The sequence below is a fragment of the Sinocyclocheilus grahami genome, unplaced genomic scaffold, assembly GCF_001515645.1.
Source record: "Sinocyclocheilus grahami isolate Dianchi unplaced genomic scaffold, SAMN03320097.WGS_v1.1 scaffold473.1, whole genome shotgun sequence".
Lineage (NCBI taxonomy): Eukaryota > Metazoa > Chordata > Actinopteri > Cypriniformes > Cyprinidae > Sinocyclocheilus > Sinocyclocheilus grahami.
In genome coordinates, this window is record NW_015505652.1 from 384,843 (window position 1) to 529,021 (window position 144,179).

Sequence of the window (144,179 nt, forward strand, 5' to 3'; positions counted from 1 at the left end):
GGATCCTTCATTTCCCTTGAGTCCCTCCCCTCATCGCAGCCTGCTGATTAGAGGAGTGCTCACAGCTTTGCAAAGGTCCAGAGCCTCACCTCAGCCATTAAAGTTGTTCATTCAGCACTAATGCCAGCTGAGATCTTGTTCCTGTCCTATAGTCCCTTAGCCACAGACCTGTCAGGCTGCTTGCTTACTGAGGAAGATGCTAAGAAACAGCCAGACGTCCATCCTGCCCTAGATCTTGTCCTAGACAGTTATCTCTTCTCTGCCCATTACCGTGAACATGACAGGGCTGTACCTGTCTGCATGGATGGCATTGTAGCCTGTTTATTTGCTTTCACACTCAGCACATTGTCTCATCAGCAGTGACTTGGGTTGAGTGACACCTATGTGTAGGCAGAATGTGGACTGATGCTGTTTTTAGATCAAAGGCAATCACATTCTTAGCAGTTAAATATTAATGAAGCTTCACCTGTCTAGTTTAGTAGGAAATGCACTATTATGTGTTACTGCATTTAGCAGGAATTTATATACATTTGTATGTTTGCATGCATATGGCCACAGGTAATGGATAAATAATTAATTTGTACAACAAAACAGTGGAAGATAGATGAAGACTGCTCTTTATTTCTTCACAGTTAGCAGATGGTATCCAGATGATCGCCTATGGTAAATATCACCTGATCTTACAGAAAACATATCAATATCTGGAAATCCCATCTCTACAGCAAGATTTTGCAATATGGGGCCATTCTTTATTTGCGATGAGAAATAGTATCTTTTTAGAATTTTGTTGTCATTTTTCTATCTTTATTATGATAGAAAAGTTTAGAGGTGTCAGGAAGCAAAGTGGGAGAGGGGAAGGTCCTTGAGCCAAGATTCGAACTCGGGACGCCCGTAGCGCAACACCACTGTATGCTGGCGCTCTCCCCACAATGCTATCAGCGCTGACATTTTTTTAGTATTTAAAAGTAAAATAATAAATTAAAAAAAACATTCACTATCGTTCAAAGGTTTGAGGTCAATAAGATTTTTGAAATACTTTTATTCAGCAAGGATGCATTTAAAAAAAATCTTTCCGACCCCAAATTTTTGAACAGTAGTGTACATTTTGTTAAATGTGATTATGACATTGAATGTCCTATAACATTAAAACCATCACAACCATAAATTTCTGACCATGAAAGTAACAACCCAGACAAAGTGGTCACAACTCACAAGTATTTTATTAAACCTTCAATTGATCTGGATATTGCATGATAAACTGTTTTAAAATGCACATCTATAAAGCAGATTTTTAAATAACAAATGTATGCATCTTATTTGCTACTCCAATTAAAGAATGATCCATCTAGTTTAATTAGCAGAGCAAATCATACCCTATCAAAAACAATCCAACACATTTTAATATGGTGCCCTATTGGATATCTGTTGGTAGCTAAACCAGCAGTTGTTTACAGAGAGACTTGTTCAGACAGTGAGTGAGAACCCCCAGGGAACCGGTTTAGGTCCTTATAGTGTTTTTATTCTCTGCATATCTGAGTGGGCGATGTCACAGGGGATCCTGGCTCCCTGTTGGCCAGATTCTCTGTTAGTCACTCTGTCACTCTGTTAGTCGCTCTCCGGAGGTCAGACCTGGTCAAATATTTTTAGCTGTGTAAATTGGATTCTGTGGTAAGGGCAAAAGTCTGCCGAATAGCTGTATATGTTTAGCTCGCAGATGTGATTAACTGATTCTTCTTTGGGATAACCGGGGTGGTCGTTATCATGGTGACTCCTGACAGCTTGATGTCATCTCGCAGGTTGAGTAAATGCTCCCTGGAACGGTGCCGCAGCTGTGGGCCGATGTGGCCATAACTCTTGATCCGACAGCTCATTCAGGTGACCCTCAGAAGGGCTGCATTGCTGTCACTTATGACACAGTGTGGCGGCGGTAAATATATTAGCATAAATTATAATTAATCTTCTCTGCGGTGAAGGGGGTGGCCGGAAGTCTTTGCTTAGCAGCTTGGTTTCCCCGTAAAATCTTTTATTATTGGGATTGTCGCAGTGCACACCTGTCCAATGTCACCGTTTGTTCCGTTACAGTAAAATAACCCTCGCTAAATGCACGCACGCTCACATAGACACAATTTCAATTATCTAAACGCTAATCGTATCAGTGTCTGGGCCTGGCCGAGAGTGATCGGTGAAAGAGCATCTATAAAGGGATTTTGTAAGAATTAGCCCGGTGAGCTATTTTTAGCCCTGCGGGAGGTGGCGGAAGGAGGGGTGAGTGGTGATATCATGTTGTTATACACCGAACTCTGTGGACAATCCCAGGGTCAAAGGCACCGAGGCCAGACTGCAATTAAAGACTCAAGCGTTGTTACGCACAAATGCTTGATCAAAAGGCTGCCTGTGATTTTAGTGAAGTTCTTTGACCCATCTGCAATATTTGTGTTCGCAGCTCTAGAGATGTAAAAGGCACCAAACCGGCCCAGAAGAGCAGGCACTGCGAAAGTACCTCTGAGCGTAGTCTGTTGTGTAATTCCTCTAGGGGCCCCAATGCTATTTTTGTTCCTGGATATGCGTCACGACTGGGTATTTTCTCTGGTGACTAGCTTACATCAGTAGGTCTCCTAGTATACGCTCTATCAGTGAGAGCCTTCTGATTGATGGGAGTTTCAGCTGGGGCTTGCTGGCGTTTTATTCCTGACCTCCTAGAATGGACAAGGGGAATTTGAGATCGGCGGAATGTTGTGGATGACTGAGGACCTTGAGAAGCCAGGTTGGTTGACAAATCCATTTTTTCGCCTTTCTCGAGTTGTCTCTACCAATGCGTCTAGTGTTGATCAGAGAGGTGATATCCCTGTCTGTGTTTGTAAACTGACGGGGAGCTGATGCGACCGCGAGGACAGGCACGGGAGCGGAGGAGCGTGGGTTAGCTGTTTTCCATGGGCTGCAGCAAGCTGTCAGTGACAGAGTCTCTGCTTGCTTGATTTCCCTGTATAGCTCACATGCTGCCGTAACGTTACCACAGCGATATAGCCTTGCTTTTGTTAGGAATCTTTCTCCTGTGCATGACCCTTTCTTTTTCCATTCTCTCCTACATTCTGATGGTACATTTGTTGTTAAGGCTTGATAGGACGTTGCTGTTAGTCTTCCATTGATACTGATGCATCGGCGTTTGTGCGCAGAGGAATGTCAGTTCCCTTCTCAGTCGCGGGACACCCCTGACCCTCACATACCCCCACCAAATTCCCGCCGGGTTCACATGCCTCGCATCATCCATCAATTGCACTGGGAATTATAAAAAAAATGCTTGTTTGCACAATGCGTCTCATCTGTCTCCGGATATTCAACCCCCCATACAGCTGTCTGCCTTATCAGCATGTCATAATTCATTATGTGAGGGATAGCTCTGGTGATAACGTAGGGAAACACCAGGCGAATGTCATTGGCGCATGTATTCCAGTCCTAGTTAAAAGTCACCAGTTTAAAGATGCATCAATTTCTTTTGCGTAAACCTTAGACTTATATGAATGTACCAACTAAGTTCCATTCAGAAACCTGAAATCAAAAATTCATATCCTCCTCGTTTTCTTCCATCCTCCTCCTCTTGTTGTATGTCTGCTTGTGTAGAGTGAAATAATTGTAATACCTCTGTCTGATAGCAGTGGAATGATCCTCCCTGCCAAGTGTGCTAAAGCATTTTCCATTCACAAATACTTCACGTTCCAGATTCGTCTGCTGTACTGTAGTTCGAAGAGGTGTCTCTGGGTCAGGGTTCGGAAAATGCCCCATTTGATGTGCATTAAGGATTATCAAGTGTTTCGTGTGTACGGACTGGTTTGCGTAAACGTTTCGTTGTTTGGAGTTTATGTTTTTTTCCCCCTTTGCGTTCTGAACATTTAAAGTGTGGCAGCGGAGGGAAGTCTACCACCACGGATCCTTTTGACCTGTCGGTGTGATAGAAAGCAATTACCGATCGGAGTGGGAGCTCTGTCCGCCCGTGAGCATGAGAGTAATGCGATGTTAGTCTGCCACCGCTGCACTCACGGGATTACAACAGACCCTCGTGCACAACAACCAGATACAGACCCCGCTTCATCAATTGCTCTGTCTTGGCACTGGGACAGGAAGTAATTGTGTCCAGGTTTGGGCACTGCATTCTTTACCGCTTGTTTTCTGCTTGCCATTATTTGATTAGCCCAAAGTCCTGTTTTTCTGGTTTGTTTGTATGTGTGACACATGTAGACCTATGCTCCCAGAAGTCCTTGGAAGGGATCTCCGTTTTTTTCCTCTCAGTTTACTGTTTAATTTTAAAGGAATTCAAAGGATCGTTTTACCTCTTTACTCACCCTCATGTCATTCCAAACTTGTAGGACTTTGGTTTTCTTGTGCAACACAAAGGTAGACATTTTTAATGATTTGCCTTTGTCTATATAATTTAATTAAATGGGACTAAAGATTTCAAGCTTCAAGGGATAATAAAAGTCCACGTGACTCACCAGCAAAGTCTTCTGAAGACCAGGAAAGACCATGTTAAATTTGTTTGAGAAAGAGACCATCATTTCAGCTGTTACCTGATAATCTTCAATTTACTCACATGTAACTCTACTCCACTGAACTTGAACCGCTCCAAATGGGTCACTGAGTTAGTGAGTTAAATTGATCTGTGAACATTCAGTTTTTGTGAACCAAATCAGTTGACTCATAGCGTTGTTTTACTATGTAGGCCTATATACTGTTATAGTATTTACTAATATTTTGAATGGTTTTATTTTTATTTTTGGTTGTTTTTTTGTAATTTTATAAGCTTTAGATATTTTTGATATATTTTTATATTCCTATTTAGCTTTAATTTATTTCTTATTTCAGTTTTAGTAATTTTAGTACTTTAAATTAGTACAGCTAATTTTAATTAATTTTAGTACAGCTTCAAATTATTTCAGTTAGTTATTCATTATTTCATTATTTTCAATTTATCATTTAATATTTATGTTTCAGCTTTATTTCCATTAATAGTTTTAGTTAAAGGTAACAAAACTGATTGTTTACAAATTATAGATCACTACTTATCTCAAGAATGACCCAAGGTGAGTTAGGGCAGATAATGACTTCAATTTTGTTTTTCAAATGCCTCAGTTTCACTATTTAAGACTTGGAATATAGTGCAGAAATCATATAGACCACTTTTGTACTTGGTGCTTATAATGTATGTTTTTTTTCTGGATCTTAAAACTTCCAGTCCCAATTAATTGTAACTGAGATGAAAAGAGCAACCAGTACATTAATCAAAGTTCATCTTTTATATTTCACGGAAGGGGAAAAAAAGAGAGAAAGTGAACTATTTCTTTAAAACCATCAAAATGCTAGATAAGTATTTGTCCAACTATCAAGATTCTTTCAGCCTTCGAAAGAACACAACGGAGCACTTCATTCAGCATCTAACCTTGCCTTCTTTTGTGTGTCCTACACAGTGTTCCTGCATTTGCTGTCTTTGTACACTTCCTCTTTTCAAGCTTTACTTGAATGAAACAGTTTCTCCGCCGAAAGGCTCGCCACTCATTTTCACACATTGGATGCATTTTCCTTCTAATCAAGACACATTTTCATTCCCTTTCCAGAGAGAACTGGATGTTATGCATCTTCGCATGCTGATTAGAATCAGCCATTTACAGTTAAGGACCTGATTTCTTAGAAGTAGAGAAAATAGTTTTGATGATAAATTCCATCATTCAATGGCTAAGCTGAAAGCAGCTCCATTTGGAGACAGAAAAAAACTGAAATGAATAGAGAACCACAGAGTACAGATGGCAGAAGGGGGCCACCTGTACACCTGAATTATCCTCTGTGACCTTGCACCACCGCGCTCCTCCTTCTGTTAAAGAGGAGTGAAAGAGACAATCACCACATCCATGCTCACTCCTCCTGCATGGTTTGCTTTTTTTCCTCAAGATCCTCTGTGCTGACACAGAAGTCCCTTTTTGTCATGTGTTGACAGATACCGATGAAATATCTTCGCATTTTGTTGTCTCCTGACAACGGCTTCGGCATCTGCACTCTTGAATGATTCTGTAGTGACCATCAGTGCAGGTTAAAAGTCAAGGCTGCTCCCTGTGCAGCATTAGAGAGATGCTCAGGAGAGAGGCAGCGTGTCCATGGTGACACGGCTGGCATTTTGCCCCTATTAACTTCTCTGACCTTTGTGTGAGTTAATGTGGCTATTCTATGAATTAATTATGCTGACGTGTAGATGGTCTGCCTATTTTATGTCTGCTTCCTGTCACTATTCAATCACTACTATTTGGTTAATCATTTTCTTAGTTATTTCTGTTTTAGTGCCTTTATATTTTTTCCTTTTATATTCCTGTTTCTATTTTATTACTATTAGTACATTTACATTACAGTGAGAACATACCAAAAAACTTTAGGTGAGCGCTAATGAAATATATTATATTATATTATGTTATGTTATGTTATGTTATGTTATGTTATGTTATATTATATTTATTTTGCTATTATATTTACTGTGCTATTATATTATATTATACAGTAACTGAAAAGCAGAAAAGCCAATTTAAAACACTAAAACTGATTAAAATCAGCGCAAGAAATCAATGTCATTTGGATTCATATTTAAAAAAAATATTTTCCATATTTTAATGTTATTTCCGTTAGTATATTACAGTGAGAGCATACAAAATATCTTCAAATTAAATATTTTGTGTATAATATTTTGTACAGTAGCTGTATTAATATAATATATGAAAATATGAAATAATATTTTAAATGTACAAATATATAATATAATATTATATTATATAATTGTATATATTTATATTTTTGTACCGCTAAAAGACAGATGGATTCATTCATTCATAAAAATGTTTTAATACATTCTTAACAATCTTTTTATTTTGACCCAAACTTTCAGCAATTAAAACCAGAAGAAGCATTTGCTGAACTGTACAGCTGCTGTCATTAGAAACCATAGATGAGCAACTACAGGGCGAATGCAGCAGTGTCTGATCGAAAACAGCATGGCCAGGTTTTCATAATGAATGCTGAGGCTTTCATTCAAACCTACTCTAGCTGTGCCTTGTGACGCAAATGTCACTGATCCGAGTGCCAGAAGAGTGTGGAGGTGTATGGATGGAGGTTGGACAGACCCTGACTGCGTCCCCTCTCTGTGTCTGTGGCCTGATCTCCGACTGGGCTAAGCTCTCCATACCTTCTGTTCGGTCCTGGCCAATGCCAGATCTGTAGCAAGCAGTGAGACCTGGATAACCAACCTGAGCCAAATGGGCAAGCACTCTGTGACTCACACTCACACAAAGAAGGTGGAATAGATGGGATCCAATATTGAGATTCAAAATCATGATTTGTTTTTAACATTAACGTGATCTCCTGACTTGCGGTTGTTATTTATGCTGTTTACGTCTTGAAATGCAGTGCATCTGTGAACGCAAGTAAAGCAGCACAGAGTGGGCAGGGAGTTCAGTCATGCTGACCTCTCGACTTATAGCATGTGAATGTTTGAGTGTGTACTGTGCATCGCCGGCAGCATTTTTGTGTCTGTATGTGTTTGTGTGCATCATACTGTACAAGTGTGTGTGCCGGCATTGCATTGGCCAGGCCCAGTGTGTGGGCTGAACTCAGGAAGTGGGCAGGCAGGCATGTGGCCCTCTGCCACTTGGGCCCCAGGGTTCCTATCACAGATGGCCCACTGACATTAGCCCAGGCCTGGGGTCAGCTAAGACATCATATGGAGAGAAAGAGAGAGTGAGACTCATGACATTCTCAGTCTGAAAGGATGAAAAGACAACAGCGAGATGAAAGGCGCACAAAGACACTTTACCTTTGCTCAGGTGAGGCTTCTTGCGGTGCTCGGATTCGAGTGGAGACAGCTAGGAAAATGGTGGGTTTATTCCATGGAATCACAGGTGAGACCACCTGTCTCCACTGGCCTGAATCAACCACATTCCTGGCAGCTTGCACGCTGGAAAATCAGTTTGCTACGATCAAGATTCACATAAAAGCAATTTACGGTTCAGATCTATCCCAGGTACAGATTTGACATTTAATAACATATATTTACAGACTTTTATTGCACAGTCATAAATTTATCCGACAACCCTGTCTGAACTCACCTTTACGGTATGGTTTAAAGGTAAAAGTTTAAAGTTGAACGTCAGATGCTTTTTTAAAGTTAGGGTCTTTTTTATCTCTTCTTTTTCCAAACAGCCCTATCAGACAGATCAGAGTTTTTTTCCCCTTCTCTTTTTCACACCCAGAGTCCCTCTGCTCTCTGAGAGTCTGTGGCCTCCATCATTAATGTTGAAAAAAATCTGGCTTTACACACCAGGCTGGTGGACTGTACCCTATAAAACATATCATCCAGCGTATGAGTCACTCCATGCTGGACGCAAGATTTTATAGGCAATCGTTTCAACAAATCCCTTTTTTTCAGCAAAACCTTTTTTGGAGGGATTTTGTAGAGAATGAGGCTGGTCACAAGCATACTTTGTGTTTTAATTGCTTTTATTCTAACTAGTGTTATTTTAGTATCATTACTATAGTATCTTAGGTTTTGTATCAGTTTTTATTTTTGTACTTTACAATTTCTTTTAAATTTAGTTAAAGATTTAGTCATTTTGTTGTCATTTTGTTGTTTTAGTCAGTTTAATAATATTATTTAAAATGTCTACTTCATTTTTATTAATTTTATTAAAGAGTTATTTTTAGTTTTAATCATTTTAGTACTTAAACTAAATATTATTTTAAAATGGTCTGTTTCATTTTTATTCATTTTAAATTTCATTTTTAATAAATTAAATAAAATTAATTTAAAAATTATATTAAAATTGTTTTGCAATTTTAATTTCATTTTTAGTTTTAATAATTTTAGTACTTAAACTAAATGAAAAAAATAGACATTTTGCCTCCTCAGCTAACTAAAGTTGTTATATTTTATTTATTTTAATTGTCTTTTTATATTTTAATTTTAATTATTAATTTATTTATTATATAATTACATTTATTAGTTTTCATTTTAGTTTTCAGTGAGGCTTCTTGACTAGATTAATCAGTTGGACCAGCATGGGAATCAGTTATTCTGTGCAACCTGGGCATATAGACCAGATCCAAACCTTCATTTCCCACACGAGCACCACAGCTTAACATGTCTGGAATATGTGTTTGCATGCTAAACACTTCATTGCTTTTTAGTACTGCAACACAGATTTTAAACATTAAAAATGATACAGGAATGATGTTAGAGGAGGCTGCTGGCAATGCATCATCTTTGTTTATGTGTCAGACACAGGGATATAAGAGGGAGAAAAAAAAAAAAAAAAAAATTAATACTTCAGTTTAGCAAGGATGCATTACATAGATCAAAAATGACAATTAAGACATTTGTTATGTTTTACAGCATTCTATTCATCAATCAGTCATGAAAAAAATGCATCACAGTTTCCACAAAAATATTTTGAACATTATAAGAAATAATAATAATAAATGTTATGTGAGCATCAAATCAGCATATTAGAATGATTTCTGAAGGTTTGTGTGATGCGAAAGACGTATCTAATGGCTGCTGAAAATTCAGCTTTGCAATGGCAGAATAAATTGCATTTTAATTTTAATCAAATAAATCCAGCCTCAGTAAGCATAAAGATACTTTTAAAAACTTGTTTTCAATAGTCTTGAGTGGTAGTGCATGAGTTTAATATCTTTTTCTATTCTTTAATTCTTTGTCTACACTTGATTCATACACACACACACACACACACACACACTCGCACAGTGCAGTTTGTACACCCCTCCGCCCCAGCGAGACAGCGCAGCATCTGTTATGTAAGTCACACACACATGCTGCCAGAGTTCACCGCGAGGTTCTCGACCGAGTTAGGCGGTGGACCTCAGTGACACCTCGTCCCTTCCATCTGCGAGGAGGTCTGCATTGTCAGAGACACAAAAGAGGGCATCCTGGGTGTTACGTAACACTCACATCTTGGGATTCATCCCTCTTCGTATTTCTTTGCACTGAATTGTATTTGTTTCGCACTTAGCTCAGATCTCTGAGGACAAATGGCTGAAGCAAGAACTTCATTGTGTGGATTTGATTCTGTAAGACAGGGCTTTCCCCTTGAGAGTCAGCTTATGACATCAACTGAACTTTCCTCTCTTCCACAGTTACACGTTCCTGAAAACTGAAAAAAGTGTTTTGTGTCTGTCAGGTGAAATGAATGTTCAAGTTGTTTGACTGTGGCAGACGTGTTTTTAAGAACGGAATCGGAGGGGAAATTGCCTGTTGAAATTGCAATGGCCATTCCGACTGGAGCGTTTGATTTGTGTCTGGGCATGGGTGTTTTCACTTTGAGAGGTGCTGATAAGACAATAGTTTGCTTTTAGAATGACATACTCAGTGTTGACTTGAAAGTTATGCAAAAAATGAGAAACCTGAGTAGTGAATTTGAGCTTGAGTCTCAATTGAATGTGATGAGATAAACATACAGTGGGTACGGAAAGTATTCAGACCCCCTTAAATTTTTCAGTGCAAAACTTGTTGCATCTTTCCCAAAAAGACTCATGGCTGTATTAGATCAAAAGGGAGCTTCTACTAAATACTGAGCAAAGGGTCTGAATACTTAGGACCATGTGATATTTCAGTTTTTCTTTTTTAATAAATCTGCAAACATGTCAACAATTCTGTGTTTTTCTGTCAATATGGGGTGCTGTGTGTACATTAATGAGGAAAAAAATGTAATTATTAAAAACTTAAATGATTTTAGCAAATGGCTGCAATATAACAAAGAGTGAAAAATTTAAGGGGGTCTGAATACTTTCCGTACCCACTGTACATGTAGCACAAAATTAGAGAAAGAAAACACTTTCTTCTATTCTTCATGCAAAGTGTAGGGTGAATCACACATAAACAATTCTTGTGATGCGGTTCTTTTTAGGGAATCACATTCATACAGCATAACACTGTAGTCTAATTCACAAGCATATGATCCGGCTCTCTTTAAAGAATCATATACATACAACTTGTATGAATACCAGTGTATTCTAAATAAATATCAAATGACTTTGAATAAAGAATAATTGATTCTTTTAATTAATCGTTCAAAAAGACTCACAAACTTCTATGTGAATCAATCTGACGAATCCTTTACTCAATGGATTCATCTGAATGAATCTTTTACTGAATGAACTCACTGAATCAGTTAAAACGAGTTTTGAATCAATATCTGACTCACTGAACTGCAGTATGATTTGCATATTAAACTGCAAACTTATTGCCTTTTACCTTTGACCTTTGAAACTCTCATGGAGAGGTTACTATTGTTGTTGTTGTTTTTTTATATTGTAGTTTCAATATGCCAGTCAATGTAGATTGGTCTGTAATAAGGTCTGCGTCGTTACAGTCAAATTTCGTACAGCTCTAATTTGGTGATTGTTTTAGGGGTTCACAGGGGAATCTGCTAACCTGTTAAAAATAGCCAAATAGTATCTGTTTTTGCTGTTCACAGCTCCCCAGTATCCCATGCGACTCAGCTGAATGCGGCCACGGTACAAACATGATACGGAACAAGCTGAGCGGGAAACACGGGCACACGGAAAGGCTCAGCTGCATGTCAATGGAACTGGAAAAACAATTATCTTAATTTCGTATTGAGGGGTTTCGTCCCAGTGCTGGGAGAGGCTGAGAAATTGTGAATGAGTGGTTCCATCCCTACTGTGCTGCCTTTGTGATGTAGTTGTGTCTTTTAGAAATGGAAATTCACGGTCAGATTACACTACGGACCTGTTTCTGGAAATGAACATGCCCGGGGGGAGAACTCGTCACGTTATGACAGATGTGGAAAACGCCAGAGAGCTGCTTGATTTTCCACTTTCCAAGCAGCTTGGAAAAATAATTTCTCAAAGAGACTCGCAACAAGGGAGAGAAGAAAAAAAAACGACAATGCCATCAGAAACTGCTTTGCGCTTGCGTGCTAGTGCCCAGCTTTTCCACGGGTATATTTGGTCTTAGGAAATCTGGCCTGTTCCTTCATTTCTTTTTCCTCCAGTGGTACCCAGAGTTTCCAAGCCTGGAACTGTTAATCAGTGTTTGTTCTGGGCCCAAGTGTGTGTGGCAGACCCCAATTCCATGGCCGGAAAACCTGGGGCCTGCCTCTCTAGTCAGAGCAAACTTAACAAAACAATTCACCATTCTTCACCACACATCCTTTGTCTCCTCACTCAAAGACAACTATAGAGATTTGCTCTTGCATGTGGGCGGATGTGTACGTGTGTGCGAGCGAGTCAGTTGCCTGCACTGTTGTGGTGTTGTAGCTACAGTCTTGTGGGAGTTCAGTTCGAACCTTTACATTACCACTTCCTCCAACGTCACTGACACAGTTGCGGCCTTAACAGTAGTAGTCGCTGTGTGGATCTCAGCGTTGCAACCTGGGATGCCACCCACGATTGTGCATTCACTGATTTTCTGTGATTGTAATCTTGTATCTTGTGTCTTGTGTTGGTGCTAACATCTTTTCAGTTACTTTTACTATCTTGAACAACTTGATGAAAAGGATTAGTAAATGCATAATAATCACAGGTTACGCTTGTGTATTCTCTTAATGTAATATCTCCAGTTTCTCTCTGATTTCAACAGCGCCTCAGAGGTCTAAAGCCACTCAAGTAATGGCTGAAAAATCTGTCCCCACTGTGTGCACACTTGAGGCCCTTTCAGGGATTAAGACAGGCAGATTTAGATTTAGACAGAAATAATATAGTTGCCTGACACTTCTCTTTCACTAAATAACACTTTATATCAGATCCCTAGAAGCCTGTTTCTGCCTCAAGTAAAAAGTAAAAAAATTCTGACTTCATGTCTCATAGTATAACTGTATTTCTCCTAATTATGACTTCATATTTAAAATTCTGACTTTGTCTTACAATTGCGACTATATCTTGTCTTTTTCTCATTAACTGACTTGTTTCTCATAAAATACATTTATGTCTTACATCAGCAAGATCTCAGAATTAAATATAACCATCTAATTACAGATGCACCAATTAAATCAACAATCTAACATAAAACTTTATTATAATTATGAATTACTCCCATACCTTCATATATCAAAATTTGCTTCTCATAACTGTGCCTCCATATCTCATAATTGTGATTTAATATCTCAAAAATATGACTTTATATCTTACAATTGCAACTTTATTTCTTGTAACTGTGACTTTATACCTCACAAGGTGACTTAATATTTCACAATATGGCATTATTTCTCATTTTAAACTTTATTTCATTATTATATGCTTTATTTTTTTATTCTGAGGGTAAAAGCAGGCTTTCTTTTGTAAAGAAGCAAAACGTTGCAGCCGGTCTGTCAAAAATGCTGAATATTAATTATTTTAGCCACCTCTTGCGTGTTAAAAAAAACTGGATGAATTGATTGCAATTATAGGTGTGCATTTGAAATAATTTTCCAGCCACAGTCTGTACAAATTTATTCCATTTACAGGAATAAACAGACTTTTAGAAGTGACCACCAAAAAACGCATTTGAAAAGACTATCTGAAAATGCATCTTACATTAACCAGCCGATGAGTTAAAGGCACAAAGCCAGGGGTAAAGAGCAGCCATGTAGAGGAAATGGAGATGCTGTTATTTTACTGAAGATGCCATAATTATGATGCCACAGTAGCTTCCTCTCCTTCCTCACACAGCTGTGACAGTTCCACCCTCTGCACTTGAGCCAGACACCAAAGACGCTTTGTCTCTCCGTCAGATTCCTGGAAGTAAAGGCTTTAATCGCATTACACAGATAGGCCCAATTTGTGGGAAAGGCCACACTCTGATAAAGATCTTAGCATCAAGGATTGTTTGCAGTTGGTGTCAGTAGAGCGAGACTTTTGACAGTGTTTTTTTTTTTTCTGGTGGGAAATGGAAATATGGTGATTCCTGGGAAAGTTGGCACCTGGACAGCATGATGAGGTGTGACTCTGGCTTTGTTATTGTGCATTTGGGACACAAGCTACTTTACAAGCTCTTCCCACAGGCACAGCATAAAGACAGGGTCCTGTTTTTGGAAATACAACCATGTCCTTAGGACTCAAGTGGCTCAAAACACTCTCCCTCCCTCTCTGTTTCCGCTGGATTATGTGGCCTTGACTGCCAGGCTTGACTGTAGTGGGCCACTTTAGTCCTGCACTTCAATATTAATGCATCAGGAGGATTTTGGAGGGGGCTGTTATTATCTCTCGCGCTTGTCTGTCTCCAGCAGAGTGACAGTTAAAGGGACAGGCGCCACAGAGCAAACAGGCTCGTGTTCTCTATGATGTAGGCCAGTCAGAAGAGCCCAGAGAAACACTGCGGGGTGACTGATTGATATTCTTGGCCCCCAGGATCGTCCCCTGTGGCCTGTATTCACTCTTAATTATAGGAGTGGTTGGAGGGCAGGGCACTCTCTCTCCAGTAATAATATTATTCTATCGGGTCTTAGGGGAGAGCCGCAAAATGTCAAATTTTCTCAGCTTCGTTAATGGCTTGGTGATGCACTCTGATCATGGGTAAAATCCTCCTGTGTAGTTGGAAATGGAGCACGGTCGAATCAGCATATTGCTCTGTCTGCTTTTCTTTTGCAGTGTGTAAGTGACTCGTTTATGCGTTAACCACCGTCAATTCTTCTCAGGAAACTCTGTCTTGAAGAAGGACTTTCAGCAGCAGCACAGCCTCCTCGACGCTGGTGTTGGTTTAAAAACAGCTCAATGCAGACACAGCAGAGTGGATATCAAAGGCCAGAGAATGGTATGATCATGCCACTGTTATCCCTGCAGTGGTGAATCAGCACTTCACCCCCCTGGAAACAGCTTTCCTCAGTGTTTGTGGTATAGCAATGCTAGATCCACTTTTCAGAAAGACAACAGGACATCTAATGTACTCTTTATGTTCCCTAAATTGCTGTTCAAGTAGCCCCACAACTCTTTCTCTGACTTTTAACAGCTGCGATACTCCTTTTCTTGGAAGTGTCTCTTGCTAGAAGTGTGACCATGAGTAATGAATGCAAGTAGGACTCTTGCATTAGTTCTTGGACTCAGTGTCACCTTTGACCTAGACTGAAGTACATATTTGTGTCACTTAGGTTTGCTCATTTAAAATGTCTTTGGGGTTATGGAAAAGTCTGACGAGCAACTTCCCTTCATTGTGAAACTTCTTGACTTCCTGAACGGCGGCTTGTCACTCACTAGGTTTTGCAAAATCTATCTATCTATCTATCTATCTATCTATCTATCTATCTATCTATCTATCTATCTATCTATCTATCTATCTATCTATCTATCTATCTATCTATCTATCTATCTATCTATCTATCTCATTGACTTTGATTTCTTGCTGAAGTATGGAATGAAATATTACATAAACATGTTTCACTTGTGAGTTGTGTAATGCAGGTTTCAGGACATTTCATCATAAATCAAGACTGAAAATCAGAGTTGGGTTTGCGGGGATGGAAGGAGTGGCGCTGTGTTACGAGAATGCTGCACAGGAAGTGCTGTTTACCCCTAGGAGAAAACAGTGGGTTATTGGTTAGAGGATGCTGCTGAAAGTAGCTGGTTTATTTGCAAAATCTATCTATCTATCTATCTATCTATCTATCTATCTATCTATCTATCTATCTATCTATCTATCTATCTATCTATCTATCTATCTATCTATCTATCTATCTATCTATCTATCTATCTATCTATCTCATTGACTTTGATTTCTTGCTGAAGTATGGAATGAAATATTACATAAACATGTTTCACTTGTGAGTTGTGTAATGCAGGTTTCAGGACATTTCATCATAAATCAAGACTGAAAATCAGAGTTGGGTTTGCGGGGATGGAAGGAGTGGCGCTGTGTTACGAGAATGCTGCACAGGAAGTGCTGTTTACCCCTAGGAGAAAACAGTGGGTTATTGGTTAGAGGATGCTGCTGAAAGCAGCTGGTTTCTCACTACAGGTCTATCAAAGACCATTACAGGAAGACCCTCTTCCTACTGCAATACCTAATATCCAGGAAGAAAAATGTCTAGCGTCAGCTCAGATAATTTAGCAGGAAATCGTACACTATATTATTCTACCATTACTCTCCAGCCAACAATCTGGAATGACGTATTTTCAACGAAAATGTGTTGTTTTGTGCTTCATTCTAACTGGTGCCATTGCTGATTGGGTGTTAATAGCCATTGCTACCTCAAGTCTCCGGACTCCTCAACCTTGAGTTGGTATGTTTATATATGGTGGGCTTCTATAAAAGGAGTGCATGTCTCTCACAGGGTAATGGCACTGTGCAGTAGTTGTGCTGCCCGAGCCCATCAATTACACAGCCGTAAAGCTCTCATTTCAGCCCAAATAGCTGCCATTGCTGTGTCAAAGTCCCCTCCAAACTGCCTGGGTACTTTTAACAACCGCACTCCCCCTCGGCTGAAGTAAATTGGTGAAAAGGCATGTTAGAGAGAAAATGAGTGGAAACTGGACAGACGGGGCCTGGATGTATTTTACAGACTGACTCAGACACCAGCTCAGCGCCAGCTTCTTGACTTGTATAACAGTGCGGAGATTGGAACAGATAGAGCGAGCTTGACTCACGGTGCTATCATGAAGAATCTGCTCTTGTTTTTCTTTAGTAGAGGAAAGAGAGAGAAGAACAGAAGGACTAGTGGGCGTACTCGCCTTACGCGGCAAAAGACAGCTGAACCCAGTGACCTCGCCGTGGTCCTCGAGGAGAGGTTCATCTTCGGCCCTCGGCCAGTTTGGAGGCCGGGATGGGGTGTTCTATGAACGGGTTCCTCAAGCCGCTCTCTCGCGGTGCTTTTTACGGTTCTGTATTACTATCACACCCAATGTGATGTGCTCAGCTTGTGCGAATTAAGTCACACTTCCCCCGTTTCAATCTCAGGGGAGGATTCTCTTGGCAGCGGATGGACTCGCGCTAATGCTGGCACCATTCCTTCGCCATAGCCCGCCTCTGATCCGAAAAGAGTGCTGCTTGTGAAAGGGGTGACAAGGATGGTAACTGGTCCACTCATCCCCCAATGACGTAAATGTCACTTCCCCCTTTCAGTCTGGGCCTAGAAGTCAGATGAACAGCGAAGCGAAGGGCTTGAGAAGATGACACTGATTAGCCCACTCTGGGGGCGACTGTCGTGGCTTGCGCAGGATGGCCGTGGCACTCTGTGATTAATGCCCATTAAACACCATGTGGCTCCAATTTGTTGCAGCCCAAATCCTGTCTCCCAATGCGCTGATTACAGAGCGAATGCCCAGCTCTTCTACACCTGCTGGATTGTGGAGATGCTCATTGCGCCTCGTTCTTGGTCATGTGTTTCCGCTGACTCTTTAGATAAACAAGCAATGGAGAGACAACACTCCCTCTGGAACTTTGCCTAATCAACAGTGTGTGATCAGGGCTTTTATAGCTCGTCTATATCACAATAAACCATGAGACTTAAATATTTTTGTTTCAGCGGTTTTGTTTGACTAGAAAACCTCTAGAGGTATTCGCCTCATGATGTTTCAAATTAGTTGTGAGCAATGAATCAATTTCTCGCCTTTTAAGACTGGACAACTCGTAAATCATTGAATACCTAACATAATTTTGCACAGGGGTATCTGGCTGGTTATATTAAATGTGTCTTTTATTATCTTGAAATTCTTGCAAAGCATTTAAATTGTTCTTGACATTGGAGCCGTGCTATAATGTTTGCTGTGCTTTTTTTTTAAATTATTTAAAAATCTTTGATATTTTCTATATAAATGTTTTATGTTTAGTTGCCACTGTATTTTCCTTTTGGTTTGTAGATACTGTTCAGATGGGAAGGTCCCGTCTGGATTGACCAAACATAGACCATGACACATGTGAAAGTAGTTCTTCTGTCAAGAGTACAAAGATGATTGGATGGCCAACCCACTGACCAGAAGCGAACCCTTTCTCAGTCTGCTGGGAAGATCAGACATATTAGTTAAAAGCACAGAAAACCAATCTTGCCACGTTTATTTCCGCCTTTATTTTGGCCTGTCATTGAAGCTAATTCCAGTACAAGTCAGCCTGTGCCGTCAGGAAATCCACTTAGCCCGATTTCCCGGCTCTTGTGAGGGGTAACATTACACTGGACCCCGGCCGTCAGGGGAACACTCACCGCCCAACAATACAACGTGTGACTCTGATGTCATGACCACAACTATGCGCCGAATTCCTCACTGATGCACTCATCTATCAGAGGTTCTCTTTCCATTAAAACGCCCTGTCATGAAGAGACATGAGAATCAAAGTGTGGAAGGAAGCAGAGAGAAAGATGGAAGTGGGGGATTCGGTGGGGGATTGTGTGCAGCTGGGGCTGAAGGAGAACAACAGAGCCTACTGGTATGTTTGCTTGCGCTGGGAGACATGTGATGGTTTAACGGGATCCTTTCCTTTTTTCTGCTTTCTTTTTTAAGACTAAGCCGAAGGAGGGAGCTGTCACCTTTGTTGGTTGTGTCATTTATCAAAAGTACTTTCCAGTTTCCTTCTATAAATTTTTAAGTCGGCCCATTAAATATAAGGTAATTGCATTGTCTCTATATGGCGCCTGGAGCTACAAGTCCTATTAAAGAGACACAAAGGCAGCAGATGTTAAGAGTATTTATTAAACAGAATTATATTAATTATGGAGTAGGACTTGAACTTGTGATGCTGCGAGGGTCACGAGTGTAGATTTGTTCACGTAGTGGCCAATGTTGCGCATATCTACGACAATCCACGGATGGGGATTTGACTGGTGTTGGGTCGATCTATTCTGGGTAGTAACAGTTTCTCCTCACCCTATTATTTGTCCTCAGCTGGGCTTCATTAAACCGACTTCCTCAAGTTGAAGCTCGGGTTTGGAAAGGATGGCGTCATAGTTCATCAGACATGCAAGAGAATGCAAAATGATACACGAGCAGAAGGAAAGAGGTTTAAAAGAGAATGAGTAAAAGAGGAAATGAGAGAGAGTGGTGAGCGCAATGGAGGTGTCAGGGTGAGGCAGGTGTACCTGACAGAGTGCACATTGGTTCCCATGGTTGCAGGGCCGGTACGATGAGTGGCGAGTCAGAATGATGACAGCTCTTCTAGCCCCAGGGCCTTTCCTCCTCCGTGATACATTTAGCTTCTTAATGCCACCTTAAATGATCTTGCTAACTTTCCTGTATTACTCTGAATGAATTTTTTAGCACCCTGAATAATGTTGTGGAAGTGAGGCAACAGGAAGGCTTGTCGCCTTAACAAATTTTACTCAAAAGATGTGGTCGCTGACCACGTGCAATAATTGAGCCGGGCAGGATTGCTCAGTTGTTGGGCAGGATGTGCCCAATAAACTGGCTGTATAAATCGTTATCTGAAATTCTGTGACTCATATACTGCAGATCTCTCTAAAAATGTACCTAAATAAATAAAAAAATAAAATCTGGCAGTGTGCCTTTTCATCTTCGCGTGCAACACACTAGGGTTGGGCCGATAGACGATGCCATCGTCCATTGCCAATGGCTGATAGACATTAATCCGCCGTATCCCAATACCGTGTTCGGAAAGAAAATGACGTGTAGGCAGAACCTCTAAAGGGAATAAATAGGAGATGGGAGGAAAATAAATATTTCAATATTTTCCCTCGCAGTTATATCATTGGGTAATTATATTACATATATTTCGGGCATCAGGGAGCCACTATTATACCTGGCATTGAAACTTCTTTTGAATGCACGATGGCTTTTTAGTTTCACTTTCACTTTCGAGATTTGCGATTGCACGTAGTCTGTTTATACTATGGAGCAGCAGTACTTACCACACATTTTACAAGATTAGATGTTTGTCAGTGGTGCACAAGATCTGCAAATCATTCGCCATCGTCTTCCGTCATCTCTCCTTAACTCTGTTTATGTGGTAAGTGAAATTTTATTTACTGTAATGTAACAGGCAAACGTTACACCGTGTCTACACCGGACGTGACCGTTATCATGTCGCGACGCACCGTGCCGCATCAGCTAAAGTCTGTCTACACTGGATGCGACAAAGCGACTGTTGAAAATCATTTGAAAGCACGTTATAAATAGAATGTGCAGCAGTTTACTGTCGGGGATTTGCTGCGCCGCATCCAGTGTAAACAGCATCACTGAACATTCAAATAAAGCATTGTTTAAGTGTTTTTTTGATATTACATAAGATCCATCTGAACAACTAGGACTTCCTCCTGGTTTATCAGGCTGCTCTATTTCATTTTTATGAGGAGTTTGTGTTCTCTCACTGAAGTAAATGGAAATGGATTAGGGTAGAAACTGCTTCATAATAATATATTTCCTGTGTCAGTTCTGTAATCCTATTCACTTTAAGACAAAGAGGCAGAAAATGGTGAGGATGTTGGGAAGGGGGTTGGAAACATATTTATGGCATGACATTATATGGCGCGTTTTCCACCGAAATCATTTTGCTGAAATTACTCAGACCATTGAAACAGAAAATATGCATTCACTTGTCACTCTTTACATTTTAATTCACACACTGTAGAGTGGCACAGAGCATAGTTTATGAGAGCTTTGACAAAATGTGCCACATGTCCTCAAGTACTTTCAAATGATAATTTCCATGGAAAAAAGTGGAGGCATATAATTACAGGCAGTTATTTATACCCTGTACATCTCCAATTCATCGCCTGTTCATTTAGCTAACAGCCCTATGTTGGGTCTCTATTTTGGATGCTTTTTTTAAGATGAAGCAAGCACTCATCATTGCCCCCATTACAGCACATCTCAGTGGTAAGAATAGTTTCTCTTGTGAGTTCTTGATGACCTGTTTTGGGTGAGATCCTTGGTTGTGGGTGAGCTCCTTGGTAAAGGGTTTTGAGCAAGTAGTCTAAATACTGTAGCTGGACTTTGTTTCCCCAAAAGCATCATAAGCCTACATAGAACATTGAAACCATTGGCAGAAACCAATTGTTTACTGACACCAAAGTCATTTCAGCTACCAAAATATACTGATATGCACATAATATGATACGGTTGATGATTCGTTTTTATTATAAATACATAATAAACCTTCCTTATAATGGCATTGTTAAAACGTTTTGAAAGTCTGATGTCTTGATTAGGTGTGCAGCATGATATATCTGAGCTCTGGTGAAAGGTTTTTTTTTTGTTGTTGTTGCGGGTGAGAGGAAGTGTTGCCTGTGTTTACCCTGGGTGAGCTCCACTGCAGATTGTGATGCAACCTCACAGAAATGTCTTGTTTTTCTGGGTTAGCTGAGCTTGTCTTAGTGCAGCAGAGAAGCATAATGGTGTTTGTAATATCTCCAGCCCTGGGGCACATTTTAGATTGCGAGGCTGAAGAGCACAGCTTGGCTGCATTCACTCCAAGGCAGGGAGCATGAAAAAAATGTCAAGCATGCTTCTCTAGATGGACTTTTGGAGAGCAGGCCTGAATAGCATTACAAAGGCCAAGCAAATAGTTTAACTAAGAACTAAGACCTTAAGGTTGTGGTCTTTGTCAGAGAGACTTCTTCTGGTATCTTTATTTTCTTATCATAGTATAAATGGATAGATGTGCAGTGCATGCGTATTATACTTGTTTTATAATAATGGAATACATAAATGTATAGTCATGTTCTATTGTTTCAGTCCTGGTATCGTAAGTGCCTTTTTTATAGCAATATTACAGCAATTTTTTCTTTCTCCATCATAGACTGCTGGCCAAGGTTCAGTCTCGTCCAGGCACAAACAATGGAGCCCTGTGGTCGTCGTCTGGGTTCTTTGCTATTGCCTTTTTTGCCATTTTAGTGTTGGTGTTGTTAAAGGCAACAAATTGAGTCAGACACTTTTCTGTTTATGATAAGACAACCTCGTTCTGGCAGATTACCAATCAGTATAATTATGCCCAGTGTTTGATTATGGTGTATGCGATTTTTTAAAATTCCAAGAAAAAAATGTAGAGAACAGTGTGTAAGATGCACAATACCATCAGGCAGATGTCAAATGAAGGAAAGGTTGATGTTTAATCAGTTTGAATTTGTATCGGCATGTTTCATAACATTGCGTATATTATCTCAAAGACAGAAACTTCATTGCAATATGGTTTGTGCATAAACACATCAGAGGATTCATATTAAAAGAGCATGACTGCTCCAAAGAGAGTGGAAATATTGTTCTAGCAGATGCTCAGTTCCAGGTTATTTATTCAATATGAAGAGCCTTAAGCTAGTCTGATAGTCTCTATTTAGTCTCGCATTATCATTAAACTTGTTTCCTTTCATTGTCTCTACAGTGGTCTGCATAATCTCAGCACCCTGGCCAGGGGATCTTACTTGTCACCCCACTGCCCAGCCTTCGCCTGCCTAACCTGACTACCATAGAGGAAGCAGCGTGAGGCCTTTACCCTGAGAAACAAGCAGATCCCAGACTTACAGAGAACCTTTGGGTGAGTTCACAATGTCACACCACACAAGAGCAAAAACAGCAGGATGGGGAGTATCTGGGAGGCCATGAAGGACCAAGGTGTTTAATATGGGAAAAGTGAGGTTAGGGAGACACATGTTCTTCGGGCTGTGCATCTGGCGGGACAGTGTGCTGAGGTTGCATGCCTCACAGATGCAGTGGGAAGCATCGCTGATTATACATGATTTACCACAGCTAATAAAGCTTTTGATTAGCAGGGGAGTGGAATCATATAGATGAATCAATATTTAAGAGGGCCTTTAGTAAGTTCAAAGATCACAAAGGATATTTTGGTATTGATTCCTGTTTTTAGTCCTCTACATGTAAGGCTGGAATACACTACATATTTTAAAACAATAGGCATAGTTTTACAGAGAAAAACTGGGCATTGTACACTAAACATCTGAGGATCACACACTACCAGACTTTCAAGTCGTTCCGAACATGAACTCACACAGAAACATGCGTCTCATTGCTAGGAGATGTACGACAAATGAAAGCAATATGTGTTCTAAAACTGACTCAAAATACCAAACGTTATTGATATCCTCTGACCTGATGTAATCATAGTCTGAAGCACAAAAATCATACATGACACAATTTTCTGTGAAATCTTTCAACTTCGACTGCCCAAAAACGACAGACTGGCTCTGACTTCCAACAGCTAAAGCATCCAGACTGCAAATAGGGCCAAAAATCTGGGCAAAAGTCATGTAGTGTATTCCAGCCTTTAGGCCCCTACAGCAGAGCAAAGATAGTCCTATGATATGTTTGTGGATGCCACAAATGCCTGTGCTTCAAAGCTTGAGCCATGAACAGTGACAGGGTTTATTTTCAATGGTGCTCAGTGTAGTGGCAGCCAAACATCTCACTCTTGCATGCTCTCGCCCACCAGTGCTTAAGCTTTTAACCTCGGACAGTGACTAGAGCCATTTATTTGTTATACTCTAGGAGGCCAGGGCACACTTGTGGCAGATGTTTCAACTCTTCCACTCGGGATCACAACCTCCAGATGCTCTCCCTCTTGTTTTGCACCTTCTCTTTATAGAATTTTGGCAGTGGAAATCTTTGAGGTATACCGTTCCACTTGCTTTGGCTAGTCCTGTGCAACACCTTTTTTTGATGCACTTGCATCCAGTATGCTGTGGAAAGTGCCTTCGTGTGGCTGAAGGGTTGACATGTATTAATCTACAAGATCCAAGCTATGTCCAAACCCCTTTTATGGTAGAGCCAAGCTAAGACCTCCTTTGGAGTTAGTCATTTCCCCTTGGGTTCTGTGATTTCAATGTCAACAACTGACCACAGGCTTTACGTTTATACATGGTTCAGTCAACCTCATGAGGTTCTAATGTAGGTGAGAGGAAGTGAAAAAAGCAAGGATATAATTTCAATAAGGCATAATGTTGTAAGTAAGTAAGAAAGACAATTAATCAGTGCCTCCACAGCTGCTTCCTGACATTTCTGCAAAATGTTGTGGAAAATTTAATGAAGGCTAGCTTGTAATGGTTTCAAGCTTACCCGGTGGAAAATATGACAGTCTTTCCATAGACAATTAAGACCAACATGAAGCCCTGTTTTTCACTTTTTTTTATTCCTGTCTTTCCTTCCATAGGGCAGTGTTCTGTGTTTAAGCCAAGGCTAAATGGAAACATGTACATTAAAACAGATACAGCTGTGGAGTCTGAAAAACCCTTAGGATTGTTGGCGCTTCACTTAGCAGTCTAAGCAATGGCACCTACAGGAAGATTTAGTGTCAAATCGCACATTCCCTCCCACAGTCTGCAAGGCCGGCATGTTTTTAAACCCCGCCTCCAGGAATGCATCATAAATCCATCTAATGACCTATACATGGTGCTGATGATCTTTTCCCTATTTACTTCCATGACGTTTTCCTGCATTGCACCAGTCCACAACTATGCAGCTCTTGTTTTGGGAGCGGGTTATTCACAGAGAATGTTTTCATCTCTGCCGTTTTCAATTATCGAGCCATCCTTTAATTACGCTGCTCCGCCCTATATTGGACTGCTGGTGTGCCTCAGAGTCCCGGGTCAGACCTCTATCCCAGACCGGAGTACATTTTTCCAGGCCCCCCTTTTCTCTAGTGGTCGGTCCAGTCACTTATTTGATTGGTAACAGTATCTCGTGCTGGGGGGATAGTGATTGGGCTTTCAGAGTGGCAGTTAAATTAGACACGACCTCATGTTGAAAGGGATTTATTCTCTCCTTAATAGCTGTTGTGTTTTCTATCAGCAGGCACTGCCTTTTGACCCGACACCCACAGCAGCAGTCCGATCGTGGTACTGTCCCAATGCAGACCTCTTCTGTGACAGTGAGAAAGAAGAGAGAACTGCTGCTTGACTGTAATAGGTTTACTCAAGGCTTCCCATCAGAGCCCTGCAAATGGTTGGTGGCTTGTAGAAATAGATATCAGTAGCTTTTTCAATATTAAAAGACATAAACGGTGGACATAATAACTGGGCACTTTCTTAACTGCTGTTACTGTTCGTCAAGATAAATCGCAACATTCCCCAAACTGAGGCAGTGCTAATGTCTTATTTAATGGCAAGGCCCAGTCAAATTTTAGCGCATAGCAATTTGTTGAGAGAGCAGCCGTCTGGACAGATGATATTATTTAAATAATTACCATTGATATGATTATAATGACAAGCTAATGGATAATGTGTCCTTTCCGCTGCCGTATCTCAAAACTAATCAGAGCGAGCGAGCGTTTTCTCCCTCTTCTTTATGCTGTGATATTGTCCTTATGAAAGAATTGCCCATCATTTCCATGAATGTGAGTCTGTTGATGCTTGATTTTTCCGGTACATTCACTCTCTCGCTCTCACTGAGTCGCTGGCATCACAGCTGCTAGATAATTACGCATTCGACCAAATGTCTTGAAGGGTTGTATTCACCTCGTTTCCGGCTGCGTGCGGATCACAGCAGCTCTGCCATCCCTCTCGGCCCACACAGGCAGAGAATTGGATGGGCTGGGTTGTGTAACTGAAGCCCCTTTCATAACGCAATTCATCAACACCATAACCCTGCATGGTATTCATGCCTTCTCCTCCCACACAGGAACAGTCACCCACTCTCCTCACCCCATCTCGAGATGGCTGTAGATGCTTCCCACGCATGCTTTCTCTCTCCAGCGCGCACATAAATGCTTAGGCTCTCCTGTACAGTGTTAAAAATACTTCCCCTTTGCTTTAATGGCTTTTTCCTCTCCTCCATATAGCTTTGAAAGACTGGTTTATCTGTTGGAACTGCAAGTACAGCTGTCTTTTCATGAACTCCTATCGATCCTCCCATTTCCTAATTTCAGAAGGCTTTAAAGGCATTGTAACTATTGTCGAACAGTGCGTTATGGAAGTCCAGTGTCCTTGGAATGTGATTGCGATATTGCCGATGTGTAGAACTCCCCTCCGCTGACCATCTGGACATGATTTTAGCAGGCCTGTGTCTCTGCAGTGGCCTCTCACCCGGCTGCATGTGGAGCTGGATGAGTCGTCTGCCCAAGATTCAACTTTGGATTCTTAATGAGGAGTCAGTATGACACTCCAGGGGGCTGACTCACACACATTTTGGGTGATACATCCTCCAGTCCTGCTAACACAGACCAAAATCACACTGTAAAAGTTGCTGGATGAGCAAAAGGTGAAACTTGCGGAAAGCTGAGATAAACTGCTAAGACAAAAATCCTTAGCGAGTGAAGGAAAAGGTGATGTGAGGATAGCATTAGTGGGCCATAACTCAGGATTGTCTCAGAAATGTCCTTTATTTGATTGAACGGACAGTGCCTTTTTTTCAGGTAGTTATAGTAAGTTCTATAAAAAAACAGCTATTGAGATCCTTCCCACATGCAGTCATGGTTGCTTGAATAATTGCTTTGAATAGACATGTGCCAGTTCCTTTAAAACATAAGACTTTATTGTGGTATCTTTACTTCAGTCTATTTTCAGACTGGCTCTAATCTGCTCTGTGCCAGATGGTAAAGCCAGTTGAAGTAGTAAAAGTTGCCTCCATCACTAATGAGTTGGGATAGCTGGAACAAGGGCAGTGGAAAATCAACTCCGCAACCTCTCCTCCTCTGTAAGAGTAGTGGTATTTGTGCACACTTGAAATTCCCCTTTGGCAGTAAAGTTCTTCTTGAGACAACCAAGCAAGGTGTAAGCAAAATTTTGACACATGACGGCACGGCAAATACAAATAAGTGAAAAATAAAGTTTGTGGGATTGACTATGATTGTTTTAGCGTTAGGAATTTGTCACTATATTTCCCTGTTGAAATATTCAGTGTTTGTCCTACAAGGGACAAAAAATTGTGCCACTTGGTCTCAGGGAAATGAGATCTGCCTTGTGTACCTCCCCAGCATCATGGCTGTGATGTCATGAGGGAGTAGACAAAAGGTGGAACCCAATCTCTAGAACATACCGCCCGGTGTACCCAGGTGCACCTCAGTGAGCTACATGATCTAGTAACACTGTCTGCCTCCAAAGAGTCCATTAGCTTAAGTATGCAAACTGCAGTCACATACATGTCAACTAATTATTTCTGAGTCATTTACACTACTGAAGTTCCAGATCTTTGTGCATGAACCAACAGATCATACCATAAGCGGCTTTGGACTGCAAAACCATCTCTTAAAAAGGGGGGAGTGGTAAATGGACAAGCGTGACTGAATTACCCTAGTTGTTTATTGCTATAACCCTGTAACTTTGGCAGGAGTCAAACAGCCAGGCAGCTGATAATCACAGTGCTGAAGAGCATGACTCAGAATATTTCAAGAACATACTTTGGCAAAAAATTACTTTTTTCCTAGTCTGCTTCTATTTTATTCTTTATTTATTTGTTCATTTATATATTTAGGCCTATTTGTTTGCGGTCTTGCAGTGTCCTGCGGTGAACTTTGGAGAGATTAGGCATTTCCACTGCATAATGGCTTTAAATGTGATAGCACTTTAAAAAGACAGGGAGTCTCCCTTCAAGTGAAAAGGATATCCAACTGGCTTAGAATGTGACATAATGCTTCTCCAAATCCTTTTAGGACTGCTGCACCGTGCAGCATTCATTGACAAACAGACTTTGAGAAGACTGCTGTTAATCCTCTCACTGGAATCTGACAGCAGAACTGTAAAATGCATAATCCTTGCGTTAGATTAGGTGGTGTATTTTTATTCATGAGCAAGCGTCCTCATAAAAGTTTTTATGTTCTTTATTATACCGGTATTGTGCATTCAGCATGGAGGCCTTGCTGTGGCCCCAGGCTAAGAACCTCCTACACTTTGTATGGTGAAATGGGGCAGGAAGATGAGTGGGACAGCAGACAGCAGCATAGTGATCTCAGCCATGCAAGGATCACAATAATCTTTGGGCATAAACAAGTTTCATCTAGCATGGGGTGGTTAAAAAATATGTCTCGAGCTATATGTGTAGAACAGTGTAGATCATAGTGTAGATTCACTTTGTAACAGTGGCAGAGAGCACAGGGATTTCATGTCATATAAGATTCTTGTAACCTCTTTTGGTTTATGTAATACGACTTAGTCATTCTATTCCGAATTCTGATGGATTTGCTGTGAATGGAGGTACTGCTCTTATCCTCTTGACAGTGGGTGTCCCACACATGCGCTCTCAAGCACATCCATTTGCCTCTTAAAAATGTGATTCAAAGTATTTTTAACCTCCCTCAGAAACATAGATTATGCAATTCATTCAGTAGATGCAGTATCTCGCAACCCAAAAACCCATCATGTCATGAAAGGCAAGAAAAAAGCAGGCGCAAGCATGAGCAATAAGGCTGGATGGAATGATGAGATGTACTGCATCACAGCAACATTACAAAGTGTCTATCGTTTAGGGGTGGGAATCTTTAGTCATCTCACGATCCGATTCCGATTCCGATTCTGGGAGTCACGATCCGATTCCAGAACGATTCTTGATCTACTTTTTCACCCCTTATTAATTAATTAGTTTACCGACTCGAGAATCTTAAAATCCTTACATTTACATATCCTTACATAAGTAATTAAGTACTTTTTAAAATAATTACAAATTGAACAAAATAATTAAAATTTGTATGTTAAGAATTTTAAACAAATATAACTTCAAAACATACAAGCAAGTAGCAAATAATAAAGAGGAGCATAGAAACATATTACAAACAAAGAGTGCTTCCAGTATTAAAGTTTATCTGAACGTTTTCCATTCAAGAACTGAGTGATTTTTCTTCATCTTTACTGTTATTTGTTACTATAACATCATAGACAGCGGGAGATCTATTAAGCTGCATTCACGCATGGATCTCTTTTGAAATATAAGAAGTAATGTGGTTTGTCCTGTCCGTTTAATCCCTTAAGACATAACTGTCTGTGTTTACATTAATTTTGCATCATAAAACCATTTTGAGATGCAAGTGCATTAAACCACTTACACGGAGTCGCGCACAGCCGCATGCGTGAGCAGTCTTCACCAACAAAGCGCGCGTCAGCATTTGAAATTGAAAGCAGCCTTCTGTTAGTGAGGTTCATATTTTAAATATATATAAGTAAATATATATAATTATAATTAAATATAAGTCCACTGCATTCCAAACCACATAAATGATGACTTCGTAGAGAATTTGTAAGGAAAATACCGACGGGCGAGACCGCACACTTCAAGTGAAATATCAAACAAAGCGCGGTTTCTCACAGCGCATCCGGTGCAATGAAGCCCGCGAATGTCCTTGTACTGTAATTCGCTTCAACCTTTCCGAACTTTATGAAAGATTATTTTACGGAAGGTTCGAGTGGTGTATGTGTGTGAGGAATTGGAAGCAAGCAGAATACAGGTGTTTCTAAAACAAACTCAGCGTCATCGCGCATCTGGTTAAAAGCTAAGCTCAGAATCGATTCTGAAATTCTCAGAATAGATCCAGAATCGTTGGAGAGAGAATCGCGATGCATCGATGGATAGATTTTTTCTCCCTCTCCTACTATCAATACAGATTTCGCTATATTGTTGTTGCAGAAGGTATAAAGATCCACACAGTGCAGTACTACTTAAATTTATCAACATGTGAGGGTGGTAAAGAAAAATGCATGAATGAGAAAAGTTCTTTGGAGAAAATTGATCAATATATTGTCAATATGTTGGATCCGTGCAGTAGGTCTAAACGTGACAGTGCCTATAATACCTGCTGCAGTCTATGACATGTTATTCAAACAACAAAAGAAAAATCTACATCTTTATAGTAGTATCAGGTGTATCTTGAAAATACACTGTGGTCCTTTTATAGAAATCTTTCTGTGTCATTGCATTCTAAAAGCCTTACTAATTTACAGAATTGGGCAGAAAGTTTGTTATGCATGTTGCTATAGGAAACATTGCCTGACAATGCTGCTGTACATTTAAAATGGCTGCTTTAGTGCAACAGCAACTGGGGAGTTCAACTCATAGTTTGTCTTGGTTGGTGAACACATACTTTACTGTGTCAGGCAAGGAAGAATTATGAAAACAAAATGAACCAAAAGTTAATGTTTTAAGTGCTATAAATACCAGTGATTTTTCTGCCCTGCTATTTTTAGTGCTCACGTTGCCTTCCAGACACCAGCGTCACAGTTTCCTCACTCATACTCAGGCAGTGCTGTTTGTTGCAATCAGAACGAGCCTGAGATTAAGATATACATCACACAGAGAGAGTGTTCAGTACCTTCCCTTTACAAACACGTTCATGTTCTATTTATTGCTTTGAGTACATACTGTACCTTAAGGCTGTATTTTGGTCTGCTCCCACCTTTGTCTTTAAGTGTTCACAGTGTTAAGATTTTTAAAAGCATAGAAAAACCAAAAACTCTTAAGGTAAAAAATGCTTAGAGTTTGCCCTTTAAACACCCACACACACTATGTCGAATGTCATTTGCATTCCTTGGGCTATTTTTATATGTTTGTGTCTCTTTAGGAAATGAGTGGGCAAGGTTGTTAATGATGACTCATGAGCAGAGGGAGGTGGTAGCTCCTCTGCATCAGTTCATTGAAAACTCTTGACACACTTGCTAGGCGAGAAGTACACAGCTGTGCAGCTGCCTTGATATCAAACTGAAAGAAATAAAACAAGAAAGCAAGCTGTAATTGAAGTATGATGAGCAACAGAGTCACATGATACACTACTATACTGTTTTGTTTTTTGCCAGCTTTTTTAGACATCAGCCTTTAAAATCTTAAGGTAGTTATGTTACATATGTAGTAATTTCTTTAATACATGTAGAACAATAATCCTTGTCTAAAAACAATGTTTAAATGTTATTTTATTTATTCTCTCGTATAGATACTGAAAGAGAGGACATTAAACAGAAGAGGAACAAGCGTGGATGAAACAAAGTAAATGGACTGTTGAAATGAGTGATGGAAAGATACTGGCCTGATTGGCAAAGAGGGACATCATTTACATTTTAAAGTGGAGCAACACTTGAACTATGGAAGTAGAAGGACCTTTTATTTAGGAATCACTTTAGTAACTCATCTGGCATGACAGCTTGCATGAATGAAATCTAGCAAACATCTTAAGAAACCCCATTGAAGTGCTAAGAAAAATGGAGACACATGAACCTGCTGTTGGCCAAACATGCACCAAGGAGCAACGGGAAAAGAACCCATTACAAAGAAAATGGGTCTCTGAGCCCTCTGCTGGAACGAAAAGAAGTACCTTCGGAGATCCAGATGTTAAAAGACACATGTATCGTGAGCAAAGTCTTACAAGTGGGACAAGCCTTGCTAGCTCCACTCAAAAGTTTAGCTCTGGAAAGCTGATGTCCTCTGCAGTGACACACTCGTCACAAGAAAGCCAGTTTCAACAAGTCTTCCCTCTGCCTTACTCCTACCAGTTGCCACATTCATACCCGCAGGAGCCTTTCCTTTGTGGTACAAAGCCACAACCTGTGTTAGAGGCCCATGCCTGGTCTTTCTCTGGTCAAATGCAATCTCTGCCACCAGATGATATGTTTCCTGTGCACTCCCGCTCTCATGGAGTATTTCCCCGTCAGAAGTCTCCAGTTGGTTTTGGCCAGTTTTCCCAATCTGGACCCGAGCAGCCTGATGAAAGTCATAAGAAGGAACAAAAACCCAAGAAGCCAGGAAAGTACATATGCCACTACTGTGGCAGGGCATGTGCTAAACCCAGTGTGCTTAAAAAACACATACGGTCCCACACAGGGGAGCGTCCTTATCCCTGTGTTCCATGTGGTTTCTCATTCAAAACCAAGAGCAATTTGTATAAACATAGAAAATCTCATGCTCATGCTATCAAAGCAGGACTTGTTCCATTCTCCGAGTTAACAACTCGAACAGACACAGATCAAGCATCTTCAGTTGGGGAAGCAGAGGCACATTCTGATGGTGAACAAAGCACTGACACTGATGAAGAAACTGCAGAAGGTGCAATGTTCCCTGAAAAATGTAGCCCACAGATATCATTTGAGTCTGACAAGAGCCCAATGGAAAGGGGACCAGCATACGCAGATCCAGCAGAGGAACTGTCCGTGGCATCTATGAAAGTGCCTATCTTAATTGTTCCAAAACAAGGGGTACCATCACCTGCCACAGAGTGTCCCCAGTTTACAGACATTAAAGGTTCAGTTATTGGTGGACAGATGGGCAGAGGAGATGAGTCTCATACAGTCAAACAGAGACTTGCCTTAAGACTCACTGAGAAAAAGGACCAGGATTCAGAGCAGTCTCAAAATCTCTTGAGCCCCCACAGCAAAGGTAGCACTGATTCTGGTTACTTTTCTCGCTCAGAGAGTGCCGAACAGCAGATCAGTCCACCCAACACCAATGCAAAGACATATGAAGAGATAATGTTTGGAAGAACTTGGTACCACAGAACCAACTCCAGATCTAGACAATCAGTCACAGTTGGGATGGTAGCTATTGCTAATCAAGACACTAATATCAACAAGTCTAGTGCCATGCAGGAGTTGGCCATGGGAAAGATATCAGAGGGTCATGTATTTTATCAAAGTGATTGTGCAGAATCACAGTTAATTGCTGGATGTGACCCAAAGCATTATCATGCTGGCTCTTGCCAAACTAGCACAGGTCTTCTGGAAGCACCCTCTGATTCAGGGCCACTTATTAGAAGCAACTCAATGCCAACACCTTCTCCAACCAACCTCAATGTCCCACCAAGTCTAAGAGGAAGTCACTCATTTGATGAGATGATGACCCAAGATGATGTCTTTTACGGAGGAGCTGCGGGTCTAAAAAGGTTAAGGAGGCAGGCTGCCTTTGAACACTCTGCCCAAGAAGGTCATGGAGAATCAGAAAACTACGGGAAAACCACAGGTCTGAACTCAAGTTTGAAGATGGGAGAGAGGGGGCCTTTGATGCCAGAATTTAAAGGCTCTGGGTCAGAGATGGCTTTCCCAGAAGTACGCACAGCATACACTTCATATGGTACAAAGGGGGGAATAACAGAGTTTACAACAAGAAAAAGACGCATGAAAAAGAGTGTGGGTGAAGAAGAAGATTGCCTTGGACAAGATGATAGCAGTCGAAACGGCTCTACTGAAATGACAGGGGATTATGACCTAAGACAAGGAAGTCAAGATTCTGCCAAGGCTGCTCCTACTAGTAAGGGTTCTATGTTTAGAGCACACAGCCCATCAGACAGTTTTGACAGAGGCTTATGTATGACTCCAGAGGACATTGTACATGTTCAAGATTCAGACACGAAGACTGCTGGTAATGTAATATCTGTCATTCAACATACCAATTCGCTGAGCAGGCCAAACTCATTTGAGAAGACTGAATCAATTGAGCATCCATTTTATCAGCCAGATAAGCATGCTGGACAGCTTTCTGAGCAATCAGACTCAGAAAACATTGATGATGTGCAGAGCCCTGATTCTCATCATAGATCAGAAAGCATGGAACATCAGCAGCAGGGTGACAATGAACATGGATCTTTCTCTTCTAACCCACTGTATCATATGCCCCACAAACTTGTACGACAACCCAACATTCAAGTGCCTGAAATACGAGTTACAGAAGAGCCTGACAAACCAGAAAAAGAACCTGAAGTACCAGTGAAAGAACCAGAGAAACATGTTGAGGAATTTCAGTGGCCACAAAGGAGTGAAACATTGTCCCAGCTTCCTGCAGAGAAGCTGCCCCCAAAGAAGAAACGTCTGCGTCTTGCAGATATGGAGCACTCTTCTGGGGAGTCAAGCTTTGAGTCCACTTGTACTAGCCTTTCAAGAAGCCCTAGTCAAGAAAGTAACTTATCACATAGCTCAAGTTTTTCAATGTCATTTGACAGAGAGGAAAACATAAAATCTGTATCCCCAACTAAACAAGATGACTTTGCTAAACAGTCGGAGTTCTTAACTGTTCCAGGCAGTGGCCATTCTTTGTCTATACCAGGCCATCATCAAAGAGAGATGCGACGCTCATCATCAGAGCAGGCCCCCTGTGCTCTACCCACTGAAGTACCAGAAATACGTAGTAAGTCATTTGATTATGGAAGTCTTTCAACCGGTTCAAGACAAGGAGAAGTTTATGCAAGTGCTTCAGCTATGAAGGAGCGTAGACGAGGTTACCTTGTTAGACAGGCATCTCTCAGTGTCTATCCTGAAGTAGTGGTTCAAGAGCCAATCTCAGAGTTGAATATCAAACAAGAGCATTCTGACCATGTTTCTCAAGCTGCTTTAACTGGTACATCCTATTGTGTAACTAGTGACTTGGCAAGACCCAGAAGAGGTACACAATCAGTTCTTGGATCACATCACTTGCTGCAGCAAAGCATCAGTGAGGACAGTCTATCTGAGGATAATTTCCAGAATGCTCCTCGTTTGCCTGCACAGCTTTCATCAGATAGTGAGCATTCAGTGCATGAGCATATGACCCAGGATATAATTCAGCACTCTTCACTTCAGAGCAACCTGCCATCCTCACCTTTCTTGCCATTTCAACCAATGCTCTGGCATCCTGAATCAACACAAAGAAACAAGCAGCACCTGGCATTCCAGGCACAACAATTACAGAAACTACATATCAAACAGCCAAATCTACAGCCCATGCTACAAAAACCATACCAACCTCCTCATCAAATTCAGGTGCAAACAGACTCAAAAACCGATGGGGTAAGTCACAACTATCCATATCCTTCAAGAGCCTCCCCACAGCAACTTGGGGTCTTGTCATCTAAAGTGCTGACTACAAGCTTCTTACAACAAGTTCAGCCTATCTTTGCTACTCAAAATGTAGGTTCACAATCATCACTCCCTGGAATGTTGGTACCAGTCAGAATCCAGACAAATGTGCCATCTTATGGTAGTGTTATGTATACAAGTGTTTCACAAATCCTTGTCACTCATTCTCAGAGCACACCTTCTATCAGAGTTTTAGGCACAGACAATGTGTCCACTGTTTCACTAACAGGCACTGCATCAAAGCACCACGTAGGCATCAATTTATCCAAAATATTAGGACATTCAGAAGGGTCCTTAAATATTCCAATATGGAAAGTACCTGAATATTTACCTGGGAACCTTAATACAGGAATTCCTTTGTCTTTGACATCAGGAACTATCTCTACTACAGATGCTTCCTCTAGTATTGGGGGGAGTAAGAGAATGTTGTCACCAGCCAGCAGTCTTGAGCTTTTTATTGAAACCAAACAACAGAAACGAGTCAAGGAAGAAAAGATGTATGGCCAGATAGTAAAAGAGCTTAGTGCAGTTGAGCTAAGCAATTCCAGTGCACAGAAAGATAAGCCCCCCAAACCTGAATTTTCAAAGAGAGATGACTCCATAGATGAACAAGAGAGGATGTCCTCATCTCCACCCACTGATTTCCTGTCATCTAAATTCCTTGGGTACCCATCTGCACCTCGTTTACCTGATGTGCCACCAAAAGACAACTTCATTCCACCCTTGCAAATTATTACAAACGTGGCTAGCAGAGCAGATTCCCCAGAAGAGCTTGATGTAGATGAGTCTACCCCAGAGGCAAGCTCAAGCCCACAATTAGTGATCTCCTCAAGTGATACTCAAGAAGAATCTAAGCAGAACATGGGTAACAAGTTCCCAGTAAACATGCTGGTGCAGCTAGCTGCCAATCAGGGTGGTGGAGTTGTTGGTAGCACTCTCCTGCTCACTGACCTGGCAGATGTCCATCAGTTTTTTCAATTCCCAAGTCTTCGTACACCAACCAGTGTCAGCTGGTGCTTCCTAAATTATACCAAGCCAAATTACGCACACACGACTCCCCTAACCTCTGTGTATGGTTCTTGGTGCGTCAGCTCTTACAACCCAAACCCACTCAACCTCAGCACCAAGGCCACCTTGGCACTTCTTCGGTCAAAACAGAGGAAGAACACAGAAATGTATACAATGGCTGCTATGTATCAACCTGGCACTGGAAAACTTGTTTCGTCCCTCCGTTGGAAAAAAAAGTTTGCGCAGGTAGTCCCGACTTCTCCTAAAAACACACACAAATTAAAAAAAGAGATTTCATTTAATTTAATTTAAAAGAAAAAACATTTACACAAAATATATATTTAATTCCATTGATTTTTGTAAATAAATATTAATTTCAGAACATTGCAGATTTTAATTGTAATTTGTATAGACAGATAATATAAATTAGCGAAATATGCACGAGTTGAAACATAAGTTGCCTTTGCTCATTTTTAAATGATCAAGATGATCAAAAATTAATTACAAGAAAATGCACAGACCAACTTATGTTGCTTATGTTTTATGCTTACAGTTTTAGGGTTCATTATTCAATCTCTTCTCTGTTTACATTTCCAGTTGAAGCCAGAGATCATACAGTTGGATGTTGGAAAGTTTGGGAAGAAAATGAAGGGAATCAGCCTAAGAGACAGGGGGAAAGAAGACCACGGAGAGAAAGAAGCTTCTTCAAAGCAGGCTGAACCCACTCGCATCAAAATCTTTGAAGGAGGGTATGTGAAGATGTGTTTATTTTCCAACACATAACTTAGTATTCTTTGTACAAGATGGGACTTCCTCTTTTCTAAAATGCAATTAAAAGTTTACTGCTGCTAGGAAACAAATATTAGGAGCTGATGAATCAAACTACAACTATCTATCAACATACAATTTCATTCATGGTGCCTAAATCTGTTGAACACAAGTACCTGGAATGTATACAACTACATGGTATGGTATCTCATTGGGTGCTCCATATAATATTATCCTGTGCAGGGAAAAAACTTAAATTGATACAGCTGTGAAAATGTTTTCATTTCAAACGAAACTAAATATATAATGTGAGATTTTTGATGTATGTGATATCATTTCACATCAGCATTAACCAATATATTTAATATCTTCCAGTAATGTTAATAACCCTTGCCTTGTTTATATTTCAGGTACAAATCCAATGAAGACTATGTTTATGTGCGTGGTCGAGGCCGGGGAAAGTACATCTGTGAGGAGTGTGGGATCCGCTGTAAAAAGCCAAGCATGCTGAAGAAACATATTCGCACACACACAGATGTCAGGCCATATGTCTGCAAGTTCTGCAACTTTGCTTTTAAAACAAAAGGTGGGTTTTCTCATACATTTCCAATAACCAATATATACAAAAGCACACATAACATTAAAAACAACATTATACAATTTGATTAAAAAACATGATTTTTGTACTTTTTGTAGACTTATAAAACATCTGTTTGTACCACACTGAACAACAGATGATATCTGTACTATTTAATCAGAATAAATTGCAGGTTAGACATTATTTTGGGCATGCCAATGCAAGTAATTCAAACACTTTAAAATCTGTTTTCAGGAAACCTTACGAAACACATGAAGTCAAAAGCTCACATCAAAAAGTGCTTAGAGCTTGGTGTGTCAGTGACATCGGTGGATGAGACGGAAGCAGAAGAACCAGGTCAGTGTTAATTTTGACAGGCATTTTTGATTTAGTCTTAGTCTTTATCTTGAGATGAAAATGCTTAATAGTCTTAGTCACATTTTAGTCATTTGAGTCCTTCATAGTTTTAGTCTAGTTTTAATCGACGAAAAATCATTGCATTTTTGTCAACTTTTAGTCATTACTTTTAGTCAAACTGCAGTTACCAACATTTATTTTGGTAGCTATTTTACATGTAGTGTTAAAACAAAAATAGTCATTAATTCTTCTCTCTTTAGACCAAATCAATTAAGCTTATGAGAAATTTGAATCAAGGATTGAATTTGGAAAAACTTAAATAAATGATGACAATTTTCATTTTTGGGTGAACTATCCCTTTAACAGTAGTGAAAAGGGAGCAACTTATAAAAATTATAGTTGTTCATGTATAATATATATAATTTATAATTTTTTGAAAAAGAAGCAGAATAAGACAAGACAAATAGGAAAAAGATACAAATCAAACTCATTTTTCAGATACAGTAGGTTTACTTAATATATTTATTTAACATCTTTTGTTAACATTAATGACACGGATAGGTGCTTAATTAGGAATGCTGTCTCTTTAAGATGAAAGGCATGCATGCAATACTGACACACGTTCAATTTTCACCCACCTGTTTACGTTCACTTAATCCATAACCGACTGTATTTAAGTGAGATACTCTACACGATAGACATTTGGACTGCTGTGTGTGTATTTGAGTCTTTTTTTACAGTCTAGGATTTGACCACTGAGAACTGGTCGCGCGCTGTATATGAGAACTGAAGAAGTGGAGCGTGCGCAAGAGAGAGCACTTCTATCAGCGCAATTCCACCTATCCCGCCTTTACTAACTTTAAGTTAATCGACAACGAACTGTGACTCCCGGGGAAAACGGGATGTCTGGTCACCTTATCCCTACCCCTTCGGGTGCTGAGGCCATTGTTTCAGATCGCTAGTTCACATTTTGGTAGCCTATCCATCCACTGCGGCTGCCATACTGAGACTAGATATGCAAACGCCCCTTATCCGATTGCAATCCAATGACTGGGACGGACATTTTGAAGGGCAAGGCAGTAGCCTATACCATGTATTTTGTATGTCCGGTAGTCCTCAAATAACATTATAGTCCCATCTTGTCTTGTTAACGAAGACACGGCATTAATTTCGGCATAGATTTATCATCAGATATTAGTTTTAGCTTGTCAACGTCTCGTTTTAGTCACAGAAAAAATGTTTGTCAACGAATATTTTTCCTCGTCATCTTTGTTGATGAAATTAACACTGAAGCAGGTATGATTCAGATTCTGGATACATTTTATTTAGAGGAGCCAATATTGCAATATATGTTGGCATCTGGAAGTAGTACTAGTACAGGAAAATTAGCCTAATTAAAAACAAAAACCTTCTACTGCCAGTGTTAAAAATATTTCTAAATAAAAAAAAAATTTTCCCCCATTGTGATTGCATGTTCTATCAAAGAAACCCAGCAACCTTTCTAGGCCAGCTGATATTTAGGAATAAAATAAACACAACTTGCTATTAAAACACCTCAAACAATGTTGATTAACCAGTGAAAGTCAACTGAGAAAATGTGTTATTGTACTTTTTTCCAGATACCACTGAGGAGGTCCAAAGAGCATCAGAAAAGATTAGCATGTCAGAGATAATGGCAGAGCACCAATTCTCTGACGCTGATGACTCAGAGGGTGCTGAAGAGGATGGTGATGAAGTTGATGAAGATGAGGATGACGATGACGAGTATGATGGTGATTCAACGCCGAAGACACGGTCCCGAAGCACAAGTCCACAGCCATGTGCCATCCCCTCGCTCTCCATCACTGCAGTCGCCGCTTCACAAGAATCCACACCAGAGCCTCTGGCCTCTGTCTCCAAACAGCCTCTTTTCACTTATTTCACTAGTCTGCCCAGTATTCAGATCACCCAACTCATGGCACCCAGTGAGAAAGCTGGAGAGGCCCAGATGGCTGAATATCAGAAGCTCCTTCAAGGGGCTCTGGGTGAAGATCACAAAAATAGACTGGATGTGCCTAGCTCTATGGATGAAGACCTGGCTCTCTCTCCAGAACACAGCTCATCCTCCTTTGACTTCTCCTGCTCCCGTCTGTCTTCACCCGGCTGTGATTCCTCCCCTCTGCGAGAAAGCTCACCTTCCTCTAGGCGATATCTGTCCCCTCGAAGGGACCTCTCCCCACGTGGTCGTTTGTCACCAAGGCGAGAAGCGTCTCCCCTCAGGCATATCTCCCCCAGGCGGGATGTTTATAGAAGGGATCTGTCACCAAGGAGAGACCTTTCTCCAAGAGGACATCTCTCTCCCATCTCCCAGACAGGACGGCCGACATCCCCAGGAAGGGATCTCTCAGGCAGACTTTCTCCCAGAAGCTGTAGGGGCATGATCAGACCTGTGTCCCCCAGGAGGGGTCTCCATTATCAAATCGGCCCATGGGCGCACAACCCCAGCCCACATGCAGAGATGATATCATTAAGCCAAAAGACCAAAAGCCATGCAGAGCTGGAGCTGGTAAGTTATATTTCCCTCATAAACAGTTAAAACTTTATATCTCCATTCATTATTAACTTTTCTAAAACAAATCAAAATTAATATAGCTGTAAACAGTTCACTAGCTAGGCAACCATATCGAATCTTAAAATTACACAGCCTGCATTCTTTACATGTGTGCTAGGTTTGGTGAGTTGAGGAATAAAAATTCATTGTTGTTCAAAGTGAAGAGTAATAATAACGATATGCCAGAGGAAAGGCAATAGCCAGCAATACAGTATGTTGGATCCTTAGTAAAGTATACTATGCTCAAGTATACAAGTTTGGACAAGTAAATTGCAGTGGTAGTCAGTTAATGTCTCTAACAAACAAATTGCCATCATACAACAGAATGGAGCATTTCAATTTATATTGTATACTAGTTAATTAAGAACTCCCTGGAGAAAGTGGATAACTGCAGTGCCTATACAGTGTATGCAGTATAGTAATTCATTTCAGTGCTACCTGGCTTGTTACCATAGAGCTAGGGGGATAATAAGATAAACGAGCAAGGTCTATTATGTAAGCTTGGCCCTTTTTACTGGCAACTGTTGTTTTTGTTCGTTGCGGTCTTGTTAAATTTTCCAAACTTTCCAAGAGGTCCAGTTTAAATAACTGAGAAACAAGCCCCAGATAAGCAGAATAACAGACAAGTATTTCAAGAATCCTTGGCTAATCTTATCACCTAAGGTGTATTTAGCTTCACAAGGATTTATTTAAACACTGCCTTCACGATTTTCTAGGAATATTTTGTCATGTAAATTAACCATATCTTCCAACTGTTTAGGACCAGCGAAAGACATCGCATCTTCAAGGGGAGGCTCGCAATGCAGATGGCCCCAATGTCCACCAGGGATTATTTAGCCACCTTCCCCTGCACTCCCAGCAACAGAGCCGCACTCCGTTCTCCATGATACCCATTGGCGGCATCCAGATGGTACATTCTGTGCCCACTTCTGTCACTGGTCATGCCCACCCCACACGCCTTCCCCTGCAGAAGAGCACTTCGGAGGAGTCCAGCACCAGCGAGGTGTCCTTCCACCTTTCCGAGGGTAGAGGGTCCACCAGCAGAGGCCCAGAAGACTCACCCCAGTCCCACGAAAAATCCATGTCCCCCAAGGCTGCATCACCTTCCTCACAAAGGTCACGAGAGGACAGCGCTGACATGTCCGACAAGGAGAGCAAGCAGGAAGAGTGCATCCAAACGTGCACTAAGGCGATCGCCTCGCTGTGCATCGCCTCCGAAGAAAATCCCGAAAAATCGACAGTTCCAGTTGATCCTTACCATCAGCACACATTATCTCATTCACCCGCAACTCAGCAAGACTGTGCACCAAGAGCGCAGCACTATTGCAGCTCAGAGATCAGTCACCCCCTACACTCCAGAGCAGAGAGCAGAGTGTCTGCCACATCAAAGACTCCCACAGCAAGCCATCCCACTCTCTACAACACAGAGATGGCAGAGCGAGCGTCTGGCCAACAGGGCCGTGGAGAGAGGCCAGTGACCATAAAGAAAGGCAAAGATTTAAAAGACACTATTAACAACAGGTGAACAAGGTTGAAGGGAGAGTGGTAAATTACGCTCACACATTTCATATTTACACATGTACATCCATGTACACACAGAAAATCAGTCTGATTCAGTGGTTTTAATGTACATGTATAGCATGCCTTTTATAACACGGTTTGCTATCTCAACTATAATTACTTTCTTATTTAAAGTTTCAAAGAATATACATATATCTAAATATATATGTGTTAACTTATATATGAGCCTGACCAAAATTGCTTATGGACTTTGTCTGGTACTTTTAAAAAATGTACAGATGTGTGTGCCTTTTCTTTACTTTTTGCTTATATTCTTATAAGCATTAAACAGGAAGACGTAAATATATATCGAGTTTTGTGTATTCCGCTTTGTAATAAATGCAATTTACCGTCTTTTTTGGACACTTTCGGTCTGAACGATGTGAAGTATCAATACATGTAAGGTTGCACTAAAACATATTTTTATATGTGTGAAATTAAACGGCTTTTGTGTACAGCAGCGATTCTATAATACTATTTATTGTATCATGTTTCATAAATTGTAAATTTTTCTTAATGTTGTGGATGCCTTTTCTATGTAAAGCATGAGTTTTGCTATTGCATAATTAGAGCAAAAAATGATGTACATGTAATATGGCTTTATATATTTCGAAGTATGTGTGCATATACTTCTCAGTAAACTCGCTTTATTTAGAATTCTATATAATTTAAGTAAATGTTTATATACCTAGTATACAGAAAAACGATATATCTGCACATGTTTTAGATTGACACCCACATACAGTATGGTAGTTGGTTCTAAGTGCTTGTACCCTTCTCTTTCCTATTGGCTGGTAGGCTACACTAGTTGTGATTTCACCGTTCACATTTTAAATGTAGAACTGTTAAGCATTAAGTGAATCAACTTTCGCACTTCTGCATTTCCTCCACCACTTATTGAGGTAGATGTGAAAGGTATTTTGATCTTCTGTGAATTATGTTGCTTGAAGTACTTGACTTGTTGATGATTAGTATGGGGAACATTCCAACAGATGTAAATATCGGATGCCTATGGTTCTGTATACTCTCATAGCCATACATATTCACACATTGATGGAGTTCATCAAGGGCCACGTCATCAGTCCTTAAACACTTTTATAAATGTACATACAAAAACTCCAATACTGAGAACTCCTAAAATGCACCTTATGTTTCCTAAACCGTCCTAACGAATCCCAAATTATATCACTTTTAGAACTGGGATTGGAAATAAAAAAAAATCTTTTTTTGGAATATGTTTTGAGTTGAAGCAACCTAACTGAACTGGAGTATGGAGCCAGTGCACTTGTGTGTATATCTGTATTTTGTATTGTGTGTATATGATCTATGTAATTGACTCCTTTGACATTTTTGTCAGTAGTCCCTGCTATCCACTTAACTGTATTAACATGTCTTTCAAACCTAAGGTATCAAAAGCACAAATCATTGTATTGAAACAGACAAAAATAATAAAAGACAAACATAATTAAAAATAATAAAAATAAAAAAGGTAACTTTGTGATTTTCAGTGGAAAACCAATATGTACAATATCAGTTTTGACAAATCACAGCACAGGTGAAAAAAATACAGATTGCTGTTTTCAAATAAATACAACTATGATAACTTTGCATGTCCGGGGTGTTTTAATGCTTCTTTACTTTTCCAGGAAACTGGCACAAAATAAGAATTCTCAAATTCTCTTTCAATTTATGTAAAAAAGAGGGGTGAGGAAAGGAGAGGACAAAAAGAAGAATTTGAAAAGGATCAGATGCACAATCAGATTGAATCTGTCAGTACACAAAGCATCTTGCATTGCTAATTTTAGTAGTTCTGCCTGACTGTACATGAAAACTGTATCACCACAATGTTAATACATGTTGACACAAATAGGTTGATGTGACATCTTTTGTGCATCTACCAATTAGATCAACCCATCAATCTTGCTTTCATTTATTTTTTTAACAGTCTTATCAGTCTTTTAAAATTATTTGTAATCTAAACAGTAAGAAAAGTAGTTGTAAATTTATAGTCACTGATGTGAACATTTGCATACTCAAGTTTTAAAGGAAGGTTGATCTTGAACCTACAATATTTTCCTACCAATCTACACAACTTTTGGTCCATGCAAATTTCATCATCATCTTATACAACATCAGAACTGGCTAAAATAGCCACACATTTTGCACAAAACTTGTACATTTAACATTTCATATCAACTAACATGGATGCTGAGCCTCTCTGATTAGAAATACATTGTTGTATCAGAAGCAGTGTGCTCCTGTAAAATCTTCATGTCTGGCAAACAGTCTTTAAGGCCATTTGTCAGCAGATTAACCTTTTACCACATCATCCAAAAACTGATCATGTGCACATATTACAGGGGGAAATTATGTCAATAGCACAGTACTTCTGAAATAGTATTATCATTAGCATTACGCAGGTTTTCATTTCTTTACCATTCTTGATTATTCTCAAAATAAGATGTCATCCATTCATCATTAATCATGTGGTGTCATATGACGTATCCATTACTGTTTAACTTAAGAATGGAATTGCTCTTCCTGAACAATGTGAGGAACTCTGAGAGTGTTTTGAGAAATGTGACATGGCCTCCTCCCTATTAATGAACCATTTCCCACGCTTCCCTATATAGAATGGTTGCACAATACAGTCTTATGCAACAATATTTTTACAGTGCAAGCAGAAACTCGATTTCTGTCATAAAAATGAGTGTAGCAGAATTCTATACAAGTGCACAGATACCACTGGCAATGCCACCCATAATTGCACTTTTAAAAGTCTCAACAAATAGCAGCAGCCTTGTTCAAACTGATGCAGAATTAACTGGTATACTCCAGCTACAATAAATGTTTGTGATCTATTTAACCAGAATGACATATTTTCCTCTGCTGTTTTATATCTAACCCGCCTCTATACAGATTGAATGTGGAGAAAATAATTGATTATTAGTATGTTAGGTCTGCACATAGGTTGGGGGACCAACCCAAAGTGCTGCCCCCTTCCATGGGAACATATGTTTGGAACAGTTAACTTTTTTTTTTTTTTAACTAAGGCAGTCTTTTGCCAAGAAGAAAAGAAAACCACAGCCCACATTTTCCATGTGTAGTCAATGTTTCTACACAGTTTTATTCATGCTGGAGGTGACCGGATGTCATCTCTGATAGACCCTGAGCATAAAAAGATCACGTCTGGAGAGAATTCTATAGAAACTTACTGACAGGTCTCAAGCTAAATTTAGTGCATTTTCAAACTTCTCACATCGGCAGTATGTCATAGCCACATGCTGTATTGTTACAGTGTGTGTAAAACAAAGTCTGCATCCTGATCTTTTCTTTAAGACATACTGCCATCTGTTGGTTTAGGACTGAAATGTGTTTTTTCCTATACTGTACATGAACAGTACAACGCAGAACAGACATAACTTTAATGTTTTAAAAATGCATAGCTTGTGCAATGTTTAACTTGTTAATGTTAGTCAGATCTACTATTTTTTTCTGATACTTTTATTGATTGAAAGGATGCTTAAAATTATTCAAAATAAAAACATTTATGTTACAATTTGTATTTCAAATAAATTCAGTTCTTTTGAATGCTGTACTCATTAAAGAATTAAAAACGTTTTTTTTATCACAGTTTCCACAAACATGTTACGCAGCACAACACTGATAACAATAAGAAATGTATTTGAGCACAAAATTAGCATATTAAAATGATTTCTGAAGGAACATGTGACACTGAAGACTGGAGTAATAATGCTGAAAATACACTGCTATGCATTACAGAAATAAATTACATTTTAAAATATATAACAGCTTATACTGTAATAATATGTAGCCTTGATCAGCATAACAGACTTAATGATAATTCTCTCTCAACAAGTACTGTAAATTACACAGATAGCCTTCTAACTTGGTACATTACAAAATACAAATTAAAATGATTAAAAATAATAATATATTTAAAAGATAAAAACAGGGTCCAAAATATTTGCATTTATTTTTATTCATTATTATTATTATTATTATTTTTAATTAATTTTTTTAAATCAACATCATTACCTAGCTACATTATACTGGCCTGAACTATAAATCAAGGTATCAGGTATGAAATATGCCAGTGATCAAATGCAGATAGGCAACTTGTGTCTATGTTTGCTATCAGTGGTCATTAAGGCACATACTGTACCTGTAAATAAGATATAGTAAGCACTAAAGGAGTGGATCATTAGGTGATGTGGTTCACCATACTGACCATACTTGGCTGGGCCTCTCTGTTTATTGAGAGGGCCAACATATATGGCTTGGCTGGAACTTCTGAGTCATAATAAGAAGCAGATGTAAAGGAGACAGCGACGGTCTCAAAGTCAGACTTATTGCACTGTTTACGGTCTGTTCCCTCCAGCATTCTCTTGGGCTGAAGGGCTTCTGTAAAACGTTCCAATTTCTCTCTCTCTCTCTCTCTCTTATCATGGAAGTACTTCCTCAGAGATTTGTACTAATTGCTTCTCTGCTGACATGCATCATGTGTTCAGCTGATGGAATGTTACTGTCATATAGTGCAAGATGACTTTGTAGCCTTTTCGCTTGTAAGTCACTGAATTTCTGTACTGTCAGCTCTATTATCCATGGGAGATGTTAAAAGCAGGGTGGGGTGAAAGACAAATTCATTGGAATATTTCCATTGCCATTTCAGTGGGAAACGTTTCTTCAGATTATTGAAATGTTCTGTACACTAAGAAAAAAAATGGTTCTTTTAAGAACCGTTAACAGAAAGGTTATTTGGGCCACCCAAAAGGATTCTTCTATTGCATTGCTTCAAACCCTGATTGGTTTGTAGTTTCAACACATTGCAGACTTCCCATTATGTTAATATCTTTGCTACATAGCTCAATGGCATGCTGAATGAAGTGTGGCAGTCTCCTGAGAAAATAAAGTTAAAAAGTTCAATAAAAAAACATCAGAAGGAAGGATGAGACAGAGGAAAGCTGCTTTCTAGTCAGATAAGTTTAAACTGCGATCACCGCTGCCACCTTTAAAAGTGATTCATTTGGAAACACTTGGGGAAAGAACAACATCAGTTTTGCTTTGGTGGCTTGTGGAAAAGCTGTAGGCGTGCAGGTACATACTGTACAGAGAGGTTACTTTCCATCCATAGACTAGGGCCAAGGAGACAGAGCAAGAGTCCGGCCAAGCGCAGGAGAACCATTAATGCAGAACTCTAAATCATTCCACCGATGGCCTCAAAGGCGTCATGTTTTCGCAGGGCAGGAGCCAGGAGAGGATGTTTAGCTGTGCCTAATCTTCTCCTGGAGGTTTGCCTTTGATCGTATCTTGTACATTATGGACATATCCACACTCGAGTGGAATAGAGACGTGTAATGTACGGTGGCAGGGAGGAAGTGATCAGGCAGGCAGTAGCATAGTAGGGGTAGATGCGAGCCCAGCAAGACCTGCATGGCATATGGTGAAAAATCTGTTCTTCGCTGTTATTAAGTGGCTCTCAGGCTGCCTTCAGCCAAGGCATACCCAGTAAGCCATGGCAGACACAGAGTACTGTTCTTGCAGAGCTGACGCATTTTGATCCAGTTGAGCACTGTAGGGCTGCCCACCCTCTGATAGTCCATTATAATTAGAATGCTTTGTCGTCATCTTGCTGTACACTGATGGTCTCATAAATTGCAAACTGCCAATTGCACTTTTTTAGCACAGTGTAAAAATATTTAGCATGCTGTTTACAGTAAACTGTATATACACAGTACTAAAACCATATCAGATGTTCTTTTTCAGATATTGTAATAATTATGTGAGGTTTTTGTATGAACAGGAGTTAAAACAAATTTTTGTTAAGTTTGTCTATTATTGTCTGTGTGTGTGTTTTAAGCAACACACACACCTACACACACATATATATATATATATATATATATATACATACAAAGAAAAAATCTAGAGAGGTAAGTCATTAGACAAAATTTGCATTTGTAACCACTACTTCCAATGTTACCCCTCAGAGAAATTGGCCAATAACTCTTAAAGAGCCCAATTATCTAAATATAGCCTCAAAATCTTTTCGGTATTTCAAGATGCAGTTGACCAACGTGTGTTTTTCTGGTTGCGTAATTACTGTGATTCAGCTCAAAAATAACATAATTATCTTCTGCCTAACCTTTAATTAGTTTTGTTGTCTTATCTCATTCGTATGCTCCATAAGTGGTTTTATGGATTTATCAGAACAATTAAAATGCTGATGTACAGATTGTCACATTTAACAAATTAAAGCATCCATGAACTCGTTAGCAGCTTTAGTGGATGGATGCAGAGGGATGTATACAGGTGCTATTTTCATTTCACTATAAATTAGAATTATGACGTCATTTTGTAATACACTAAAAATATGTGTGTTTACAATTTTGAAACAGAAAGACTGAATAGTATTTTCTTGTAAAACTTACCTCAATAATCTTTGTTCCATTTACGATTTTGAAAAATAATTTTTACGCATTCAACCCAAAAAAATTATGTTATCATTTATGAATGTCATATCATTATATACATAACTGTGAAAACCAAATAGAGATGTTTAGCAGAATGTATAAGCTGTTCTTTTTCATACAATGAAAGTGTATGGTGACCAGGGGCTGTAAAGTTTCTTAAATTTCATTGTTCCTCATAGAAGCTTACCATATGCCCAGTTATTATGGAATACTGTTATGGTAGTTATTTTTTTTCATTTTATTTTTTGCCATTCTTGATGCTTAATAGCTTCTGATTATCGTTCACTTCCAGTGTACAAAAAAGTGTAAATAAAATCTCTTTTTGAGGTCAGTGAAAGAAAGTCTCATAGTTGAGAACTTCTAAAGATTGTTTAAAAAATATTCATTTTAGGGTGAGCTCTCTCTTTAAAGAAAGTTTTGGTTAAACGTCAAACAAATTATTGGCCCCAAGGCTGTAGTGAACCTTCATTAGGTTTGAAAGGTTCAAGAAGTTCTTAGTATAAAGCAGACAAATCGGTACCTGACAAGCTCTCATGCTATCTGGGATCAAAATGATGGCTGACACCCTCTCAAAAGCAACTTCCTATAAAAGTCACCACCTCTCCATTAGTGCTGTCTGGAACAGTCACCCAACAGGCCCGTGTGGAACAGCATTCACTCTGTAATCAAAGATAAAATGTGTGGTTTTCAGTAAGAAAGTGTCTCAGATTGAAAAAATAAAAATGACACCAAGCTTATTTTATTCTATGCGTCCGGCTCCCAGGTTTCCAGCTGGGATAATCAGCAATAAATCACATTTAATTTCCCTGAGAATGTGTGTCCAAGCCCAGCGCTAGAACATGAGACAGGATGTGGTAGACCTGTGTTAGCAGCACTTTCAGTAAGACTACCATGTGCTCATACATTATGTTTCACTTTGGAAAGAAGAAAGCATTAGCTCTTCCTGACCTGTGACAAGCTGATGCATTTTTGCACTTATTTACAGTACATAGTTTCTGACAAAACAGTAAAAAACATTAGTCTTAACTTATGATTCTTTAAAAACCTTTGTAATTATTCAGAAGTTCAGAACTGAAATCCAAAATCCAGCACAAAGAATCTAATCCCAGGAAATTACAATAGACTTAGGCTGTATTTGTAATGTAATATTACTTATTTTACAAAAGTAGTACAGTTAATGTACATTAATAAGCATAATGTACAGTTAGCCAGTCATTATCAGAGCTTTTTACTTAAACTATATTGTTGCTGTACACAAATTAAATAAAGAATGTGTCTTTAAATCAGTAATTAACGCACACTAGGGCCTGAAGATAAATATAACATTATAATATGTGTGTAATATGCTGTAAGTCCAAAATTTAATGAAGATCTAAATAATTATATGGGTCATGACAGCAAGTGATGGGACTGCATGTTCTATTACATAATATAAACATAAGCTGAGTTACCACAGTTAATGTACATATTTACCTACATGGTTTATGCCCACTGTAGTTTAAATTCATGTGGGCATTAACCAAACCTGCTTTTATGTATGACTGGGCTTTCCAAATATTTGAGGTAAAACACTGAAGCTCTGTCTCACTCTAAAATGCTGCTTTGCGCGGGAATCTCTCACCTTCTTTAAAAAGGGAAAAACATTAGGAATGGAGGAATGGATAAAACCTTTTTTATCCATTGTGCTGACCAACAGGTGAAACAAAATTTCAAAATGTACTCATTTTCGTTTGATTAAGATACCTACCTTTACAAATACTGTACGCCTAAGTAACAAGCTTGTAGTTTGGACGCTTCATCTAAACCCCACATCTGAACACTAGGTGGAGTCATAGAGTGCCCCTTTTTTTCTGTTAAACCTGGGGCACGTTCAAGCTCAAACCGGTGCGCAACGTCTTGCTATGGTTTCCGGGTTGAGCGACATGTTTCCTGGAAACGGTGTGCAACAGGGTTTGAAATAAGTTTTTTCTTGTTTGGTGGGTGTGTCAAAAATGTCAGGCCAATCAGCAGCAACGTATATAAACCACACGGTATTAAAGAGACAGCTCGCACAATGGGTCCAAGTAAAGTCATTTACAAAGGTGTCTTTTACTCTGGACGGCAAGGGCAGTGACTTTAACATCCAGTGTATTTTGCAGAATTAAACACATATTTATAACGATTTCATCAGGCTCCGAAAATTCTTCAAAAAGAACACAAAGAATGGCCTTCTCAGCTGCCATACTTGCAACTCTTGCGTCATCATAACAGGGTGTTCAACACACCACCGTTTCCAATTAAAAAAAAGTTTTGCAACGTTTTGCCGGGACTGAACGCAGCACTGATCAATCGCCCATTGTAGGAAGTGATTTCACGTTCACTGCCAATGCCTAATGTCTGAAATCGTTGATTATTTTTAATAATTATTTTTAAAGAGTATCTGTATGCGTATGCAAAACATGATTTATGAAACTGAAATGAATTCATTTCAATACACCAATAAAATTCTTCACAAATATAATTTAATTGTGCGTGTGTGTGTGTTGATGTTAAAGTTAATATGTAGCAGAACTGTACATGTCATAACACACACAAGTAACGACTCTTATTAGTCTTACAAAGATAAAGAATAGAAATTAAGAGTCTGGTTGAAACAAGTAATTGTTGATCATTGATTATTGATGCATACCTCAGCAGGTAATGTGGTCGAATCCTGCAAAAAAAAAAAAAAGGAGGAAGTGCAGCCGAGGGTCAGTGAAAGTCCAGGGGAGTGTGTAAAACACTGCACCTGTGCATATGAAGGTACTGGTTTTCAGGAGCAAACGTATTTTAAGAGATAGTCTAGCTTAATCATTGTCTTCTCTCAATAATATTTTACTTTTAATGCATTTGCTGGCTCTAGGATGGATAATCATGAACAGATTGTTTCAGGCTTGCTTGGCAAGCTAATAATAATTCTGTTGAAAAGTTTATAAAGCCTTCTTCTCGTATAGGGGTCAGTGTTCTGTGAAAACAGAAAAGTTATTGATTTACTGATTGATTTAGTCAGCGATTCTGCATGCATTTGACACTTTGAGCAGTTAGCCAAAGTCTCACTATTTTATTAGTTTAATAAGCACTTACTCAGCACGTTTATTTTGCTACAAAAGATAAAAAAAAAATTTTTATCAAATAAAAACAAAGCGTTAATGTAATGTGATATGAAATGCGATAGAGCAACAAAGACTGGCAAAAAATGTCCTCACACTGTTGTCCTCTGCCAAAGATCAAGCCTGTAATATTGTCTTGAATAAAACAAAAAACAACACTTAGATTGAATTCACATTAAAGTATCAGTTGAACTTGCATATACAGTAGTGGGGCTGTGTCCCATAGTTCACAGTTCAATTTCAGAAGCATGAGCATTTTTTCAGACAGTCTGTCAAACTGTTCATTATGCCTCTCCCACAGCTGCAGGAAGAAGCCGTTTGGAGCTCTGAAGTTCTCCTTCCTCCTCCACAGCACCTCACCTCACAGATCTAATTGCTGTAGCCAGGGGCTCTGTGACCAAATATGTTGTTTTGTGTTGTGCTCAGCCTTTAATTATCTCTCCTGAATGCAAAACTAAGCCTAATCTGTACTAATGAGAAGTCAAAAAGTGAGCTAAATAGAAGTACGGGTGGGAAAAAAAATAACCCAACCCCTGTGGTGCTGCATAGAATACATCACTTTGCCCCCCTTGTGATTAAATGACAGGCCCCATTGAGGACCATTCTCAACAACTTTCACGCCACAGTTCATATCTTAGGCTGTTTGTGCAGTGGAGCGCGTGTCACACGAATTTTCACCAAATTTGAGATGATAATGGAAGGAATTGCCAAAAATGAGAGCAAGAACCGTTTCTGAACTGCAGACAATGTTTAACCAGTTAGAGGAACCCTCCACAGTTAAGAGAGTCTGGCACGCAGATGCTTACATTGAGATGTTTCAATTGGCTTTTTATTGTTTTAATTAAGATGGAGGTTTACCACAATGGGCTTCCCTTGGTTTGGGGAAAAGACCTGGTCTGTCTAGGCTTTCTACTTTGAAAAAGATGGGTTTCCTCTCCAGGCTGTAGTTTTGACTTTGTTCTTCAAGCCTCCATTCCTAACATAGCATCAGGAAGGAAAAAACAAGAGTGCGCAAAAATTCCCATGAGATGCCAGCTCACCCATGAAGTGGAACTCAATCCATCCGTTTATAATCTTTGACCATGTTGGAAGGAAGCACTTGATGGAAACAAACAATGTTGAGATACCTTATTTCACAAATGTTTCCACTGGATTTAGAGCATATATCCAAACAAAGAGTACAATCTCTCCCTCTCTCACACTGACACTCGCATACAATGAGTCTTGTCAAACACCTGTCCTTAGCATTGTGAAGAACAACTTGGCAGGCTGATCCAAAGAGGGAGATGGGGGGAGGAGGGTGTGGTAGGCTGGAGGTGTTTAGAGAGTGGCAGAAGTTTCTGAGAAACTCCACAACCTGCTCTCTCTCCCCTCACAGCTTTCCTCTCTTCCTGTGGGTAGACATCCAGGAGACAGGCTTGCCAATTAATGTTCTGAGCATCTTTGGAAAGAAGCATTATGGATTTTTCCTTCTTATTCTTAATAAGTGTGGTTGTTTTCATATTGGAACAACAAGGTAAATGACTATAATCTTTCTTATACATATTATTTTTGCTTTCTGTTCAAATCTTGAACTACTATGTGAATATTTTCCTATCTGAAAAAAATGTTAATCTAGCTTACATAAGATCTAGCAAAAGCTAACTTTGTTCTTTGCATGTGAACTGTATTTTCACACCAGATATATATTCTTGTAATTTAAAGGGACAAACTATTTACTGTTAATGCTTAAAGAAAAACATTTACTCACCCTCTCATTGATCCATGCCTGTATGACTTTCTTTCCTCTCTGGAACATAAAAGAAGATTTTTTTGAGAAATGGTTTGGTTACCAATATTCTTAAAAAATATCTTCTTTTGGGTTTCACATAAGACATAAAATTCATACAAGTTTGGTGTAAATTTAGACAGAAATACTAAATATTTGATTTGATTGTGACTGGTGAAAAAAATACATAACAGAAATCTATCAAAAATGTGAGTTAAATATTGTTTGATAGATTTCTATAATCAATTTTTTTCATAACACCAGTCACAATATGCAGTTAGTTATACAATAGTAGACTGAACTGTTGAATTAGGGTTAAATGTGGCATAAAATGCTGCTTAAGCCATTTGAGCATGTAAGTGTGTAAACTCGCCATGTGTAGGCCATCTACCACTTCTATGGACCACAGAACATGTAACTTCCTTCATGGTGGTGCAAAATCAGCGACGGTTGCCTCAGAATGGTCTAGCTTTTGTGCTGTGGGTAGGCTTAATTTTAATAGCATGCCGAGTTCATAGCCAGAGCAAGCTGTCTCTGTAAACAGTTCAAGCAGTGAGACATTTCAGAAAATTTGACTATGATAATTTCTTTGTTTTACAAGGGAAATTTTCTTGAATCAACTGACATCGTTTAAAAGTTGGCTGACAAATTTTTAACATAACAGAAAGGTTTGTTGTTGAGCTCTTTAGTTTCAGCATTGGATGTACAGGTATGCAGTGCAAAACACTAGGGTATTAGGCTAGGATAATATACTGTATAGCAAAGTATTGTTATTGCAGTTAATTGCTGGGAATACAGTACCATTTTCCTCAGTAGTTTCGAGTTTCAAGGCCAGTCTCCTACAGGACAGAAATTATCACAGCTTTGAATTTTAATAACAGCAGTCAAACTACTTGGGATTAGTAAAGGTTTACATCTTCTTGCTAACATGTTAATGCTAACAACAGGAAACCTGTTGCTGTTTCTTCGAGTGAGATGGTCTGGTTCACTGTTGGTGGTTATGATTTTACGTAATCCCTTGCTTGTCTTTTACAATTCTATGCTGATCCACCTTGGCAGTCCTCTCTTTCTTCAGGGCACGGGTCACAAAATTAAATTTTTCTTGGGAAAACAAACTGTCCTGAGAGGTGCTACAGAACTCGCCTTAGTATCATACCAGTCATACCATCTAGTATCATACCAGTATCGAATTAGTGAAGTCTAGCCTGATAAAATACAGGGATGAAGAAAATGTTTCCTGATTGTCTTTCTCATGATTATGGGTAGGATGGTATAAAGTCAGTTGTATGTGAATTATGTCAGGCATTTTAAGAAGACATCCCTGTTGAAAAAACCAGCATATGCTGGTTAGGTATGTTTTGATGCTGGGATGCTGGTTTAAGCTGGTCCTTTGCTGGTTTATGCTGGTATTTTTGCTGGTTTATGCTGGTCATCTGCTGGCAAAGGACCAGCATAAACCAGCAAAATGACCGGCATAAACCAGCAAATGACCAGCTTAAACCAGCAAAGGACCAGCATAAACCAGCAAAGGACCAGCTTAAACCAGCAAAGGACCAGCATAAACTAGCAAAGGACCAGCTTAAACCAGCAAAGGACCAGCATAAACCAGCAAAGGACCAGCGTAAACCAGCAAAGGACCATCTTAAACCAGCATCCCAGCGTCAAAACATACCTAACCAGCATATGCTGTTTTTTTCAACAGGGATTCCAATGTATTTGTAACAAATTCCAAGTTCCACATCTCAGCTTTTCTCTGTGATTAATTATCCTGACCTGATATATGAAAACTAACCCCAATGCTTCACCGGGTAACCTCAACTGACGCCTTCAGGATGTAGATGACAACTGATTTCCAGCCAAGCCAGACCAATTGTTGTGTATTCCACATCGAACTTCTATGGTTAGACCCCCGTAGCCTTGTTATAGTGATGGATCACTGTGATCACTCCCAGATCACTTTCCACCAGACCTGGGCATGCAATTTCATCCTTTTCTATAAAGCCTTACAGCCTCAGGCCCTGTTTGCTTGACTGAGCACCTTAGAAGTCATTCCGGTTACTGGGGTCCTGCTAATACCCCTCTTCCATGTATCCTGAACAAAACTCAGAGACATCCATCTTGCTTCATAAAATAATTCATCGTCCAACTTTTCCAGCAATTGAAAGTACCCTGATGTAAATACCATCATATTTGTTCTTTTGTCTTTCTTTTCCTTTGAGATCTGTTTGTCTGTTGAAGAGTTACCATGTTGCAAATGAGCGCGAGATCTGTTTTTGATTCAACTTTAAAAACCCCAACCATCGGAAGCTGTAGTGGTGGTTTGCTTTGTAGCATCTACACGTGCTGCTGGAATCCTGGAGGCATAAAATGTGGTTGGCCACAGATTCGTATTTGCTGTCTTCTTTAAACATGATCCACATGGCTTTTTATTCACCGCAACCTTAATGAAGCTCAACCATAAGACATTTTGTTTTTAGTTTTTCTTCATTTTTATTCTTTTTTTCAACATGATTTTTATCATTATTAATACTGTTGCATGGCAATTCACTTCTGAACTGATAACCTATGAGATCAAAGCTACATGAAAACAGGATTTGTATGGGAATCTTCAGGATTAAAACAAAGCGGACCTCGAAGACACAACAGTGCCGAATTGTTTAGACAGCAACAACAGCTTAGACATGTTATGTCTCACATCATCAAGTGAAGACTAATATTTTGAGGGTTTGTTTCAGGTGTAACACATCAAAGCAAAAAGTCTGGGAAAATGGGGATCAGTGAAAGCTTTCTGAACGCTGCATTGATAGCGTTACCCCATTTGTTTTTACTGCAACTATGATTATTTGATAAAAAATATAGTAAAAAATTGTGAAATATTATTACAATTTGAAAAAGCTGTTTTCTGTTTTAATATATTTTAAAATGTAATCTGGAAAAGCTGAATTTTCTTCATGTCTTCAGGGTCATGCGATCCTACAAAAATCTTTATAATATATTGATTTGGTGCACAAAAACATTTCTTATTACTATTAAAGTTTTAGGATTCTTTAATGAATAGAACAGAAATAGAAAAAAAACATTTATTTGAAATATAAATATTTTGTAACATTGTCCTGTCCGTTTCTTTTGTTACCTGATGTTTAAAGTTCTTTTCTTTGTATCTGTCAGTCCCAGGGTCCCATGCAAACAGAAGTCCATCTGTGAATGTTACTCCACACACTCACCGTCGTGAAAGACGCTGCTCCTGTGAAAACCTGAAGGACAAAGAATGTGTGTACTTTTGCCACATAGGAATCGTATGGGTCGATACGCCCAGGTACATCAGACACATTGATTTGTGTATGTCTTTGAGCAGCACTTTGGTAAAGAGAGATTTGAGATCTATTGGGGACTGATGCTGGTAACCTGTGCGCTCTGCAAGCACGTGTCTGGTTGTATTTAAGTGTGTGGTCTCATTAATGTGGCCCACGCATGAAGACCTGAGGACAGGCAGACTGCCTTCGGTGAAAAACAACCCAGAAACCAAAGATTGAGAGTCTGGCTCTTGGGAAGTGAAACAAGTGTGACGTCTTTTATATTTGAAACAAACAGGAATCTACACACCTGGTCAAAATGCTAATTCAAAGCAGCACGAGGCTTTCGCGGTTCTGTTCACAAATTTGAAAAGAGTTCTACATTGTGCATAAAACACATTTATATAGGCTACAGTATATTTGGTGCAGAACATTTGTCTAGATGAGTTATTATTTATTACATTTGATTATTAAATCCATATTAAAAATGGAAAGGTTTGTTAAAATATCCAGTTCTCTCTCAGTCAGGTCATTCCCTATGGTGTGGGTTCACTCCAAATGCGTCTAAGACGAGATGTGGAACGATGCCAGTGCACAGACAAGAGAGATAAAAAGTGCGTGCGGTTTTGCTCTTACTTGGATCTCCAGCAAGAGTGAGTGTCATTATTGAATTCACTGTATTTGACACACATTGCGGCAGTTGTATTGTAATTTACTGATACACTACTTGGTATCTTTTCCAGAGATGAAAATGCCTCAGTCAGAAAGTACCAATTCCAGAAACTACAATGAACGATACAAGTCTAAATTCCCCCGGAGACTGAGGAATCACAAACCAATACAAGCAACCTAAAAAGAGAAATGAAAAAAAAGCTATGTAGTAACATACTGTATATTATTACTATTTGGGCAGCAAGCCTGGCCATAGGTCTGAACATGTGTGCTGTGAATGGTTTACGAAGTACAGTATTAGACATAATTTCTATTACTTTGGCTTGTCATGAAATGCTAGCATCTCAATAATGACAGTATAGGAGTGATACTTATATTATCTAACTGTAAGTATTTTGTAGAATACTGTAAAACCGTATTGCTTACTGACGTGTAATATATATTGTTTGATGTTTCCAATTTTGTTTCCTTATAGTGAGTACATTTGTATATTTATTGAGAACAATAGCGGCTTATGGGCACTTTATGTTTGACATTAAACATATAAGTTGGCCTTGAGTAAAGATTTTTCTGTTTAGAAAGAGGATATCGCCAAAAGAAAGATTGTAGATTTGAGTTTTATTTTTAGCCTTGGAATAATAATAACAATAAATACCTCTCCATTACTCAGACAAGCAGTTAACATTTATTAGTGGATATAATGTGATTTCTCAGATATTTGGAACAATTTCTAATCTAATGAATGAACTGAATATTTATTGTAATGTGAAAAGGCAAATAATAAAATAAACAAAAACCTAGTCATCTGTGAACATTTTTCTCCCCCCATATAATGGAATATGGCTGAAGTATATCATTTTGGTTTTGGTATCGACTTTCTTTGTAAATATTTCCAACTTGCAATAATGGAAAAATTGCTTATAAGCTTACTGTACCTACAATGAGAGTAAGGTTAAATATGTACAGAAAAAGTGGAAGCTAAGCAAAAAATAAAAATAAATAAAAAACTTCAGAGAGGTATAGTGTGAGAGAAACCGATAAAACTGTCATTGTGCCCAGAGATCAAACAGGAGTCTCATCATGGGAGAGGGTAATGGCAAAGCTAAATGTTTCCACAGTGCTAGAGGCTAGCAATTTTCTGAATAGCTGCACTCGCTCTTTCTTTTGCTGTTGTTGTTTTCCATGAGGTGATGTGTAAAGCCTTTCTGGTGTAAACCAATATTGTTGGTTGGTCTGGTTTCTGAGTGATCACATATTGAAGGATCAACCATGCTGTTAAGGTGAATAGTAGTGGGCCTACATCTTTATATAAGGCTGGCTATTTATCTGCATTCATTTTTGGCATCATCAGGAATGCTGGTTTACCTCACAGGAAGCCTTTCACAAGAAACTTCTGGAAGGAATTTGTGGTGCTCTCATTTACTACCGGGACAAAGAAACAAACACTCTCTATTCCTGTCCCCCTGTTTCAGTCAGACGCATCGAGCCAGCCACTAACCACATTGTTAGGTTCTGGGAAACACCCTGAAAAACCCAACAAATGATTAAAAGTCAGCTAAAAACAGATCATTAAGATTATCAAGATATGGCTGCATCACATACTGTACACAAATCTTAAAGGGATAGTTTACCCAAAATCGAAAATTCTGTCACTAATTACTCACCCTCATGTTGTTCCAAACCCGTAAGACCTTAGTTAATCTTCGGAACACAAATCAAGATATTTATGATGAAATCCGAGAGCTTTCTGACCCTGCATAAACAGCAGCGCAACTACCAAGTTCAAGGCCCAGAAAGGTAGTATGGACATCGATAAAATAGTCCATGTGACAACAGTGATTCAACCGTAATTTTATGAAGCTACGAGAATACTTTTTGTGCGCAAAGAAAACAAAATATGCGCTGTGCATCTGGTTTCTATGTCAAAACGCGGGCTCCTGCGACATGATACTCCCGTGAACTCATGTCGAAGACTGACACGGAAGAGAAGAAATTGTTGAATAAAGTTATTTTTGTTTTCTTTGTGCACAAAAAAGTATTCTCGTAGCTTCATAAAATTAACCACTGATGTCTCATGGACTATGTCCTTACTACCTTGCTGGGCCTTGAACGTTGTAGTTGCTTTGCTTTCTATGTAGGTTCAGAGAGCTCTTGGATTTCATCAAAAAAAATCTTAATTTGTGTTCCGAAGATGAACGAAGGTCTTAGCAGTTTGACAGAATTTTCATTTTTGGGTCAAAATGTTTACTATTCAAACAAACAAGAATGACAAGATCTGTTTTAAGTGCATTTAATACGCAGGATGTCACATTTTCATAAAGCATCCATAACCGCTATACAATGATGATCTACACTGATGACCAGAGCAAACTGCAGAGGAAAAAAAAGCATTTCCTCTGCTGACATTTTCTTTAATGAAGCATAGAAATCTATTAAAAGCATTTAAAATAAATACCAAGTCAAAACAGTCATTAAACTACAGCAATGGGAAGGTCTGAATGTGTTAGATTTGGTGTATAGCTGTTGTTTTCCATTCTATCGTCAAATTGCAAAGAACGGATCTTGATGCCCTGCCCTTCTATTAGAGCAGTTTTATGAAACTGCATGCACTGAAACACTTGAACAATGAACACACTGTAAAAAAAAAACTAACATTTTCTGTAACATGTTAATCAGTAGTAGATCATGTGAAGACTAAAATATAGAGCATTTAAATAATGACAAAATAGAAGTATTAAAGGTTCACTAATTTACACTGAAAATGTACGTAAGGTAAAGAAAGCGAAATCAAGGCAAAATTCACAAGCATGAAAATTCAAGCTCCAACCGTACTTGTTCTTTCAGTCCCGAACTGAGAAACTAACTAGTACTCCTCATGTTTGCCAATCAGTCTTTGGATGTAAATTGGTCCCATTTTTTTCTGCTGCAGCAAGCCTTTATGCATTTATATATACAAAAACAAAAACCAAAGTAATGTGCAAAAAAAGTATGCAAAACCGAAATTAGAAAAAGCACAGATAGTAAAATATATTATGAATATTTACAGATCACATAGTCAGTATAAGCTGAATATCACAGTATGTCAAATCCACACTTTCATAGCTTGCCCTCTCTACAGGGTTATGTGTTTCTCTACTCGTCGGGCAGGGTGGAAGGGCTTGAAGGGTTAACTCAATATGTAGCGAAGTCTTTACACACAAGGTAAGTTTGTGGGACAGAATGGGGATCTGTCTCAGCCTCCTCTCACTAGAATTTAGTGCTGTTGCTAAAGCTGTCTGACATCATAATGTTTTTGTAGAAGTTGTCCGAGCGCACGGAGCAGTAGCCCTTTACCTTGTCCAGGACCTGGTGGACGGGGAGGATGGACGAGGAAGCCTCTCCGTCGGAAGGGCTGCATTTGGGACTGCTCTGATTGGAGAAACTTTTACCTGCAAATATGCCACAGAGGTTGATTGAAGGACTGAGGGAATATACTTACAAGTATTGATGTCAAAGTATCTATACACTTGCATACAAAGTGATGATGACAAATGGCACCCAATTTAAACTATTTTTGAAGTATTGGCTGCTTCAAAAGAAGCAGGACTGTTCTGTCAACGCTTTGACAGTTTGATCATATTAGTTTCCAATTCATTCAAATATAAAGGGTGAGTCACTATTTGTACATGCCATTCTGTTGAATTTCCATGCCTTTGTGCATTCTTAGGCAAAACATTCCAATGCACACATGCACCTTCAGTCTCCTTCTATAGCACTATTTTATGTATTTATTGCTTTTTAATGTGCAATAAATTGAACATAGTATTATGCCCTATTATGAGGCTGCAGAAAGCTGCTAAACTGCAGAATAACACAAAAATTGGAGAATACTTGGCATTTCAACCCAGACTTATGCTCCCATGTTCCATGCTAGAAAAGTCATTATTTGATGATGATGATGATGATGAGGTCATTTACATAGCTAAAAACAAAGGTTTCAGTATAAGAGTAAATATTACTTCACAATACACATATTGTGTAAAATCAGTCAAATGAAGTCAAAATGTATAAATAAATAAAAATGTATTAATTAAGTAAAACATTTATAAATAAATAAAAATGAATTAATGTCAGTTATAATTGGTCAAGAACATAAAATCCTTCCATTATTGGATTTGGGAAATCAAATTTTCCTTTAGGAGGTACAAGAATATAACCGTAAAAAATAAAAAAATTAAAATAGAAACAAAACTAAAAATTCTAAATTTGATTTTTTTATTATTATTCTATAATTATTTAAATTTCTTCATTAAATAGAAAAACAGGATAAACTAATAAAAACAAAGGGTGTCAATATTAATAGCAAAGATTTTTCACAATACATAATGTGTACAGTAATAATGACAAAAAATCTAGAAAACGTAATAAATAATATTAAACAAAAAAATCCTTCCTTCACCTAATAAAAATAGAAAAAAGTGAAATATTATAGAAATCTAAATTCTTTAATATACTTCAATTGAATTTCTTTCACTAGAAAGAAAGAATAATCAATTGTAATTAATTGTACTGTTAATTAAATTTGTAAAAAATCTGTGCCATCAAACGATTAATCGCGATCAATCGCATTCAAAATAAAAGTCTTTGTTTACAAAACATATATGTGTGTACTGTGTATATTTATTATGTATATATAAATACACACATAGTATATATTATGAAAATATTTACATGTATTCACATGTATATATTTATATTCATATAATTTATATTATATATATATATATATACTTAATATATAAACAACATATTTTTCTTAAATATATACATGCATGTGTGTGCATTTATATATAAATAATAAATATACACAGAACACAAACATATAATTTGTAAACAAAATCTTTTATTTTGGATGTGATTAATTGCGATTAATCGTTTGACAGCACTAAAAAATACATAATAGAGTGAGCTATACTATGTGAACTTTTGAAGAACTTGTGTATTTTTAGATAAATTATGCAATTTTGCTCAATTCAGTGTAACGAACAGCACAGTATTCCCTTCATCTCAGCATATATGCAAACATAAGTATACTACTCCTAAATCCTAAATGTCTCAGTATTTCCCAATGACAACTCTGCTGTGCATGACAGCATCTTTGATGTTAAGTGCATTATTAGTGTCAATTGCATATAATCTATCCTCTGCATGGCCAGCATGTAGAGTGATCCTGCTGTGGGGATGAAGTGTTTACTGTGTATGGTTTTATACATTTTAGTGTCAGCAGTGCAAGATGGGTATTTGCTCTTGTGGGAACATTAACACTACCAAAGGAAAAAAGAACAAAACCAAGGAGACAAATAAAAACAGCCCACCGTGAGAAACATTAGTCTCAAACAGAGTGCAAATGACATTCAGAACTCCTAAAAGACACTAAAGCTTGTCAATGTCTATTGAAAGACTGGGTGGGAGTAAAGTCTATAACCTATTTATAAATATTTATTCGGGTTGAGGTGTTTCCTGGTATTGCACCACTGTGCTAGCAACTTTATTTGCTATTTAACTGACAATGACAACCAGCAGCAGTGTGCTTTCTAGTTCTTGAATGTCACTCCACAACTTGGATTCAATCCAACAGGCAACTATTCCACCATAAAACATCACAACAGATGCCTAATTTTTCCAAAGAGGTAATGTCATATTAAGTGTCAAATAGAAGCATTTATGTGTTAGGAGTGAGTTAGACTAGGTATTACGTCTAGGGCCGCTGGATTGATTTCAGTCTATCCCAAAAGGGGAAGCTGATCACAAGAATAGAGGAAAGCAGTGTGAACTCAAGCTGGCTTGCATGGTTTTACCTCAGGATGTCTCTCCATGGCATTATTGCAGGGTACTATCTATACCACAAACATAAATACAGACACAGAGCACCACTGAGTCCAGACGTACAGTCACACGAAGAGTAACACAGTAGAGCAAAGCACAAAATAACACAAGGCATGAAGGGCAATATCCTTACTAAAAATAATCAAGCATTATACATCAAAGCAATACATTACTCCGAACATGCTAACGAAACGTTTCCTAGCTCTATTTTTGGTATCAAATAACAGTTTTAATTCTAACCCTTTGATGCATGATGTTTGTTAAAGTGGACAGATCTTTAAAGGCTATTTTTAATCATTCATATACACTACTGATCAAACGTTTGGAGTTGGTAAGATGAATTTCAAAAGAATCTCTTATGCATGCCAAGGCAGCATTTATTTGAATTAAAAGCAAAAATTGTGAAGCAATATTGTGAAATAATATTACAATCTTTTCTATTTGCATTACACTATAAAAATCATTCTAATTCTTAATTGGTGCTCAGTAAAATATATGTAATAATAAATATATTTTTGTCGATCATACTGGACACTATGCATTATTCTGAACATATTTGGGTTCAGTTGACCTATTTATAAATTACTGTATATAACCATTTAAAATATGTCATTTTATAAAAATTACATATTTTGCTTATATATTGACAGTTCTTGTGTTTTTTTACCCTAGTTTTAATGTAATAGTTCATGCATCAAAGGGTTAATGTAAACTAACAACTGTGGTCAATGCAATCCACATCATTACTTTTATGTTTACCTGTATTACTGTGCCTGGCAAAGGGGTTTAGTGTGGCTTTGGCTTTAGACGTCCAGTTGGCTGTAGTGGAGCCAAACGAACTGGAGGAGAGGGATTTTCCCAGGTTATCGGAACTCACTTTCTTGGTATTATTAGTGGCAGTCTTGCTCCAGTCTGCAAAATATGGTTAAATGTTATTCATACATACCAGTTAGACAGGTGAATCCCATGCATAAAAATACAGCACAAGACAAACTCAAGGAAGTTCAGATAATATACTGCAATTCCATCTTAAATTCAGGACAGACAACTTTCTAAAGGAAAGTTGTACGGGACTGGCATTCGAAAAATAGGCTACTTCACATTTCATTTTATCAGATTTAACTGTAAGTAAAGACCAGCTAAGGCCTCTCATGGTCCTAACATTTATTAACAATAGTTCTGTGATACTTGGGGCAAAAAAAGTCTCCAAAGCTGGGCTTTACTGAAACACACATTCTGAGTGCAACAAAAGCCTCAGGAATTCAGCACCTAAAGATATAGTCACAGCACAGTCCAATATGCCTATGAAAAAGAAATGATATAAAAAAATGAGGCAAAAAATTTAAAAAAGTATAAGCACAAATGCAGTGTGTGTGCCCATGTGCAACAGGAGAAGTATACAATGCTCCAGCATTCAAACAACTAATTTTAACTAAATTATGTTAGGCATTACTTCATGGAATGTGATTGAATATATGATTCTTCCTCTGTATAGTTTTCTGACACATGGTAGTTGACCAAAAAAAATCCCAGAAAAACATAATTCATTCAAAATATCAGTAATAATACTAACTAAATTTACCCGAGTTATCTGCCAAGCGGAACTTTCCACAGCACAAGTACCTCCTCCATTGATTCTGTACATTTTCTTTCAGGGCACAGTGGAACACAAATATGAATAATCCTGTTGAAAAAAAAAATTACACTCCTTAATCTTTTCTGATTACAAACCAACAAGCTATTTTTAAAATGAGTTGTATTTCACGTTTAATAAGCAACCAACAATATCAAAGCGACCTTTAGCGGATCGCATACAGAACTACACAATTACAAACCAGACCCCGTATTGGCCGAAATAGCTCAGTTGGGAGAGCGTTAAAGGTCCCTGGTTCGATCCTGGGTTTCGGCAAAGTGTGGTGCTACAAGCAGCTTTTTAATGATATTAACTCTTAAGGCAAAATTGGGATTTTAAACTACATTAACATTTAAATTTTATTATAAAAAGTAAATAAATATACTTTTTTTTTAAATAAAAAAAAATTCAGGTATTTACAACAAATATGGCAACAAAAATTTACTTCAACCCTGTAGGGAGTTGAAAATGGAGAAGAGGTACATGAAGGCCAGGCTGACTGGACCCCAGGCGAAAAAAGCAAAGCCCCAGGTCATGCCCAGCAAGAAAGTCAGGCTGACCACACTACGCAGGTTACGTAGGATCTCCTCTCGAAGTGTTCGGTTGCTGCGCTTGCCGTTACGCCCGCAGATCTGGATCATGACCACGATGAACATGGCAACATTCATCAGGAATATCATGGAAAAGTAGCCCACGCATGTCACGTAGAATACCACCGGACTATGAATCCAACAGCTACAGATGGAAAGACCAGGAAAACCAACAGAATGAGGATAAGGAACTAAAATAGGCTACTTCTTTCACAGCTATAAAATAATGGTCAGTTTGAATTTCTTCGACCAAACTTACAATTCTGTGCCCTGTCCATTCTCTCCTTTTCCATAATAGTTTTTTCCATAAGAATTTTTGCCCACAGCCAACACAATGCCAACAATTGAAGCAGGGACACCTGAAAATGCAGTCAGATCTTCTTACTATTATGTTCAACACTTCTTCAGAGTGATTGTGTACTATATTGAACACTGGATACAAAAAAATCCATGGCAAACTATCAAAAGGAAAAACTACTTAATGTAGCACTTACCCCATCCTACGAGGCAAAACTTGAGGATGTATCGCCGTATGTAGGTGTTGAAGACCTTGACCAGGGCAATGTACATGTGGATGGACTCTAAGCCCATCCAGGTGAAGGAAGTGAGGAGGAAAAAGTGCAGAAAAACAGCCACTGTCACACACAATCCCTCAATGTCGTATGAGGCCAACCAGCCATCCAGAAGAAACACCATGTTGAGGAAGAGCAGTGATGTGCTGAGATTCATCAGGATCTTAGAGGGATAGTCTCGCCGCAGCTTCCTATAGATTTATATCAATGAAAACAGTGAGTCTTTCCAATTCCATTGCACCATTAGTCATTTACACTATTATTCCCAAGTTTGGGATATGTAAGATTTTTTTCAGGCTTTTCAAAGAAACCATGCTCACAGAGGCTGCATTTAATTGTTCAAAAATACAGTAAAACAGCAATATTCTGAAACATTTATTGTAATTTGAAATACTTTTTCTTGAGCACCAAATCAGCATTTTAGAATGATTTCTGAAGTATCGTGCGACACTGAAACTGATGAAAGTTTTGCTTTGTCATACCAATAAATTACATTTTAGAATATATTAAAACAGAAACAGTTCTTATTATTATTATCAAAGCTGAAAATAGTTGTGCTGCTTAATATTTTGGTGGAAATCATGCAAACTATTTTTTTAGGATTCTTTGATGAATGCATGTTCAAAAGAACAGCATTTTTTTGGAAATAGACATTTTTTTGTAACAATGTAAGTCTTTACTTTCACTTTTGATAAATTTAATATGTCCTTAATTTTTTTTCCAAATTAGAATCATTGGATCTTAGTAACAAGCATCCCAATTTTATGGTAAATAATTAGGATGGGTGCAGCCTAAACTGGACATTGAGTTGGGCGGAGCTGAAGACATTCTTTGAGAAAACATCTGAATTTTAATAGTTGTTAATGGAAAGCCAAATGTATTATTTCACAATGTATCATTAAAAAAACATGCTTAAAAATGTGGGTGAGAAAATGTAAAAGCTGTAACTTTTTTCCATTACGTAGATCAAAGATGCATTGTTTTTCTTCTCTAGTCAGATGCTGAAGGACACTCACTCAAAAGCGATGTACGTGAGAAGTGTTGCTGCGGAAAAAATGGCTGAAATGCCACAGCCAATATAGGTAATGAAGGTGAGAACCCTGTTGTTCTTCTCATCTATCTGTGCAGAAGCTCCAGAGATGTCCTAAAAGACAAAAGTAAGGTTAATCAATAATGACACTGATCAGCGATGCAAGAGTCTCATTAGTGTTTAGTTATCAGTGACAATTCTTGAAATATGAAAAACCAGTCCATAGATAAGGATGTATTTCCTCAAACAAATTTTACACAAAGAAATTAATAGTTAAAAAAGCAGTTTTATTCTATTATTGCTGTTTTATTATACCTGTGAATAAATCATTTCTACAATGCCACTGATATCTTTTGTATAATTCTACATTTAAATTACTCACTGGTGCAACAAGAATAAAGTGCACCTAATAAAATAAGCGTGCAAAGTCTTTTTACAAACTTCAATTCTACATTAGAGTGAAGCCTCTTAATTAACTATTCGCCAACTATTTGTCCCTGTCTGTTTCAGGGATGGTTAGCCACTCTAGATGACATATACAACGCATCGACTTTGCTTCAGTCTGCCATATTGGCTTAATACATGAAACCGCTCTGTTGGGTCATTTTGTTGCCAATCCCACAAATCTCACCATTAGAATGCCAAAGTGTGTGAGGTGATTACACAAGCAGACGGTCCTGTTGCTGTTGGACTCCGGACTGACCTCGCAGCCTTCACTGTTCCAGCCCCCTGTGCGATCTAATGGAGACAAATGGATATTATATGAATACTGTTAGTCTATACGTACAGCCTCCTATGGGACTGTTTTAATGCTTTAACAGTGGCCAAATAAATCATTTATTTTACCCTCATTTTGGAGGCTGAAATCCCAAAACACACAAAGACGCTTTGGATCTCTCTGGAGGACAGACAGACACATTAAGATGTGTTAGACACCATTGTTCCAGTTAGCTTGAACAAATAATTTTTTGGAAGAAAATTACTGCTTTGAAACCTCATTGATGGGAAGGTTAAACTAATAAAATGAATGGCTACTGTAATTACTCAAAAAAAATATTTCACCAAATCCTTAGTTTCTGCAAAAATACCAGTTACCAAAACTGGTAATACATTACATTTTCAATAAATCAAAAAAGCAGAATACCTGGTACTCAAGATGGGCAATCTCTATTTTGACAGGATCCTGCAGGTTTTTGATTGTGAAGTTGCCAATACTGCTAGCCACCACATAGCTGTTCAAGGACATGCCGTTACTTTGCCGATCCTGTGAAGACATGTAACAGATTGTCAGACTCAGGACAAATCTGCTCATCTTAGTTTTAGGGGGAGTCAGACATTACACCTCAATTTTTGTAAGTATGGACAGAATATATAACTTTTGTTAGCTATTAGTAAGTGACCAAAGATGCATTCAAGGAATAAGAAACATATCATTAGATACATATGTTAATTAAAATTCATGACATACAGGTCACATGTTTGGGAATGATTTTTTAAATATTTATTTACTAAGTTTTAATAAGCTCATCAAGGCTGCATTTTTTTTATCACAGTGCAAAAAAACAATAACATTGTTAAATATTATTATAATTAAAAAGAACTGTTTTCTATTTTAAAATGTCATTTACTTATGTGATGGCAAAGCTGAATTTTCAGCAGTCATTGCATTCCTTAGTGTCACATGATATTTCAGAAATAAGTCTAATATACTGATTAGGAGCTTAAGAAACTGTGATACACTTTTTCAGTATTCTTCAAATAATACATTTTAAAAGAACAGCATTTATTTAAAATAGCAATATTTTGTAACAATGCAAAAGACTAACCTTTGATCAATTTAACACATTCTTGCTTAACAAAAGTATTAATTTCTTTAAAAAAAATAATCTTACTGACCCCAAACAAGTTTGAATGGTAGTGTGTGTTACACTGTTTAATGCAAAATTTTGAGTTTATTCTGAGAAGTTAGTTTATGCAGCACAGAGAAAACGTCCAGAGATTCATTACCGTACCATGAATGATCCAAAGTGCTATTAACAGAAATATCAATAAGAATTATCAATATTATATTGTTCTACAGCCATATTTTAATATGAGAATGGACCATAGAATACTTCATTTAGAAAAAAAATATACAATAAAAAAAGCTAAACTGGTTCATTCTCACCTGAAAGAGTCCTGTCTTGCTGAAGAACATGAAGTTTATTCTGGACACTCTATGTGAATTACTCAAGTTCTGCAGTAGTGTTGGAGGCAGAGTGACCACAGCCAAAGCATTCTGGGCTTCTGACTCAAAATCAATCTGAGGAGAAAAAGTTACTAATATTATACGATAATGTGTGTATTAAGGGTATAAGAGCTACATGTGTGTAACTGCATTTGAAGAGGTTACGGCGCCCTCTGCCAGAATAAAGTGGTAATGAATCCAGGCAGACTCGGGTTGAATAACCAAATGATGCACTCTTGGAGATATAAAAATGGTTAACTTAAGACTGCCCTGAAACGGAGCCTTCAGGTGATAATCTAAACTGTTGGTAGGCTAATTTGTATTTTTTATTCTTTAAAATCCCTTAAATAGTTTCAATGATTGAGTTAAACTTCAACTATAAACATACAAAATGGCACAAAATTACAACAACTTAAACTTGAGTAAGCTAAAAATACAGAAAACCCACTTAAATACTTGCAAAAATATACATTCTGACACTCATGCCCAGAGAAGAGAGAAATGTGTCATTGTCTGAGTCACTCTCAAACTGTACAATGTTGCTTTTTCCTCCCACAACTTTCCAGGAAACGTTGGCTCTTAATCAATGGGTGCAACCTCTGGGCATGGTCCATACACGTCACCTCTCATTACACTGCTTTAATTGCTAACGATTACTTTAAAACTTTACTGCTAAAATGTTTGGGCAGCCAAAAATACAGCTAAAATGTTTGGGCAGCCTTCCTGAGGAAGTCTTAATCAAATTTTGTGCGCAGTACATGTTCAAATATACATGCATGTCACATCAAAAGACATGTAGCAGAGAGGTGAACATTTTTGATGGACATTTACCTGAGGGTCTGTTGTGTTTGTGGCTATAAACGCACTGAAAGTGGTCCCATTAAAATTGCTGATGTTGAGAGCAGAAACTCCAACAGCCAGATATTTGGATGTGATGGTTAGTAAGGGTCCATCAAACTCAATCTTCTGTAGCAGTTTATCCACTGCTTTGAGAGCTCTGATCATGTCGATACAAAAACAAGAGGCTCAGATGAGAAGATTAAAAAACTTCCAGACTGAACATACAAGAAGACCCTTCACTGAAACTGAAAACATTTGGATGGATAAGATACAGACATTTCTGAGAGATTCAAGCAATAGTGTAAAAAAATAGAATGCTTTGTTTTCAAATAATATGTAGTGAGAAGAATGTAATATTGAACCATATATAGCCATTTAAAACCGCAAAACCGCAAATAAAGGGAATAATTTCCACAGAAGCGTATACAGTGTAAGAAATCTTAGACTTACTGACTATAAACAGAAAATTGTTAAAATGATGCCACACTCTTAAAAATAAAGGTTCTTTATTGGCATCAATGGTTCCACAAAGAACCTTTACCATCCATGGAACCTTTTTCTTCCACAAAAGTTTCTTTACAGTGGCAAAAGGTTCTTTAGTTTAGATTATTAAAATGTTCTTCACGCTAAGAAAAAAGGTTCTTTTAAGAACTGTTCACTGAAAGGTTCTTTGGGGAACCAAAACTGGTTCTTCTATGGCATTGCTATGAAAACTCCCTTTTGGAACCTTTATTTTTAAGAGTGCAGATGACAACTGGACATTTGATGTTTAGTCAGGATATTTAATTAAATGTATCCAACTAAAAAAATTTATGCAAAGCATTTCCTTCATTTTATAATTTCTGAAAACTCTTCATTTTCTAGTGTACAGGTACATACGTCTCTGAGGATTCCTTTTGAGCGGCCTCTGAGCTGATCATGACGTTGGAGATGATCGTGACCACAGTGCTGGCCAGGGTGGCATTGATTTTGGCTATGTTCACAAGCTCATTCACCTTGAAGACAACCTGTGTCACCTCCTCCTTAGAGAGTTCATTGTTGGTGATGTCAGCGAGCTGCACAGCCACTTCCATTGCATTCTCTGGCGAATTCAAAATAAGAATGATTAAATTTGGTTTCGATTTCAGAGTAATGTGTGCAATGTGGATCAGAACCTACCTTGTGAAACTGAAATGCTTGTTATATTAGTGCAGTTTCCACGGTCCGGTAGGGCCCAATATGATGTATAATTATACTGGCTAATCATACTAAAGAGTGGAAAAACAAACGCAAAATATTAAATAGATTTTTCTAACATACCTGCTAAAACATGATTGCTGGCTATAACTGCTTTAATTAGAAAATTCATTTGCATTTGCATCTAGATCAGAAGCTATCAGCATTTACTCACCAAGTCCTGGATGCGTTTTGCTCTTTGTAAGGGAAACAGGGGACATACTGGGTGACAGTGGGTCTGCTCTCTGGCCATCTGTAGTGGAATGGGAAGTCCTCGGCCTGGCAGTTTTCTTAAGTAAAACAAACACAGAAACTAAATCAAAAGGATTCACTTATAAATGTTTCTTTAAAGAGGAGCCATGTTTCTGAAAATACCCATCCTTCCTTAAAAGATGTACTGAGTACATTAAAAAGTTTTACTCTTAAGACATGAATAATCCTTTTGAAAATATGTTTAAAATCACATTATGGCTTTGACAACTAAAACCTGCTTGCTTGATGCTGGAAGCAATAAGCGTTCAAGAAAACCACCATATCACATTTTAAAAGGAGATCACAATAATTAGTAAGAATTTACATCAATGCTTTTTTCTTTAGCAGTTTGCAAGTACAGGGCTACTGAAATTGAACAATATGGAGCATGCCATACCCATTAAGTTCACAGTCACACCATCCAATATCAAGCCATTTCCAATTGCAGGGGCACTTCTCAATATGTTCTCAATCTCTGGTTCTGCCAGACTTGCATCAGTGGTATTCTTATACACCAACAGGGCCATGTAGGTTTGTCTGAGAAGAATGCAACATCACATCATATCTTTTAGACATCAAAAATACTGGAAACGAAATATTGTGAAACATAGTTACTATTATATTAGTAAAATCAGACCAACTATTAAAAGTCTGCAACTGTTTTACCGTATAGTTGTGGCCCTTGAGAGAACAGTGTTAGGTTGGAGACTGAAAAAGGGATGAGAGTAAGATTGCAAACAATTATCATTAAATAAAATAAAGAGATGTTTATTTAAACTTAAAAAAGAATCCTACCTGACACTATCAACATAAACTCTGTAGATCCAGTTTTGAAATGTTTGATTGAGCTGTAAAAATCACAGAAATTGATTAGTAAGCAGTAGCATGTTTAGAAAGAATTCAAAATGAATACAATTATCAGTTATCTTAATATCCATTAATAGATTTTTAAAACAGTGAAACAAAACAAATATATATATATATATATATATATATATATATAAAATTAACGAATATAAATGTACCCATTGATATATCATCGTCTTAGCATCCCTGTCTGGGGTGTTTGCTTGTTCATCAATCACCACTAAGGATATTCTGTAGAAAATATCCTCTGTAAAAGGAGAATATGGTACTTTTTTAGTTATCAATCAAAACACACTTTGCTTAATTCACTTTTTCCTGTGTTGCATAGCAGTAGTTATGTAATAGTAATAAAATACATATCTTAGTAATTAGCAATTTTGAAACAAATGTGCTCTCAAGATAGATCTTCTAGATCAAATCGATCCAAAGTGTTGTAAAAACTAATTCAGTATAGAATATCTGGCAGTAAAAAAAAACCTGGTTTTGAGATCTACTGCTATGCTGCACTTCTATCACAAGATGGCTCTCATGTATCTTGAGTTGTTAGTGCTGCACTACTTTATAATGCATTAACTACACCATGCCAAGACTTTTCTTAGGAGACTCCTAATATGATAAAATGTAAAAACTTATTTCCACAAATTGAAAATATGAGAGAGCTTTCTTATATAACACTGTATTTTCACTCCGCACCCCAGGTAGTCTCTCAAAATCATCAGTGTGAAAATTACTGAAAGTAAGGCTGAACAGTTCAATGTAAAATAAATAATTAAATAAAGCAGTCTCCTAAGAAGGAAGAATGATACAAATCTGGATAATTACAAGAGACCTATGTGCTCAATTTGAGTGAGCGAGTAACTGCCAGTACATGAAGAGCCTTGAAACTCAATGATTGTCAGAACTGGCTATTGTTAATATCTTACTACTTCTAGTAAATCACAAGGAATAAAAAATTTTTTATTTGCACACCAAGACGACTGATTTTCCCCCCAAATTGAACAACCATCATTCTACTATTTCCACAAATTGAAAATATGAGAGAGCTTTCTTATATAACACTGTATTTTCACTCCGCACCCCAGGTAGTCTCTCAAAATCATCAGTGTGAAAATTACTGAAAGTAAGGCTGAACAGTTCAATGTAAAATAAATAATTAAATAAAGCAGTCTCCTAAGAAGGAAGAATGATACAAATCTGGATAATTACAAGAGACCTATGTGCTCAATTTGAGTGAGCGAGTAACTGCCAGTACATGAAGAGCCTTGAAACTCAATGATTGTCAGAACTGGCTATTGTTAATATCTTACTACTTCTAGTAAATCACAAGGAATAAAAATTTTTTTATTTGCACACCAAGACGACTGATTTTCCCCCCAAATTGAACAACCATCATTCTATGATCACTTGCTCAGAAAGTCAAGATTCAGCAATAAAAGAAGCTCTTTCTCTTTCTAAGATATAGATTGTTATTGGAAAACATACTGTTCCCGGTTGAAAGTCCACACAGACATGTAATATGAAAGGGAGCTTTACATGGACATGGGGCCAGTTCATGAGGGTCTGTAGTGGTCCCATTGGTGGCACTAGTATGCACAGATCCAAAACCTGCGCTGACTCCGTTGGTTGGGGTGTCGACCGTGCGATTTGTGCGGACAAAAGACTGGCCATCAATAGCTAGAGACGACTGCGTCTCGCTATCTGTGGTGGTGGGCTGAACAACGAGCGCATTGTGGTCGTGACTGGAGGGGTTTGCTGATTCATTCTTGGCCCAAAATGGCCGCTTTGTTGTTGAGGAGTGGACATGTTTAGTGTCCAGCAGGTCTTCACTGTGGCTGCTTGAGATATCCATTGATTTGGAGGGTTGGATGACTGGAACGGAGGCAAGTTCTGATGGCGTGCTACTTGTAAATGTGGAAAACAGATGAAAAGCAGGATCTGGCGGGGTCTGAGATGACATATCTGCACCAGTCATAGTCATTTGCAAAGGAGCATGAGTGTGTGGCACGTTCGCCGACAATGATTCAAATGTGTGTATATCTGTTCTAAGCAATTCATAATCTTGAATAGTTTTTGCATGCCTCATAGTGGTCACGTGTGCAAAATTACTATGAGAATCAACAGAGTCGTGTGTACTGTTTTTGTTAAATGACTTAGAGACTTCTGAGGCATTTAGAGAAGATGTTGTGTTGAGAAGCCATGAAGTTGTGGCTTCAATGTATTTGTGGGTTGGACTTACTCGACCATATGCACCAGAAATAACAAATCCATCATGATAAACCTCTCCTTTAGACTGAGAAGGAAGGACATTGCCAGGCTCTATGAAGTTAGAAATGTCCATTGTCTCTGATTGATACCTGAATTTGGTTTCATAAGGTGAGGCCTCATCTGGTCCATTCTTGCTTATTGAATTGAACAAAATCGAGGGAAAGATTTCAGTTGATGAAATTTGGGAACTCTCCCAATTGGCTTTGAAGTAGTCCGACCATGCTGACGTGGCCATGCCATGTTCTGAGCCAAAGTTGTGGGAGGATAAACTGAATGTGGGCGACACATCTATCTTCTCCACTTTCATTTGGGAATCTGAATTAAGGGGTGAAGACTGAGCACCTCTCCATTCATCTGTCAGGCCCACCACAGAACCGTATGGTAATTCCGAACTTGCGCTAACAGAAATATGAGGCATATGTGACAAGTCCCTCAGATCAGCCTCTGAAGGATTAACATCGCCTTGCCTGCTTAAGCCTCTGAAAAGGGTCTCTGGCAATCTGTTTACACGCGACGGCTTCAGCACCAGAGGTGAATCTAATTTGGACCGGCTACCCACTATTGACGTAGAAATGCTGCTTGTGATGCCTGGATAAGCAGTGAGAACACTGCGAGTTGGGAATTGGCTGGAGTCAACAGCTTGTGGGTTTTCAGAGAGGATGAATTGATTGTTCATTGAGGGTAAAACCAGGTCAGCTTTGTTTTTGGCATCAGAGATAAAGAGACTTTGGGCTGAGCCAGGTGTCAGAGATGGGAAAACATCAGTGTGAGGCCAAGAAGACAATAGACTTGGTCTGATGGCCTCTGTCATTAAGGAATCACTTTGAACTCCTGCAGTAGGCATCGAATTCAGGGGCTCAATAAGAGTGGCAGCACTGCGGGTTGAATCCATAAGCAGTCCAGCCACCGGCTCGACACTATGAGAAGAAGCGAGAGAGGAGATAACAGTGTCCAACAGTGTCTCTGTTGTGAGGGAATAGCTGCCTTGTGGAACGAGAAGGCTCGCTGCCAAAGGCTCTATGAGTAAAATAGTTTGATCGGGGAGATTGTTGAAAGAGCTCTGTTGGGAGGTTGATGAAAAATAGGAAGGGGTGGTATCAGCAAGACTGTACTCAGGTTCTCGAAAGCTTGTCCTGCCATAACCCTCTGCTAAAGTTTCCATCTGGTCATGTGTAACCGTTGTGGGCTCGACGGTGGATTTTTTCTGACCGTGTTGCGCATCTTTAAAGGTGTCCTCGATGGCAGTTGCCTCCGAGAGGCCCCAAGGCACAGTGCTTGTTAGCTTTATATTGACTAGTTGTGTGGGCGACCGCTCTGGCCATGCTGCTGTTTGGTCAGAGAGACTCTTGAGCTCAAGCTGGATCATTTGCACACCTGTCCCTACCGGAGACATGGTGGGAGATGGGATAAGTGTCCAGCTGCCGTCTGTCTCCTGCCGCTCTGACATAGCCCAGGGTAAACTAAGGTCTGACCGACTATGTAAATGTTCCTGTTTGCTAACAGCTTGTCTCACAGGTCCAAAAGTCGTGGTGTTGACAGTAGGCACACTTTCTACCTCTAAGAAAGACATGTTATGGGGGATGGCAGTGGCTAAGCTTTCATCCAGGGAGTAGGTGGAATCAAAGTCGAACAGGCTGAAGACATCATCATCCAAGTCAATGTCGTAAAAAAATGCCTCCGGGCCAAAACCAGATGGGTACTCAAGTATCTCCGTGCTGTTCTCGTCACTATCGCTCAGGACCAGTTGGGGAGCTAGTGGCTTGTTCTTACGATTACTGTGTGATGGCACCTGGAAAGACTCAAAGTCTTCACTCTGATTGTGAGCGTCTGATTGCCACGGAGGCGTCACCTGGGGATAGGCTGGCCTCATGCCTGTAGAGTCTGTTTTCTTGGCAACGGGGGCCATTGTAGACGTTTTCGGCAAGTGGGATTCATTCGTCATGCTTATTGTCGGTTGGGCAGGCGGCTTGGTCAGATGGATTGTGGGACGTTTGTGTGGTCGAGTGACGGCAGCCTCAACTTTCTTCCTCACGGGCCAGATGAGGGGTGTGGAGATGAAGCCGAGTGATGTTTTGGGGCCCCGGGGAGCAGGAGCAACAAGAGGCCTAGCAGGGGGAGAGCTAGTGGACGGAGTCTCAGCGCGAGGAGTAAACCGCAGTAGTGACCACAAAAATGCAGCCCTCTCTTTTTCTGCTCCAGCTCAATTATTTAGCAGAGGATCCCCCGGATTTGGTAAAAATGAAGAAGTCAGAGCAGGCTATTATTTATCTTTGCAGATATAAAAAAATGAAGAGGTCAGAGCAGGCTATTATTTATCTTTGTAGATATACAGTACACCATACAACAGAACAATATACTGGAAAACCAACCTGGAAAAAAAACATTCTAAAAACAATATAGAAGTTAGCACAATGACTGTTTGAAATAAAGCACAAACATAATCCAGTCATTGACACAATGCTGGTGACTGTGAAGAAAGCAGAAAAAAGCAGAAACACAGGATTTTTCAGGAAATCTGTCTGGAAAGCAATGCTACTGTTAGTGCAGAATAAAGGATAGAAAGATAATATTAGCATCATAAATAAGCCATTAATTATAAAATAGATTATATTAAAGTACACAGAGTGCTATGCACAAAGTAAAAGAATAAAAATGGTAGTTAATTTTAAAATGTAGCTTTGCTAAAAGCAAGAGAACAGTAGAGAACTGATGGTTGGCTGCCAAGAAAAGTTTTTAGTTGAACACATTTAGGGAATTTAAGAATATGCAATGAAAGAGAAGAGCGAAGGTAAGTGTTTAAAGACTGCTAAGACCTGAAAAAAATACAAAAAGATTTACAAGATACAAATACAAGAAAGATTCTAACAGATACATACAGGAGGTAGAAGTCAAGTCCAAATTGGAAAACAAAAACAAGCTAATCACACCACACACTTGACAAATTAGAGTTAGAATGGTGTTTATTTATACAATTAATTCTGAACATTCTAATATTCGATAAGTATACAAACCATGCATAAAAAATAGGTAAGAGGCCTTTCATCTGCACCCAGGAAAATTCAGAGCAATTAACCAATCGTTTTAATTTCCGTTCCCATTTAAACAAGCTAGCAGTTCCCATTCTGCCCATACAAGTAAAAGTTTAGCAGTGACATCCCCTGGTAAGCACAAGCAAGCCATTTATGACATGAGATAACAGGTTTGGCTTACCATTGGTTTTGCGGTTGGACAGAGGTGAGTTAGTAGCAGCAGCTGCAGATGAATGAACGTATTAAATGACTGATGAATGGTTTAGGAAAATGAACACACATAGAGTAAAGCTATGCATGAGGACATGAGACAAGGGTCCATATACTGCCATGCAAATGTTTTCTGTTTATTGGTCTTTTTTATTTTTATTGGACAATGCAAGGTATCTGCCAAAACAATGTTTAACTATTTTATCCAAAATACATATTTTTTTAAATATTGCAGGTAACAGGACATTAAGTGTCCAAATGCCACAAACATTTTACATATCTAGTCTTACATTACATCAAATAAACTTAAATCTGTATTAATTGGGTATTGGAAACATACAATCAAATGGATGTAAAAGCAGATTCTAGACAATACGGAGTAATTTAGCTAATAAAATTGGCATTTGATAATACATCTTTTGTAGAAGTGATGTCTTACCAGGGTTGATGGGTGGCGGGTTAGATTGGATTAAAGGTGATGTAGTTGGTGCTAATGATGGCACACACAGACACGTTATAGGTTTGGTTAGTAAGGCAATATGAAACAGCATACATGTATATTAATGGCTAAATCTTTTACTCAGTAACTGTTAGCTTACCAGTAGTAGTTGTTTTAGCACTAGTAGTTGGTGTGAGTAGAGCTAGCGCTGGTACAAAGAAGCAGAGCCGCGCACATGTATTAGTGAGGGCATTTATCATACCTCATTAAACAGAATATAAAACAGTAGGAAACCTAGATATGTGCTTACCAGAAGTTGTGGTTAGAGGCATGCTAGAAGTAGATGTGTATGAAAGAGTAGTAGTAAGAGCTGATGAAGAAAATACAGAGATAATGAGCTCTACTGGCATGCATCCATCTTTAAAATGATAAAACTAATATCTACTAGGTTATCTGCTTCATAACCTTATTTTAAAAATGTAGATATATATTTGACTTTGAATATACCAGTGAAGAAAAAGATGGCATATAGTAAATACAATTTATGTCATCATTTCAACAACACAAAGATGAATAAATAATGACAGAATTTTTATTTTTTGGGGAAACTATCCACAGTTATATACAGTAAACTGCCCCATTTGAAATCAATTTAAATTTAGACAATAATCTGCATTGTTGCTACATCATTTGATGCTAGAAGAAAAAAAAGATGAAGAGAGGAAATGACATTTAAAAGGAATTAATACTGTCTACTAGCTTTTAAATCACTTGTAAACTGCAATGGTATGACATAAATTAGCATTTCAACCAGACAGACTTGTTTACTTTAAAACAATCCTACATGATTATATAAAAAAAAAAAAAAAAATTCAACCAATTCACCATATAAAGCAATCATTCTCATTGCTATTTTTTCAAATCTACTTTTGAGCATTAAAAAAAACATTACACATTCTGGAACACATCCATTAGCAAATGGAACATTACTTTCGCAGCTAATATTGATGTTCTCCAAATGAGTTGACCACCACCTGTTCTGCATTAGGCAAAATAAATTACCCTCATGAAACAAAAGGAACACAGGCATAAAATGATGAGAAGACAGATGTGAATGCTTACCATGGGTTGTTGCATTAGTAGGAATCATGTTAGTGGTGGCAATGGATGCGGTGGTAACAGTTAATGTTGCTGGTGGCAGGGATGGAAGAAGGGCACACTGGCATTAAATGGAGGTTAGAGTGAAACCAAAAATGCAAGAACAACTGGTGGAGCAAATGAACAGTTGTGTGCATTACAAGCATAGCGTGAGATGAATATGGAAAAAAAGAGAATAACCAAAAATGAGAAACATGACATGTTCTAAAACTATTTAATGGCAAGAAAAATTGGGCAACAGATGATTGTTTTTAACTTCCCTTGCTGAGTCACACATGTGAATGAAAAGGGAAATGTTTTCTTGGTAGTTCTCATGTTTTCCTCACAAATTTCTGTCCGTTTCTAGTCATTTTCTATAAACACCCAATAGGTCAAATTCGACCTTGTGTATCCTCAGAAATACACAGTCAGTTAATCATTTTTAATGCTTTTTCCCTCAGATATGACAGCCAGTTAGCAGTTATATGTAATTAATCACTGTTAAATTTCAAAGAGGCAATTATATAGAAGTTATACACACTGATATGGATTTCTATGCAAAGATATTTTAGCTCCATGATAGGTTGCTTCTGCAAACATAATACATTAAAAAAATGATGACGACAATAATAGTTCAGTGACGAGTGACATTAAAGTTTATTTCTCAACCAGAAAACTTTATTGAAAGATTGTCAAATCTCCAGGCATGAATATGCCATTTTTGTACTTCATGGGAATGAATATTATGCAATGAAATTTCAGTAGACCAGTGGGAAAGAAGCATGGGACAATGACCTTTAATGGCCATTACTAAGGACAGGAGGCCTGAGGATTCTCATGGCTCCCAGATGATGATAGACGTTTACTGGCCACCAATTCAGTTCAGGGGTGTCTTAATGAGCGGAAGGCAAGCTGTTTTTGTTTGTCATGCTTACGCAAGTACTAAGACTTGCCAATTAAGTATTACATATAATTTCCAGGGAAAATTGTTGTATTTTAAACTCTTTCATGTTAAAACTAGCAATGAAATTAAGAGACAAAGGAATAATGTTAAATAAGCAAAGTCATAAATTAGTCAAAAAGGTAAAGACAATATTTGTTTATAATGGGTCAACTAATTATCTAGAACAATTATCTAAAACATGTTTTGAGGAATGTGTTCAGCATGAAAAGTTATAATTAGGATATTTCTTCCTACCTGGGCAGCCAAGTCCAGGGGAAGCACAACCTGTGGTTCCCGGGGAAAGAGTTGCTATGGTAGTGCCTAAGAAAGATTTGAAAATGATCATTTGACATTTTATAACAAATGAAATGTTTTGAAATGTTGTGAAAACATGTTATATTTAAAATTCAAGAAAAATATCTATAAAATCTAAATGCTGCACAAAAATACATCTAAAATGAATCAAGTTTGAGATGGAGAGACTTGGACATTCCCAAAGCACTGTCAAAAATATTAATTCTCTCTCTTTTACATCCATAAATAGAAATTCAAGTCTACCTTAGGACAAGATTTGGATCGTAAAAGTGTCATACATTTCTCAGCACTCCTCTGGGCTTTGACAATGGAAAGTGACCTCAAAATGTCCACACTGAAACTTGAACATGAGTGATTCAAAGGTGGAATTGAATAATTTGCCACAGTTGAATGACAGAAATGTTCTGCAGGATGGTTTGATCGAGGCCCAGGAATGCCACCTTTTCTCAACACAAATCCATTAGGGATGTGTGAAATACCAATTTCATCTTCTTTTGCTTTTCAAATCTTTCCAATTCATCCGCTGACATAAAGCTCAAGCTGTGTCTAAACAACATGCTTGAACGCATGAAGACACCAAATCTTGAAAATAATTTAAAAGCCAGGCAATCCGCAAAAGCAAAACCTCAACTTGCAATGCAAATTTATTGGTTAAGCTTTTGTCAATGAAATCCTCATCAGACCACGTCTGAGGATTGGAGCGATGACCAAAAGTCAAGTCAATAAACCTTTTGCATGGACCAAAATTTTAAAGGTTTTCCCAGATCTGTTTGATATTTTCCACCTTTTAAGAGTCTTGATGGCTAAAGGATTTACTACGTGTAAATTAAAATGCTATTGGTTCCAACAAAAGCTGATTATTTTGGCATTTTCAAATCCAATGTAACTCTGACTTAAGCTAAGAGCACAGGTCATTTGTGAAAAAGATGATTTGATTCAGGTGTCAAACTACACAGAGGAACTAATCCATAGCACATCATAGGAATGAAGTAGCAGGATAACTTTAAGAGCTCTTTAATTTATTAACGGAGACGTCACATTGCGACAACTGCCTAGTGTTATAGTGCAGAGTCTCTGATCATCCTGAAGTTCAGTGTTAAAAGGCAGGTTGAGGGGAAAAAACCTCAGCTGTTCTAAGGACAGGCTTCTCTGCTGCATTTCCATGCAAGGTGGGATCGCCGTCTCCCACTGGTCTTGTCAAAGGATGAGAGGGAACCACATGAGTAGCCAATGGAAAGACAGGGGAGGGTAGCGTTTTAAAAGCATGCTTATTAGTGACAGCATTAGTTTTGCTCCGGGCTCAACTTCACGGGCCTCTTGACTTTATGCCAACATCACAAGCACAGCTAGTTGTAACTGAGCAAAGGAAATAGTTATGTGTCATAGGTTCCAGCGTCTAACTGTCTACAGAGGGCTGAGGGGGTCTTGCACTGCTCCTGTCAAGGTAAAAAAAAAAAGCTAGCTAAAAGCAAAAATGCCCTGGAATAGGTCTAGCACTAAAATGGCAAATATTCTAAATGAATGAATGGAACAAAAGAATGTATTAAAGGGGTAGTTCATTTATTCACCCTCATTTCGTCCCAAACCTGAATGACGTTCTTTAGTAGAACACCAAAAAGGTACATTTCTAAAAATATTCTGGTCACTCTTTTTAAAATAACGAAGCTCCAAAATGAAAAAGGCACCATTAAAATACCATAAAGACATATAATTCATGAAGGAATCAGATCTTCTCAGTTAATCATGTGATCCAGTTCACAATATCAGACTGAATGATTTATTCTAGAAATGGACAGATCTGGTTCTCATGTTCAAAATAGTTATCAACTCACTAGAATTGAAGATTTTCAGTGAATAATAACTTAAAATTCACAAAGCTGATATATTGACTGATATCAGATGTGCTGATATTTCTTATGGTCTTTTTGCATTCTTTATGAAGCTTGAAGCGTCAGTTTCCATTCAGCTCACTTCACATCAATAGAAGAGAGCAACCAGTGGCATATTAGAAATTAACCTTTTGTGTCCTTAAAAAGCAGAAAGTACAGAAAGTCATACCGGTTTGAAATGACATGTGAGTGAGTAAATATATAAGTATAAATATATAAATATGCCAACAAACATCAGCTTTCCAAATGTTCGTCAGTAAGAACATGAGCATTATATGTAGTTCAGGACATTTTACAGAACTGGGCAAAAAGCATCTATAGGTACAGCCACACGTTGAATGACATTGTGTAGACGTCATGCATGACCTTCACAGCTCAAAGCAAGCAATTCCGCACATATTAGGCATGTTAGCAGTACACTCACCACTAGTTGAAGCTGTTAAGTGAATGCAATTTGGGTAACAGACTGCAAAAGAAAATGAGAAATTAGTTGCCTTTACAAACTACAGTTAGCATAAGCACATAATTCAATTCAAGTCAGCCAATGGCAGGGATATGTATATAAATTGCATACGGTATCTATCAAAGCAATTTCATGCTTTGAAATGGACAGATAATTAAAAAGCCTTTGAAAACATTAATCACGGTATATACAAGCAAACAAAGACTCAATGTGGAGTCCACATTGAAAATCTTGGATTCAACATCCAATTAAACCTTGAGCCAAATAGTTTAAAAGTTTTTGATAAAATACTCAAATAAATGTAAAACAAATAAGAAAAAAGATTGTGCACTATTTATGATATATTTGTGAAATTTGTGATGCACAGGATGGTGATCAGTCAAGGCTATCCTTTTCAAATCATTCAGTCGTCAGCAAAAGTAGGGCAAATCAAATAAAACATTCATGTTTATTACCATACACTCTTAAAAATAAAGGTGCTTCACGATGCCATAGAAGAACCTTTTTGTCTAAATGGTTCCATAAAGAACCTTTAACATCTGAAGAACCTTTCTGTTTCACAAAAGGTTTTTTCTGGTGAAAGAAGGTTCTTCAGATTATAAAAAGGTAAGAAAGAGATGGTTCTTTAAAGAACCTTTGACTGAATGGTTCTTTGTGGAACCAACCTTTTGAAGCACCTTTATTTTTAAGAGTGTACACAATTTTACCTCTCAAGCAAGTTCTTTTCTTTTAAAGGTGTTTTACTAGAAACAAATGACTTTGCAGGCTAAATACAGTAGAAATATTTTAGATTCTGCACTAGTTAATTACTTTATCAAAAAGCTAATTTGTGATGCACAAGATGGACACAAAGCAAAGCAAAAGGGGGACAAATCAAATAAGACATTCATGTATATTTTCAATTAAACTTTTTACTCCTACTATTTTCATGTTAATAATAAAATTTGCAATGAAGAAACTGTCAATAAAGAGAAGCATTTTTAGAGCTTTGAAGCCCACTGTATATTAACATAAAAAGACAATGCATTGCTAATGATTTGCATATGATCAGTTATCTAAAGGAACTCTGATGAGGAATCAGTACCCTCCCTGTTCTGATGTCCTCCTGACAAGGAAACACCTTTAACAGGAATCGATATAGGCGATTTAACAGGTTATCCAGAGAAAATAATTCCAACATAACTTCCAAGACTAACACAGACCAAATGTTCACACAGGACATACGGCTTTATCTGTCTTAGGGCACAGAACGTTACTGAGTGAGTTAATGCTTTTGATCTGAGGCACCATAGTTTAAAGTGACACTTTTTTCCATGGGCTGCTGATGTGCTGGGCATCTAGAGTTTCAGGAACCTAAGTAACTAAGTGGAAGAAAGCAGTCCCTGGTGAGGCTTGTTATGCATGTGAGTCATGCCTGCTTTTCCTCTATTCCACCCAAAGCTCATTCCTCTACGCTGAGAGTTGGAGGGCATTTGAAGGACTTTTAAAGTGCTGTCTTAGGTAGCGGAATAATAAATGGTTCTCAAGATTCTTTCTGCATTTTTAGTTGATCAGAAAGTGCACAAGAAATGGGCCCCTTTAAACTTGGCATTAACATCCATTTGTATCCGGAAAGTATCTGGGTACCCTTTAGCTGTATAGCATTTTCACCTTTCATCCATTGCACTTGTGTGCAATTGTATCACACTCCAGTGTGATACAATAACATTTATTTATGTAAAATTGAAAACAGCACTTACATATTATTTGTGTGGTTGTATTTTAAAGACTTAACAAAACAAGTGGACTTAACAAAACAACATTTAGCATGCACATCTTTGTTGAATGTGGTCAGTCTTTGACCACCTCTGAATGTGTTTTTAATGCATCTTGGGTGCATTTACATACAGTATGGGGTTTATTGTGATCACAGGACTGGCAAAGTCTTTTCTGTTGGTTTAAAACTACAGTACTCTAATAAATACAATTTGCCTTTCTTTCTTATGTGTCTGTATTTGCTTATGTATTTTCAAACACTTTCTACTTCTTAAGCAAGTTTACTTCTAAATTTGTTTTTTGAATATTTGAATTTTTTTACTGTGAAGTGTGAAATTAATCTGAAATTACTATAATTGATATGATTACTACTAGTAATTCAGGATTCAGACAAACAAATTGTTCTACTTATATCTTGTGTAATGGATTATTCCAATGCCAAGCATAAAGGGGGCCTTTCATTTTGCATCAATGAAAATCTGAAAAAAAAATATAATAAAAATATATAATAACTCAACATTATAATTTAACACATTTTACTATAATTGATATGATTACTACTAGTAATTCAGGATTCAGACAAACAAATTGTTCTACTTATATCTTGTGTAATGGATTATTCCAATGCCAAGCATAAAGGGGGCCTTTCATTTTGCAATGAAAATCTGAAAAAAAAATAATAATAAAAATATATAATAACTCAACATTATAATTTAACACATAAATAAATAAATACATGTTTTTATTTGAAATTAATTTTATTAGATTATTATTTCATTTATCTCATACTTTGAGAAAATTGTACTAGTGGGCAAAACTATAAGGCACTGAGTTGTGTGTGATGGCTTCTCAATTTAATCTCTCCCGTTTATTAATTTATAATAAACCAGCTTCCGCACAATATAACTGAAACCATATACTCACTACAGCTGAGAGTGCTGTCGGTCTGCATGTAACTGCCTGGGATAATCCAGAAGCGATGATCCCAGTCAATGACGTTTCCCTCGACATCACAGGTGAGGGCAGACAGCTCAGAGTAGGGCATGGTGTAATCCCACAATCGGAAATTGTACATGAAGCCATCCAAATTCTGATCATCCACACTGACCGAGCTTGACCCCTTTCCTGCAAGCTGGAGGATTCCCCCACTCGGCAAGGTGTAAAACTGAGAGGCTGCGCAGGTTTTGGCTCGATAGTGGCCTCCAAAGTACACTGCCACAAGGCCGGTGGACTTGGTCCAGGTGAGGCAGATGGGCGTCATGCTGGACGTGATGTCTGAGCTGGTGAGCAGGTCGTTTACAGAGCAGTAGGAACTGTCGATGAACAGCTCCATGCCTCTGACTGTCTTCTCAAATGCCAAAATGGATGTGCCATCAGCATCAGACAAGGTAAAGATGGTCTCTGTGCTCTTCTGGGCCGTGCGGGCGATCTCAAAGCACACAGTGAACGCAGTGAGAACTGGAATGGAGACTGAATTGGCCACTCTCACTACATTCTTGCTGCTTTTTGGCATTGTGACCTTCTGGTTCCTCAGTGCCACTGCCACTGCAAGAGTGAATAACATTAGATCTTAAAATATGACGCAAATGCATGCACTTAGTTATTGTGGAATAGAAAATGGTTCATTCAAACCTCTTTATGATCTCCAAATTGGCTAAACAGGACAACACAGACTAAATTCAAATGAGAATCAGCTAATATAGAGTAACTGTTTCATTATACACACAAGAGAAAAGAAGAGAAACATTAATGTCTGAAATCATCCAAGTTTGTCAGGAACATTATATTAAGTAAGCTTCTTAAACTTCTTCCAAACCGGACAGTCATATTCTTTCGCCCATGTTAAAACACCTCTTTTAAGTCAGATTTGCTGACACATTTCATTTAATTGGCGGAAGTTTGTGTCTGTTGGCAGTCTCTCTATAAAAACCACAAGCAATTTGGAATGGAAAATACACCTCCAGTTGTACTATTAGATCCCTGCACTCTATATTCATGATGCTTTTTGACATAACCAGACATCTGACGCTACTGATCACAGAACAAGCAACGGGTTTGCTGAACACTAAATACTAATGAGCTTGATCTCAAACGTGTTTCATTTCAAACCTGTTTCACTGGGAAGGTAATAGAAAATGCAGTGTCTAAATCTGTAAGCTACTGGGTACTAATGGGTACCTTCACACCTGTCTGACTTCATAACAAAGGTTATTTTTGCAGGCTGTTATTTCTTTTAGAGGAGTGTGCGCTTTTTCATTGAACATAACTGTGTCCGTCAATTTATACAGGCACCCTTGTTACCTGATAATGAGCCTACACCTAGGAATTTGTAGTTTTGTTCACAAAAAGAATTACAACCCTAAATAAATACAGTGTGACTTCCCAAACTCTTTCTGTTTTTCAAAAAAAAATCTACAAAAATCACGTCATCTAGTTAAACCAATATAACCATTTTACATGTTAGTTTATTGTTTTCCCCTCAGAGTTAAATTTTTTTATTATTTTACACTTTACCTAATAATACCAGAATGTTCACATCATTCTGTTCCAAAAACAGGCATTCATTTGTTTATGAAAAAGAGGCAAAAACTACGCCAGTGGTCATGAAATATTAACTTAATGCAATATCTGAAAACTAGCCTTAATAGGTCACAAAATCAAATGAATTTGTTTTTGTTTTTTTCTGAAAAACAAGCAAAAAAAACATTGATTAGAATATTTTGTAGGCTGAAAACTCTTGTTGAGAGAATGAGAGAAGTGCTGAATAAATAACTCAATATAGTTAAACGATTGTGACCGTGGTCATAAGAACTCAATGAGATGATATTGATAGCGTGAATGGCAAAGCAATATGAAGTGAGCAGCTGTGATATGAAACGGAGCAACATAATCTTGATAATACTGCTGTCTATGACATCTGATGTTTATTCACTACATTAAAAAATTGCTTTCACTGTCCCGCTGGGGAAAGATTATCTGTTTTTTTAAGCCACAAAACATAATTAATAGCATCCAATAAACCATAACAGGATACAAAAAAATCTATTTAATTATACATTATGAAATAAATAGGAATAAAAAATTTAATACATTTAATTATCCCTTAAAATCTATCATGAATGATTAAAATATCTTAGATAAATAAACATGCTGTGAAGAGCTCGCCATGCAATAAACATACCTTGCTTGTAACTGATATGGAAGCCTTTCTTTTGGACACTAAAGTCCGAGTTAAAGGAAATCTCCATCACATTGCCACTGGAGTTGAGAGTTAGTCCATTGGGTGTTAAGCCGCAAAATTTGGCATCGCTCGTGCCTGTGCTGACGACGATGCGGTCATAGATGCAGCCGTGCGCTTCCTCGAGCTCAAAATCTAGGAAGGTGATCTGCACTATAAAGCCGGTCGGGGCCTGTATGGTCCACTTGCAGGCCTGACTGGGTGGGTAGTCATTGGGGTAGCAGGGGGAGGTAAGAGAGCCCTGGGAGTCGGTGAGCACCACATTGCAGCTGACGCTACTTTGGCAGCTCTGTGCTACTGCAAGCAAACAGGTCACATGTCACTTTAGCTCCCAAAGGACAGGTATTAGAAGAGGCCAAGGACAGGAAAGGCGTCAGGTGACAGGAAGATGTGTTTAGACAGCCGTTGGGTTAGTGCATCGACACGAACAGAACGGAAGGGAGACAGATATCAAGTTTGATCGAGATATGGTACGTTACTGTTAGGAGTCCTGGAGCCATTTTCCCATTAAGACAACCTAGAATCTTGAACCATTTCATGGACTTATGATCAGCGTCACCAACCATATCCTTTAAGATCCCTCAAGGCAACTCTCCGATGTTAAGACTTCAATGGAAAAAAAAAACAGACTCAGAGACAATGGCCTCTGTTCATGAAGTCCCGAAAAGCACATCAGCAAAAACCACAGCACTTTTTGGCAAATTGAGCAGCGCTGAGCAATTAAACTTTCTCAAGATGCAGTGGCTTCCTCAGGACAAGTTTGATGCAAGTAAACAAACATTACTGAGGGTTAAATTTCATAACCCATTCAAACAGTCAAAGGACAAACTAATTTGAATGGTTTATTATATGTTCTCCAAGTAAATAATATTCCATGAGTTTTTTTCTTTCTGCAGAAACAGTTTTTCCCTTTACAGTAATGATACTGTTGAGAACAACTAATTGAATTTTCATGCATGAAATTTTAAAACTCTTCGCATGAAACATCCCAGAATAAAGGTCTACTAGTGGCCATAAAAAAAGGTATTCATAGTAGTTGGCTTGAAACTTGCAGGTTTAGTCATTGTATCTCAGGAGAAACAGGAAATATGGGAATTGATGGCTTTTCACAGATTCCAGGAGGGAAACAATAAAGCACTTTAATGATGAGAACTGCTCTCTAATAGAATAGAAGGATAAAGGGCATTCACCCTAGAAAGGGAAAATTATCTTTCGTTTAAGGGGACACCAACTAAACCACAGAGTTCGCTCTCTTCAGAGACCTGAGTCAATACATGCCTTGTGTTCACCAGAGTGGACAGTTGATATAAAGGCTGAATTTCAGACCACTTACATTTCAATCCAAACAGTCAAGAAGCCAAAACCACACACTTTTCTCCTTTCTGATTCTGTTTAGAAGTGGTCAGAAATCTAAAAGCATTCCTAGAATCAAAAGATGTCTTTTTATGAAAACTATGAATGCACATTATCACTACTGTTGCAAATTATTAACTTTGTTCACTCTCTAACAAATTTGGTAGAAAGTTACAGAATAAAATATTTATGGAATAAAATATATATATCTCACGTTGTTGAACTTGTTTCTAACTAAATGTTCTTGTTTTAGCTTATTTTAAGCATTTTAAAGCTATCATTAATTTTAAGCTATCTTAAGTATACTTAGGTCCAGACCAAATACACTACAAGGTAAATGTGAATGAACTTTAAAGGATACAAATTACTAGCATACATAATAGCGATATACACACATGTTCTTGCAGAAGTGTTACTGTGTGCCTCAGGTCAAGTTTTATAAATGTACAAAATTAACAGATCATTTCTTAATGGAATAACACTAAGAAATTTTCGTTTGTGCTTGTTTCCCATACCCCTGTGCCAGCATTCAAGCCTAATTTAAATTAAACTAAATATGCAAGAAAAGGCAAAATATGTGATTAAAATTACTTTTGGAGAGTGACTCTGAATTTAATAAAGTATAACACATTATGTGTTATGGCTCCAGGGCAAAACGATCGTTGGCTGTATCGTTGCAAGTTGTAAACTGTAAAACAATTTAACTAAATAGATTTTATACATGTAACTACCTCATTTTTTATTTTATTTCACATTGAAAAGCCAGCAGGCTCTACATGTAAACAACACTTCATAAATGTATAGCAGACCCTTTTTATCGGAGCGTAAGCTAACGTTTCTGCACATTTGCATTCTCCTGGTCTCTTCTGGAGGATCAAATACACCGCACAAATCAGAATGTCAGACCAGTCTGAGCTGGGTCACTACAAAACCCACCACAAACAAGACCCGATCGACACACCTGGGACAGAAAATGGTGGAAAATTCATAACAGTTGTCCAGCAAAAACAAGTAAAGAGGTGAGGGGAAAAAAGATCATTCTTTCCGCCATCATGCCTGGGGTTTAAACAAGCAAGGAATGGGATCAGCTTTTGACAAGTGGCCTGTGAGTGTTTTGCAGAAAGAGGCTGAAATCACTATTGGACGGAATCACGCTACTGGAATATCCTGCTGTTTTATAGTTGTGTGCAAAGCTGTCGGAGTGGGCCACAGTAAAAAGCGGCACGACTAACTGTGCTACAGAAGCCACAGCTCTAACTGGCACAATATATCGTGTGCTGCTCAGATCCTGGTTCCCATCTCAGTAGTGCGTCAGGGGGACTGAACACGTCACCTGCCTTTTTTAATGAATTTCATTCGCACAAACTGTACAAAACAAGATCACTCCACTCAAAGGTCATTTACTCACTATGAGATCATTCAAAATAAGTACAATTTGTCTCGTTCATATACTTATGTGTAAAAATGAATAGCTGATAACAGCTTTCACTATGTGTTGAGTGTAAGCAGACTGCGCTTGTCAAAGGAGGGGGCTTTGTTGAAAACGACGCGTTTGAGAGAGGCAGGGCATAGAGGACCTACAATAATGTACAGTATTTGAAAAATAATGTGTTTTTTGAACATTAAAGCATGTCAACATATTCTGTTACACCAAATAATGATTTTTAAAATAGCATCATATGACCCCTTTAAATGTGTTGAAAATGAAATGAAACATACATGTAATTTGTAATGTTAACCCTGTTATCTTTTTGAAGGTGTAATTATATCACACATATATTAAACTATATTCATTTCGCTTGAGATGGAATAATGTAATTTATTACACTTAAAATTGTATAAAATAATGTTTAAAAGGGTATTAAACTGAAAAAGGCACTGGTTTACGAACTAATTTTTGCACTATATCAACAAAACAAAACAAAAAACAACACAAAACAAAACAAAATACTGGAGATATGGGATTTGCAAAGTGTTGTGAAGTGACTGCTGATGAAGTGAAGGTCAATGAAACAATGCCTGCATGATTTTACAGGAGAAAAGGAGAGCTTTGATCTCAAAATGTCCTTTTAGAAGAAGGGCGCTTAGGGAAGATGCCAAAAGATGGAATGCCAGATACATGGATCTCAGGCTAAAAAGGCCTGGGAGATTAAAAATAGCCCTTTCAGCAGCGTCACATTTTGTGAAAGCTTTAATCCTGAAGTGTCTCATTTCTCTCACTCTCCTGGCAGTTTACCTGCTGTCTTTGTACCTCAGGTGTGCTGCATTCATCTGCCAAGGGTCAATTAACAGTTCACCTAAAAATGCAAATCCTGTCATCATTTAGTCACCTTTCTGTCATTACGGATGCCTACGTTATTTTCTTTCTTTCATGAAAAATAAAAGGAGATGCAAGGCAGAATGTCCAAGCTGCTCTTTTTCATATAAAATAAAATAAAAATAAAATAACAAAACAAATAAGCTGCTATATGGGATTTGAGAACTGTTGTGAAGTGCCTGCTGCTGAAGTGAAGGTCAATAAAGTTGTCCATGATACATGTCCTATAATCCCACAATAATTCTCACACTAAAATATAAATGTGACCACTTTTATGACAGTTTTATGAGGCTTTTTATCATTTTGAATCATAGAATTATAAACTTTGAAATCTGCTTTCATTGTATGGGAAAAATGGCTCAGACATTCTGCCCAGCATTTCATTTAGTGTTTAATGGAATCAAGAAAAAATAACATGGGCTTGGAATGGCATGAGGGTGAGTAAATTATATTATTTTCATTTTGGGGGGAACTGTTTCTTAATTGAGTCCATCACTTGTGCACTTTTTTTTGCGTTGCTCTTGATCAACATGGAGTAGCTGTTATAAGGATTCAGTGAGATGTAACTCTATAAACACACTCATGGCTCCTTGGCTTATGAAGCATGGCAGAAAAACAAGGGCATCCAAGAACAAACATGTGACAAGTTGTGTGTACATTTGCGGTTTTGGTATGAAAACAAGCAACAAAAGCATATTGTGAACTTATGCACAAAGGGGTTGGTCTCTCTATGAGCCATAATCACATCTGGTTTTAATGACAACCTCTTGCACGAGGACAGTAAAGGTTCCATGTCTGGGATGGAGAGTCTGTGTGCGCTGTTTACTGAATGTGACAAATCAGATCTAATCAACAAGTTTTTTCATTAAGAATTTTCCTAGTTTGAACTACATTTTATTTAGGCGTGATTTAAGTGAGGTCTGGAATGCCTACAAGAGGCGGACGTCCTAAAATGATGCTCGAAATTGCTATTGGCCTTCTCACCACAACATTATTCCATTATTTGTTTTTGCTGTGGCTTACATTAATCGAATTTCATTGTTTTGAAAGAGTTTTAGCACTCGCTTGTCCGTCGTTTAAACTTTTAAAGCGCTTTAGAAATTTCCCTGATGCTGATTCCCAGCATTAAATCTGATCTTTGCTCTAAACCATTTCTGACAGGTATCCAAACACTGTAAACGTTCCTTCTTGGACCAATATAACAGTATGAACAAATCAGGCGAGCCATGGCATGCAACTAATATTAAAAAGACACATGCTTTTCATATGCAGCGCACAGGCAGGGCTCGAATTGAGGGGGGATGCGGGGAGATGGCATCCCCCTGGTTGAAAAAAATGACAAAAAGCATCCCCTCAGTAAAACCACCATCCCCCCTTACCGTCCCCTTTGGATTAATATAATGTGTATTATGTAAAACTTATCATGCAAATGAAATGTTAAAATGATCTACTTAAGATAATTCACTAATAACGGCGATTGGCCAATCAGAACTCTGTTCTGTAACAAGCTGCGCACAAGCGGAAGCAAGTGTTCGTCATTTTTCGTGCAAAATGGTTCAAGCGCAACTTTTGAATTTCTTTAAAAAGAAGACAACAGAAAAGGTATGATTTTTCCTTCATTAGAATTTAAAAACATTCCCCTGACATAATGTTATTGTGCTGTATGTGTAACTGTGAGGGATTGAGAGATGATAGGAGAGCTTACATTATCAAGTCATCGACCTTGCAAAAACCAAACAAAAACACGTCTTGAGAGTCCAAAAGCATTCACTGCGCGATGAAGCCTATTAGAATACAGGTAAAATAACCTTATAATTCAAGCAATTAAAGAAAAAATACCTACAAGGCCTACATGCGCGAGCACAAATGTGCTATTAATTTTATACAACAGTGCATAGTAACATGGTGTTTCGTTTCTTGAATGAATCAAGTTTTTGAACGAATCAAGTGAGCCAGTGATTAAACGGCCCATTCAGATGGACACTTTTCCTGCATCCCAATGTGCATAATATCCAAAAAACGAAAAACGAGAAATCAGCTTAGATTTTCATTTTTCGTTCATGGTTGGAAAAATGAATAAACAGTTTGAATATTCGATTTCTACATGTGGGCGGGAATTAAAGCACGGTTTGATCTTCGGCTGACCAATCAGCAGAAAGGGGTGTTTAATTCCCGCCCATGTGTAGAAATTGAATATTTAAAACGGCTCCCTTTTCATGTTTTTGTTTTTTTCCGAAAAATGAAAATTCAGCTTAAATTTTCGTTTTTCGTTCATGGGTGGAAAAATGAATAAACAGCTTGAATATTCGATTTCTACATGTGGGCGGGAATTAAACGCCCCTTTCTGCTGATTGGTCAGCCGAAGATCAAACCGTGCCGTCATCAGTTCTTCTGCAGTATCACGCAGCAGAATAATAGTCCTCCACTGCTGCAGTTATATGGATTCTTAAGCATTTATTGCAACTACATTTAATCATTTTTCATCAAACAAACAGGCTAATGAATAGCTTGACACAACTCATACTGGGGCAGAGTCTAGACAGGGCTTTCTTCTGTGTAGATATAAATTCTATTCTTTGCATCAGCTGGGCATGGCAGGGTATGATATGACAGCTGTCATAGCCTACCCTGGTCACCCAGTAAGTCTGTTTGTTTGTTTAATTAAGAAATTAATTAATTAATTTGTTTCAAAATAAATATTTGAAACACTAAGACAAAAAGGAAAGAATATTAAATTGTCTTGGGTATATATAGGCATATGTTCACGCTGTCATTCTGACTGACAACCAGAGAACAACAGATATTAAATAGCCTACTGTTAGAGTTATATAATGTAGTCTTGTGTTTTATTAAAATTTATTATAATTGATATCTCAAAAGGATATGCACTTGTGCTCAGGGTGAGCTGCTGCGCACTCGCACTGCAACGCAAGATTTTCATAAAATATAATAACTTGCCATTTTGGTTTGTTTCTCACCAAACCCTCAGTATACCTTCAGAATGCTTGGAATATACGCCACGAGATGCATATGATAATTTTACGACAGATATGCATCCACTTAAAAAAAAAAACCTAAAACTAAAGTCACCATTCTCTGTCATTAAATTGGCAAGTGCGAGCAGAAAATGTTTGTGTTATTAAGTAATAAGCCTTTAGAACAACATTAAGGTGAGTAGTCACTCTAGTTCACACAGTTCCAATAAATTGCGATGGGTTAAATAAACTCTATAAGCAGACAGACTACAGTCAAGCACAGACCAGTATTGAAGTGCACAGGAAATAAGCAGCAGTCATATTTAAAGCAGTTTAAACTAATATTGAGTACTGATTGATGTTCACTTGGGGAAATAACTTAATACTCTGCCATTTATAATCGTATGGTAAAATGTATATTTTTAATTGTGTAACGTTACGTTCAAAATAACTACAAAATGTCATGCCTTTGAAAAATAAAGAGAACAACAGAATGCGCTGCTTTAGCGCGTCTCGGTCTCCTTGAGCTTCTTTCCAGCGCATGCCACAAACATGAACCACAGGGAATACTTGTCTTTTAAAAGGCTTCATTTTGATTATTTGACGTTAAATGCATCATATAAGTCACTTTGGAATAAATCACAGTAGGCCTATGTATCATGATTAAAAAAAAAGCGACTTTACAATCTGGAAATACTTTAGGCTATAGCAAATCATTTCTCGGACCCCCTATCACTTTATGAACGGCTGGTCTACACAGAAGAAAGACCTGTCTAGACTCTGCCCCGGTACGAGTTGTGTTGAGCTATTCATCAGTCTGTTTGATGAGAAAAATATGAAATTGATAAAATGGGTTATTAATCCGTACAACTGCAGCAGTGGAGGACTATTATTCTGATTATTATTACTATTTTACAATTACGATTACTATTATTCTTGATCTTCGGCTGATCAATCAGCAGAAAGGGGCGTTTAATTCCCGCCCACATGTAGAAATCGAATATTCAAGCGGTTTATTCATTTTTCCACCCATGAACGAAAAACGAAAATTTAAGCTGAATTCTTGTTTTTCGTTTATTGGAAAAAAAACGAAAAAGGAGCCATTTTCTCATTTTTCTACTTTCAATATTAAATCAAAAAACGAATGATCGAATGATAAACGGATTTTGCTGCCACCTACTGGTGGTTTTATTGTCATCATTATTTATCCATGACAGGCCTACACCAGCCAAGTTTTCAGCACAAAAGCCCATTTAGCAAAATATTGTTTAATTATCAATATTGACTAAAATTCCTCCATTTCAGGCCCAAGAAGGAAAAAAAGCAAATAAATAATAGTTCATTTAATAAGGCTATTTTTTAATTAAATAAAAACCTTTTTAAAAATTAGACAAATTTTGAAATCATTATGTAAAATTAGCTACAGGACCCACATACCCCCGCCCCCCCCATCCCCCCGAAAAAGAAATTGACCGATTAAGGATTCAAGCTGCCAGTTAAGGCCATGTTTTTTTGGTTCTGAAAACATTAACAACACGTTTGAATAATAACTCTGTCGTAACAAAGATTAGTCAGCTGCACAAAAACAACTACAAATGTTGTGCGTAAAGACTGGCCTACAAACAGAATCAGTTTCGGTAAATAGTTTAGCCCACCAATGCATGCCGTGAGACCACTGACAGAGCCAGATCTCACCCTTGGGTCCTGTTTTAATTATATATGGAGGAGTATATGTAGGATCTTTCTTCACAACTAAACTGAATGTGGCGTTATTTTAAAAAATGTCTTTTTATGAGATATTTTTCATGTATAACTGGTTGTGACTAGGACAAGGACAACAAAAGCATGTCAAAGGTGATTAAAAAAGCATGACGAAGCAAGAAAGTTATTTAAACAAATGTAAGGAAGCTGATAGAAAGTTCAAAACATGTATATACATATAAATTGAGTGGAGAAAACAGTGAAAAAAGTAAATTGAAAATATGAAACATGACATTAAAAAGGGGAAAAGATGAATTCATGAAATGGAAGCAATGTTGATTAGCATGATGTGCAATCAATATACATATAAACTCAGATCAGAACTTAACTATGGTTTACATTTCCTGATAACACACTATTTGCATTATTACATTTTACATTTACAACTGTAGAGCTCCTTTACCTGAAGTCGAGAAGCAGAGCAGCAGCAGGAAAACGGCAAGAGCATTCTGGAACTTCCATCTCCACCACCTACCACTGATGAACGAAATCCTGCCAATCAGATTTAGCGAATTAAATAAAAAAACAACAACCTGTAATTCAATTTATTACTTACATGTAATTTCAGTACAGTGTAAATACACAAAAACCACAGCTGCATCAGAGGGTTCATTAAATGGATTGCCGTTAAAGCTGGGAACATTATTTGACGGATGTTTGGAAACAAATTCGAGTTTATTTGTGCAAAAAATGCAAATAGCGTCATGAATTGTCGTCTCTGGTTTTCTTAGTCACCGACTTAAAACACTTCATACACGGCAACTGGCATAAACTTCATGCATTAGCTTTTCTCACTCTCACACACATACGCAGGAGCACAATATCTTTATTCATGTGTCTATAATTTGGGAGAACTTTGAAGGTTTAAATTATGTATTTGTGGCATGGAAACCATTTTTTCTTGTCAGAACAGCGACCACAGCCATGCAAAAACTGCCCCGTTACATAATGACTAATCACTCTCCCACGTCAGCCATAATAAGTTTGCTGAAAAAGATCACGGATGGTGAGGTTTACAAAGGGGTGCACCACTATTTACAAAGCAAAACCTGAAATGACAGGAAACCAGAGGCAAAAAAAAACAAAACATAAAAGAGTGTTATCTATTAAAGCGGTTCATGCACATAAAAAATATCATAGCTGCTAAAATAAACGGAAGGATACCTTGAAAAAGCAATTTAGATATACAGAAAACCAGTATCTAAAAAAAAGAAAATTATAATGCTTAAAACTACAATGCCGTTTCACGGTCTTAAAGAGACAGATCACCCCTCAAAAAATGTAAATTCTGTCAACATCTCATGACTGTATAGAACACAAAATAATTATTTTGAAATTCAGTGAGGTCTAAACAACATTGAACTCCATTGACTTTCATAGTACGGACAAAAATCAGGAACATATTTGAAAAGGTTTTCCTTTGTGTTACACATAAGAAATAAAGTCAAAATGAGCGTGAGAAAATTTCACTTTTGGGTGAACTATCCCTTTAAACTATTGTTAACCCTACAATACACTAACCATCCAATGTCCATCCATGTTCAAAAAGAGGTCAGGATACTGAGATGTGCAGTACAAAATAATCTACACCACATCCCCTTAAAAGCGATGATTGCAGTCTAAAACCTGCTCAGAATGGATCACTATTTTGGTTCTTCAGATCCACAATAATGGACTGTATGGAGCATTGCCCAGTAGTCCCTGCTCTCATTCTTTCATAAAAAGACTGTGCTGTTCTAGCAGAGGCTACTGACACTATCAGCATCAGTTTTCAACTTTAAAATGGTCCTTCTGAGAGCTTTTTAATCACACATTGTTGACTAGCTGCAAAAACTCCTACAGAACTTTTAGGTTTTTACTGGAAGGGGAAGGCTCTTCAATGATTCTTGTTAACCCTACAATACACTAACCATCCAATGTCCATCCATGTTCAAAAAGAGGTCAGGATACTGAGATGTGCAGTACAAAATAATCTACACCACATCCCCTTAAAAGCGATGATTGCAGTCTAAAACCTGCTCAGAATGGATCACTATTTTGGTTCTTCAGATCCACAATAATGGACTGTATGGAGCATTGCCCAGGAGTCCCTGCTCTCATTCTTTCATAAAAAGACTGTGCTGTTCTAGCAGAGGCTACTGCGCTATCAGCATCAGTTTTCAACTTTAAAATGGTCCTTCTGAGAGCTTTTTAATCACACATTGTTGACTAGCTGCAAAAACTCCAACAGAACTTTTAGGTTTTTACTGGAAGGGGAAGGCTCTTCAATGATTCCGTGTAGCACCACAGATTCAGAAAAGAACCCCTTTATCGTGGACATTTTTGGGTTCTTGAGTTGGTTCTGGTTCTTTACAGATAAAAATACAGTCCTGATGTTACGGCTATAAATATCAATGTTCTTCAGATCGGCGTATTGTTTTCCCAAGCTCTTGAAAACATAAGAACATAGCTGGTTTTCTAAAGAACTAGAGAAAAAAAGTTATTCAAATTATTCTCCTATTGAATCAAGGAGTAAAGAGTAAAGTTAGAAACCACATAGCACCAATCCGCACATCCACCTCAGAAGAATCAACTGCACATATCTGTGACTTTTCACTACAAACCACATTAAGATGCAAAATTTGAATTGGACAACAACAAACAACCCCTGATCTGAAATCTGCTTCCAAGAAGGCGCGTTCTGGTGAGTCATTATCCGAGGTCTAATGGAAAATGAAGATTCCAGCGGGAGATGACAACCACTAGAGACCTCGTAAGTTATTCTGACGAAGACGTTATTTGTTTAATTGGGCATTGTTCATCTGTATTAGCATTAGAGCGATAAATGTCTTCATTACTATAAATGGATGGAAAATTCCCTCCATCTGAGACGGAGTATGTTTTGATGAGATTAACGCAATGCTTCATTTGATATGGTTAATAACACATAGTCTGTAAGCGTTTCTTGCCAAGACTTGAAGTGTGTGAAGTTACAAGATACTGTGTGAGGTCCCGAGATCTTGTTTCATTTTAACAACCATTGTCAAAAGATAATAGAGATCTCTATTTTCAGCCCACAGTGCAGTTAAGCGAAGGCAGAATCAGGACAATAGACAGGGCCTTGAATTCATATTTTATTAAACAACCACAACATGCCATCAGTAGCATTCATTAGGCAAGCCACAACTGGAATAAAATCATTAAACAGGGCATGAAATGAGAAGGGAATCTTATCTAAGAGGAATGCAAGTCAACACCCTGACATAAATCATTGTTACAAATCATAATGTTACTACATATTTTTCAGCTCTAAATAAACATCCTCATATCATCTCTGTAAGGTGGTGCATTTGGCATGAGTGATCAGAATGAGGCCATTTATTTAGACCACCATATAAAATTCATGTAATACATGACATTAGGGAACATATTAATATTGTTCAGAACGCTCCGCTTAAGCATATGTAAATACACATGAATGGGGTCAGCGACTCAAGGGACCGTGCGAGCAGCATAAAGAACTTGATTCATCACGGCAAAAATGAGTTGGAAAACCAGAAACAGGGGCTTCTGGTATTCAAAATGCTAAGACTCTCATGCTAAGAAAATCATAATGCAAAATAAAAATAATTTGCATTAATATGAACTACTATCGAGTTACAAAACCTAAACCTTAGACGTAACTAAAAAGTACATCAACACTTCAACAGTTTTTAATTACTTCACTATCTTCAGAAACACCATAGCTGTCAACACTACAGGTAAATGGGATATTCATCATTCTCTCATTTTTCTCTGACATGAGCTCATCTCATCTAATGACCTAAGAAATTCCACATTAACCTACCTCATGGTTGTGCCTTAAAATCAAGTAGTCTGGTCGGACATCAAATGTCTGTGATGCCTAAAAATGCTGTGTACACTCTAAAAAATGCTGGGTTGTTTCAACCCAACTTTGGGTCAAATATGGACTAACCCAGGAACTTGATTCATCACGGCAAAAATGAGTTGGAAAACCAGAAACAGGGGCTTCTGGTATTCAAAATGCTAAGACTCTCATGCTAAGAAAATCATAATGCAAAATAAAAATAATTTGCATTAATATGAACTACTATCGAGTTACAAAACCTAAACCTTAGACGTAACTAAAAAGTACATCAACACTAAAACAGTTTTTAATTACTTCACTATCTTCAGAAACACCACAGCTGTCAACACTACAGGTAAATGGGATATTCATCATTCTCTCATTTTTCTCTGACATGAGCTCATCTCATCTAATGACCTAAGAAATTCCACATTAACCTACCTCATGGTTGTGCCTTAAAATCAAGTAGTCTGGTCGGACATCAAATGTCTGTGATGCCTAAAAATGCTGTGTACACTCTAAAAAATGCTGGGTTGTTTCAACCCAACTTTGGGTCAAATATGGACTAACCCAGCCGTTGGGTTAATTTTTTACATTCAATTTTTAACCCAAAAGTTGGGTTGAAACAACCCAGCATTTTTTAGAGAGTAGGCAGGCAGGCAGCTTACTACAGTGAGAGAGACAGACTATGAGTGGAAGCTATAATTTAGACATAGACATTTTAAATACTATCTAGTTGAGTTGTTTACAGTTTTATTTGTGGTCATCTAAAAGGCCAATAAGCAATTCATCTGCCCACTAACATTGTAATGTGACACCCATTCTTTCGGGCCATGGATATTTCACTCCAAGTAAAAGATATAAAATACAACTAAATGCGCACAATACATCAGTTATTCATAAAACAAGACTACATGCACTTTCCATTTATAAAAGTAAATGACCTACTTGAATATCAACGTTGTCTAAAATAAGAGAAAATATATAAAAGTAAAAAGCGGTCTCACAGCTCACTCAGTTTCTAATAGTATTATTATTAGGATTAATTTTAGACGATCTTTCAAGCATTCATTAAAACGTATCAATATCTTCTGGTCAAATTCTATTTCAACTAATCAAAGCCCTTTATTGTCAGCGAAAGTCAAACGGGGAAAACCACAAGATTTATTTACTTTTAGTAAATTTTAGATTTAGTCTGAATATGTAACGTTCGGCTAATTTCACAAAGAAACGTATAAGTAGTCCAAAGAGTCACTTACATTATTTCATTGAAGCTCGTCTCGTTGAAGAAGCATTATCTCTCTTCTCCTGTTCGAACAACTTGTGAGAACTTTTGAGAGGCAGCCCACCATCAACTTTCACGCGCCACGCCAGTGATTAACACACACACATATCATCATCGGAGATATGTGTAAATTAATTGCACTATCTATTTTTTAACCTCGGATGAACCTGTTCTCCGAGCAGACAGATGCTGGGTAAAGCGTTAACAAGAGTTTACTAGACAAAACTGTGCTTGTCCAACCGCTGGAGGCAGTTCTCAATAGAGCCCCACCCTTCAGTGAGAGAAATCCCGAGGAGACCCCAAAAAGAAGAAAGAAAGAAATACATGAATACTTTGCATTAGTGTTTGGTACGCACTGTTGCTAGGATTAAAAACAGTGTAGAACAATGTATAATTAAGCATATGATTACTTTATATAAAATGTCTTATTTAGGTATAGGCTAATAATACACACACGTGTGAAGGGAAAAAAAAAAACGAAAAATAGATGAGAAATATAATATTAATATTTTTTTTGTGTAATTTTAAATTAACTATGCATTATATAATTTTTAATTAACTACATTATATTAACTATATATAGGCTACAGTAAACATACACTCGTTAGAAAGACAAGTTGAGCAGAAAACAACAGGAACTGTCTATTGTAATTAGATGCTTCCTGAATATGCACACTGAACTGACCATGTTCAGTCATGCATAGGGCTGAACAGGTTGTGACTAGTAAAAAATGACCCATCATAACATAACTACACTCAGTGTATATTATCTTTAGTGCCTTTGAAATACAATATCATCCCTGTCTTTCAGTTTGCAGGAATACTTACTGCGGCACATTTTACTGTTACTGCCACCTGGAATGATTCAAAAATCAACATTATGAAAAAAAAAAAGCATTTATGACAGTGAAGGAGAAAGTATGGAAGCCTGTTTCTACCATGGAAAAAGGTAATTGTGACGTTTAAAACTTACAATTCTGACTTTTTCTCACAATCCTGAGTTTGTATCTAACTGCGAGATGTTAACTCCCTTGTGAGACACTAAAAAGGAAAGTCCAAATTCTGAGATATAAACTCGTAATTGCAAGAAGAAAAAAAAGATCAGAATGAGATAAAAAGATGCAAATTACCTTTAAAATCTTTTAATTATACTAGTAGTATCAATTTGAGATTCAGAATCTCAACTCAGAATTCTGTGGTCACAATTATGAGATGTAAACTCAGAATTCTGAGGAAAAATATACTGAATTGTGATATGTAAATTTGGAATTGCAAGAAAAAAAGTCATCATTTTGTATCTCGTGATTGTAACTTTTTTATTTTTTAAAGAATAGCGAGTTTATCTGACATGTAAGATAAAAAATTGCAATTACTTTTTTTTTTTTTTAATTCCGTAGCAGAAACAGCTTCAATAAGAAAATGACTGAAAATCTTTTGAATTTAATTCAGCCGAATAATCTGCACACATTTTCAATTTGATATGGTTTATAATTGCCATTGATTTAAGGCTGTCTGTGCAGAGATCCAAAGTTAACACTATTATAATCCTTATTCATGTTCTAACTGCATGTGTGCAATGCTTATTGTTCACATGATTCAATGCATACACCTTGGAAAGCAGCACATTATGACTACATTTAATAATCAACCACCAAACGTGCACTGCAAATGACCAATAAAAGAGCTGACCAAGAAAATATTTATTGTTGTTCAGAGCAATGCATAACTAACAGCAGAAAACAGTTACTATGTAAACTAACTGCAGAATCCTTTCACCCGAAGCATACACATAGAAGTGAACGGAAAGTAGTTAAGGGCAAAATGTCTCTAAAGCTCATATTGCAGAGAGCTTGAGGTAAGATGAGAATTCCTGCTTAAAAGATATCTTGAGACATGCTTCCATGTCCATGCATATCTAACCAAATTGTTGTGAAGCCAGAAAAAAAAAAACATTAAAACACCTCAAGCCATGAATATGTATGAACTCCTCAGAATTTGAAATGGTCTTTCATATGCACCTGATTTTTTAGTGCTGTATCTGTATCTCATCGGTCTAGTAATGAGCAACTATTGACATCCAATATGGCAGTAACAGATGTTGTATTGAGTGATGGGGGGAGGGTCCTGTGGCGTGTCTCTTTTTGATACAGATGGGGCTAAGGAAAAGGCCCTTTTTCAGTTCCTCTGGGCCTCTGATAAAGTGGTTTTAGGGGGGACAGCACAATGGTCTCATTCTTTGCCAGTGGTTAGTAGCTTCAGGGCCTTCTGCAGATTCTGGATGGCAGTGCCCACATCCTCATATTGCAGTGCACTGCCTGCATATTTACAGTATTTCTGAGCCCGAGTGAAGTCTTCTGGTGTGAGCCGCACATCACCTGTAAAAAGAAAATATTTACATGAGTTAAACTTGAGACACAATATATACACACATTACTGTTTAAATTACTGGATAAGTTTAAAAAACAAAACAAATGAACACTTTTATTCAGCAAGGACATATAGAAATGTATCTATTTAAAGTGATAGTGAAGTCATTTACAACTTTTTAAAAGATTATTTAAAAAACAAATCCTGTTCTTTTCAATTGTTTTTTATTAAAAATCCTGAAAAAGTAGCTCTTTTCCCACTTTTTGCACAACAATTGTTAAGCACAACAAAAGTTTTCAACATTTATGACAATAAGAAATGTTTCTTGAGCACCAAATAAGCATATCAGAATGATTTCTGAAGGATCATATGACACTGAAGACTGAAGTAATGGCTGCTGAAAATGCAGCTTTGCCATCACAGGAATAACTTAAAGGGGTCATATGATGCTATTTTAAAGATCATTATTTTGTGTATTTGGTGTAACAGAATAAGTTGACATGCTTTAATGTTCAAAAAACACATTATTGTTCAAATACTGTACATTATTGTAGGTCCTCTATGCCCTGCCTCGCTCAAACACTTAGTTTTCCAACAAAGCCCCCTCCTTTGACAAGCACAGTGTGCTCTGATTGGCCAGCTGACCCAGTGCATTGTGATTGGCCGAATACCACAAGCACGCGTCGGAAATGTAACGCCCCTTACCATAATCGCGAGCTTCAGCTTTCGAAGTAAATAGCAAGACAGTTACTAATGTCGTTAGTTTTACCATCAGTTCAAGCCCGAAAGGGCAACAGAGTCGCGTGACAGACACAGTGATGATGCAGTACACAAGCCGCGGTTAAGATAGCTGACGTGTTAGGATTTCTGACAGGCAGTTCACTCTCCTGTGATGTGACCCTGTTCCCCTCACACACACACACACACACGACGCGTTACTCTGCGCTGCGCAAAACTCCGCATTTGAGCAGTCAATAGCAAATACTTAAACTAATAACAAAACATACTTACAGTCGCTGATCCGAAGCTCCAGATTGTCATAGCAAAGTCGGAATTTACCCCTTTTTTATTTTTAGAAATAGCCTTTGTGCACAGCCAGCCTTGTACTCTTCTAGGCTAAAAAAAAAAAAACCGTTGTCCATAAAATGCGTTGCACAAATTCGAACATCTGGGTTGTGCTGTTCTGTTGTAAATAAATCTTAACCAATGATTCCTAATTGCATCTACTTCCGGAAGGCCAAATAAAGTGCTTTTGCTTTCGCACTGAATCACACAGCGCCTTCTTGACATGGCTGCATCAACACTACTGCGGTTCCTGAAACCACGCCCTCTTTCTTTGCGTGCACATTTGGGCGTCATTATGCTAATATTTCCACATAGTGACGTAGATATGTGAGGGTGTGTTAGAATGAGCCATTTTAGGTAGGTGTGGTTGACTCTTAACTTTTATAAAGAATATCTCTTTGGATTTGAGACTTTAGTCTTTGCAACTTTACAGATCTTCTTTATGCACCAAGAGCTTGTAACACTCCAAAGAGAAAGGAAAACTTGAAATCGCATCATTTGACCTCTTTAACTTAAAGCTGCAGTCCCTAACTTTTTTGTGTTCAAAATTTACAAAATTTATATAATAATCGAGTACACCATGAATCCATTTTCCAAACCGTGTTTTTGGCTTGTCCTGAATCACTATGGTACACCTATAATACGTGTTTATATGCAGATTATTTTAGACTGGTTCCAGTAGGTACCGCTGCAGAGTAGCCCAGTACCTGTGTAATTCCTCATAGACATAAACAGAGAGAAGTAGCTCCGGCTACAATGTTATTCCACAAGACGCACGCAGTTCTGTTTATTAACCGCTAGAGCGCCAAAAGTTACGGACTGCAGCTTTAACTTAACTTAGCTAAAACTTAACTTAATGTTAAAGTAGAAAACATTTATTTTAAATTGCAATAATGTCAAATAATTGTTATTACTGTACTGTTGATTAAATAAATGCAGACTTAGTATAAGGATAAAGATTTAAAAAACTAAATTTAAACTTTTAAACAGTATAGCGTATATTAAGTTATTTAAAAAACTATTAGTAAATATAAAAATGAAATAAATATAACATGAGACAGATATTACCAGAAAGCTTCTCTGCTAGTATTTTAATGATTTCCAGGGGAAAATTCTGGGAAAGCCATGCACCAATTTCACACATGCATGTCTTTCCAGTGCCCACCAGCACATTAAATTATAGGGTGAGATGAGGTTGAGCTAGTTTATGAATACTTAAGTTAAGGCATTTGCCAGTGGGCATATGAAATATTATAGTCATGGTGCACGAATGCCTTTACCACAATGTAAACTTTGCTGGCTCTCACAGTGACACTCTGAGTGACAGTTTGAGCTGAATCCATAATGTGGGAACCAAATAATGAACTGGACAGAGACGACCACCAAAGCACTTGTGAGCTTTCAAAATAGTTTTAGGTACAGCATTTCTGGGAACCTACAAAGATCTCTAGATCCTGTCTCCTCTCCAGTATTAATATTTAACCATAATACATTTTTGCCTCATTCAATAGCACTGCTTGCACCTCGATTAGTACAATATACACACAGTATGGGAAGAGTATAACCACAGAACTATCTCAATTGAAATGCTCGATTTCAAGAACATTTCAACAAGTTACTACACTAGTAATGTTGTGACCTTGGTCGTCATTTATTTTGGCCGTAGAGGGGGTGAAATATGGAACAGAAGGTATATTTGTGCATTTATGGGTCTCAAATTGGTTCATCTTTGTGTCATTCACAAATATTCATCTACTTGTATGCCGATCAATTGAAAAGAACACAGAAATAACTGGAAATGCTTTACGAATTAGTTGAATATTTGAGGCCTGTATGGTTGGTGCAGCTGGACGGAAAGGGTTAGTTCACCCAAAAATGAAAATTATCCTGTGTTTTACTCACACTCAAAGCATCCTAGGTGTATATGGCTTTCTTCTTTCAGACGATTCCAATCAGAGTTATATTAAAAATTGTCCTGGCCCCTCCAATGCTTTGAGGTTGAGTAAAACACAGGCTAATTTTCATTTTTGGGTGAACTAACCTTCACCCAAGACTATAGCTTGATTAGGTCTTTACACGTGACTGCTGGTAAGCACAGGTTCTGTGACGCAAGGATTTGTTTGTTAACTAGGACACATTTCCCAGTTACACTGTAGTAACATGATCCACCCTGGGACTTGTTGTAATTGGTAATTGGTTTGTTATTGTTTGGTGTAGGCAGAGCAGTTGTCTCGGAGGCATGTCGGTATATCAGCTCGTTTGCTGATCTTGTTCATCACTGTCCTGCAAGTACTGATCACCATTAACTACTTTGAAAATAGTGATTAGATCAGCATGAGTTGAGAAAAGGGATTAAATTCATTCAATTCGAAGTCTTTTAACCTATTTATTAGAACGGGAGTAAACCATAAGGATTCAGTATGATATGAGGGGCTGTACAAGCCATAATTCATTCTGGCACTCTCACACACTTACATTCTCCTTTCACATACATATATTTTTGCTTTCACACACTTACATTCTCCTTTCACATGCATACATTTCTACTCTCACACACATACATTCTCCTTTCACATACATGCATTTCTACTCTCTCACACACACACATACATTCTCCTTACATATATTTCTGCTTTCACACGTACATTCTCCTTTTACATACATGCATTTCTACTCTCTCTCACACACACACATACATACATTCTCCTTACATATACATATATTTCTGCTTTCACACGTACATTCTCCTTTTACATACATGCATTTCTACTCTCTCTCACACACACACATACATACATTCTCCTTACATATACATATATTTCTGCTTTCACACGTACATTCTCCTTTTACATACATGCATTTCTACTCTCTCTCACACACACACATACATACATTCTCCTTACATATACATATATTTCTGCTTTCACACGTACATTCTCCTTTTACATACATGCATTTCTACTCTCTCTCACACACACACATACATACATTCTCCTTACATATACATATATTTCTGCTTTCACACGTACATTCTCCTTTTACATACATACATTTCTACCTTTTTTTGGTATCCATTACTTCCTGTTTAAGCAGAAAGTCACTCTCAGACCAGGAAATACACGTGCAAGACTTGCTCAGCTCTTCCTCACAATTTTACAATGATGCTATTCAAAGTCATCCTGTTTTCTTTTCAAATACATATTTTAAGTTTTTAATTTTAAAATATCATTATGTAACCTACGTGTTCTACAGATCTGTGTACAAGTGTTATGATACTGATTTTGATCGTATTGACAGGTCTCAACGCTAAGGACATTTTCTACTGGCCCGGTTTGGCCAGTGATTAAAATTTTTTACTTGCCCTGGCAAAATTTTCCCAGGCCTTGCCACAATCAATCAATCAATAAATAAGACTTATTGTTTTCATTTGTTGACTGTAACATTGTATTGTAATGATAACAATTTTTGCACAAATAGGTACAATAGTTCAAAGATAAAACTGAAATGAACCACGCTTTTTCAGGTCTTTCAGGTAAGTCTAACTCTATTCCAGTTAAGGATGCACTGATCAGGATTTTTCGTGACCGATTCCAATTGACAATTTTTTTTTAACAATCAAATGAGCTGATTCCCATACTCGTTGCCAATTTATTTGAGTTTTTATTACTTTAATTTATTTATTTTTACATTTATTAAATGTTTATTTTGCTCTGTTACTGGCCAAACTAGACTTGAACAAACAAACAAACAAAAATATATGCAACATGAAGCAACTAAACAAAACAAAAACATCAGACGGGATGAATTAATATTTTATTATTACACTTTATTATTATTATTAGTTTTATTACCTTAATTATATGTATGTCTGCACTATGACTGTAGGCTGTACTGGAAGCTCCTGACACCAAGATGAATTCCCTGTGTGTGTAACACACTTGGCAATAAAGCTCTTTCTGATTCTGATGAAAATGCAAATACAATCTCTGAAACCAGGTGTCGCTTATAGAACATAGCAGCGTTTCCAGCATTTATTGCTGTACGTAGCGGTTCGCTTATTAACATTCCTTTAATATTTATTTAACTAAGGTAAGAGGAAAAAGAAAATGCCATCGAAACTTTTCTGAAGACAGTCAGTTCACTTAGTGAAAATAGCAGTCTTTTTTTAGAGCTATCATATGCTATTTACACTAAGTGCAAATTGCTATAGATTATATTTATAGCCACTTATCTAGCAGGGTATTCTGCTAATTCCTTACTGCAAATAGTGGCAATTATCTGCACTTCAGCATTGTAATACATTATAAAACAGTATGCAATAATAACTTGTGTCAATTTTAATTTGAATTCAAATTATTAAATGGATGCCACTATTGGGACATACACCTACACCTACCCGATACTTTATTTTCAACTTTTTGATTATTTCTTTCATTATTAAAAATAAATATTTTCTGATGTTATTTGAAATTTGAAAAGGGAGAAAAAAAAGTTTGCCAAAAGGCAGATTCGAACCCGGGTCGATCGCGTCAAAAAGGAGTTATCATCTGCGCTACTGAATCTGATGATTTATAACCGTCTTTTGTAATGATGACTAGACCAATCAATCACACTTTGGTGGGTGGAATTAATGTAAGCCTCTGCCAACAAGGTGGGCTATTTGCACTTAGTGTAAATAGACACTCCGATTTTTTTTTTTATTCCCAACAATTAAACAGTTAAAGTTGCCCACAGAAAACAGGGGGTGCTGCACACCCACTTCCCGCGCCTATGCTGTCTGTCTGGTGCAGTATTTTCTCTGCTTGCGCGACTATTCTCTCCTCTTTGTGTCCGTCTTCAGCGCATCTGTCTTACAGATAATATATCATGATGATCATTACGTTTGTGTTACCAAATTGCAACCTGCCCGCATTGTTTTTAACCTGGTCGTTTTTGATTACTGTCAGTTTAAATGCCGGCATTGCCAGATATTGAAAAACAAACAAAATCTAAAAATAAATAAACAGCAATCAGTCCAAATCTTGAGTCATGGAAATAATATAAAGATATCGCTGTCCCTAACTTGCAATCTCCCACTTTATTCACTTCCTAAATTAAGTGGAAAAAAAAAACCCATAGACGCGTGTATCTGGCAACACGATTGAGAGTCTCAATCACAACTCCCTCACTAATAACTACTATTACTGCTATTATTATTTTACTATAATTTTTTATTATTTATAACTACTATTTTTTGTCTAACTAATTACAGTATTGAAACAACAATAAATAATATACAAATTGTTTATTATTCATTAATTCTTAGCTTCTGAAAAAAAAAAGTTTTTGTTGCTTGAACAGTTTCTAATCCCTGGTTTCATGGATGAATGCACTCTTTTTACTTTGGTCTGCGCAATATCAAATAAACAGGTTTTTAAATGGGTTCAGATATTGTAACTCTTGGGAGGATGACCCCTACCCAAATCACCTCACCTTCAGATCCTTGTTATCTATCACCGATTAGTGTCTCATGCAGTGCAAACTTTCAATCCAATTAGACAATGTGATAGCCGATATGTTCTCAGAAAGAACTCAATGGTTCAGAAAGGATGGTTTTGAAAAGCAATTTGCAGTATGACAATGCAAACTTTTCACATTGAGGTTATATTTGTGTGTTATCTTCCTTATTTGCCCCTGTCTGGGTACCAGTTACTATAGCAGACAGACTTCAATTAGCCAAAACAATATCAAATGATACTCCGTTTTTAATGAATACACGTCTGGTTGAGCTAGAAAAGCTACTTTTTGTCATCTGAAATTTGTATCTGGACAAATTACATTGTGCATTACAAAATTCTCAGTCTGCTCTATTTCTGGCAATTGCAGCAATAATAGACAGTCATTGTATATGAAATGACCTCACTCATTAGCCAAATTATTCAATTGGCAGGCTGAATGCCAACAGCAGCGTTGGGCACAATCTGTAATAATTCTTATTAAAGGTACATTCCAGTGACACAATGGCTGGTAGTAAGGGAATGTCATTTTGAGCTTCATCTGTGGCCGTTCCCACCAACAATGGAAAGCCAAAAGAGTCAATCTGCTTTCCATAAAACCTTAATTTATTTCAGAAAATCCAGTGCAATGTCTGATTTTTTTCCTCTGGCTTCATGAGCAGAAAATAAGGTCCATCATCTGTGAAATGAGGTTCTATGCTTTCTGTCACGACTGTTTGCGGACTTCAGTGAAATTGGATTTCAGTGTAGAGGAGTCATCTTCAAACAAAAAGCTTACCTTCCTGGGTATTGTTTAGAAGTGAAGGATCGACCACTGGCATGGTTCGTGGAACAGGCACTGGTTTGACGGGCTGTGCTGCTCCAAAAGAAGGAAAAAAGTCCATTAGCTCATAACTATGAAAGCGCTTTTTGCATTTGCAATCATGGCTGATAGGATGTTGAAAAACTGTAATGAATGAATTAACTCGCCCATTTATTTTAGACCGCTGTAACTGATTTAGATGTAGATGCACTCAGCTACAGCTGAGCACAATCTTTCCATGGAAGAAAAGAACAAAAGGTAAATTTTATTTAAAGCAAAGTTCACTTTGGTTTCATCTAAAGAGTCTGAGAGCTGACACAGTGAAAATACAAGAGCAAGGAAATGACAGCATGCTATGTATGATCAAATTAAGTGGTTGCACCTCTGGGGTGCCATGTTGCAGATTAGTCATTTCCGTTTCTGAAAGCCGAAGCACTAATCACAGAGGACAGCAGTTACCAGGGGAAACATGCCCCTCATGGGGACCCTCAGCCTGCCTTTCTGCGCTTTAGAAAGAAAAACAGGAACCCTGAACGTGAAATATACAAGCAAACACGCTACAGCTCTGTCCCAGTCCTCTGAGAAGTACTAATTAACCTGTACGTTTGAGTCACGGGATTTGTGTTATGAATGACAATCAGTTTTCATCAATCGCTGCCCACACAAACTGAGCAAATACTGATTTTAAATTTTATCAAATGCATGGCTGTCCATAAACAAGAAAAAAAAACATGATTCCTAAGTACACAAAGATTTTGTAAGAGCAGTAATATTGTAATATATTATTACAATTTAAAATAACTATTTCCTATTTTGATATATTTAAAAATATAATTTTTTTTTTTTATTTCAAAGCTGAATTTTCAGCAGCCATTACTCCAGTCTTTAATGCTACATGATTTGGTGCTCAAGAAACATTTCTTACTATTATCAATGTTAAAACAGTTGTGCTGTGCAACAGTGATATATTTTTTTCCCGATTCTCTGATGAATAGAAAGAGCACACGAACAGCATCTACTTGAAATATTTTTTTTTGTATAATTATAAATGTGTTTTTAATGTCACTTCCTAACAATTTAATGCATCCTTGCTGAATAAAAGTATTAATTTCTTACTTACCCCAAACTTTTCAATAGTATTGTATAGTGGAAGCATGGCAGATGGTTATAAAGTACACTTAAGCTCAGCTAGCTTACCTTCTGGATGGGGAATCTCTGCAGGTGTATTGGCTGGGGCGTGAGACCCAGGAGGTATCTGAATATTACTGAAATTGGATGCTGGGGGTTGATTTGATGGGTGGCCGTGGAAAGAAGGCTGAGATTGGGGTGGATTGTGAGGAGCTTCTGAAGGACCACCACCCTCTGCACCAAATTCATCATCTAAAGTAAAGAGGAAAAAAACAAGCAAATATGTTCACGCAAACAGCATTAAGCGTTGTCAACATTAAGCTTGTGAAAGCGTCCAGAAAGTTCAACTTTGTTTTGGGAGCACTGATAAAACCAATGCAATTCAGAATGAAGTTATCCTTCCTGGAGTCATTTTTCCACAACTAATGGAGCTCTGAACTGTCTGCTGCCAGCACTAATCAGACTTTTCAGTTTTCTCACATTATCCCATTCAGTGCTGAAAAGATGCCTATGTTCACAACATTTTTTTTCTCACATAAGTTTATCACGAATACAAATCATGGAACAAATGAGTCTCACTGCCAGTCAAACTGTTTGAGGGCTTTAGTTGTAAAAGCCTTTTTGAAGAGGTTGCTTCAATCGGAAAATATCAGGGCCACTTCCTGTAGTCAAGGAGAGACTTGGCAGCACAGGGAAACAAACACTACACAAAAATGTGAAATTTGGACACGCAGAATTTTATCAGCCGAATCTATTATGCAAGTGACATTTTAGCATGACTTGATTTAAGCTTGAAACATTTTTGCTCCTCAAAACCCTGGAATAAGTTGATGAGGACAGCCATTACACGGAACCAATTCCAATCAATTGCAAGCTGAACCCTAAGACACCCCAAACTGAGTGATGAATATAAATAAACAGAACAAGGGGGGAAAAAAAAGGCAAGAAATTTCAATAAACTGCGGCTGGGTTCTTCTATTTGAAATTTAACAACCATACCACATTCATAATGTTTCTAAAACCCCTGGGCAGATTTGATTTCGCAAAAATATTATATTACAGTAAAACACAGTTTAGAGGTTAGCACCATATGTATTTGCCTGCATCAGCAAAATTTAATAACAAGGTAAAACTTCAATATAACATTTCTTCACAGGGAACAACTAAATGAAGCATATGAAAAACACATTTCCAAATTAGCTTGATTTAAACATGCTTTTTTGACGACTTTCCTTTCCCCAGACATGTGTCAGGGGGTTTATTTTCATAATCGGCGGTGAAATAATAAGGGTGGGGCAAGTCAAACAAACATTGTGCTATTATGAAAATATGGCCTTCATATCGTTTCTGTGCAGAGGGGCTTGATCGGCCAAAGATTAGGGGGATTCCTGGTCAATCCTGGAGGAGAGTTTTGTTCTCAGAACGATGCTGTAGGCAGATGAGGAATTGTGAAAAAGGCCATGAAAGTTGACCTATGACCACGAAAGTCTAGACTTGAGATAGCTTTGTACTGCTATAGTGAAAAGACAGGTTGTGATTACACAAGGATAGCGCCACAAAAAAGCCATCCCTTCTGTTCTTAAGAGCAATAATCCACACTGGATGAAGAGCTGACCTATGCGTGAATAACCTCTGGAGAAAACTCTGAACACCTGAATATATATCATGCTTTCCCTGTGAGCAATGAGGGAAATAAATACCAGCCATGTATAACAAACTACACAGTACATAGAAAATTAATGTTCATTTTGTCTATACGAGTAATCCACATATAATTCAAACGAGCACCAGACCCCCTCTAAACAGTGTTGAGTGCTGTAGACCTGGATAAAAATTCCGATAAATTCCTGTCCGATAAATCAGCAAGAAAAGTAAAAGCTGATTAACCCCTTAGCTGTCAAAGATAGGCAATGGCCCCAGATTATTTATTATTATTTTATTATTTATTATTATAGTAGTTTCAGAGTTTTGAGTAAAAGTGTACTAATAATCTCATAAATTGTCTTATGTAGCTTGATGCTAATGTTAGCTCTAATGCAGCTGCAGAACAGGTGCAGATCTTCTTCATAATATATTTTGTCAATAATCTTGCTCAGCTCTTCCTCACAATTTTACAATGATGCTGTTCAAAGTCATCCTGTATTCTTTTCAAGTACATATTTTAAGTTTTTAATTTTAAAATATCATTATGTAACCTACGTGTTCTACAGATCTGTGTACAAGTGTTATGATACTGATTTTGATCGTATTGACAGGTCTCAACGCTAAGGACATTTTCTACTGGCCCGGTTTGGCCAGTGATTAAAATTTTTTACTTGCCCTGGCAAAATTTTCCCAGGCCTTGCCACAATCAATCAATCAATAAATAAGACTTATTGTTTTCATTTGTTGACTGTAACATTGTATTGTAATGATAACAATTTTTGCACAAATAGGTACAATAGTTCAAAGATAAAACTGAAATGAACCACGCTTTTTCAGGTCTTTCAGGTAAGTCTAACTCTATTCCAGTTAAGGATGCACTGATTAGGATTTTTCGTGACCGATTCCAATTGACAATTTTTTTTTAACAATCAAATGAGCTGATTCCCATACTCGTTGCCAATTTATTTGAGTTTTTATTACTTTAATTTATTTATTTTTACATTTATTAAATGTTTATTTTGCTCTGTTACTGGCCAAACTAGACTTGAACAAACAAACAAACAAAAATATATGCAACATGAAGCAACTAAACAAAACAAAAACATCAGACGGGATGAATTAATATTTTATTATTACACTTTATTATTATTATTAGTTTTATTACCTTAATTATATGTATGTCTGCACTATGACTGTAGGCTGTACTGGAAGCTCCTGACACCAAGATGAATTCCCTGTGTGTGTAACACACTTGGCAATAAAGCTCTTTCTGATTCTGATGAAAATGCAAATACAATCTCTGAAACCAGGTGTCGCTTATAGAACATAGCAGCGTTTCCAGCATTTATTGCTGTACGTAGCGGTTCGCTTATTAACATTCCTTTAATATTTATTTAACTAAGGTAAGAGGAAAAAGAAAATGCCATCGAAACTTTTCTGAAGACAGTCAGTTCACTTAGTGAAAATAGCAGTCTTTTTTTAGAGCTATCATATGCTATTTACACTAAGTGCAAATAGCTATAGATTATATTTATAGCCACTTATCTAGCAGGGTATTCTGCTAATTCCTTACTGCAAATAGTGGCAATTATCTGCACTTCAGCATTGTAATACATTATAAAACAGTATGCAATAATAACTTGTCAATTTTAATTTGTGCTATTTACACTAAGTGCAAATAGCTATAGATTATATTTATAGCCACTTATCTAGCAGGGTATTCTGCTAATTCCTTACTGCAAATAGTGGCAATTATCTGCACTTCAGCATTGTAATACATTATAAAACAGTATGCAATAATAACTTGTGTCAATTTTAATTTGAATTCAAATTATTAAATGGATGCCACTATTGGGACATACACCTACACCTACCCGATACTTTATTTTCAACTTTTTGATTATTTCTTTCATTATTAAAAATAAATATTTTCTGATGTTATTTGAAATTTGAAAAGGGAGAAAAAAAAGTTTGCCAAAAGGCAGATTCGAACCCGGGTCGATCGCGTCAAAAAGGAGTTATCATCTGCGCTACTGAATCTGATGATTTATAACCGTCTTTTGTAATGATGACTAGACCAATCAATCACACTTTGGTGGGTGGAATTAATGTAAGCCTCTGCCAACAAGGTGGGCTATTTGCACTAAGTGTAAATAGACACTCCAATTTTTTTTTTTTATTCCCAACAGTTAAACAGTTAAAGTTGCCCACAGAAAAAACACCCACTTCCCGCGCCTATTTTCTGATGTTATTTGAAATTTGAAAAGGGAGAAAAAAAAGTTTGCCAAAAGGCAGATTCGAACCCGGGTCGATCGCGTCAAAAAGGAGTTATCATCTGCGCTACTGAATCTGATGATTTATAACCGTCTTTTGTAATGATGACTAGACCAATCAATCACACTTTGGTGGGTGGAATTAATGTAAGCCTCTGCCAACAAGGTGGGCTATTTGCACTTAGTGTAAATAGACACTCCGATTTTTTTTTTTATTCCCAACAATTAAACAGTTAAAGTTGCCCACAGAAAACAGGGGGTGCTGCACACCCACTTCCCGCGCCTATGCTGTCTGTCTGGTGCAGTATTTTCTCTGCTTGCGCGACTATTCTCTCCTCTTTGTGTCCGTCTTCAGCGCATCTGTCTTACAGATAATATATCATGATGATCATTACGTTTGTGTTACCAAATTGCAACCTGCCCGCATTGTTTTTAACCTGGTCGTTTTTGATTACTGTCAGTTTAAATGCCGGCATTGCCAGATATTGAAAAACAAACAAAATCTAAAAATAAATAAACAGCAATCAGTCCAAATCTTGAGTCATGGAAATAATATAAAGATATCGCTGTCCCTAACTTGCAATCTCCCACTTTATTCACTTCCTAAATTAAGTGGAAAAAAAAAACCCATAGACGCGTGTATCTGGCAACACGATTGAGAGTCTCAATCACAACTCCCTCACTAATAACTACTATTACTGCTATTATTATTTTACTATAATTTTTTATTATTTATAACTACTATTTTTTGTCTAACTAATTACAGTATTGAAACAACAATAAATAATATACAAATTGTTTATTATTCATTAATTCTTAGCTTCTGAAAAAAAAAAGTTTTTGTTGCTTGAACAGTTTCTAATCCCTGGTTTCATGGATGAATGCACTCTTTTTACTTTGGTCTGCGCAATATCAAATAAACAGGTTTTTAAATGGGTTCAGATATTGTAACTCTTGGGAGGATGACCCCTACCCAAATCACCTCACCTTCAGATCCTTGTTATCTATCACCGATTAGTGTCTCATGCAGTGCAAACTTTCAATCCAATTAGACAATGTGATAGCCGATATGTTCTCAGAAAGAACTCAATGGTTCAGAAAGGATGGTTTTGAAAAGCAATTTGCAGTATGACAATGCAAACTTTTCACATTGAGGTTATATTTGTGTGTTATCTTCCTTATTTGCCCCTGTCTGGGTACCAGTTACTATAGCAGACAGACTTCAATTAGCCAAAACAATATCAAATGATACTCCGTTTTTAATGAATACACGTCTGGTTGAGCTAGAAAAGCTACTTTTTGTCATCTGAAATTTGTATCTGGACAAATTACATTGTGCATTACAAAATTCTCAGTCTGCTCTATTTCTGGCAATTGCAGCAATAATAGACAGTCATTGTATATGAAATGACCTCACTCATTAGCCAAATTATTTAATTGGCAGGCTGAATGCCAACAGCAGCGTTGGGCACAATCTGTAATAATTCTTATTAAAGGTACATTCCAGTGACACAATGGCTGGTAGTAAGGGAATGTCATTTTGAGCTTCATCTGTGGCCGTTCCCACCAACAATGGAAAGCCAAAAGAGTCAATCTGCTTTCCATAAAACCTTAATTTATTTCAGAAAATCCAGTGCAATGTCTGATTTTTTTCCTCTGGCTTCATGAGCAGAAAATAAGGTCCATCATATCTGTGAAATGAGGTTCTATGCTTTCTGTCACGACTGTTTGCGGACTTCAGTGAAATTGGATTTCAGTGTAGAGGAGTCATCTTCAAACAAAAAGCTTACCTTCCTGGGTATTGTTTAGAAGTGAAGGATCGACCACTGGCATGGTTCGTGGAACAGGCACTGGTTTGACGGGCTGTGCTGCTCCAAAAGAAGGAAAAAAGTCCATTAGCTCATAACTATGAAAGCGCTTTTTGCATTTGCAATCATGGCTGATAGGATGTTGAAAAACTGTAATGAATGAATTAACTCGCCCATTTATTTTAGACCGCTGTAACTGATTTAGATGTAGATGCACTCAGCTACAGCTGAGCACAATCTTTCCATGGAAGAAAAGAACAAAAGGTAAATTTTATTTAAAGCAAAGTTCACTTTGGTTTCATCTAAAGAGTCTGAGAGCTGACACAGTGAAAATACAAGAGCAAGGAAATGACAGCATGCTATGTATGATCAAATTAAGTGGTTGCACCTCTGGGGTGCCATGTTGCAGATTAGTCATTTCCGTTTCTGAAAGCCGAAGCACTAATCACAGAGGACAGCAGTTACCAGGGGAAACATGCCCCTCATGGGGACCCTCAGCCTGCCTTTCTGCGCTTTAGAAAGAAAAACAGGAACCCTGAACGTGAAATATACAAGCAAACACGCTACAGCTCTGTCCCAGTCCTCTGAGAAGTACTAATTAACCTGTACGTTTGAGTCACGGGATTTGTGTTATGAATGACAATCAGTTTTCATCAATCGCTGCCCACACAAACTGAGCAAATACTGATTTTAAATTTTATCAAATGCATGGCTGTCCATAAACAAGAAAAAAAAACATGATTCCTAAGTACACAAAGATTTTGGTAAGATTTTGTAAGAGCAGTAATATTGTAATATATTATTACAATTTAAAATAACTATTTCCTATTTTGATATATTTAAAAATATAATTTTTTTTTTTTATTTTCGCCCATTTATTTTAGACCGCTGTAACTGATTTAGATGTAGATGCACTCAGCTACAGCTGAGCACAATCTTTCCATGGAAGAAAAGAACAAAAGGTAAATTTTATTTAAAGCAAAGTTCACTTTGGTTTCATCTAAAGAGTCTGAGAGCTGACACAGTGAAAATACAAGAGCAAGGGAATGACAGCATGCTATGTATGATCAAATTAAGTGGTTGCACCTCTGGGGTGCCATGTTGCAGATTAGTCATTTCCGTTTCTGAAAGCCGAAGCACTAATCACAGAGGACAGCAGTTACCAGGGGAAACATGCCCCTCATGGGGACCCTCAGCCTGCCTTTCTGCGCTTTAGAAAGAAAAACAGGAACCCTGAACGTGAAATATACAAGCAAACACGCTACAGCTCTGTCCCAGTCCTCTGAGAAGTACTAATTAACCTGTACGTTTGAGTCACGGGATTTGTGTTATGAATGACAATCAGTTTTCATCAATCGCTGCCCACACAAACTGAGCAAATACTGATTTTAAATTTTATCAAATGCATGGCTGTCCATAAACAAGAAAAAAAAACATGATTCCTAAGTACACAAAGATTTTGGTAAGATTTTGTAAGAGCAGTAATATTGTAATATATTATTACAATTTAAAATAACTATTTCCTATTTTGATATATTTAAAAATATATATATTTTTTTTATTTCAAAGCTGAATTTTCAGCAGCCATTACTCCAGTCTTTAATGCTACATGATTTGGTGCTCAAGAAACATTTCTTACTATTATCAATGTTAAAACAGTTGTGCTGTGCAACAGTGATATATTTTTTTCCCGATTCTCTGATGAATAGAAAGAGCACACGAACAGCATCTACTTGAAATATTTTTTTTTGTATAATTATAAATGTGTTTTTAATGTCACTTCCTAACAATTTAATGCATCCTTGCTGAATAAAAGTATTAATTTCTTACTTACCCCAAACTTTTCAATAGTATTGTATAGTGGAAGCATGGCAGATGGTTATAAAGTACACTTAAGCTCAGCTAGCTTACCTTCTGGATGGGGAATCTCTGCAGGTGTATTGGCTGGGGCGTGAGACCCAGGAGGTATCTGAATATTACTGAAATTGGATGCTGGGGGTTGATTTGATGGGTGGCCGTGGAAAGAAGGCTGAGATTGGGGTGGATTGTGAGGAGCTTCTGAAGGACCACCACCCTCTGCACCAAATTCATCATCTAAAGTAAAGAGGAAAAAAACAAGCAAATATGTTCACGCAAACAGCATTAAGCGTTGTCAACATTAAGCTTGTGAAAGCGTCCAGAAAGTTCAACTTTGTTTTGGGAGCACTGATAAAACCAATGCAATTCAGAATGAAGTTATCCTTCCTGGAGTCATTTTTCCACAACTAATGGAGCTCTGAACTGTCTGCTGCCAGCACTAATCAGACTTTTCAGTTTTCTCACATTATCCCATTCAGTGCTGAAAAGATGCCTATGTTCACAACATTTTTTTTCTCACATAAGTTTATCACGAATACAAATCATGGAACAAATGAGTCTCACTGCCAGTCAAACTGTTTGAGGGCTTTAGTTGTAAAAGCCTTTTTGAAGAGGTTGCTTCAATCGGAAAATATCAGGGCCACTTCCTGTAGTCAAGGAGAGACTTGGCAGCACAGGGAAACAAACACTACACAAAAATGTGAAATTTGGACACGCAGAATTTTATCAGCCGAATCTATTATGCAAGTGACATTTTAGCATGACTTGATTTAAGCTTGAAACATTTTTGCTCCTCAAAACCCTGGAATAAGTTGATGAGGACAGCCATTACACGGAACCAATTCCAATCAATTGCAAGCTGAACCCTAAGACACCCCAAACTGAGTGATGAATATAAATAAACAGAACAAGGGGGGGAAAAAAAGGCAAGAAATTTCAATAAACTGCGGCTGGGTTCTTCTATTTGAAATTTAACAACCATACCACATTCATAATGTTTCTAAAACCCCTGGGCAGATTTGATTTCGCAAAAATATTATATTACAGTAAAACACAGTTTAGAGGTTAGCACCATATGTATTTGCCTGCATCAGCAAAATTTAATAACAAGGTAAAACTTCAATATAACATTTCTTCACAGGGAACAACTAAATGAAGCATATGAAAAACACATTTCCAAATTAGCTTGATTTAAACATGCTTTTTTGACGACTTTCCTTTCCCCAGACATGTGTCAGGGGGTTTATTTTCATAATCGGCGGTGAAATAATAAGGGTGGGGCAAGTCAAACAAACATTGTGCTATTATGAAAATATGGCCTTCATATCGTTTCTGTGCAGAGGGGCTTGATCGGCCAAAGATTAGGGGGATTCCTGGTCAATCCTGGAGGAGAGTTTTGTTCTCAGAACGATGCTGTAGGCAGATGAGGAATTGTGAAAAAGGCCATAAAAGTTGACCTATGACCACGAAAGTCTAGACTTGAGATAGCTTTGTACTGCTATAGTGAAAAGACAGGTTGTGATTACACAAGGATAGCGCCACAAAAAAGCCATCCCTTCTGTTCTTAAGAGCAATAATCCACACTGGATGAAGAGCTGACCTATGCGTGAATAACCTCTGGAGAAAACTCTGAACACCTGAATATATATCATGCTTTCCCTGTGAGCAATGAGGGAAATAAATACCAGCCATGTATAACAAACTACACAGTACATAGAAAATTAATGTTCATTTTGTCTATACGAGTAATCCACATATAATTCAAACGAGCACCAGACCCCCTCTAAACAGTGTTGAGTGCTGTAGACCTGGATAAAAATTCCGATAAATTCCTGTCCGATAAATCAGCAAGAAAAGTAAAAGCTGATTAACCCCTTAGCTGTCAAAGATAGGCAATGGCCCCAGATTATTTATTATTATTTTATTATTTATTATTATAGTAGTTTCAGAGTTTTGAGTAAAAGTGTACTAATAATCTCATAAATTGTCTTATGTAGCTTGATGCTAATGTTAGCTCTAATGCAGCTGCAGAACAGGTGCAGATCTTCTTCATAATATATTTTGTCAATAATTGATGCAAGGTTGCAAGAAAATGTTTTGTATTTTTTTTTTAGAAATACTTTTGATAATAGGCAGGTAAATGTATACTCGGATTGAAGCGATGTGGCTTGGTAAACCTTGTAATGCCAGAATAAAGGCTACTAATGGCTGAATAATACAAAAGAGCTAATGTTAGCTCTAATGCAGCTGCAGAACAGGTGCAGATCTTCTTCATAATATATTTTGTCAATAATTGATGCAAGGTTGCAAGAAAATGTTTTGTATTTTTTTTTTAGAAATACTTTTGATAATAGGCAGGTAAATGTATACTCGGATTGAAGCGATGTGGCTTGGTAAACCTTGTAATGCCAGAATAAAGGCTACTAATGGCTGAATAAAACAAAAGAATAATGATAAAGGAATAATGAGGATAATGTCTCGTACCTGGCGGAGGTGTGACAACAACAGAATCATGAATGGGGCAGTTTGCCGAGCCAGACATGAGGCGACAGCACGCAGGAGAGCTTACATGGGGCCATAAATCAATTTTATTAGCCTTCTCTAAAAACATGCGACATGGTCTTCGAACATGTTTTATAAAATTCAGTTTTAGAGATTATGTCCTGAAATTTGAAATGAAGCATTAGTAGACGTGTGGCTTTAGCTTCATTGTGTTTCTAAAAGCATTAACCACAGCAACATATTTTTTTTATACATTTAAAAAATGTTTTTTAAAATATTTTTATTTTTATGTTTGAGCTTATATATCTCTATTATCATAACAGTCTGAGTAATTCTGATTCTTGAACAGTAAACATTGAGGTGTCAGCTTTGTGTACATATGTTGATTATGTATCTAGTCAGAAAGACTGATGAGCAGCAACTTTTTTATTTTGGGTATGTCATTTGTGATCCATGCTGAAAATAGGGGGGTGACAGCAAAGTGGTTAAAAAGAAAACGAAAGGTTGTAACCAATGACAAAAATTAAACAGTAAATAAGCGGATTTATTACTTACTTGTTGTAATGCTTACTTGTTGCAGGACTTATCACTGTGACTTACTGATGTTTTGTAAAGTTTTTTTGTGTTTTATTGATTAATCAGTGTGCTACCATTTCCGGGTACTTGAGTACTTGAGTGCCAATCCATAATACAGATCCTACCTTTCACTGCCCAGTGCATAAGAAAGATTGATCTGTTAAACTTATTTTAAAACTCCATTAAAGTTCTCACTAATGAAAACACTCCGAAAGCTTTGTTTTAAGTAGGAAGGTGATGGAGAGGGAGTCAGCATTGGCTCTAGCGCACTATGGATTTGTAAAAGTCAACATGAGGATTAAGAGAAGCTCTCTCTGCAAATATGTCTCTTTATTTATTATTGATCTGCGCTGATAGCTGAATTCTCAAAGTTTCAATGGGTGTGCTCAACCGAACACTACAGCTGCTGGCCAAAAATTGTGACCTACATTACACTTAAAAGAAAAATGTATTCTGTGCTAATTAGTGACAGGGAGGGAATGAATAAATTGTGAACAGATGGAATTGATTTAACATGCAAGATGAATTGCTTAGAATGTTGCAGTCATGTTCGTCTGGAAAAGTATGGAGGGAAAAGTCATTTGTGGAATTGTAAAATGTATGCAACACTTGAGGAAATACTGCAATAGGAGGGAGATGCTGTAATAATAAAAACTAGCAGCAATCAGAGTTGTCATGGGTGATTTAATTCGCAAGGGCAAAAGGGCATCATTATCAGGAGTAATTAAATATGAAGCATGTCCAAATCACGTTTTGCAATCAGTCATGCTACATAAAGTTATAATGTTATACATAATCATACTGTACATGTATACACGTTCATGCTTGTTATATTTGTCTCAATTTAGGCCAACCCTGGTTATATAATCGACTTAATGCAAACCAATTCAAATCCAAAGGTTACTACAAAAGAGTAATTTAGACAATGACTTCAGCATGTCTAGAGCATGTTCTTCACTGACTTTTTAAACCTCTCATTTTTCCCAGCTGTACTTGTCCTGACACCAGAGCCCATTTGAGTTTGACCTTAATTTCTCAACGGGCTAAAATAAAGAGCCCCTTACTTTCCATGGAGTCATGGCACGGGTGCAAATCCTGCTCCAGGAAACGAACAGCTACTGGTGTAAACACTGTAGATGAGTCTTAGGAATAGTATACTAATTGAGAAAGTTGTTACAGATCAGTTCTCTTTCCTTCAAATAATCCTTTTTCCCATGCCCGAGGCGTGCTTGCTGTGCATATATTCCAGTAAGTGGGAAAGCCAAACTCATATGGCGAGGAGACAATACCACTATGGTTCCTAAAGGAATATTCCACATTCAACACAACTTAAGTTCAACCAGCAGTTGTAGCATAATGCGAAAGCTTTGTTTTAAGTAGGAAGGTGATGGAGAGGGAGTCAGCATTGGCTCTAGCGCACTATGGATTTGTAAAAGTCAACATGAGGATTAAGAGAAGCTCTCTCTGCAAATATGTCTCTTTATTTATTATTGATCTGCGCTGATAGCTGAATTCTCAAAGTTTCAATGGGTGTGCTCAACCGAACACTACAGCTGCTGGCCAAAAATTGTGACCTACATTACACTTAAAAGAAAAATGTATTCTGTGCTAATTAGTGACAGGGAGGGAATGAATAAATTGTGAACAGATGGAATTGATTTAACATGCAAGATGAATTGCTTAGAATGTTGCAGTCATGTTCGTCTGGAAAAGTATGGAGGGAAAAGTCATTTGTGGAATTGTAAAATGTATGCAACACTTGAGGAAATACTGCAATAGGAGGGAGATGCTGTAATAATAAAAACTAGCAGCAATCAGAGTTGTCATGGGTGATTTAATTCGCAAGGGCAAAAGGGCATCATTATCAGGAGTAATTAAATATGAAGCATGTCCAAATCACGTTTTGCAATCAGTCATGCTACATAAAGTTATAATGTTATACATAATCATACTGTACATGTATACACGTTCATGCTTGTTATATTTGTCTCAATTTAGGCCAACCCTGGTTATATAATCGACTTAATGCAAACCAATTCAAATCCAAAGGTTACTACAAAAGAGTAATTTAGACAATGACTTCAGCATGTCTAGAGCATGTTCTTCACTGACTTTTTAAACCTCTCATTTTTCCCAGCTGTACTTGTCCTGACACCAGAGCCCATTTGAGTTTGACCTTAATTTCTCAACGGGCTAAAATAAAGAGCCCCTTACTTTCCATGGAGTCATGGCACGGGTGCAAATCCTGCTCCAGGAAACTAACAGCTACTGGTGTAAACACTGTAGATGAGTCTTAGGAATAGTATACTAATTGAGAAAGTTGTTACAGATCAGTTCTCTTTCCTTCAAATAATCCTTTTTCCCATGCCCCGAGGCGTGCTTGCTGTGCATATATTCCAGTAAGTGGGAAAGCCAAACTCATATGGCGAGGAGACAATACCACTATGGTTCCTAAAGGAATATTCCACATTCAACACAACTTAAGTTCAACCAGCAGTTGTAGCATAATGTTGATTACCACAAATAATAATTTTGACTCATGTTTCCTTTTTTTTAACCCTCATGTTGTGTTAGTCATTTTAACCTAGAAAAGATCTTCTTTTTCCCAAAAATCCTAGTTAAAGTTACAGCATTGGGCTAAAACCTACTGACTTTGCTCACACAGGGTGTAACAACTGCCCAAAAAGATTTGACAATTTTTGCACTACCTTGTTATACTTGTGGTGCTCCTAGTCAAAAATGACCAGCCTACAATATTGCTTATAAATGTCTTGTTATATTATTATAAAATATCACATCCACATCTTTTTATCATCTTGTTTTCTTGTATTTGTTCTCGGAACTGATTTATTATAGGTCTCATTAATCTGATCTTATGCATCTCAGTTTTTGAGTGAATATTGCCAAAAGCATCCGAAAAGGTTTTTTTTATTTTTTATTTATTTTTTATCACTTAAAGTTGCATAAGCTCAAATCAATGAGGCCTATACCAATCAGTTCCAAAAAGAAATACAAAACCTGTACAAAAATGACCAGCCTACAATATTGCTTATAAATGTCTTGTTATATTATTATAAAATATCACATCCACATCTTTTTATCATCTTGTTTTCTTGTATTTGTTCTCGGAACTGATTTATTATAGGTCTCATTAATCTGATCTTATGCATCTCAGTTTTTGAGTGAATATTGCCAAAATCATCCGAAAAGTTTTTTTAGTTATCACTTTAAGGTGCATAAGCTCAAATCAATGAGGCCTATACCAATCAGTTCCAAAAAGAAATACAAAACCTGTATTAACTGAAAGAAAAGTTCACAAAAAGATTGAATCCAACATAAGTCATAATATAGCATAATGACAGATTTACAATCAATTTTTAAAAGGCCAGTCATTTTTGACCAGGACACCAAAAGTAGGTAAAGGATTTTCAGCACAGCATGTTCCTTGGACATTACTTAACTTAAAATATAAAATTCTACCAACTAAAACACTCTACTTTGTTAGACTTTGTTAATGGAAACAATTGCTTTTGGAAAAACACAGTGATCAATTTCAAGTCCTTGAGGAGCAAAACTCTGTCTGCCTTCTTCATATGCAGTAATAAGATGAATGCACTGTCATACTGGGATCCCGCATACACAGGAACAACTTGACTTAACTGCTAAGGACAATAGAAAACGAACAGTTAATCAGCTGACCCGATGCAGGTCTGACCTCAAACAAGGTCTGGTGTTCGTTATACAGCAAATAAACATCTTAGCATATTGTTATAATCATTTTTCGAAGGGACTTCCTTGAAAAAGGCAATTTGACGGACATATGGAACGAGAAAAATCGGTGATAAGGTGCTTAAACTCCGCAAGGCAAAAGCATGCTATCATTTTTCTCTTGGTAATGCTGCACATCAGTGGGAATAACCAAGCATGAGGTCACTACTTAACAAGAGGGGTCCAGCTGCTAGATGTAAAGCTCAAGAAATCTAATTAAAATGCCATTAAAACATGAAGAAACACTTGACATGGGTTTGTGACAGCAGTTAAAAATAAAACAGCTTGCACAGAATAAAACCCAGTGATGATACAGGCAACATCATACAAATATTACATACTACAGAAACATACTGTGCATGCATGTGTATGTCCCAACGGCTCAGTCTACAGATTACTTCATCTCTGACATGAGCAGGTCAGGTCAAAAGCAGCACGCCCAGCAGATGTGGAGGGGAGAGTGATCTAACTGAATCCCATCGCCAAGCACTATTTTGACCTCCACATGAATGAGGAAAATTCTTCAGTCTTAAACATAAGCAACCTTCTAAAATACATTATCTGACAGTCAAACGGTCACATTTTCATATAATCCCTAAACAAGATACAATTCATAATGAAACTGCAACTAATAGCAGGATCAATCTTTAGATGACTAACTGCAAACGGCTTTCTCAAGTAGATTAATTTGTATATTCTACTTTATAAATATGCTATATTACAGACCTATTTAACTGGCAGCCCACTTAGCAAAAGTTTCATGGCCCGCTTGAGGCCCCCATTTCTCTTAGACTGCTTTAATTGCTGTGAAAATATGGTATTGCATGCACTCCGTGGAGAATTATGTGTGTCAACTGTCAATGGCACAGTTTTAAAATCGGTGAGGCATCATTTACAATCTCATCAAAACTGAAAAAAAAAAGACAATGAAAACCACCAGTTCCAAGCAGAACAGGATGAAATCAGGATTGCACTAATGAATGCAATTTGCTCTCAACCAGTGCATTTATTATGCAACGAAACTGTAACTATAATGAAAGAGTACAATGTGAAGATAATGGCACTATAAAATAGAGGCATTGCTCTTGAATCAGTCTACTTGCAATAAGTCAGATATATTCTCTTTGTTATAGACAAATTTTGAAAGCCAATTTGTTGTATTTTTTCAGAATTCCCTCCTAGGTGGGAATGGTTGTCATGAATAATGCAAAAAGTTATAAAAACAGCTATATTCTTTTAAATGATCAAAAACATTAATGCAACTGTTCTCTGCTGCTTTCATTCACAAAATATTCTAGCTCGGGCTTGCCCCAATGAATGTTTCGTTTGGCCAACTTCTTGATGAAGTTGAATAGCCCCGATATATGCTATTGGCACGGCCATGGCGTTCTACGCCTGGTGATCATTAATTTAAATTTAAATAAAGTTTCAAGACAAAATGGGTTTGGTATTGCTATTGTGTAAACACTTTAGAATGAAATTACCTTTTCCTTTCCAAATGTCCAAATTAAAACATTGGCCTTATGTAACTCCATACAAAATCACTGAATTAACCATTCTAATTTTTATTATAGAGTAACATAAGCAACCTATTAAAGGGATCATATGATGTTGCTAAAAAGAACGTTATTTTGTGTATTTGGTGTAATGAAATGTGTTTATGCGGTTTAAGGTTCAAAACACACATTATTTTTCCACATACTGTACATTATTGTTTCTCCTCTATGCCCCGCCTTTCTGAAACGCACCGATTTTTACAAAGCTTATCGATCTGAAAAGCAAGGTGTGCTCTGATTGGCTAGCTATCCAGTGCATCAAGCATGTGACGGAAATGTTACGCCCCTTACCATACTGTGATGCCATGTCCGGCCGGAGGGACGAGACAAAAACAATAAAACCCAGTATAAACGAGGCATTTGTTGCATCCAGTGGGGACATAATTACTGATTATAATGACTTATACTGTCTTTTTACACGTTGCATTGCGTATCGCGCCGCGTAAACATAAAACCATGTCTGCATTTGTGATCGGAGAAATGACAAACAACAAGCGCTACTCTACACTGCTCAAAACTCGCGTTTGAATCATCAGTGGCAAATTCTTTAAATATGAAAACGTACTTACAGACTATGAGTCAGAACAGCCGGCATTGTAGTCTACTCTTCCAGGATCAGGAAACAGTCCTCCATAAAATGGGCTGCACACATCTGAATATTTGGGTTGAACTGTTCTGGAACAGTGTTGGAAATACAACTTAACCACTGATTTTTGAGTGTCCTCTTTTGGAAGGCCAAACAAAATATTTTCGCTTTCGCAACGAAACACACAGCGTCTTCACAACATGGTGGCGGCGGTGGCAGCAACAATAAAGTTATGCCTTCTTTCTTTGCGTGAACATTTGGGCGGCGTTATACAAATCTTCCCACAGCGTGATGTAGACATGTGGGGGCATGTTTGAACGAGGCGTTTTAGGAGGGTGTGGACGAGTCTTAACTTTTATAAAGAATATCTCTTTGGGTTTGAGACTTTAGTCTTTGCAACTTTAGGGATCTTATCTATTCACGAACAGCTTGTAAAACTCCAAAGAGAAAGGAAAACTTGAAATCGCATCATATGACCCCTTTAAAGAATCGATTACATTAATTTACTTTTTTTTTTGGTTGAAATGTAATATCCTATTCACTGGCTACAAGTAATATGCTGCAAGAGATTTCTTATTCACATTCTTAAGAAATCAACAGCCACCACTACAATGTAACTTTCTATTACTATGCTGCAGCTTTTTTAATCTTCGTAAAAACCCATTTAGCTGCTTCTAATATCAAACTACTTGAGTTAGATAGTGGTTAGTCTGCGACTCAGACGACACACCCACAGACTGCAAACAGTTACTAAATCGAACAAAACTGGAAAGTACTTTCTCTATCTGGCAAGATCTAATATGTTTGGCTGGTTTTATCCATTTAAAAAAAAAATCAACACTGTTTATAAGGTACTGCATTACTTTTTTCCATTTCATTTTTAAAGACATTCAATTCTGCATTCACTCTAAAACTTAAAATAGTTAGATTAGCCAACAGTGGATAATTTTCACACTATTAAAAGGGGAGGCAACCCTGATCCACTCTGTGATTGTTTAAATAATCACCACATAAATAGCAGCCTGTGCTGACTCGCAGGGGGAGGGTCACGGGGCGAGGCGGTCATCTCCTGTGTTCTTCACAAATTGATAAGGCACACAATGTGCAAACATTTACTGACTCAAAAACAACAGTCTCACATCGAGGAAGCCTCTTAGTAAACCTGGAGGAAAGCCCCCGACCGGTGTGTATTTTGTTAAAGGGAATCACAGGACCATTCTGGGGGAGCAGATATAATATCAGCACTTACCATATGCTTCCCCCTCCATTCCAATAGGACCAGGCTGCGGAGTCTCACCATTCTTCAGGCAGTTGTGAATGTAGGCTGCCTTCCACTTTGCATACTTCCTGTGCTGGATATTCTGGATAGGGAGAAAATGGGAAAGTCAATCGGTGAATCATTAAGATAAGAAATGCTCAGTTAATGAACTTTCCCAACAACACAATAGGTGCTAAAAGAGCAGATTTGATTGTCAGGATATGTCTGTATATGACATGGATAAGAATTGATTGATGAATGATTCACTCTTGACTATGATTATGGTACATGCACTTATGAATGCGAGTTTAATGACTGGTATATTCCGCATTGCTTTTGAATAAAGCACTAACAAGTACAACTTGAAAAGCTTGCATTGAAATTGAAGGGCTGTTACGCATGATGAACAGTTTAATTCCTTTAATGGTATATGCAGTATGTTAAAAGGCACCAATATTTATTTTAGCTGCAGTCTGTAACTTTTGGCGCTCTAGCGGTTAATAAACAGAACTGCGTGCATCTTGCGGAATAACATTGTAGCCGGAGCTAGTTCTCTCTGTTTATGTCTATGGCGAATCACGCAGGTACTGGGCTACTCCGCAGCGGTACCTACCCGAACCAGTCTAAATAGTCCGAATATAAACACTTATTATAGGTGTATCGTAGTGATTCAGGATAAGCCAAAAACACGGTTTGGAAAATGGATTCATGGTGTACTCGCTTATTATATACATTTTGTAAATTTTTAACACAAAAGTTACGGACTGCAGCTTTAAATAACAAATAAGGGGTTTTCTAAATTTTTTATGTTAAGTCCCCACAAATAAGATGCCACCCTTGTAAAAGGGCCCCCTTCCTAAGAACATAAAGTCAGCTATATATTTGCATGTACACTTAGGAAGAAAAATATTAAATGCAATATTATAAAGACATAAAATAAAAAACGACTTTTATATTTTACTATTATTTATCTGGAAAATATTTAATTTGTATTATACTGACAGGATATGTACTTTGTATGTTAGTTTTAATTAATATCACTTTCACAATAAATATTGTTTTAAAGCAGCATATTAAAAATGATTGCAAAATATTTTCAACATATATTTTAAGTTCTTATTTTCTGATTCTCAATTTTTCTTCCAAATTATCTGCAGACCTTCTAGCAGGCCTCTGGCAATTCCTGGACTTGAAAACATGACTAAACATGCAATAATAATCACAATAAACAATTATTCTGTTATATATTATTGTATATTAGCCTAGCTGTCGGTGATATCTCAGATACAAAGTCCTAGCAAATTAATATAGAATTTAACTAATGTGTTTCAAGGTGGAATGTGTAACAGCTATTTTAAAGTCAGAACTTTATATCAACCGGTCTTTTGCAATATGAAAAACTAACGCAATGCATTCAGCATATTATTCATATAAGAGTTGTAATTATTGTACATTTTCTAATCTAATGACTTTAAAGTATCTTGGCTTTATTTTCAATGGTCTGAAGCGTGCTGAAACCTGTAATTACACCACCGACTCAAATCCATTAAAAGGGTCTCGCAGACTCTTGAAGCCCCTATACATCTCAACTTCTACTTTTACATACATCAGAACTGAGTCCTCTTAAGTCTAGCACTAAAAAGTTCCCTTTCCTCATGTAATCTAATATGGCACAGCTCCTTGTGGCATTGTCGGAGAGAAACAGCACAGTAATGGAGGGCGATTCTGAGAGCTCATTGTCTGGGTTAGTGTTACACAGAGAAGGCACACTGTTTCAACAGTCAATCCAATGAGCTCTCTACAGTAGGAAAATGTCTGGCCCTTAGGGAGCGAAGAACACTCAATGAAACATTGTCCATCTTCGGACACAGGTCACTTCCCTCTGTATAAAAGAGACATCTGCGACCATGGCGACCAGTAGGGATGGTCTAATAGGCACACTGGAAATACACAGATTCAACTGGTGGATTAGCAACACTTTCCAGACACAAGTTTGCCAAGAATTGGCCTCTCAAAACCTCTGTGTACATTGAGTCTGGTGAGGCGTTGTCAGTCCTTGGGCTCAGGTTTATAGTTTCCCATTAATTTCCACCTTTTCATGTTTTTGTAGCAGTTTTCAGATTTGAACACAAGAACATGGCTCTAATGACGTATTTGATTCCATCAGACATTTTCACGTTCCACTAAATTAGGCGAGTTTGTGTCTGTGCCATCAGAAACAGGGGACTGTGTCAAGAAACACATCTCAGGCCCATATTTATGTCCCTTCAACACAAACCGTTGTCATACTAGCCTTGGCGTCAAAATACAGACCTACCTAGTTGACAATGTAGAGAACGAAACAACCCACAGTGACTCACCTCGTCTGATAATTCGCCAAAGACACTCAACACATCAAACAGGAGACTTGAGGTGTAGAAGGACTTGATCATATTCCTGTGATCAAAACACACATTAAACTGTTAACACTGGAGTCAATTAATTTCTCAAAGTACAACAAATAAGCCAATTGTATGTCTCAAAGCAGATGTGTAATATGTAGAACATCTGGATATTACACACATACTACTGTTCAGATGTTTGGGGTCAGTATAATTTTTTTAATCCAAGGCTACATTTATTTAAAAAAGAAAAACAGTAATATACTATTACTATTTTAATACATTAAAACATAAAAATCAATATCACAGATTTGCTGCTTAATATTTTTTAAAATGTGATCCTTTTTTTCAGGATTTTTAGCATTTATTTTAACATGTAATATTGTCAAATAGTGTGTTATTTTTCTGAGAAATTAAGAGCCTTGAAGCTAAAGAGACTGTTCACTTCTGGTAATCCTGACTCAATCTTTCTTTTAATTATTATTATTTTAGTCAATTAATGTCTCAAATTACAACAAATAAGCCAATTGTATGTCTCAAAGCAGATGTGTAATATGTAGAACATCTGGATATTACACACATATTACTGTTCAGATGTTTGGGGTCAGTATCATTTTTTTTTTTATCCAAGGCTACATTTATTTAAAAAAGAAAAACAGTAATATTGTAATATACTATTACTATTTGAATACATTAAAACATAAATATCAATATCACAGTTTTGCTGCTTAATAATTTTTTTAATGTGATACTTTTTTTCAGGATTTTTAGCATTTATTTTAAATAACATGTAATATTGTCAAATAGTGTGTTATTTTTCTGAGAAATGAAGAGCCTTGAAGCTAAAGAGACTGTTCACTTCTGGTAATCCTGACTCAATCTTTCTTTTAATTATTATTATTTTAGTTTTCTCTTTCCAAAAGTCATTTTATTTCTTCACACATGGTGCCATTAAACATGCATTTATAATGTAATCTGCGTTGTTTTTTTGCTACGGACCCCAAAGTAGTTTTCTTACTTAAATGTCAATTATCAAAGGTTTAGGTAGGTGTTTTTACATTTCCCATCAAAACTTATGCAATGACCCTGAAAGTCAGGTATGGTGTTATTCTCATACAACAGCTCTGTTACCATCCTAGGACATATTAATCAGTCACACTTCTGCTGTAGTCAAACACTCCAACGTTCAAACTTGAATATGAATATGGAAATGAGACTATACCAAGTATGACTTATCCTCTTTAAATAAAAACAAACAAATATAATTTAAAGTGGTTCATTTAAAGTCTCTTTCAGTACATTTTCATCTTCAGGCACACTGATCTGATCCCTGTCAGAAAAACCTCACTTTCTATAAAACTTTTAAGGTTACAATTATACATTCATGTTCAAGAAAACCTAAAAGGAACTTGCTGACAATACTGGCATTGTTTTTCCAGGATGGGGATAAATGTCATGAACTACAGTACCTTTTAAAAGTAAAACCATAAAGTACACAATGATTCACCTTTTGAACTGTTCGAACAAACCCTAAGTATGTGAATACATCCTGAAGAGTGGCCTCTGGACAGGGAGTGTATGCAGGACTGTCAGCTTCCTCCAGTAAGATAGATCTTCACTCTAAACCTCATCAGCAGGAAGAGGATAAAGAGCATAAGGGCACGAAATGCCAAAGTTTATCCATTTCAGAACGTATTTTGAGACTCGGAGGGTACCTGTTGTTTCTTCTTGCAGCAATGTAAGACTTCGCTAGCAATTCACTTTTGGAGGTTTTTCTTGCGCAACCAGAATCGTATACAAGGTACCTATGCCTACGACAACATCCTGAAGTGTATTTCTCTGAGATTTTATTGCGTCTTGGTAAACATTTTATAAATGTGTACTCAGGTTTATCTAGCTACAACCAAATGAACGATCACTTAAAATACCTTGGAAAGTGCCAGTCTGCATGACCTGAGGTCTGAGTCACTGCCAGGTATTCAGCTCCTGGACCCTTTACCAGCACTGCACTGCTTATGACGTCACTGTCCACAACAGCTTCATTATACTGCCGTGACCTGTAACGCTACACCTGGCTATTCCATGCCGTCTCACTCCCAAACAACTGCCCTGTACAGAACCAGCTTTGTAGCTAATTTTAGCCTGTTACTCACTTTCTGTATGTGCAATACTGACAGTGGGATTATTTTGTGTCACAGTTCAGTGAAACAGTAATTAAGGTCTGCACATTTAAACAGTCTAAACAATCTGGGGACTAATCCAATCCAGACCCTAACTTACTTGTGGAAACGTCCTGATCGATCTTCACTGTCTGCATAGAGGAACATTTTCAAGGCGTAATTCTCAATGTGGGCATTGCCAACTATTTCCTGCGTCATGGATTCATTGTCGCTGAGCTCCTTCTTCATCTGAAACACAAAGAAAGTTAGTTTTCCATATGCAGTACAGATGTTAATGGTAATATCATCTTAAGTGCTATGCAAATGAGGTCATTTTAGCATGTTTTAGCGTGGGCGATACCGTAAAGAGTGTTTACTGCATCATTTATGACTTATGATTCTGGGCGATTACTATCTAAAGCCCTAGTTTCCATAGCATGACTCATTAATTCCGGAGACGCATCGGCTACTTTGATTCCACTCCAGAAGCCTAGTGTAATTAATATTTAGTTGCAAAAGAGGGTCCCTCTGGAGGGTTGCCCACGCGCAATTAGTGGACTCATTCACCCAGCTATTATTATGATCCTTTCTGCGACACCAGGCGAATGAATTTGCAGCCTCATAATTCACAGAAAACGGTTAAAATGCAACAGACAATAGCACTGCGTGGACTAAAGCACGCTTATGCCTTCTCACTTCTAATAATACTGAGACAGCAGCAAATCTGAATATATCCATTTGTTTTCCTGGCATGAGATTTCAGGCTTCATCCTTCTCCATGTTGGTACATTGACAATAAATGTGGTGTAGATTCATTTCAAATAAATTTAAACTGTGATTATGTAAACATAAGCAATTTTTGAGGTGGTCCTGCATAAAAAAATATTTTCATTGCAACATTAAATGGAATGGCAGGTTTCAGCACATTTGCAGCTATAATCCTGATCTCTGCAAACCAGTGTAACACATAAGACAGCGGTGACCCGGTCTTTTACTTAGGTTTGGAATGGCCAGCACCCAACTGCCAAAGCTTCAGCCAGTCAGCGGCCCCCAGGCTCTGCCTTCCTCTCTGTGATGTTACAGTCTGCTAGAGAGCGTCAGGTTTCCTTGTAAAATCAGTAAAGCAAATACGACTGGTTACATTTCAACAGGTGGAACCTGGGCACCTGAATGGACTCACTGTTCACGTTTTAATGAAATTTTTACCTATTCTATGAAAAAGAATGGCGAAGGCACAGTACATCACTTGTGTTGCATCACAGAAGAATATAAAAACATAAGTCGGAAGGAAGCGTGCAAAAACAGTACAGAGAGAAAGAGAGATTGAACGATTTCAGTTGCCAATGCACACTAAATCAAAGCCTTGAAACTAGATATTGTCTCTGCACACCGATTCCATGGGGTTTACCCAAAATCCCCCTGGAAAAAAAGAAACACTGGAGTCATTTTAACACTCTTACTAAAGAAAGCTTGTTCTGTTAAGAAAAGCGAAGAAGGTACTACGTGTTTTCTGGCCAAGACACATGCTGATATTTAGCACGAGAGCATGATATAGGTGAAGTGAACCTTATCGCGCACATTCTACTTCTCTGTGCAAGTCTGAGACAAAACTCCTACATCTAACACTGAGAATTAGCAGGCTTACAGGTCATTTATATAAATGCTCCAGAAGACAGATATTTCAAGCCCAAAATTTGCTGTATAATATTTTGGTCAGCACAAATCATGTTTACTTCTGTCTCAAGTGAACCTGTATTTATTGTAGTCTGGGACTGGGTCATGTTTTCTTTTACCTTGTCTAGTTTTGTTCATTGTTTCTTGAGGATGGAGGAACCTATCCATGCTGGTATCTAACTACTTTGTCTGAAATACCTTTACCTTACCTGAAAAAATGGATGTTGCATCAGCAACAAAATATATGGGGTTTCACTTCCTGTTTCAAGCCTATTTACCTTACTATCCCAATAATGCACAATTACTGTATATAGTTAGATATTATTATTTGCATTCTGCATTCTGCATTTTCTTTTTCAGAACAGACCTGTGAACTATTTCTGGGTTGAGAACCAATTTCAATCAGTTATGCTACCTGAACCACTGTAGTTTTATAAAAAGACACTGCAAAACACTTCTTTATGGATGAAAAGAATAAGGTCGCTTAAGTTGACCATTTCTATACATAATCTATAAATTAGGGCGGTCAAAAAAAAAATTCAAATTTAGAATATTCGTCGAATTTAAAATAAAAATCCACATTTGAATGCAAAAACTTTGCATTCGAATTTTAGGTGTGCGTTAAGGAGGCAGCCTTATCAGTGGCGCACGAGATGCGATGGCGTAAAGTCCCATCCCACTGCATCTCATGTTTTTAAATGAAAAATATACCGTTACTATGCATGCATACATACTGTACATACATGATGCTGTTTTGTTTATAGTTGTTTAAGCAACTTAATTATAATTGGTTTATAAACATTTTTTTTAAACATTATGCACTTTTTTCACAGGTAGTCATGTTATCTTATGCTTTGAATAAACGTGCATTAGTAATATTTTGCTCGATGCGCCCTCTTGTGGCCTCAGAAGAGAAGCCAAAAGGTTTTCTTCACCCTAACTGAAATTATGCATTTCAAATGATGGTATTTAAGTACAAAATTCTAATTTAGTTTTTCAGCCCTACTATAAATAGCTATAAAAAAGTTCTAAGTTTAATAGATCCATGGATTTCTCTCTTATGTAGTAGATTTCTTGCATATAATCCCCTGAATGGCAGGTGGCTGATTCAGATCGTAATTAAGGGGCAGAGCATCATCCTTTCACACAGATTCAGGTCAGTACACTGTATGCTTCAGACCTTGTGACCGGATGTGCCCACAAGGATCTGGGTCTCCACAGATTGTTGTTTCCTGTTTCTGTGACATTTCATGAACTGAGTTGAGGCGATAGTAAAAGCGAGCTCTAGAGACGGCAGGGTCTCCGTTCTCCCTAATTGGCTCCCGAAATGTCTATAACAGTGCCTAAGCATAAAAGCAAGGTTTTTCCGTAGCTTCCTGCTCCCCTTCTGAGGAGACCTATAAATTCAGCCTTGCGAACTGTTTAATACAAAAGGTCACTTATCACTTTTTGCTAATGCCACATACACAAAAGAAATCAAAACTAGTAGAAGTATGAGTCTAGAATTATGAATCTATAGTTATCTGTAAATATCAGCATATTGCAAGATAAGGCAGTACATTTTTAAAAGATTCGTTTAAGTAAATAGTTAAATAAATAGTTCACATCAGTTGAATAAGTGTGCTTAATGAGTTCATGAGGCAAGATGTTCATTTAAAAAAAAGAAATGAACCTATTTAGGACTTACCATTTCCAACTGATCCATTAGTTTCACAAGAAACTTTCGGCACTCTGGAGTTTTGCTATCTAGTTTCATTCCTGTCTGCATGGCGTAAAGTCGACCTGAAACACATTAGACATGAGAGGAGCATTTTACTTTCAATGTTTAATCACTGCACTGATGTCATGTTGGCATTCAGTATACAGTAGTCAAATGTCTAGACATGCCTAACTAGATATATGTTTTTCATGACCTTATAGCTTATGCTAAAATGGCTGAAATTAACGTCTTTTGTAGAGTACTTTTGTAAGTTGTAGAAGTTTCTTTACAAAACAAAGTTTTTTTTTCTTTAGTTGGAATGAAGTGAAGAAAACGAAGCCAGCATGTGTCCAGTATATCAGAGTTCCTTCATTACAGTCCAAGAAGAAGAGCATTCCAGACTACCTCATAAAGTTGGCTGAGAGAATGCCAAGAGTGTGCAAAGCTGTTATCAATGTGAAGCGTTATATTGAAGTAGTTTCATACTTCCATTTCTGTAATTTCAAAATTTTGCTGACTTAAAATGTGAAAGAAAAAAGTAAAAGTGTCCAAATGTTTGACTGTTAGTGTAAGGAAAATTATATTATAATGAGTTTGGAAGATGCAAAATAAAAAGTAAAAACAGACATGATATAACCAAAATAAATACAAATTTAAATAGTAATTAAAAGAATCGTGTTAAAGTTCTGACCTTTAGTTAACTTTCTCCACTATCCTCTAATTCCCTTTTCTTGCCAGTAAACTGCATTTTTTTACTTTTATGTGTCTTTGGACCACTGGCGTCCAGTTGTCACTAGTTAAGATTTACAAAACATGGTCAGGCCTACACATCTGGCAAACGTTTTCAAGGTATTTTACTGGCCATATGTGACCAGTACAATGGAATTCTTACTGGCTCTTGCTCATTTAGTACAATATACAACAGTGGTACATGATACTAAGAGAGAAAGCTTAAAAAAAAGCCTTTGATGCACACTGTACGTGTCATTTGTGGATGCGCACTTTGAATACCAGAGCTACAAAAAAAACAGATGTCGCTACTGTAAGAGCATAAAACTACTCAAATGCAGAATTAATTACATTCACCTCACACATCAATAAAGAGCATTAACCTAACAGCCTATTTTAATATTAATGAATAAAATTACAAGTCTTGATCAATCAATAGACCCTAATAGAAAAAGAATGTGATCTACAAAGAAGCGCAGCATGAAACAGGAAGTACAGAGTTTGTTCATTAGAATTCGAGAAGGATCGCAAACAAGGTCTTCATTATGGGGTTCCTGGAAGAAGACAAGACAACAATCAATTACCCCGAGCCTTTGGGATATGCTCCACTAATGAAGATAATATCCGGTCCCACCCACACTTTCACCCATTTAAAATCTCACCTAGGTGAACCTATGCTGTCCCAAAGGAAATTCAAAAGACGAGGGCTTACAAAGTATTCCCGGGCTTGCTATTGTATTTATGTGATGAAGAGGAATGAAACGATCCCCTTGCGGCTAAACATTGGCCAAAATCTTAATTCGCTAAACACTGAGATACATCAGGATGGGCCTCTTACTTAATGTAACAAAACTAAATATCACAACAATGAGAAAACTAAGAGATAGAAAATCTGTCATGAACTTATGAACTGTTTTTACTTGGTCCTTAAAATTGTATGTATTTGCAAGAAGTGTTTTTTAATACAAATACTGTGAAGACATAATTGGTAGGCCTACATAACGTTACATAATTGGCGTAATTCATGATACAGAAATCTAACCTAATACATATGCTATAAAAAAATTTAAAGTCTGCATAGTATGCAAACATAAGGAAACTATAATGTGAATCATATTAAGTGAAATACATATTTGTTGTAAACACACTGAGGAAAAGGCTGGACATGTTTTCTTGATATTACAGTGCTTTTAGCAACATAAAATATCCAAACAAAATAACTAATTCTACATGCTTTGCTGAAGTGACATCCGTCAAGCCGAGACGGGACTTTGAATGGCACTTTGTATGCGAGGCAGACCTTTCAATCAGTCATCTAATTCAGATTTTAAACACATTAGCCAGTAAAACATAGTGAACTGGCAATTACAACTTCCTGAAGGAAACAAGGAAAAGCAAATATGCCCAGCTGTGAGTGCTCAGGCCAGGGCAAATACATCCTGCGTGTTAGTCCTCATAAAGGTGTCTGTATGCTGCTGGATAGATCTGTGCTCTCTGCCAAGAGGTAAGGTTCAAATTTCAGTAATTGAGTAATTGAAGTTTTATTTCAAACAAGAGACCTATTCGCATCTAACGAAACACGTAAGGTGCCTTAGTTAAAATAAGCATAGTTAAGTTAGTCAGAATAAGATGGGTTAAATAAACAGAGAAAAATTGAGAGAGAAAGCAACATGATCAGCTTAAAGGTCCCATGACATGCTGCTTTTTGGATGCTTTTATATAGGCCTAAGTGGTCCCTAGTACTGTATCTGAAGTCTCTTTCCCGAAATTCAGCCTTGGTGCAGAATTTCAGCCACTACGAGCCAGTCCCACAATGAGCTTTCCTTAGGATGTGCCATTTCTGTGTCTGTAGCTTTAAATGCTAATGAGGAGGAGAGAGGCGGGGCAACTGCCATGCTTCGCTTGTTTGCAAGCCGTGATGTCTCTCGAGGGAAAAAAAATATTGCGGTCGCCTCGCATGGTAGTAGCTCATTTTCTCATGGGCGGGCAAAATTCTCTGGGTGGGCAAAGCAGAGAAAGAGGAGGTAACCTTTCCCCGTATGACGACATAAAGGGAAGATTCCAGATTGGGCCATCTGAGATTTCATTTTCTCAAAGGCGAAGCAGGATACCCAGGGTTCGGTTTACACCTATCGCCATTTCTAGCCACTGGGGGACCGTAGGCAGTCTAGGGGAACTCATATTAATGTTAAAAAACCTCAAAGTGAAATTTTCATGCCATGGGACCTTTAAAACAAAATACAAGAAAAAACAATAGTCTTGTGCAATGAACAAGGAAAGGCCATAGGAAGCACATGAAATACCAGTCAAAATATCGCAAATTTATCAGCCATATCACCAATTGCATCCAATTATAATAAAGCTGCAAACCAATACAGGGTAAGGTAATTGACTTATCAATCTGGATATACAGTATATTTCACAATTGTTAGCATCACAAAAGATTTGTAAAATGTACAAAAACCCTAAGAAACCATACAATGGGGTTTTTTCAGATTGGGCCATCTGAGATTTCATTTTCTCAAAGGCGAAGCAGGATACCCAGGGTTCGGTTTACACCTATCGCCATTTCTAGCCACTGGGGGACCGTAGGCAGTCTAGGGGAACTCATATTAATGTTAAAAAACCTCAAAGTGAAATTTTCATGCTATGGGACCTTTAAAACAAAATACAAGAAAAAACAATAGTCTTGTGCAATGAACAAGGAAAGGCCATAGGAAGCACATGAAATACCAGTCAAAATATCGCAAATTTATCGGCCATATCACCAATTGCATCCAAATATAATAAAGCTACAAACCAATACAGGGTAAGGTAATTGACTTATCAATCTGGATATACAGTATATTTCACAATTGTTAGCATCACAAAAGATTTATAAAATGTACAAAAACCCTAAGAAACCATACAATGGGGTTTTTGGGGTCTTGTTTTGTGATCTCAACCTAACAAACTTTGGTACTTTCTCATAATCTCAACTAGTGGTCGACCGATATATCAGCATTGGCGATATATCGGTCGACCACTAGTTGAGAATACTAGTGCACCTCATCAGGCGGCGGCTACATAAGCCACACAAGCCCTGCCATCTAGGAGATTCCTCCATGAGACTGAGCACTAACTCGCCCTCTCATTTTTCCCACAGAAAGCAGCGTGTGACCGACCAGCCCCACAGGAGCACTGCACGGACCCTCTGCACTGGGAAGACGGAAGAGAGCACTCACGGCACTGGAGCACCTACCTGGACCTTTCTCACTAGCACCCATCCCACCAATAAATCCGCCCTCCGGGGTATTGATTGAGATTACTTGTCGTGTGATTCTTCACCCCGTTACACTATATATATTCAAATATATTTCAAATATCGGCATCGCCCGATAAGTTTTTCTGTTTGGCCGATGTGTTCGAGGCGGGAATTTTATTTTGACGGCGCTGAGAACGGCAGCACCTGAGCGCACACCGCTCACATTCTCCCTCTTGTTCGCTGTCGTCATTCAGTTCTGTCTAATATGGATAGAAGTCTATCTAATAATCAGATAGAATGGTTAAACAAAGGAATTAAATTGTATACAAAAAAGTATTATAACGATTGCTTTAATATTATTAGTAATAGAAAGGCAAACATTTTAATACTTTCTCGTTTGCCGTCAGCATTCAGCAAATACGCATTTATATAAATTTAAACAAATCTTTGAATGAGTAATGAACATTTAATCTCACAAAGCTTGCAGACTTAGTCGAATCTAGTTGAGACCTTGTGAAGTGTGCATTTGTATCCTGCATGATCGCATGTTCTCTGAGTGACGGTAAGTCCGTGTGAATTGAATGCTGACAGGAGGAGAGTTCTGCTTGACTGGAGACGCAGGATCGACAAACTTTAAACTAGTGATTTCAAATTATGCTGCACTTTATGCATTTGCCCACTGTCATATTCATGTCATTTTCATTGCGTGCTGTATGCAAAATGAGCGTTACCTTGGCTTTATTTGAAAAAAAAGAAAGAAAAAAAATATATATATGATTCCCAATGCACACAAACTCAATACTGAGTGCCCTGTTGGTTACAGTGTTAACTCCCTTTTTAATTCGATTTTTATTAAATATTAATTTATTTGTGAAAAATGCTTTGTCTTCTAAAGTATAAGTATGTTTATTTCACACAATTATTTTTAATCCATTTTCAATTATTTTAAATTTCTTAAAAATATAAATTAAAATAAATACAATTATATCGGCTTTATATCGGCCACCCTGCTTTCCAAGATATCGGCATCGGCTGTCAAAAAACCCATATCGGTCGACCACTAATCTCAACCACATTTCTCATGAGAAACAAATAGTATGTTGCTCATGATTAGTGCCATCTCAGCTTGAGCGAGTCCCTGATCATTCATTATGCAGCAATAAATACGTTGTGCTTGGAAATGAATTTTGTTCAGGAAAACTCAACTTTTTAAGTTAACAACTTTTGTTGCAATCACTACAAAACAAGAGAAAAAAAAATATCTGGATTCTGCAACCAAGACTTTTAGGATCACACAAAAATTTATGCAAGACCTCTTCATTTCACTTAGTCCTCAAAAAATCCTCTCCATTTTGGGAGAAGACAGGTTATAATGAGGTCACAATTCAAATGGTTATCAGTTAGATAACCTTGTGTGAACAAAATAATTGGAGGTTCAATAGATGGCAGCTGAAAGGGAAGGCTCATACAGTTTAGATATATTTTTGTCAAGTACTTCCCGTTCTTGTTTCTTTAAGAACATGCCATTTCCTCTTCCATGAGGCCCAATTTGCAGAGATCTGATGTCTATCAGAATAGATCATACCAAACGGTCACAAAGTCCTCCTTTGTAACTGTATTACGCCCATACTGCTCAACATCCAATTTTCCTCATCTGAAACAATGCAACACTGAGGCCATTCAGAGTTGTAAAGCATGAAAATAAAAACCATAATCTAGTATTTACCTACGGGTGATTTTATTTCTCTCTCTGTTTAAAAGAAAGCAAGTGAAATAAGGAGTGTGAATTAAAGTAAGAACAGGCGTTTCATTGAAAGCTGTCACAAACCTTATCAAGTGACTTAAAATAGCTCTAGAAATTACTCGTTTTGGCTTAATTAAGTGGCCTAAATGTAAATTAATTTAGAAAGACTCTTATTGGTCATATGATTTCTTGCTACTTGCATGTGCCTGGGCCAAACACCAGATTACACCCATTCAATGTCCACTGTACAACAAAGCACACTACAATATCTCAGATGCTCATTATAGCCAAGTAAGCATCAACGCAAGCTTGACGTTTGACAGACGAAAGACAGTGTGACTCTTCAGACGAGGACATGCCCGAGTATTTCACTGACATCTGCAGTAAGAACCGAATTGTATATTCAGGAATGTCAGCCTGCGCACTCTTCTTTCCCTATTACAAGGATGTTATTATGTAGCTGCTGCTCAGCCTGAAGACTGGATAAGGTCCAGTGAGAAGGAAGGAAAACAATGTCAAAGAGGGCCTTTTCCATAGGTTTACAGCATGGTGCCAATCAGAGAACTGGAGCTCTGTCAAAGAGACAGAAGCCAGAGCAGAACTACTTCTGAAGAGCATTCTGCTTCAAAAACTACGCACAACTAAAGACTGCCACACATTAATCTGGCTCCACGCATAT

General features: G+C 37.7%; 5 protein-coding genes across 15 annotated transcripts in view; 2 read left to right on the plus strand and 3 right to left on the minus strand.

The window, feature by feature from the left end:
• Positions 1-43,083, plus strand: part of LOC107553466 (human immunodeficiency virus type I enhancer-binding protein 2 homolog) — a 71,751-nt gene extending 28,668 nt beyond the window's left edge. For 2 of the 4 annotated variants that reach the window (XM_016235659.1, XM_016235657.1), the window contains exons 3-9: positions 22,298-22,450; positions 30,776-35,912; positions 36,264-36,415; positions 36,845-37,020; positions 37,267-37,368; positions 38,988-39,913; positions 40,719-43,083. In XM_016235659.1, the coding sequence (XP_016091145.1) occupies positions 31,041-35,912; positions 36,264-36,415; positions 36,845-37,020; positions 37,267-37,368; positions 38,988-39,913; positions 40,719-41,483 (6,993 nt within the window). In that variant the 5' untranslated portion in view covers positions 22,298-22,450; positions 30,776-31,040 and the 3' untranslated portion in view covers positions 41,484-43,083. Of the gene's footprint in view, positions 1-2,611; positions 2,765-22,297; positions 22,451-24,788; positions 24,871-30,775; positions 35,913-36,263; positions 36,416-36,844; positions 37,021-37,266; positions 37,369-38,987; positions 39,914-40,718 lie in introns of those variants that run through there. The other 2 variants (XM_016235658.1, XM_016235660.1) reach the window with 2 other exon arrangements.
• Positions 43,084-52,537: 9,454 nt separating this feature from the next.
• LOC107553437 (endothelin-2-like) lies at positions 52,538-57,054 on the plus strand. The gene is made up of 4 exons (XM_016235624.1): positions 52,538-52,656; positions 56,077-56,224; positions 56,726-56,854; positions 56,945-57,054. The coding sequence occupies exons 1-4, from the start codon at positions 52,599-52,601 to the stop codon at positions 56,991-56,993; spliced, it is 384 nt and encodes a 127-aa protein (XP_016091110.1). The 5' UTR covers positions 52,538-52,598; the 3' UTR covers positions 56,994-57,054.
• Positions 57,055-59,160: 2,106 nt separating this feature from the next.
• adgrg6 (adhesion G protein-coupled receptor G6) lies at positions 59,161-101,413 on the minus strand. Of its 8 annotated transcripts, XM_016235667.1 has the most exons (32): positions 101,160-101,413; positions 96,457-96,545; positions 87,591-87,944; positions 85,334-85,954; positions 82,616-82,657; positions 80,243-80,308; positions 79,030-79,098; positions 78,218-78,277; positions 78,068-78,115; positions 77,908-77,958; positions 77,440-77,481; positions 72,123-72,211; positions 71,893-71,945; positions 71,764-71,805; positions 71,495-71,634; positions 71,021-71,135; positions 70,789-70,877; positions 70,510-70,711; positions 69,622-69,787; positions 68,731-68,865; positions 68,576-68,593; positions 67,708-67,827; positions 67,410-67,461; positions 67,195-67,301; positions 66,550-66,677; positions 65,456-65,724; positions 65,221-65,320; positions 64,823-65,106; positions 64,321-64,422; positions 63,498-63,650; positions 62,711-62,749; positions 60,228-60,301 (listed from the first exon to the last, which is right to left on the minus strand). In XM_016235667.1, coding segments are annotated over exons 1-31 (3,825 nt in total). In that variant the 5' UTR covers positions 101,162-101,413; the 3' UTR covers positions 60,228-60,301; positions 62,711-62,732. The 8 variants fall into 8 exon arrangements, with proteins under 8 accessions (XP_016091147.1, XP_016091149.1, XP_016091150.1 ...); XM_016235661.1 differs by lacking the exon at positions 62,711-62,749 and having other exon boundaries at positions 59,161-60,301; XM_016235663.1 differs by lacking the exons at positions 62,711-62,749; positions 82,616-82,657 and having other exon boundaries at positions 59,161-60,301.
• A 1,118-nt stretch (positions 101,414-102,531) lies between these two features.
• On the minus strand, positions 102,532-112,886 carry LOC107553419 (vacuolar protein sorting-associated protein VTA1 homolog). Its single transcript, XM_016235606.1, has 4 exons — positions 112,859-112,886; positions 112,112-112,294; positions 110,891-110,968; positions 102,532-103,560 (listed from the first exon to the last, which is right to left on the minus strand). The coding sequence occupies exons 1-4, from the start codon at positions 112,884-112,886 to the stop codon at positions 103,415-103,417; spliced, it is 435 nt and encodes a 144-aa protein (XP_016091092.1). The 3' UTR covers positions 102,532-103,414.
• Positions 112,887-117,732: 4,846 nt separating this feature from the next.
• The window catches only part of LOC107553468 (vacuolar protein sorting-associated protein VTA1 homolog), a 31,521-nt gene continuing 5,074 nt past the window's right edge, over positions 117,733-144,179 (minus strand). Inside the window, exons 2-7 of the mRNA XM_016235670.1 lie at positions 137,772-137,866; positions 134,532-134,659; positions 132,231-132,306; positions 129,862-129,973; positions 119,679-119,861; positions 117,733-117,827 (exon numbers count right to left, since the gene is read on the minus strand). Coding sequence (XP_016091156.1) covers positions 117,733-117,827; positions 119,679-119,861; positions 129,862-129,973; positions 132,231-132,306; positions 134,532-134,659; positions 137,772-137,866 — 689 coding nt within the window. The remainder of the gene's footprint in view (positions 117,828-119,678; positions 119,862-129,861; positions 129,974-132,230; positions 132,307-134,531; positions 134,660-137,771; positions 137,867-144,179) is intronic.

Excerpts from the sequence above, each read along its gene's own strand:
- LOC107553437 (XM_016235624.1), top strand. The coding sequence starts at position 52,599 with ATGGATTTTTCCTTCTTATTCTTAATAAGTGTGGTTGTTTTCATATTG. Across the intron at positions 52,657-56,076 it reads TTTCATATTGGAACAACAAG|TCCCAGGGTCCCATGCAAAC; the intron begins GTAAATGACTAT and ends TGTATCTGTCAG. Across the intron at positions 56,225-56,725 it reads GTATGGGTCGATACGCCCAG|TCAGGTCATTCCCTATGGTG; the intron begins GTACATCAGACA and ends GTTCTCTCTCAG.
- adgrg6 (XM_016235661.1), bottom strand. Across the intron at positions 78,116-78,217 it reads GCCTCTAACCACAACTTCTG|CGCTAGCTCTACTCACACCA; the intron begins GTAAGCACATAT and ends TCTTTGTACCAG. Across the intron at positions 68,866-69,621 it reads CAAACACAACAGACCCTCAG|ATTGATTTTGAGTCAGAAGC; the intron begins GTAAATGTCCAT and ends TTTTCTCCTCAG.
- LOC107553419 (XM_016235606.1), bottom strand. The coding sequence starts at position 112,886 with ATGGCTGTCCTCATCAACTTATTCCAGG. Across the intron at positions 112,295-112,858 it reads CCTCATCAACTTATTCCAGG|ATGATGAATTTGGTGCAGAG; the intron begins GTTTTGAGGAGC and ends TCTTTACTTTAG. Across the intron at positions 103,561-110,890 it reads TCTAAACAATACCCAGGAAG|GTGATGTGCGGCTCACACCA; the intron begins GTAAGCTTTTTG and ends TTCTTTTTACAG.